Source organism: Vigna unguiculata, chromosome 1 (assembly GCF_037176805.1).
Source record: "Vigna unguiculata cultivar grain cowpea cultivar isolate G323 ecotype 2 chromosome 1, ASM3717680v1, whole genome shotgun sequence".
NCBI classification, from domain to species: domain Eukaryota; kingdom Viridiplantae; phylum Streptophyta; class Magnoliopsida; order Fabales; family Fabaceae; genus Vigna; species Vigna unguiculata.
The window spans coordinates 37,963-182,141 of record NC_140792.1 but is presented as its reverse complement, the minus strand read 5'-3'; the positions used below and the strand labels follow the sequence as shown (position 1 = coordinate 182,141).

Below are 144,179 nucleotides of genomic sequence, written 5' to 3'. Positions count from 1 at the left end.
ATAAACAAGATTTTATAACTAAACGTGAAGTTGAAAATAAATTGAATGGGAGAGAGCTAACTGCCAAAGATTATGCAACAAACAACTAAAACAAATTTTGAAGATTGGACAATTTGTCATCTAGAGTAGAAAATACCTGCTTCAGGAACACTTCTGTTAGCACAGGGTCTCCACTCTCTAAGCTCTCCACTGGTCCAGGCTTTCATCAACTGCATGATTTCCATCTCAGATTCTCAGTCAATTAGTTCCAGTTGCAAAAACAGAACAATAGATTGATCATCAATAACAGCAAAAACAGTACATCAGAGCCCAGTCTCTTTTACAGCAATGGTAAGAATCATGGGAATTAGTTGTTTTCAATTTGAAACGTGGAATGACGTAACAGGACAGTACTGCAGGAAGATGGAAAAGGGGAAAAAAAGATTAAGTACCACATTGCCCGTTCCATTATTAGCATTGGCAGCCTCAGCCTCCATGAAAGGCCATAGTTTTTCAAAGACCTGAGGACTCCTATAAACAGAACCTGGAGGTGCACGCTTGTGTACAAGAACGACACCATTCTTTATACTGACAACATCAAAGCTGAAGGAACCCATATACAACAACATTCCAGAAATGTACAGCAAAGGCGCAAACAGAAGCAAACCCCGCCTTCTGAAAACTGCCGACATAAGAATAAAGATCAACTTCTCTATGGAATTGCTCTCCTTAGACGAATTCCAGCTTCCGTTCTTGCTTCGGCCGTGGCGGAACCGCGGCGACGTCGGCGGCGACCGCGCTGCTCCGCCCAGGCGGCTGTAACCGTGCATTTGGATTTGAGTAATTGAGATCCGTCAAGGAGACCTCAATTTGAGTTTCAAACGGTTGGATTAGAAGGAGACATTGGATGGATTTAGGTGCGAGAGAATGCAGAGAGCGTGCGTGTGGTCGAAAGGGTAGAGGAAAGGAATGGAGAAAATTGGGCCTTTTTTGGTTTCCTTTACGAAAAAAAAAAAAAAGAGGAGAAAATAATATTCCGAGAAAAGGGAAAGGGTGTTGTGTTTGTCGGTGAAGAATGAGCGAGAAAGGAGGTAGCGATGATGATAGTGGTGGGGAAGAAAGAGCCTGGTGTTGTGTTTGAAGGAAGGAAGGGAGCACTAAAGATGATCACGTGCAACGTGCGTGCTTGCGTGTCCATTTTAGAAACACACCGCATCATGCATCATGTAGCACAACAATCACCTTCACTTGCTAACATTTAGTCAAACTCTTTCTCAGTAAAATAAGCAAATTAAAATTGTGATCAACTTTAATTACTTAAATAAGACAATTCAATGCTTCATTGATTAAGACCATTAATAACTTATATAGGCTTAAATAGTTTTTTTGTCCTCGTATTGATTCAATTGGTTTAATATGGTTATTTTATTTCTTTTGGGTTCAATTAAGTTTTTTTATTTTTTAAATGGTTCAATTTAATATTTTTTTGTCATATTGGAGTAAATACCGTTTATATAATACGGAGTTGTCATTGTAGAAGTAAAATATGGTAGAAATGGTTTCATTCTTCCCCTATCTTCTTTGTTCTCTCTTATCTCACACCCAAACACCAAAACCACACTAATCCATTATGAATGAGCACCTCTTCTTCCTCTTCTTACTTTTCTTCTTCTTCTTCCTCTTCTATAGTGAAGTTGTGTTTCCATGGGCGTGATTTGAGTTTAAATGAGTTTAAGAAGGGGGTAATGATAGTGTGGAACAAGAAAGGTAGGGGTAGTTTAATGTGCTTGAATTAAAGAGTTGTTTGTTGCATGTCTTGGGTCTATTTATACCCAGGATTCATGTTGGAAATTGGGTTAGTGAAGTTTTGGTGTTTGGGATTGAGAGAGGAGAGAACATAGAAGAAATGAGATGAATGAAACCATTTCTCCCACGTTTGACTTCCACTCTAATAACTCAGCATTATGTAAACATCATTTACTCCAACATGACGGAAGGGAATAAATTGAATTATTTTAAAAAGTGAAAGGACTTAATTGAATCCAAAAGAAATAAAAGGACCAAATTGAACCAACAGAACATATACGAGGACCAAAAGACTAATTAAGTCCAACTTATAAGAGTTCCTTTATTAAAATTAATGGTTATTTGTTATTTATATATATCTATTGTTGAAACATGCAAAAAAGAATACATTGTTCATAATGTTTTTCTAATGTAAAAGTTAAAGTAGAAGAAGCATCCATCCCCTGTTTCTGTCATATCCTCCCCTTGTCAAAGAACACGTCGCTGAACTAATATCCTTGAGATAATATGGTACAAGAAATTTATTTACTACCCACGAATTAAAATTTGTAGGTAACTTCACACTACTTTAATTTTAACTTTCATATTAGTCTTCTTCACTTTAGTTCAAGGAGTAGACCTCATTAAGTCTACTGTTTCTGCTTAAAAAGAAGGAAAAAGTATAATAATCATCAACATTCATACATATAGAAAATATACAATATTCTAATATTTAACAAACAATCGTATAAAGAAATTATAATAATTAATCATCTTGTTAATAAGTTTCATTATTTTAAAACACATCATCTTTCTAGAAATCACTATTCTAGAGTTTTTTGACTTCTCTCTAGGAGTTCTCATCTTATGTTCATCTGTTTGACGATCAAAGACTGCTAGGGTGATCCTCTTGGTGAGTTGTTCCTTTCTATCCAATCAATTTTCTTCGACCGTATAAGTTAAACTTTTGCTCGCTTTCTTGTGGGTCTTCTTTATTTTGGCTTGCATGTGACCCTTCTTTGGTTGCATGTGAGGTTTTAATCATCAATATGCGTCTTTTTTGGTTAGTGATCATAAGATTGATCCTGATCGTTCTTGTGTTGTTCATAGGTATAGATAAAGCATCTTGTGGAGGTAAAGGTGTTTTGGTGTTCCTTGAGTCTGTTGAGCTGCTTTGTACGGTAAGGGAAGCTAGTATTATTTTTCTTTGTAGTGTTTTTCTAAATTAATGATTGCATGTTGATGAATTTGATCTATGGTGAGTATAGTTATTTTCGCTTGTATGGTTGAAAATATTTGTGTTACCTGTGTGATTCGCTATTTTGCATTCTGCTTGTTGTTGTTGAATCCACAGGTTTTGGAAATATCCACTGGTTATACATGTGGGATTCGTTGTTTTACATTCTGATTGTTGTTGTTAAATCCACAGGTTGTGGAAATATCCACTGGTTACCTATGAAATCCATTGTTTGAATTATGCATCCTAGAGTCAAATCCATAGGTTGTGGGAAAATCCACAGGTTACTTATGGAACCTTCTGTTTGCTTTCTTCATCTTTAATATGAACTCTCATCTTCTCTCTATTATGTGTGACATTTGTGTTTTTCTTTGCGTTTCATGAAAATTATATTAGTTGTTCTTAAACAATGATGTTTCAGAGTGCTTATTTCGTGAAATTATGAAATATGAAATTATGGTTAAGGATGCATATAATTGTGATAGTATATTTTTGTGACACTATGATGATAATGAGTTTGTTGATATATACGATAATATGATGAATGAGCTATGTATGATTGTTTGGTATGAGGAACTTGGTGTGAAATCATGTTTTATGGAGAAGTGATATGTTGTTGTGAGCATGTATGATGATGGTGTTGAAGGAATTTGAAGAAGAAATTCTAAGTGGTGGTATTTTTAGTGTATGTCTTGATATAAGAGATGTCTAGATAAGGAAGGTATTCTAAAGTCTAATAATCGTTCATAATCATATATAGTAGACTGAATTATGGGGTGAGAGTGGTAGGAGATCCTATTATTGGGATGTATTGGGCCTAAGGCATAATAAGATTAACCTTGTGGGTGGTTGGGGTGATAACTCATTGTGTCTAGACTCTACAGAGTTTATAAACTAGCACATGTGCATACTTCCTTTATAATTCTATATCAAGCACATGATGTGGATAATCGATTCTAGTGTCAATTAATTGTATAAATGAAGATATTGATATGACTTATTCTATCATGGTACGTTTCTTGTGTGGGATATATATGTATATATGTATATAAGCATATGATTATGTTTTGATTCTGATGAGTCATTATTTTCCTCCATTCCACTAGCCTTTGTATATCCATTTGATAGTTGTTCAGTGCTTAATTGTTGTTCTTAGTGCATTTTCGTTTGTTGGGCTTTATTGAGCCACTATTCCGAATTTGGGTTAATTTCATAGTATTTGGCCTAATTTTCTTTTTTAATTATTTTTAGGTATTTGGGTGAAGCAATTTTGGAGCTTGGACATTCATCTTAAGGTCAAGAGAGAGCTGTCACGTGATTTCTACATCATTGTCACGTCTGCGCCATGTCAGTCAGCCCGTCCACGTCATTGGGCAAGCATTTTTAGCCCATAGTGGCATTTTTGTAATTCTAAGTAGCAGAATGACATTTTTGTAATTCTGAGTGGCAGAATGACATTTTTGTAATTCTGAGTGGCAGGATAACATTTTTGTAATTCTGAGTGGCAGAATTGAGGTGACCACGTTTTTAGGTCATTTTTCTCATGCAACCACTTCTTCTTTTTCCCTTTGGTAGCCTCCATTTTCATTTTGGGGGTTTCTCCATCTTCGTTTTTGTTTTACATATTGGTGATTGTGCATATTGCGTTTTTCATCTAATTTCAATTCGAATTTCGTTGGTTTGTTTCCTTTCATTTACTCTTTCACTTCGTTCTAATGCATTTTTGTTTCTGTTTGGGATATTTTTCGAATTCTATGGGTAACTAATTTTCGTATGCATTGATTCCTTGCAAAGAATGAAATGAAACCTTGAGATTAATGTTTTGTTCGGTGGATTTTGTTGTTTCTTCGTTGTGGATTTGCGTTTGCATTTTAATTGAAGAACTCAATCTGGTTTTGCTTAATTTTTAGAGTGGAAAACTCGTTTTAGTTGATTTTCATGCTTAATGAACTCTGACAAATTCAGGAACGCTTGCATTGCTTAATTGCATGTTGAATTCGTGGTTAACCTCCACTTAGTTGTTTAACAGCGAGTTTCATGAGGAATAACGAAACCAATTCAGTTTGTAATATGTGATAGGTGAAATTTCATTCGAAGCAAGGAATCACTGCTATTTTCGTGGATGTTTAATCAAAATTGCAATTACGTTTTATTGTTGTGTTGAATTTCTGGAATCTATCAAACCCCCCCTCCCCCCTTTGGTGTTGTGTTTAATTCTGGAAATTAAGTTGTGGACAAAAATATCTGTCGTTGGGAGACGACTTGGTTCAACTTTCACATACTACATTTAATCTATTTTATTTGATCGGGTACGACTTCGATCAGATACACTAGTTTACCATGTTGTGTTCTTTGTGTCTTTTTGTGTTATTTGTCTCTCTTTTTTGTGATGATCACCTATTTGGTGGGAGCATATGAAGTTGTAGGTGTATGGACACCTCTGGTGGGAAAGGAGCCATCGGTTAGAGTAGTAGAAGGTCTCGAGGAGTTTTAGTAAGTGGTTAGTTTTGTATAGGTTTGTTAGTTTAGATTAAGTATATAAATTATATTTTTATAGTCTTATCTTTTATAATACTGTATTAATACATTTTAACACTGGATTATCTGTTTTGAACACTATGATAAAACATCTTATTTTATTAGTTTCAAACTATTGGAATATTACAATATTAATTTATTGGCTTAATTATCATTTTGGTCCCCTAATTTATTGGGTTGGTTCACTTTGGTCCCCTTATTATTTTTAGGTTCAATTTGGTCCTCTAATTCTTTAAAAGGTTCAATTTGGTCCCTGCCGTTAAGTGTAACATCCCTATTTTTAATATACTGTATTATTTATTTTAAATAAAACGCTTAGAAAAATTATATTTTTTTTTACTAATGTTTCGTATTTTATATGATGTAGTTTAAACATTAAAAATATATTTTATCATGATGTAAATTTTACTTATTGAAAATAACAATAAGAATAAAACAAAACAATTATAATATATATATATATATATATATATATATATATATATATATATATATATATTAGGTAAAAATATTTTAATTAAATAGGTGTGTGTAAAAAAAATATATATATGAAGAATTTTCTAAAAGAGATAAAAATAATAATAATAATAATATAGAAAAAAGAAAAGAAAAAAAAAAGAAGAAGAAGAAGAGATAAGAAGAAAAGGTAAGAAGAAAAGATAAGAAGAAAAGAAAAAGAAGAAGAAGAAGATAAGATTATGAGAAAAGATAAGAAGGAAAAGAAAAAAAAAAAAGATAAACATTATCTTTTACATTAATGAAAGTCATGATGACACATGACTTGACTTGCTTATATATATATAGATGAAGGGGAAGTTACAGTGGTGAGAAAGTGAGAAAGAGAGAAAGTGAGAAAGAAAGAAAGAAAGAAAGAAAGAAAGAAGAGAGAGAAAGAAAGAAGAAAGGAGAGAGAGAAAGAGAAAGAGAAATAAGAGAGATAAAGAGAAAACAGGAAAGAAAGTTTAGAGCAAAGATTCGAAAAGATCATAGTCCTCTACAAATATTATTAGTGTGCTCTTCAATCAATAAGGTAAGGGGGAGTGAGGTTAAGCTTTTATATATTAATCTTGATAAGCTCATGGGTTTTATATTAATCTTTTATTTATTTTGACTCATATATTATTCTATTTATTTTCATTTAACTTATTTTCATTTATTATCCTCTTATATTTATTTTATTTCATCTCCAATTATACATTGATCCTGTTTATTTATTTATTTTATTTAATCTCCAAATATGTATTGATCCTGTTTATTTATTTTATTTAATCTTTAATTACGCACTGATCCTATTTATTTATTTATTTTCTTTTATTTATCTCCAGTTACGCACTGGTCCTATTTATTTATTTTATTTTATTTATCTTCAGTTACGCACTGATCCTATTTATTTATTTTATTTTATTTATCTCCAGTTACGCACTGGTCCTATTTATTTATTTTATTTTATCTCCAGTTATGCACTGGTCCCATTTATTTATTTCAATTAATATATCTCCAGTTACGCACTGGTCCCGTTTAATTTATATTTTTGTTATTTTATTTATTTATAATGTTATAATCCTTATCTAATTATTTATTTAAAGTTCTTGCTTTGATTCTTATTTTATCATTATCTTATGATTAAAAAAAATGTGAAGTGAAAGTAAATATTATTTTATTCAGTGAGCTTGAATATAAGAAAATTACATGTACATTTTATTTTATTTTATGTTCTTTGTGTATAGTTTATACAATGACATGAATTGATAGTCATCACATTTAATGACCTTTGAAAATATCCAAGAGTATGTCGGTTAAGTAAGAGTTAAGTCTGGTTTCAATAAGTTGAGATTAAACCAGTGTCAAAGTGTTTGTATTTGGGAAGTCACAGTTTGGTACACTGCGGGATGAAAGGCAGGGACCATGGTGGGGTCTAAGGAAGTTTTACCAAGTAGGTGAATATCTGGATAGTTCAGAATAGCGCCCTGAACTAGGATATTCATAGGCCAAACTTGGGACTATCCAATACCTGCTCGGCATCGCCAAGGTTAGGTAATGAGTATATATCTCTTTTGTGAGCCGATGAATGGCTAATATTCTCGAGAAAGAAATAATTATGATTGTACCAATGTTTTATGAGAAATACTCAACTACCTAATCACTTCCCAAAGTAACTTTTGATGTTCAGATTGGATCATCAAAAGTGAAATATGGATCCATATGTCTGGTAAAACAAGATCAAGTTTGGTGGTTATAGGTCCAAATCTAGGCCCCCGGTGTCTGCATTGTTTGTTGAGTTTATTAAGATTGATATTTAAGGCTTATAAAGACCTCACTCCTTTCATATTTTTCTTTCATATGTACTTGTTGCATGAGCAGAAGAGGAGCCTGCTCAGTGAGAGTTGTTCGGGATATTATTGGCTGATCTTCTGAAGATTGACTCATGGAGAATTTCTATTAATATCTTTAGGAGATGTTAAAAATATAGAAAATCTTCTATTCCGATGTAGGACTCTTAATATTTAACAAATATATATATTTTTGTAATATTTCATGAACAATTACATAGATGCAAACTACATATATGAATATGAAGTTATGTTATTATTAATGTTCTCTCAAGGATAATCTCTAAAAAAAAAAAATTGATTCCATATTTTTTTATCAAATAATAATTATTTAGTATAGTAGTCGGGGCGTCACATTTAGTGGTATCAGAGCAGTTCCTTCTGTCAAGACCTTGGGTATGGTGTCTTCCATGTTTGTAGTCTCTACTAGTAAGTAGAGGTGCAAGTTGTTTGTTCTTACATTTTTCTTGTAAAGGAGAAATGCAAGATAAGTAGACTAATAAAAGTAAGTAATAACAACAATTAATACTTGTAGTAAGGATAAGTTTTAACAATAGTTAAAAAAAAATCTAAAGAAAACTAAGGAAATTGTTCATTCTTTCAGGAAAAGATGGATAACGAACCAAACATTACCAATGAATTGTTGGAAAGAATGACAATTGTCCTGGAAAATATGAGCCAAAAACAAAATGTTGAACCCATGGAAAATCAAGGATTAGAAACTTTTCGCAGGAATAATCCACAAAAATTTAAAGGGGGATTTAATCCTGAAGGTGCTCAATCATGGATAGCAGAAATTGAGAAAATTTTCATCGCAATGACGTGTGCAGATGCAAATAGAGTCACATTTGCTACATTTATGCTCGTTGAAGAAGCTGAAAACTGGTGGAGATTTACAAAACAACAATTGGAGGATGAAGGGAGAGAAATTACTTGGGAAGTCTTTAAACAAAAGTTTCTTGAAAAATATTTTCCAGAGGATCTTAGAAGGAGAAAAGAAGTTGAATTCCTTAATCTTCGTCAAGGAATCATGTCTGTAGGAGAATATGCAGCAAAGTTTGACGAATTGTCCAAATTTTGTCCTTACTTTCATGATAGAGTTGATGAACGTTCTCATTGTTCCAAGTTTGAAAGTGGACTGAGACCTGATATTAAACAAGCAGTTGGTTATTTAGAGATTTCTTCCTTTCCTACTCTTGTAAATCATTGTAGGATTTATGAGGATGATACTAAAGCAAGACAAACTCAGTGGAGACAAGGAGGGCCTTTGAGGCATAAAAGAAATGATTTTAATAATAAGAAACCCTACCAACGTACATCTCATGCTTCTTGGAATTCTTCAGGACAAAAACATTTCTCTCTTGCCAATAATTCAGGTGCAACCCACCCTATCAAATGTTTCCACTGTGGAGGACCTCATCTGTCAAGAAACTGCGCCACAAGGACTATAACTTGCTTCAATTGTGGGAAGTTGGGTCATTATCGTAATGAATGCAAAGAGTTAATTAAGGAGAAAGGAAGTGGAGGAAGCATCAACAGAGGAAAGAATCAACTTGGAAGACCAAAGGCAACTGGGAGAGTCTTCACGATGAATGGTACTGAAGCTGTTCAATCTGAAGATTTAATCCAAGGTAAATGCATCATAAATGGTCACCTCGTTAATGTACTATATGATTCAGGTGCTACTCATTCTTTCATATCACATGAATGTGTCAACCATATAAATTTACATGTCTCTTTATTGCCATATGATTTAACTGTGTCTACTCCTACCAATGTTCCAGTCACCACTTCACTTGCATGCACAAATTGTCATATTTCTATAGGGAATAGAAAATTTTCTGTAAATCTTATATGTCTACCCTTGTCTCATTTGGATATTGTTCTTGGAATGGACTGGTTATCTTCCAACCATGTTCTCCTAAACTGTCACGATAAGACTTTAATTTTTGAATCACACATAGGTGAAGTTTTTGACTCAAAAGAATTAAAAGAGCCACAATGAAATCCCAAAAGGATCTCAAGTATACATGATCTTAACTTCTTTAAAAGTCAAGGAAATTCCAAACATTAATAAGTTTCCTGTTGCTTGTGAGTATCTTGATGTTTTCCCTGAGGATGTCCCTGGGTTACCTCCACAAAGAGAAATAGAATTCACTATAGACTTGGTACCAGGATCAAGACCTGTGTCTATAGCCCCTTATAGGATGTCACCTCTAGAGTTAGCAGAGATGAAAAAACAAATAGAAAAATTGTTGGATAAACAATTCATCAGACCTAATGTTTCTCCCTGGGGTGCACCAGTATTGTTAGTCAAGAAAAAGGATGGAACAATGAGGTTGTGTGTGGATTATCGTCAGCTTAACAAAATCACCATTAAGAACAAATACCCTCTACCAAGGATTGATGATTTGATGGATCAATTGAGAGGAGCTGTGGTATATTCCAAAATTGACTTAAAATCTGGCTATCATCAGATTCGAGTCAAGGCGGAAGATATTCAAAAGATAACATTTAAGACAAGATACGGTCATTATGAGTACTTGGTAATGCCTTTTGGTGTGACCAATGCTCCTGCCATTTTTATGGATTATATGAACCGTATTTTTCATGAATTTTTGGATAAATTTGTGGTTGTTTTCATTGACGACATTTTAATTTATTCCAAAAATCATGAAGAACATGAGAGACATTTGAGGATTGTGTTATAAATTCTAAGAGAAAGACAATTGTATGGAAAATGGTCAAAGTGTGAATTCTGGTTGAGAGAAGTTCAATTTTTGGGTCATGTGATATCACAAAATGGCATTGCAGTTGACCCCTCAAAGGTTCAAGCGGTATTGCTTTAGGAACAACCAAAGAATATCACAGAAATACGTAGTTTCTTAGGATTAGCAGGCTATTATAGAAAATTCATTGAAGGATTTTCTAAATTAGCATTGCCTTTGACTAAGTTAACACGTAAGGGACAACCTTTCGAATGGAATGAAGCATGTGAGTTTAGTTTTCAAGAGTTGAAGAAAAAATTAACATCTGCACCTGTTTTAATCCTTCAATTTTAACACCGTCTCCGTACATGCCACGTGTCATTTTGTGAAATTTTCAATTTTTATTTTATTTATTTATATTTTTTTTAATTTTTTTAATTTTTTTTTAAAAATTAAACTGCCACGTGTCACCTTATGGTTGTGACATGTGTCATCTTATGGTTGTGACACGTGGTACTTTGAGATTTTTTATTTAAAAAATGTACTGCCACGTGGCAGGTCACGATTGTGCCACGTGTCAAGCTAACATTGATTGTTTTCAATTTAGTCCCTCTATTTACAATTTTGATTCAATTTAGTCCCCCAATTTTTTAAGATGATTCAATTTTGTCCTCTTTAATTTGATACCAAATTAGTAATTAAGCTTAATTACAACTTATATATACATATTAAAATAATTTTTATTATATATAGATTAAATTACTCCATCTAACTATTCAAATTATTATTTTTTTACATGTATAGAAACTTTCAAGTGTAAAAAATTACAAGTGAAAAATATAACAAATAAAATAACATGACTATTTAGGGAGTGATTTGATGTATAAATGGTAAAAAATTATTTAAACATGAATGTATAAATTGTAATTAAGCTTAATTATTAATTTGGTCTCAAATTGGAGAGGACAAAATTAAATCATTTTAAAAAATTGGGGGACTAAATTGAATCAAAATTGTAAATAGAGGGACTAAATTGAAAACAACCAATGTTAGTTTGACACGTGGCACAATCGTGACCTGCCACGTGTCACAATCATAAGGTGACACGTGGCAATATAATTTTTTTTAAAAGAAAATTTAAAAAAATTTAAAAAAAAATTAAAAAGAAAAATAAAAAAAAATTGAAAATTTCACAAAATGACACGTGGCATGTACGGAGACGGTGTTAAAGTTGACTTAACGGCAGAGACCAAATTGAACCTTTTAAAGAATTAGAGGACCAAATTGAACCTAAAAATAATAAGGGGACCAAAATGAACCAACCCAACAAATTATGGAACCAAAATGATAATTAAGCCTAATTTATTTAAACATCACATTAAATCAAACACACGATTATTCGTGAAATTAAAGAAGTAATAAATAAATTAGAATGAATGGATAATACAATAATGGAAAATAAAACACTAAAAAATAAACATATCGTTCAAATAAACTACACTCTAATCCTTAGAGCCTTACCATAAACAATTGATTATTTAGATGATAATTAATTTTGTTTGATTTATTCAAGTTTTTTTTAATGTGAATAAGAAAATATAACTATAATCAAATTAAGATAACTTAAAAAGGCTCTCCCTTCCTTTTTTTTTTCCTGCACCCCATAAGTTATAATATCCCCATTTTATACTTTATTAAAAATATTAAAAACCCTAAAATCATAATTTCGCATTCCCTTCTGTCTCTTGCATCGTGAAATGCCATGCAGTCCCTTTGATTTTGTTTTATTTTCTTCTTTTACACCAAGCGGCGCATGATTGAAGGCAAAAATTCTCACTCAAAGTGTGAAGGGAAATGAAAGATTGAAGGAGAAATAAAATTTTGGAGAAGAATAACTATGAAAAAGATGTTTTTGGATTATTTAAAAAAAAATAAACTTTCATATTATGGAATATATTTTCAGATTTGAAAATAAATTTCGAAATATTCATTCAAAAACAAAAGTATTTCTAGATTTGAAATATAAAAAGATATTTTCGAAATAAGTGTTGCGTAAGATATTTACAGATTTAAAAAATGTCATCCAATAAACTTATTCTGAAAATTTGTTTATATTTCAAAATAACTATTTCGAAATATAAAAAAATTCTAAAATAGACATTTTAAAAGACATTTTTCAAATGTGAAAATTTCTTTTGGAACATTCATTTTTAACTTTTTTAAATTTCGGATCATTAAATACCTATGGAAACAGTGATTCCGAAATGTAAGAAAAAACATGTTCCGAAATATGTTTCGAAAGTTTTCTCTTTCTTTTTTAAAGAACCAAAAGACTACTTCCGTTATTCTTCTCCAAATTTCCTTTCACCTGTTGAGATTTCTAATTGATTCTTAATTATAGAGATTGAGTCTTTATTTTTTAGAGATATATTATCTCTGCTACTGCTCTATATATATATATATATATATATATATATATTATGTTTGTAATCTATAACATATGAGAAATAAAAATCATATTTTGCAATATGGTATCAGAGTCCATTTTTTTCATCCACTACATTCTGAATTTAAAAAAAAAACTCGTGCATGGTATTAGAGTCCATTTTTTTCATCCACCACATTCTGAATTTTAAAAAAAACTCGTGCGGCGCGAACCTACAGGATGGCTGACGAATCATCAACACCCAAATCGTTTGGGTCTGCCTCCTGTCATCATTCAATCTAAGAGTGTTTTTAATTCTGGAATCATTCTCAGTGAAACAAATTATGACATATGGTCACAGATAATGGAAATGCATATTGCAGAGAGGGAGAAACTCTCATATATTCGAGGTAAGGAGAAGCAACCTGGAGAAGAAGATCCAAGTTATGAAAAATGGTACGCAGAGAATCAAAAGGTGAAGAGGTGGTTGTTGCTATCCATGAGCCCATAAATTATGAAGCGTTACTTACACTTAGCCACTGCACGTGAAATCTGGAGTGCGTATGATGGAAGTGACGAGTTACAAGTCTTTACTTTAAATCAAAAAGCCTTCACGCCAAACAAAGTGGTAGATCTCTCTTAGAGTATTATGGAGAATTGATAGAAATTTTCCAAGAATTAGATCATCGCGATAAGGTGGTGATGAAAGATCCTGAGGATGTTATAGCTTACAAGAAATCTGTTGGACGACTAAGGGTGCATATTTTTCTTGCTGGATTAGACGGTGAGTTTGAACAAATCCGTGGAGAAATTTTACGCAAAGAACCTGTTCCAGACTTAGATAATTCTTATGCATTGATTCGTCGAGAGGCAATACGTTGGGAAACTTTGAAAGGTGTATCTGAAAGCTTTGACAGTACGACAATGATAGCTCGCAACCGAAACTGGCAAGGTCAAACAAAAGGAAATCATCCTAAAGCCAACTCAAATACATATAAGTCTAAATTTAAATGCACTCACTGTAATCAACAAGGGCACACGAAGAGTCGTTGTTTTAAACTTAATGGATATCCAAAGTGGTGGATCATAGTCGAGATTAACGAAGGAAAAATCCCACGGCAGCAGCTATCGAGGCAAAGATCATAGATGATCCCTCTAAGGAGTCCACTGCACTTATGGCAACTAGAGGTAACGATGGTGAGTTTTCTATACCCATTACTAATAGCACATGGATAAATGATACAGGTGCCACTGATCATATGACTTTTGATTCTAGACAAATATCATTTATGAAAACCTCCTCAAAAGAATTGATTTCCACTGCCAATGGAAACACAACCTCTATTATTGGAAAAGGATCCTTAACTCTTACTAATATTTTGACTTTGGATTCTGTTTTAGTTGTTCCATCTCTAGAATATAACCTTTTGTCTGTTTCTCAAATCACTAAAGCTTTAAATTGTGTTGTTATTTTTTGGCCTAATTTTTGTGTTTTTAAGGACGTTCAGACCAAACAGACGATTGGTTATGGTGTTAAACAAGGGAGATTATATTACTTGGACTTGTCAGAAGATTATGGGAAGTTAAAAGGTGCTTTGACAGTAAAGAGTTCTACCGAGCAAAAAGAGGAAACTGAAATGTGGCTATGGCATCGTCGCTTGGGACATGCTTCATTTAGTTACTTAAAAAAATTATTTCCTTCATTATTTTCAAAGGTTGATGTTTCTATTTTTCATTGTGATGTATGTGAACAAGCAAAAAGTCATCGTGTTCCTTTTTTCACTTAGTTTGAATAAAAGTCTTGTTCCTTTTATGCTTGTACAATCAGATGTTTGGGGTCCTTCTAAGATTTCTACTTTAAAAGGATCACGTTGGTTTGTTACTTTCATACATGATTGCACAACAATGACTTGGTTATGGTTAATGAAGTCTAAAGGAGAAGTGAACTTGATATTTCAAAAGTTTCATAAAATGATTCAAACACAATACAATGCAAAAGTTCAAGTTCTTCGTAGTGACAATGGTGGAGAATACCAAAGTCTAGAATTCAAGAGATACTTGGATGAACATGAGATTATTCATCAAACCACTTGTCGTAATACCCCACAACAAAATGGTGTTTTGCAGAGCGGAAAAATCGACACTTATTGGAGGTAGTACGTTCTTTATTATTAGAGGCTCATATGCCTTTGTCTTATTGGGGAGAGGCTCTTACTGTGGCAACATATGTCATAAATTGGATCCCTTCTAGCTCCAATGATTTTCAAACCCCAATGCAGACTCTCACTAACAAAGTGGTTACACTTGGTAATGCAGATTTGCCTCCTCGTGTTTTTGGTTGTGTAGCGTTCGTTCATATTCAAAAGAACCTAAACAAATTGACACCTAGAGCTTTACGTTGTGTGTTCCTTGGGTATGCTATGCACCAAAAGGGGTACCGATGTTATCATCCTCCAACTAAACGAATGTTTGTAAGCATGGATCTTGTTTTTCATGAGAGAATAATGTATTTTTCTGCACTTCAGGAGGTGAACCATCAAGAACTGCAAATTTTTGGTGGCTATGATTGTCAAGAATATGTATATCTTGAGAAAGGTGAGTCTGTTAAAGATAATACTATTGCAACATTTGATTACAGCAGCAACGATAACGACTCTTCACCGGTTAGTCATCACTTAGAAGTAAATTGCAATAGTGGTATTTCTCATTCTTATGTAGATGACTTGCAATCAAGTTATAATGATGAGATGGAAAATGAAATACCTGAGACTTGACATGTTGAAATGGTTACCAAAGTTGGTACGACGTCCCCTATATCTTTGAATGAGCCCCTTAATGACACACTAAACCAATCATCTGCTGTCATGGATGCTCCTGATCTTGTGCCACCCAAAAAATAACTCCCAGAACGTCACACTAGAGGTATTCCTAGACCCACTTATGAACCTACTCTTTCTAGCAAGGTTAAATATCCCATGAATAATTTTGTTTCCTACCACTGTTTGTCAGAATCAAATAAATCATTTGTAAATCAATTATCTACTGTTGCTATTCCTAACAATGTACAGGAAGCCTTGACTGATCCACGATGGAAGAATGCAATGAATGAGGAAATGAAAGCCTTGCAACAAAAAGAGACATGGAAACTTGTTGACTGCCCATCGGAAAAAAACCAGTTGGATGTCGATGGATCTACACTATAAAGTATAAAGCTGATGGCACAATTGACAAGTTTAAAGCAAGACTAGTGATGAAGGGTTATACTCAGACTTATGGGGTAGACTATACTGAGACATTTGCTCTTGTGGCTAAACTTAACAATGTTCGAGTGTTGTTATCTCTTGTAGTAAACTTAGATTGGCCATTACAACAATTTGATGTAAAGAATGCCTTTCTACATGGAGAATTATCTGAAGAAGTTTATATGGAACTTCCACCAGGTTGTATATTTGATGTGATCCCAATAAGGCTTATAGCATTGGGCCAACGCCTAGGCCCATTCCTTTTTAATTTCTTTTATTTTCTTTTATTTTAATTAAATAAATGTCTCTAATTGGGTTTGTTTGCTAAATACAACCTATTTTCTAAGCTGCCAATTATGGAAGAATTGCCATTGGGCCTGCGACCCAACTCTTCTCTACATCAACCCAATTGGGCCTGAGCCCAACTTTTCAACATGCATCCAATCTCTTCAGCAAATTCCTTCAGATCTTGCAATCTGTTTTACGTGTGCAGCATCACACCAATGCGGACCACGCGTGCAGACCCAATTCTTCAGCTGTGCTTTAATTTGGGCATTATTAGTGGTGCAGGGTGTGCTTTCCGTCCAGCGTGCCAGTTCTCTTTCCCGCATGGGCCGAGACTTGCGACCCAATAGCTTTTGCGTAGGAAGAGGGGTTGATTGCAGTATTTCACACGACCCAACCCTACAACATTTTGTTTCGCGACTACAAGACTCTTCATTCACGCATAAACCAATTTCTGCGCGGCTAGGGTTCAAACCTTTACACAGCCAGCCGTTGGTTCCTTCAGTTTGCGCAGCGTGTGCCACTTTCCTTTGCTAGCTTTCCAAAGCACGCGTCCCACACCTTTGCCCCGAGTCTGTAACGCCGTCAATACCCGAACCTTAGTCTAGGGTTGTCTTTCTTCTTTCTCGTCGTTAGGTTAATGCTAAACGGCATTCTCTGTTTGCTCTTCATGGCTGCCCTTAATCTATAAAAGGAGCAGGCCGTTTGTTTGTAAAAGAAGCTTTGATGAATGATAGTTTTGGTTGAGAGTACTCCCACCATTCGTCTCTGCTCCGATCCTAACCCTAGATTAGGTTTTTACCTCTTAGGGTTTCCGAAACCAGTGAGATTCGAGCCTAAACACTATACACGAACCATTCCGCTGCGTTTCCCTCGCTCTAAGCGAGAATCAATCGGTGGAATGCCGATTGGGAGAGCTTTTCCGGCGAAGACCGCGACGGAGGAGCCTCATCAAGTGGTATTCAGAGCCACTCGGTTCTCGGAGTATCGCAAGATAAGTATTCATACCTTATCTCTGTTATTTCTTCTTCTATGTTTGATTCTCGTCTTGTTCATGTACTGATTGCGTCTTTGATTCATTGTGTGAAATCTGTGCTAAAAGTTTTTTGTGCTGAAATTGATTCAAAATACTTGTTCTGATTGCCTTGGATCAATACTGATTAATGCATTGTCATAAGCTCTCTGATTCTGCCATTCGTTTTATGTCACAATTAGGTTGAATTTCGTTTTTCTTACCTAGCTTTTAGTTTTATACTCTCTGTTTGTGTCTTAGGTTTTGTTAGTTCGTTTTCACATGTTCCTTGATTCCATAGATGTGTGCTTAATTTTTTTCTTCTGTCGATCTGTTGTGCCATCTGTTTTGTCACTGTTGTGTATCACATGCTTAGTTTCCTATGTTTTGTGGAGTTCTTTAATTGCTAATAGATCAATAGCAATTTTCTGCAGTGTATTTTTCACTGTTTCAGTTTTATTCATGCTGCTGATGTCTTCTTGTTGCTTTCTAGTGTTGTTCATGATTTCACTGTTGTTGTTCTTTCCTGTTGAGTTTTTGTTTTTCTGAGTTATCATTGTTTGCTGTATTTGCATTCCTTTTTGATGTCCAATTGCAGCAATGCTTTGCGATCCATTTTGCATATGTTCATGTTCTACACTTTGAGTTGTGCTTGCCAATGATTGTTATGACCGCACTGTACTTCTTCCACTGAATTCCTGAAACATCTGGCTCTGATTCATATTGTTTATGTGGAAGTTCAGTTTGTTTGGGTCAATTCATAGGCTGCATCAGTTGTTTCTATGCTCCACTGTGATTTTTATGTTATATGCAATTGATTCAGTTTGCTAGTCTATGTGCATCTGCTGAGTCTTTGGTAATTGATTGAAATCCATGTTGATTTTCAAGCCAGCCATGTTTTCATTCCGGTATTGGTGTGCAGTCTTGTGATTGAAACAGATTTTGCATAGCAGTTCTATGCTCCATAGTTTAAAGACTGCAGCTGTTTCAGTCCATTGTGTTGTTTTATGTATGGGGAGCATTTTCGTATCTTCATTTGAATGCTTTGGCCACGATCCTGTTATTGTTTTCACTCCAGCTTTTGCCATATCAGTTCCCTTGAAACAATATATTGTGGTGATCTGTTTTGCTTAATCAGTGTTTCTAATCTTTCACCACCTCTACAAGGTTGATTTTCATTGATTACAATAACCTACAATAGATTCAACACTGGCAAATTTTTTTTATGCTTGTCTAAGCTGATTGAGTTGCATATTATTGTAGTGTACTACCTTGGTTATATCCTGTTGTGTAGCAATCAATATTGCACATTCTGTTTGCTACATCATATTTGGCCTTTTGTTGTTGAGTGCAGTAGAGTTTATGGCCTGGCTTTCTTTTCACAGTTTCTGTTTTATCAGATTACTGTCATTCAACTTGTTTCAGTTAGCTATTTCTTTCTGGTCCATTTGACTGCAGCTGCGGTATCTTCAGTGCCTCTGTGTGGCCCTGATTCATTGATTGCATACCCAATTCTAGTGTTGTTGCTTTGATTTGCTGCTAGTTTCTTAGATCACACATGTTCAGCTTTTGAGAATGTCAAATGCCTTAAACTGCTGCAACTTTTGTGATCTGTGTTGATTTAAATATGCTGCATATTGATCCTTATTCTGCACTGTCCGAGAGTTTCTTGTTGTCTAATGTGTTCTTCCAGTGGTATTCTAGCTAGTCTGATTCATTTTTGTGTCCACTCTGCTGCATACTGTTGAGCTATATCCATTGGCTGATTGATTCATTTCTTGTATGTCTGTTTCCATTGTTATTTTTTTAAGTTGAATCAACTTTGCACTCTGGTATATGCATTTGCTCACTGATTTGGCAGTAGCACATTGAAACTGTTGTGAGCTGTTGTTAAGATCTTTGAGAATTGAACGCAAAGAAAGAAAGCGAAAAGATTATAATGAAAAAAAAAACATTTGAAAGAGAATGATTCGGTCTTGCTTGAATTTGAACACATTATTTGATTCAGCAAAATACAAGTTGACTTGACAGTTTCCAAAATGAATACTGCTCTTTTCAATGTCAATTGCACATGCTCTTGATTCAACTTATTTTGAGTCCTTGTTTGTTTTTGCTTTTGGTTTTGTTCATCTTAATCTAGATACATTCCTTAGGTTCTCTTTTGTGTGCCTCCTTTCTTTCATAGCTTGTTTCTTGCTTGTCTTTGTTGGCTTTCCTTTGAGTTTGTCATTATATCCATCACTTGATGTTGTCCTTGTCTCAAATTTGACCTTTTATTGTTTTCTGCTTTTTACTCTCAAAAGTGGTTGACTGCTCATTTGCTATTGGTTCATTTGACTTGAACTCACTGTTTTTGGTAGCCTTGTAGGTGATACCTTTTCTGCAAAGTGCAGCTGTGGTGAGGAAAAACAGTTTGAGTGGCCACCGAGAGGAAAAGGAGTGAGTTGGGACCTTCAAGGAGGAGTACACACACTTGAGGGTGATACATTTTGGAGGCTGGCCGAGAGAGAGACATAGCATAGCTTTCTTTTATTTTGTCTTTTCTATTGTCATGTCACGGTATTTCGTGTAAATTTATTTTTCTTTTCAGATTTCAGTGTTTTTCCTTTCATTTGGCTTAGGTGGGAAAATGCTTTAGAGCAATCCCATCCTTAGCAAGTTTGTAATAGTTTAAGCGTTTAGTGTGAGGTTCAAGGGGTTCCAAAGGCCACTTGAATTTTCACTTAGGATTTTTTCGTCTAGTTTAAGTTTTTCACCTTTATGTTTTCTGTTTTATGTTTTAATGCCCAGGTTTTGTGTGTTTGCAATTTATGTTTCAGGTCACCGTGATATCTAGGTGCCATTTGTTTTACACCTAGTTGACCTTCTTTTGGTCTTTAAGTTTTCACTCTTTTCACACACTTTGTCAATTTGTTTTTCACCTATCTGTTTCATTTGCATTTTTATTGAGAAATTTTGTGAAAGCATTTTAGAGATCTCTGGCTAGGAAATGCTTGGTTCCTAAGCTTGTCCATGTGACTCACCTCCCTTTCCTGGGAGTATGTCTAGAATTCTTTTCCACTGCTTTCTCTTTAGAAATTCATTAAGTTTGTGAAAAATTGTTTTGTTAAAAGTGTTTCAAAATGAGTTTTTCTTTTTCTAACTGTATGCATATAAATAGGCATAATAGTGTGCATTTAGGTAGACATAATAGTCATGAGTTGCATCATTCCATTCATAGTGACATTCCATTCTTTGGGGAAGATATAGGACCAATATCATTTAAAGATTGGATGTGGGATACTGAAAAATTGGTGCAACTTTTGTTTAGTAAATATAGTCATATAGACATTCTTAGGCATGTTACATCTAGATTTGTAGGACGTGCATTAGATTGGTGGCAAGAGAGGCAATATCTAGTGAAAAAGGGGAGAACATCATGTATCAATACATTTTATGAATTAAAAACATGCATGTGGAAACATTTCATACTCCCTTCATTTAGGATCACTAAAGCACAACAAGTTAGGATAGAAGACTTTATTGACATTGGGGATGCATTCATTCACAACATTGATAAGTTTTCTAGACTAGAAAAAGATTTTAAGCATAATTTAGACTTGCTCTTGAGTGAACAAAGAAAGAGAGACAAATACAAGAGAGAGCAAGCTAAACATCAAAAGCTTCGAGAGTTTGAAAAGAAGCGAGAAAAAGAAGAGTTTGATAAGCTTTGTGCTGAAAAAGAATAAGAGGAAAAAGAGATAAATGAGAAGAAAAAAAGAGAGGAAGAAGAAAAGGCTAAAGAGGAGAGTCTAAGAAAAGCAAAAGAAGAGAATGAGAGGAAAGAATTAGAGGAAAGAGAGAAAATGAAACAAGAGAGTAATCTTGAAATACAATCACAAGTGGTAGAGTTAAAGTGCATTTCAAAAGAGCAAAAAGAAGTCTGTGTTAGGGATTTGGTGATCAATTCTTCACTAATTCCTTACATGAAGATCCGTTTTTCAAAGGGAGTTTTTCCACCTTTAAACTCTACTCACTTTTTCATTAAGTCTTTTGTTTTGTTTTCTTCTCAAAATTTTTGTTCTCCATTCCTTATTTCATCCTCCTCAACTTGTTTTGCCAAAACACACTTTGCCATTAAAATTCTTTTCAAAAATCATTTTAGTCAAAGTGTAAAACATTCCTTTTGTGAAGTGGGCATAATACCATCTTTTTCAATCTTCAAAGGCCCATTTTCACAAATTTTCCATCCAATTTTACTGCATGGTCTTTATGATTTTAATTCCATTTTATTTGATGACTATTGCAGATTTATTTTTGATCCTGGTGGTACTATTATTTTGGTTGCTGTGAGCCTTTAATAACTCTCTATATCTGAGGACAGATCCTTTTCAAGGGGGAGGGGATGATGTGATCCCAATAAGGCTTATAGCATTGGGCCAACGCCTAGGCCCATTCCTTTTTAATTTCTTTTATTTTCTTTTATTTTAATTAAATAAATGTCTCTAATTGGGTTTGTTTGCTAAATGCAGCCTATTTTCTAAGCTGCCAATTATGGAAGAATTGTCATTGGGCCTGCGGCCCAACTCTTCTCTACATCAACCCAATTGGGCCTGAGCCCAACTTTTCAACATGCATCCAATCTCTTCAGCAAATTCCTTCAGATCTTGCAATCTGTTTTACGTGTGCAGCATCACACCAATGCGGACCACGCGTGCAGACCCAATTCTTCGGCTGTGCTTTAATTTGGGCATTATTAGTGGTGCAGGGTGTGCTTTCCGTCCAGCGTGCCAGTTCTCTTTCCCGCATGGGCCGAGACTTGCGGCCCAATAGCTTTCGCGTAGGAAGAGGGGTTGATTGCAGCATTTCACACGACCCAACCCTACAACATTTTGTTTCGCGACTACAAGACTCTTCATTCACGCATAAACCAATTTCTGCGCGGCTAGGGTTCAAACCTTTACACAGCCAGCCGTTGGTTCCTTCAGTTTGCGCAGCGTGTGCCACTTTCCTTTGCTAGCTTTCCAAAGCACGCGTCCCACACCTTTGCCCCGAGTCTGTAACACCGTCAATACCCGAACCTTAGTCTAGGGTTGTCTTTCTTCTTTCTCGCCGTTAGGTTAATGCTAAACGGCATTCTCTGTTTGCTCTTCATGGCTGCCCTTAATCTATAAAAGGAGCAGGCCGTTTGTTTGTAAAAGAAGCTTTGATGAATGATAGTTTTGGTTGAGAGTACTCCCACCATTCGTCTCTGCTCCGATCCTAACCCTAGATTAGGTTTTTACCTCTTAGGGTTTCCGAAACCAGTGAGATTCGAGCCTAAACACTATACACGAACCATTCCGCTGCGTTTCCCTCGCTCTAAGCGAGAATCAATCGGTGGAACGCCGATTGGGAGAGCTTTTTCGGTGAAGACCGCGACAAAGGAGCCTCATCAATATTTCCAAAGAAGCATAGTCAAAAGGTGTGCAAATTAAAGAAATCGTTGTATGGGTTGAAGCAATCCCCAAGGGCATGGTTTGGAAGATGTTTAGAGGCAATGATTGCTTTTGGCTATCATCAGAGCAATTCAGATCATACTTTATTTCTAAAGAAACAACACGGTAAGATCACTACTTTTAGCATATATGTAGATGATATGGTGATTACTGGAAATGATCCCGAGGAAAGGAAAGCTCTACAAAACTATTTATCTGGTAAATTTGAAATGAAAGATCTTGGTGCTCTAAAATATTTTCTTGCGATAGAAATTTCCATATCAAAAACAAGATTATTTCTTTCCCAAAGAAAATATATTCTAGATCTTTTACGAGAAACAGGCATGGAAGGATGTCATCCAGCTACAACTCGTCTTGAAGAGGGATTGAAACTGTGTCTTGATTCAAATCAGGTACCAGTTAACAAAGGGAGATATCAGAGGCTTGTAGGGAGATTAATGTACTTGGCTCATACCAGACCAGATCTTACTTATGCATTAAGTGTTGTAAGTCAGTACATGCATAACCCAGGAGAAAAACATATGAATGTTGTCATGCATATCTTAAGGTATTTGAAATCTGCACCTGGAAGGGGTATTCTATTCACTAAACACATTGATTATCAAGGCATAAAAGTATATACAAATGCAGATTGGGCGGGATCCATAGATGATAGAAGGTCTACCTTAGGTTATTTCACATTTGTAGGTGGAAATCTTGTTACTTGGAGGAGTAAAAAGCAAAGTGTAGTTGCCCGCTCAAGTGCAGAAGTTGAATTTAGAGGCATGGCACTTGGTCTATCTGAAGCTTTATGGTTGAAGCTACTGTTGGAAGATTTGGGATATCCGCCTAGGCAACCAATTCAGCTCTATTGTGACAACAAAGCTGCTTGTGATATTGCACATAATCCAGTACAACATGATCGCACAAAGCATATTGAAGTTGACAGGTTTTTCATCAAGGAAAAGCTGGATAAGAAGATTTTTGAGTTGCCTAAAATCAGAACAGAAGATTAATTGGCTGATATTCTCACTAAACTAGTCTTAAAATCGGTGTTTTCTAAGTTCTTAAGTAAGTTGGGCTTAATCGACATATATGCACCAACTTGAGGAGGAGTGTTGAGATTTCTAATTGATTCACTATATTATAAATTACCAAATATAGATTGATTAGCTTCAATATAGGGACTGGCTTAATTATAGAGATTAAGTCTTTATTTTTCAGAGATATATTATCTCTGCTACTACTCTCTCTCTCTCTCTCTCTCTCTATATATATATATATATATATATATATATATATATTATGTTTGTAATTTGTAACATATGAGAAATAAAAACCCTATTTTGCAATATCATCTTCAATCTTTCAACTCCCATGATATGTCGACTAGGGATTTCGCCTTCAATCTAGCTTCGTGAAAAGCATGAAAATGAAATTAAGCAAGAGAAAGGAAGGTGCAAAGGATTTCACTACACAAGGAATGAAAGGGCATGTGAAATTGGGGTTTTAATGTTTTTAATGTTTTTTAATAAAGGGTAAGATGGGAATATTATAACTTATGGGGTGGAGGAAGAAAAAAGGGAGGCGAAGGAAGTAGAAGCCCTTAAAAGAAAGTGTTAAGGCAAATATGCCAAGATTTTTAGGATGAAAGTCTTCACTTCTTCAATCTTATTAATTGACTCCAAGCTTTTAATCATAAGAAATAAAATAGTTTTGGTTTGTCTAGTATAATGTATCTAATGTATAACAAGTATTAAAGATGTCATTCATTCATAATCAAAGAATAAGTCTTTTGATAAAGGTACAAGTCATGGTTAAAATCATCAAAAGAAGATGAGTTCAAGTCAGTTGCATGCTAGAAAGGTTTAGACGAGTCCTTAAGAAATATCAGATAAGTGCTATAAAATATAGACGACTCTATGTAAAGAGAACCACAAAAAGAAGCGCCTGACAACAAACAAAGTCTATGTAAAATATAGATGCCCAATTAAAATGTGAAGCCTTAGACTTGTCCTTGAGATTTCATATCGGATTGTCTGCAAATCAACAAAGAACTATTCCAAATCATTAATCAAAAATCTTGATTTAGTGTTGTCACTAATAGATAGATAAAGAAACCACCTCATTGTATCATAATTTAAAGAATGTCAATAGAAAGTCATGAAACTAAAAAAATAGTAATCCAAGATGACCTAAAGCATGTAATTAACCTAGTTCTTTCTTGCTGTCTATGTAAGAAAACACTTCCATGCAAAAAAGAAAAAGAGGGCTCTGAGACCTAATGAGCAATCTACACATGCATGTAGAAAATTGTCAAAAAGTCCTATAACACTCCCAATCCCATCTCATTTTAAGAAAAAATCCGTTCTCATGCTCTCTTTGCTTCCCAACAAACAACTCTGCTAGGGTTTGGTCCCCTCTTGGTCAAGCTAGCTCTAAGCTCAACTCTAATTCATGTAACTTAACTCTCAGCTCATACTAGTTCCTTTCTAAGTCTCCTTTTCGTATTTCCGCTAGAGGTCCACTGTGGTAACCTCGTTCCTTTTCTGTGTCGTTGTTCCAGTTCATAAATATGCTTCTAGAGCTACTGAGTTTGTTGGCTTAAGGGTCAAAGTCTGATATTAGTCCCTTTCCAGGTAAGGGAAGTTAGGGTTTTGCTAAATCTTCGATTTTTATGCTTGCTTTGATGATATTTCATGATTGTATGGATTGTATGCTGCTATGAGCTTATGAAATGTCTTATTGCGATGTTTGGGTTGTGTTGTTGGATTGTTGCACGAGAGAACAGTGGTGAGCACTGGTTTTCTCGCCCAAGCGAGCATGTCTCGCCTAGGCGAGATTAACAGAGGCTCGCCCAAGCTCTTGTACGCGAGTTGTCGCTCAGGCGACCAACTCTGTTTTGAGCGAGTGGATGTCTCGCTCAGGCGAGGGGAGTCTCGCCTAAGCGAGAATAAGTAGAAGACCACTGTTCCTGTTTGTCGAGCTCTCGCCTAGGTGAAAGGAGCTCCCCTGAGCGAGAGTCCCTCTCGCCTGAGCGAGAGTCCCTCTCGCCTGAGCGAGAGTCCCTCTCGCCTGAGCGAGACCTTTCTGCCTGAGCGAGAAGTTGGGTGAGAATGCGGCTTGCTTTGTTGTTTCTTTGTTCTCAAATGTTGACTATATGTTTGTATTGATCTTGCTTTTAAAATATGAATTGGGTGATTATGTATGAATGAGATAATCTATAGTCTGTGATGAATGAGTTTAACATGATTTGGGCATGTTGCATGTATGGATGGCTTCATGGATTGAGAATGATGAGTTGGTATGGATTTGACATGGAATATGAATGAGGATTGGTTATAAAGGTTGACATGAGATTTATATGCATGATGAGTATTTACTTGGTGGGTGGAATATGATTTCATTTTGGTTAGGGCGTAATTCCATGGGTCTCTAGGTGAGATCTCATGGTGGTGCCTCAGTTTGGTCGAGACGTAATTCCATGACCCCTGTTAGTGGGAGTTCATGGTGGTGTCCCATCTATATAATTTAGTAAGGATTCAAGGTAAGATTGCATCCTGACACTCTATAGAGTTAGTTAGTCTCACATAGAGCGTATTGAGTCTAGTGGTGAGAGTAGCAGGAGGCCTGAAACTCATTAAGGGCTAACCTTGTGTGTGGGGGATGAAACATTGTAACATTTAGCTCGGTGGAGAGCGCTCGGTAGAGCAGGAAGTCCACCACAAGTGCAAGCATCCGCTGAATCTGACTAATTATATGTATTCGGATGAGTCGTGTTTGAGTCTTAGTGTATTGTTTGAAGAGTCATAACATGTAACTGTATGACAAACTATTTTCATTCTTGCTTATCCTTTTGCTTGTTTGGTTGTATGTGTGGTCTTTCTCCTTTTGCGATGATCATCAATTTATTGATGTGAGCAGATGCGAGAGGTACCCGAGGTCAACAGGGAAACGATGATTCCGCTGCTTAGCTCCTTTGGGATGGTCTCCATTTCTCCAAGTTTTATTTAGGGCCATGACCCATGTATTACCTTGTTTTTGAATATTAAGTGTTTATTTTGGTGTGCCTTGGTTTCCCCTGAGTAGTTTTGGGATAATTATGTGGAGTATATCTTCGCTCATCATATTATATTGTATGACGTTTTCATTCAATCGAGTTTAATTATTAAATGAGACCTTACAACTTGAAGCTAAAAAAATTTAAGAGTCCTTGTGTACTTAACAAGAGACACATGTATTCATCGTCAAAATAGTTTTATATAAGCTAAAAGTTACAATAATAAAAATAATAATATTTATACTTAGTGGAACACTTTATCATTGATATTTGTCTAAATTGAGGTAAACTAGTACTAAATTTTGTTATTAATAATCCTTTAAATACACTATATATTACTTTTTGGTTATACCTTTCAAAAGACTCGTGAATGTGTTATAGAACCACCAGATAATGAGAGGTCAATTGTGAACAATTTTCCAGAAAATTGTTTTAATAATTCTATTCAGATCCCCTGATTAGAACTAACAAATTCTTCCAAAAAGATTACACAACTACTCACAAGCCCTACACACATTATAATCTTTACAAAAACCAGATGCTACACAAGAAAAAATAGTGAGTTTGAATGCTCAACCTGGAATTGAGTATTGTAAATGAAGGAATTTGTATCCAGTACTTCACTTCAGTATTATAGAAAAAGCTATTAGCCTAAAGACAACCATATTCTAAAATGCAGACATAAGGACACTTGAGCAAGCATACAACATAAATTATACTTGCAACTTTCAAATATAAATTCTATAGTAATTCTTGCTCAGATCGAATACTATCACAAAATTTAATTGAATCAGAAACCGTCCAAAAAAACCAATTAAGCTCGACTTAACTTATTTGATCCGACCTCCGATCGATTTTTTTAATTCGGGGTTTTCGGGTAGCGGTTGGGTGCAGATTCCATTATCATCCGCGCATATAGGTTGTGGAAATACCAATTCAATGTTTGTTGGAGCTCTTTGTGGTATAGATGAAATTCTGAAGTATATTGTAAAATGCAGCTAACATAATTATTGTAATACTTACATCAAACTATACTAACGAAGTATAATTACAAGAACCCAGCAAGGTACAATTCCTCTTGCAATAACCGAGAGGGAAAGGAGAATAAAGATCTACTTATTTGAAAGGAGGATAAATGGTCCTGATTACACCTTCTTCAGTTGTCTCTAAATCTGAAACCATAATACCTACATGTCTTGCTTTGGTTTCCGGCTCAATTCTGAATAATGCCCACCCATTAGCAGCAAAATCTCCTCCCACAAACTCTCTGAAGAATCTGATAATGCCCCACAAAGCAAACTGGAGCTACAGGCAGCTACATACCAATAGTCTGAATCAATTTCATCTCTCAGCTGATCTAGTTGCCATCCAGCATAACCAACAAAGAATCTGAAGTCCTGGGGCTTGAGAATCCCCTTCTTCACAAGCCCTGCAGCATCATCCAAACTGTTTCGAGATCCAAAACATAGCCCAGGAATTACCTCTTCAAATCCCGGAAGCTTCATCTTCTCATCTGTTTTCAATAAAACCATGCTTGCCTCAAGAGGTCCACCGAAATGCAGAGAACAATCAGAGAAGGTAGTTAATAGATCATGATTTGTAGGTTTCATGTGTTTGATTTTTTTGTGCAGAGGACGGTTAATGATAATTCCAAAAGGCCCTCCTTGATGATGTCTAGTTCCGGATCTGAGAAGAAGAATAACAGTTCTTTCAAAGGTGCGAACACCATCAAGCTTTTCGGTAGCCACAAGTACGCAGCCAGTCTCAGGCACAGGAATAGGATGAGCCCACAGTGTTCCAAGAGGATTGGAATCGGGCAAAGTTCCACTTTGATTATGAGTGTCAGTATCTGATATTTCTTTCTGTTAATGAAGTGAAGAAAACCGATTAACAAAATATAATGTGCAAGTAAGTAAATCACTACATTGCTTACATATGCTAAACCATAAATGATTATGTCCACATCAATAATTAAAAGTATTGCAAGTACCAACAAGTAAAAAAGAATACTAATAAAAGCGTATTAATCAAGCCTATAGGGCTTAAAACCTGGTCACCAATATAAATCATTAGTTGGGTTAACAGAACAGGTGTAGGATAATTGTCTGAATCAACCAAGTGTCCTAGATTGTTGACAAATTCATCAAGAGTAGACAGTTCTGAACGTATTAAACATGCTTCTATGACTGTAACAAAGTACAGGTGTGGCTCTAATTGATGTTTGAAATAACATTTTTTTGAAATGAAGTTGACGATCATCAAAACATAAAAAAAGAATAAGATTGAAGAAATTCATCCCCTCCACTTAAAAATGGCACGCAAGAGCTACATATAGATCCCATTTAGAATGAATGCATCACCAGCTCATCTCTATATAGCTTTGCTCTGAACTCACGCCAATCCAGATTAGCATGATGACATTTCTCAGAGTTGCTATCTGATTTGTTACCATCAGCAGAATTGTTTCCTCTAGTACCATCTCCTTCTGGCATAGACCGTTCATCATTGCCTGTAATGACCAACAAATTCATAATGAACTCCAATAACATCATATCATTATCAAGAGAAAACAATAAAATGAAAAAAAAATAATATGGAAAACAAGGTATTAGGTAGTGTGGTTTTACTATGACGTCAATACTTATTTGAGTGATCAATCCAAATTTCCATCCTTTTCTCTACGATATTTTTTCAACAAGTGGTCTTCAAATTCTACCCAAGAAAAGATAAGGACAGTACAATAGAAGACCAAGTAGTTTTCACCAGACAGAACTGCTTCACGTATGCCATATAAATATCACTCCCATTCATGAAAAATTTGGTAAAAGAAAAATAAATATCAGATCAATTTGATAATAAGAACATTTGTTCTCAACCCTTTCCGAACAAAGAGAAGAGAAAGCATCTTTAGAGGAACAAAAAATATCTCAAGTCTCCAACAAAGATAGCAGCATAAGAATGTAATAAAGATTTTTACACAGTCAACCAATTAGAACTCATCCTTGGATAACTTCCAAAGTAGTTATTAAAAAAGTAAGAAAATCTTACCATACATGATAGTCTATAATTGGATGACAGTGTAAACATCATTGACACAGCCAGAGTATTTAATTAAATCCAAGTACACAAAACTCGAAGATAAGAAACTATCACATTTAGAATTTCATATTGTCCATACTTCAGAAATGTCCCACGAGGTAATAATGAATTCTTTTCTAAAATTACAATTATGTATCAAGTTTGTAAGAAGGCAAAATTTATGCAACACAACTGCAAAACAATTATAAAAGCATGATTATAGCACCCAAGTTGGAAATTTTAAAACTGACATCACAAATTAAACAAAGGGATAACCTATAGTCTTTCCTCATTTTCGTCATTTCTTCATAAAGCTTTCTCTCACACGGAAAGAGGCGAGCTCTAGACTGAACTTGATAAAGAAGCAACAAAATCCTTGATTTTTGGACTGGACCTGTTCTTTCATTTGTTGAATCTTGTTAAATAGAAATCATAGTTTCTTTTATTTGCAAAAGATTGGAAGATATTTAAGAAAAAAAAATTGAAAAATGGAAAAGTGTTAAAATAAATTACTAAATCCTAATGATAAGCTATTTACAGAATTGATTTATGTTCCCCCGAAGGGAAGTAGAATATTGAGCTAGATTCAATGAATTTCCAGGGGAGGGATAGGAAGCAGCACAAACAAAAATCCACAAACAAGTATAAAAATAATAAATAACTGGGAACTTGGGCCACCAAAGGTAAGATAAGCTTCGCAATTGCAGTTAATAAGAGAAGGAGGATTACAATTTCCATGGAATTACTTGGGATTGAGGGACAAAATTAAATCAAGGAACAAAAGGAAGCAAAAATATTTTTTTAGAGTTATTATTGTTTATAAAAGTAAACAAACAATTAACGTATAAGAACACATTAATTTTATAAAATATATAAAATTAAAGAATATTTATCAATAATTAAAAATGAAAAAAAAATTGCCCAAATCTCCTTCCTCTCCAAACCCTAACACCCAAAGATACCCTAAATCAATTGACATGCATGTGATGTTGCTATATGTAATTGTGATCTCAGACGAATAAAACAGCTGAAAGAAATTCCCAAGTCGAAAACAAGCAGTTATTGACTATAAAAAATGTAAATATGAAATTAAAGCAATTCACGGACCAGAAGAGAAAGAGGAGTTGTCATTATTCTTCTTGCCCGTGGCGCTGACAAGAAATGGGCGAAGCCCTCTACGGTACAGCTTTGGCCTCAGAACAGTGATCTCGAACACTCGTCCATCAACAACTCTGAAAGGAACTCCTCTCCTTCCCAAATTGAAGGAAATTGGTCTATGGCAAAACGAATTTGTGTGGAAAAGGTTCTTCGCATGGACAGCGCACAGATCCATTCAGACCTTTGACTACCTTTGTCTGGGGCAAGTGATTTTATCGTTTCTGGGTGGAGAACGTTCGACGACGAACAGGTAAGAAGCAAGAAGATTTTTAATGTAAAAGATAAATAAGGAAGAAAACAAAAAAGAAGAAGATAGCGAGTGGAGAAACAGAGCAGAACAGAGGACGATCACAGAGACGCTGATGAAAGACACTACGATTACGAAAAGGACGCTTTGGAAAGGGAGAGAGTGAGAGAGAATATGCCTATTTTTTTAACCGAACCCCAATGGTGGATACTGAGAAAGTGTACATCACAAGAGTACGTTAGTCGCAACGTTCCATGTGATATAAAATGCGCTGGCTGTCTAACTAACGCCTACTCAGGATAAGATTAATCAATTCTATTATTGTGGTTATTCCAACGTAATTTAATTATTAACTCCAAGATATTTGGCACTAAAATTATTATTAATTAGAAATAATAAAAATATCATAATATAAATTTGAAAAAGTAATTATATGTTTAAAAATATTGATAGAGCAGTATTTTTGATTTGGAAAAGGATAATATAAAGGATAGAAGCAATATGAAATATCTACCCCGGAAACCAAGCATTTATGTACATTCATTCCTCTTGGAGGTTTGAGGTAATTGGTGGAAGGATGTCAACAGTTGTAAGGACAAGCATAGGATCAGTTTGTGTTTGTAGTGGAATAAACATAAACATAGCAAAGCCTCTCAGCCGTCAGTGCCGTTTCTTCCCAACTTCCGTTTCTCCTCTCCTCTGTACGTTATTCGCTCCCTCACACCTTTGTTCTTCTCCCCTTTTTGTTATTAGTTATAGAAAGACTCAGTAATCACATGATTTCTGTTCAAAATACTCAAATTGGTAGAGTTGTATGTGCTGTTGTAACAAAATGATGCTTGGTTGGGTAAGAAAACCATGGGTGTGTCATTTCCACTCCCATTTTAAGGGTGATATGCTGATTGATTTGTACTTAGATGTCTTAAGGAGTTGTTTATTGATGAAAACAGAAACAGTGGCCAAGAGTTTTTCTCAGAAGCCTGGTGTTAGTGCATATAAATGGTCTACCTTTACAGGTGTGACCTTTTGGTTTTAGATGAACCATGTAACTATTTCATATTTTGTTGTTTTAGAATGTCTCGCAGTTGGTACCAAAATTCTCTTAATCTCTTATTCTCTCACTTTCTTGACGTTGTTTTTCATTGTTAAATGACATTGAATATTATAATGTTACTTGGATGCATATTGAGGACGGCACTGCTTTTATTTCCTCTTTCCTCCTCAAAACCACAATGGCTTAATTGATCTTTACACCTGAGAAGGCATGCATACATGGAGTGGGTTGGGTCCAACTTTGGACTCCAAATCCCAGACATAAACTCCTGAATTCCTTCACACAATAGTCTCTTCTCTGGACCATGGAGTATATTTACATTGTTGAATGCGATTCTTCAGCATGTTTTCAGAAAAAGTGCGATTTGAATCTTCCAAGACCTGTTCAAGATGCTGCAGACTCAAAAATATCATGTAGCTTACTGAATGTGCAAGATGGGATAGATGATGAAGCATGTGAGCTAGTGAGTGGAGTAGAGCTTTCAATTGGGGAGGGTGTTGATAATATCCGTGCTTATCTGTTCAAGGCAGTGAAAAATAACAATGGAACCGGCCTATTGCTTCTTTCTGATGTTTTCGGGTCGGAGGATTCTTTCACTAGAGATTTTGCATATCGGGTAGCTTGCAATGGTTACAAGTATGTTCCTCAACACCTACTTATCAACAACGTATTATAAAATTCACTATGTACATTGTATAGTGTCTGTTTTCACTTTATGATTGTAAAAAAATTTCAGCATTCTAGTTCCAGACTTATTTCGTGGAAATCCTTGGACAAAGGAGCAGGCAGATGTGTTTGAAGAGTGGATTGGTAGACAAAACCCAGAGAGGATAGCAGAAGATATTAGCAGATGGACAAAATGGCTGGTTGATGAATTTATGGCTGCAGGGATTTCCAAGAAACTTGGCGTTGTTGGGTTCTGCTTTGGAGGTGGCCAAGTGTTGAAGGTGCTGGCGCAAGACCATGGTTCTTGTTTTGGTGCTGGAATCTCCTTTTACGGTACAAGGATGGATCCCCTTGCTGCTTCTGATATAAAAGCTCCTGTATTATTTATTTTAGGAGATAATGATCCACTTTGCGTGGTAAGTGAAAGCCAGAATATTCAGAAGAAAATTGGAGAGGGCTCCAAAGTAGTGGTGTTCCCAGGTAGAGGTCACGGATTTGCTCACCGGCCTGGATCTCCTGAAGAGGATGTGGATGCTGAACATGCTTATGTGATTATGAGAGACTGGCTATATGATCATTTGGTTGTATAAAATTATATATATATATATATATATTCAACAGTTGCGTCTTAACATGTTAATAGTGACTACCCCCACAACTTTTCTGCCATTAACATTTTGAATACCTTCTCTTCACTCGAGGAATTTTCCATGGCCTATCATTAGAGTTGTCAATTTGATCCAATTCACATGGTTTGGTCCACATGCATCGGGACCAAAAAAGCTCACATAGCCACAAAGTCCAGGGTCATGAATTTTCTTTTTAAACATGAAAAATATATTTTTTAAAATATATTATTAAACATTCACTATAAGTCTGCTTATCTCAACAATCGGTCTTAGCCCACCCATCTCGACAATCGACCTAGGTTGGCCTGTCTAGGCTGTAGGCCCTTGTCGAGCCATCTCGCTCGTTGGCCCGAACCAATCCGTCTCGATCGTCGGTCCATCTCGGACATCGACCCATGCCGACCTAGGCTGGCTCATCTCAGATGTCGGCCCAAGCCAACTCGGGTCGGTTCGTCTCGGCCGACGGTCAAGACTATGGATGTCAAAAAAATTCGTACCTGCGGATATCCGCGGATAAAACCCGCAACAGGTAGGAAATGAATACTAAAAATGGATACTCGCTACCCGTGGGTATGGGTATTTTTGATACTCGCATGTTAACGGGGCGGGTACAGGTATCATAGTATCCGTACCCGTGGATACCCGTACCCGCTGAACTTTAATTCACAAAAATACCCTCATATATATATATATATATATATATATATATATATATATTAGTAAAAAGCATTTTGAGTCTTGTAAAGGTGGTTGAATTCTTACCCCACATTGAATTAGAGTAGATTACTTCTAGATATGTTGAGGCATTGATGTGTCTCCAAGATTGGTTATGGACCAACATGGAAGGTAATGAAATTAACACTATTACTTAGATATTTTAATTAAGTGATTGTTAGAAATTTTTAATGAACTTCTTATGTTTTCAGGCTCTTCTAGATTAAAATTGCACGACATGAAACTTTATACAATGTTGTAAGATGTGGACATTGATAAAGTTAGTAATTTCTTTAATATTTCATTAAAAAATAAATTATAATATAAATTGTTAGTGATTTTTTATTTGTTTGTTTTTCAGGAATCAATCGGAGAAAGTGTTCTTGTTGACCAAGCACTAATTATGGTTAAAAATTTGTTTTTCAAAATATTTTGTAAATACCCGCGGGTACCCGTTGATACCCGCGGATATGAAAAAAATAGGCAGGTAACCGCATAACGGATACTTGACGGATATGGATACGGGTACGAGGCGAATATTTATCAAGTGGATAGGGTACGGGGGAGCTACTACCCGTACCCTACCCGCCCCGTTGACATCCCTAGTCGGGACCGCGTCATCTCGAAATAGGTCTATCATAAATCAAAAACCACCACTTAATGCATAGTTTTAGTCCTTAAATCAGTGCTTTTAGGCCAGTAGAAATAGGCTTTTGGTTTCACAATGATGGCTCACTATACTTCCAAAAGGAATACCCACACATTCACTTCCACCATTGCTTTAATTTGAAATGTGTTTATGGATTCTATAACCAAGCATAAAAGGAAAACCCATGCCCTCTTTATGTTGTGTTTGGACGAGACAATTAAAGAGAGTAATTGGAGAATTTGAAATTCTTTGAAGTAAAATAACTTGTTCGGATGATGAAATTAAAAGGAAATTGAAATTAGAGTTTTTTAAGATATTTCAAATAACTAAAATAGTAAAATTTGAAATTCACTCAAGAATGAAGGAAATTGAAATTTCACAAGTTGTGGAATTCCTCGTTGGTCACATGAAAATGTCCATGGGTCCAATAAATCGACTCATATCGATCTTCAGCTCAGGCGAGTCGTCTCGATATTTAGTTTGAGTCGAGTCGACTCAATTATGAGCTTCGGCGACTTGAATCAACCTTCGACCAAAGCTACTCGTCTCTATCTATCTTTAGGAGTGACTTATCTTGACCTTTTGTTTGACTAACTCAACTTGACTTTCTGTCTGACAGACTTAGCTCGACTTTCTGTTTGACTGACTCAGTTAGACCTTCTGCCTAAGTTGACTCAGCTCGACCCTTTGAATCGGGTCGGCTAGGTTGGACCTTTGTCTTAGGTGACTTGGCTCTACCTTCAATATGGTCCTATTAAACTTAACCTTCGATCTGAGCCTATTAAACTCGACCTTTGGCTAATGCTAAATCGTCTCAAACTTCCACTAGGGTTAACTCGTCTTGACTTAGCTTGACTTTCAGCCAAGGTCGACTTGTATCAACCTTTGGCCCGAGACAATTGGTCTCGACCTTTGGTCAAGCCGACACAGTTCAACCTTTTGCCCGAGTTGGCTTTGACCCTTTAGCTTCAGTAAACTAGTTTGACCTAGACGAACATGGTTGAACCTTCAAGCCCGAGTGACTTGACACAACCTTTGGTCCAAATCTACTGAAGTTTACCTTCAATGTGGACGTACTCGACTCAACCTTCGACCCACACCGACAAGTTTTAAACTTTAACCAAGATGAACTCGTCTCAAACTTCGATCAGGATTGACTTTTCTCGACCTTTGGTTAGGGTTGACTTTTCTTGAGCTTTGGCCAAATAGACTTAGCTCAACTATCTATACCCAGGTTGACTCATATCACCCTTTTGACCCAGGCGACTATGCTCGACCTTTGGGACAAACTAACATGGCTCAACCTTTGGCTTGAGTGACTCGGGTCGACTTTCGGCTTGAGTCCACTCAGCTTGGCCATTGGCACATGTAACATCCCGATCGGATATTACTAATTTTAATTAATTTAAATAATAGAGAAAAATAAAATCGCATTTATTATACTATCTTTCCCAAAACGCGGGAAAAATAAAAACCATACATTAAGCGTCATAATAATAGCCGTAAATTAAACTCCAAGTTTTACATCTCCATAAACTAATTATAAAATTGAGTTACAAAATAGCATAAGTTGTAACCATAAAATCCCCAGGCTGCCCTACTCCGATGCTATATCTCACCAGAACCACCTGCAACATCATCTGCTCTCGTGTAACCAGTTACACGATCATCGTCAAGCACAAGCAAATAGAGTGAGCTACATATATATATATATATATATATATATATATATATATATATATATATATATATATATATATATATATATATATATACAATCACAACTAAAAAGCACAAACACTCATCAGAGAACTCCATCCTCTGATTCCACAAATCATGGCCACCACCATGTTTATCCACATTCTACATCTTTAGATGATACCCTTAATACTTGCCACCACAAGCCACAACTCGTGGTTCCACCATCTACAAGCCACAACTTGTAGGAACACGTGAGGGAATATCATGCTACGAACCACACTTCGTAACGCCAAGTGGAGTTCCCAATACAAACCTAATTTCGTACTCTCAACAGAAGTTTAGCACATCACTGGCCACATCCTATGATTACTCAATCGAGTGGAGACCCTCCATATGAGCCACAAATTGTACACTCACACTGGTAACACTCACTATTCTGAGCCACAACTCAAGGAATGTCCTATGTTCATCCTCTATCCCGAGCCACAACTTAAGGGATGTCATTCTGAGCCACAACTCAAGGAATGTCACGTGTTTACCCTCCATCCCGAGCCAAAACTCAAGGGATGATCCAGCTAAGTTCATCCTTAAGGTATCACCGAAAGCCCTGTAGACCACGCCTATGCACAAGAAGAAACAAACCACTGCCCCTACGTAATCACTTGGTGTTGCCTGAGCGCCGCTAGGCGAAAACCAGTTGCAAACCGCCTAGCGGAAGCATCTTGCTGTCAGGCGTCTCGCACCTAAGAAAACACTACCTCTACAACTATCGCCTGGCGGAACGACCATCGCAAGATGCCACACGTCACAATGGCCCTATGGAATTACAGCTATCGGTTAGCGGTTCAAACACCATCGACAAGCGCTACACTAGTACTAGTTTCAGTCCCTGCAGAAAACTTCAACACCTTGCTCAATCTTTGAGATCTCACCTTACTCTCTAAGTTGAGTAATCCTACCATGCACTATGATCCATACTTTACATCCACAACACATTGCCTAATTAAGGACAATCTGCTTATCTCGTTTCCATTTTTGAAACTATTCTCAAAGTCGAACCTCATCACAAGCTAGACCTAATCTTAGGAACATCCCCAACCACCAATAAAGTATATCTTAAGCATAGTTCCAATTTTACTACTAGAAATACTATGATTACCCTTTCCGGATCAACCTCTCGCAATTCTGCAATCAACTTATGCATCAGGACTTTGTCATAACCTATGGTACACTAATTCCCTCATCACAACTCTCCACATCCCTTTTTCCCTTTAAAATGATAGCTCATTCATAATTCATGTATTTCTCCATCTCACTCAACCTTGGCCCAGTGACCCCATAATCCACTTTCATAAATCACTTGACCCAAAGAGACCCAACTCCCAATAGCACCTCACAGCCATGTAGAGTGATATTCCATCGTGTTGGCACCTGGCGACAAATAACGTGTCGTCAGGCGGTCATGCAATTCTGGGTAATCTTGAATTTCCCTTCACCTACAAGAACCCTATATTCCTTAAACCTCATTTTTCTTGCTTATCTCCAATTTCTCACAGTCAATTACACATCCCATAGCTCACGTAATAAATTTTGTATACCACATGCAACTTCACAACACCATTCATACTGTGATTGTTTCCTACACCCAAAACCCCCAATTATTCAAACCCTATTTTGCATACATATAAATTTCATCCAATAACTTTCAATCACCTCGCAATTCCCCAATTATTTATAATCAACATTCCATTCTCTAGTAATAAACATTTTTCCCCAACCAGAATTAGCCAGAACACCTAAAAATCTCAAGTCGAGCCAATTCCGCTCGCATCACCTAGCAGTTGTTCATCGTCGCAAGACGGTTCATGCTAGAACCCAAAAATTGAGTTGTTCCTGTTGTGTCACCTGGCGGCCATTTCGTGCCGCAAGGCGGTTTCTAGCAAAAGTCCAGAAACTGAGAACAAAACACATGTGTCACTTGACAGCTTTGAAAACTTGCTAAGCGGTTTCTGGAAAATTTCCAGAAACTACAAAATTAAACAAAATGGCAGAATTTAGGCATTCATAAGGACTCTAAAGTTTCTTCTTTATGAACAATGACCTCCTTCTCTCCTCACTGTACTCACATTTAGTAGTCTCAAAAACTCTCTCGAACAAACAACCATACAATTGTCAAGTCAATACACAACCAATCAATCAATTCATGTTTCATGATAATTCCTATACATGTAGGATTATATTATCACTCATCAGGATCCAACATATTATTAAACAATTAACAATTGCAATTGCAATAATACACAAATGGCATACACAAGACTCAAACCCAGTTCCTTTCATAATAACCAAGTACTCTCAACCACTTGAGCTAGTACTATTTCATGTCATAAGCCCTAACATTAAATGCCATAAAAGTTCCATTACCCGCATTTATTAAATAATTATTTATTTAATTATTTAAATTTCTCGAATCTTACATCACACGCCTAATCGACTTGACCTTTGGAATTGGCTTATTCCACTCAACCTTGGGCCTGTGCTGAGTAGTTCTTAACTTCGACTAGGATTGACTCATCTCGACCTTCAGTCTGACCCAACTTGTCTTGAGCTTCGACCAAGACCAACTCGTCTCGACCTTCTATTACAGGATCGACTCATCTCAAACTTCGGCCAGGGTTGACTCGTCTCAAACTTCAACCAAGCCGACTCGACTAGACGTTTAGCCTTAGTTGACTTTGCTCGGCCCGAGACTTGACCTTTAACATGGACCTAATCGGCTTGACCTTCAGTTCATTTCGACTCTTCTCGACCATGGCTTAGTCTTACTCATCTCGATGGTTGACTCGTCTTGATCTTCGACTAAGGCCAACTAATTTATATCTTTGGTTAGGGACGACTCTTTTCTACCTCAACCTTTGGTTAGGGATGACTAGTCTCAACCTTTGGCAAGCCTCGACTCGGCTAGACCTTCCGTCCATGTTTACTCAACTCAACCTTCTATCCTAGTAGACTTGACCCTTCGATCAACCTACGACACTGAAGGTTGAGCCAATTCCGTCTAGGGTAAAGAATTAGCAAAATTGGCCATGGTCCAATAAAGAAGTGTGGTGATGCGGTGGTTTTGTGGAGGGGAAGAAGATGATGGACATGTGACAATGTCCCATTGGTTCAACTGTGTGTTAGGATTATGCCACGTGTTATGATTTGGTTGGACATCTTTGGAAGTAAAGGATAGTGGACATGTGGTGATTAGACTAATTGTGAGAGTGATAATTGCCATATTCAATTTATATTCAATTTACATGTTCCAACGAGGAAGTGTTGAAATGTAATATTATGTTATTATTATTTCTTTTGCATATTAGGGTTAGGGTTTAAGAGAAGTATATTGCCTTTTTCCGTAATCTCTCTCCATATATAGGTCAATCAAACAAAAGCACAACAATGTAGATTGCATGTCTTTTCTCAATCTTATTTATACAATTTATATTACATTAATTATCAAGATATCATGCCCGACCATTATTATACTGATATAATCATCGCCTGAAATGTTCAGTTCAAATTTTCAATCCAATTTGAAAAAAATGGCTGGCAAAATAACCTAGCTGGACCGCATAAAAAATAAAGTAATAGAAAAATAAACCTGAAGAAAACTTCCTTTGCTTTTTCAATTCTTCGCCTCATAAACAGTGCTCAGATTACAGGAGAACAAATGTTTGTAAAAACTAGGGAATAAAATATACGAGATGTTTGTTCATTATGAAACATGGTAGTGCAACATTTGGAGGAGCAATAATGCTATAAGGAACCATCAACGATCACAAGAACATTCTGATTCACCTTCGCGTTGTGGCATCTACTCATAACCCTGCACATTCCGGAAACAAAAACAATAAGTACGTTAATTATGTTCCAATCTAGTTCTTTAAATACATGCGTTGCACTTGCCACCATGAGCAATATTGTCACACTGGCGCCCTGTTAGAACTGAAAAATACACAGTATAATCGAACTAGTGAGAGCATTGTTATTGGATTGAACAGGCAAACATTGCTATTTCAAATAGCCTTCAAACAACAGGAAATAAGATATGTTCTCACAACTATACTGTGGCTCTAGAATCACGATATATTGGACTAAACCAGAAACATAAACACAAACTTATGACTAAGTACAGCTATTAGCACGTCTTTAAAATAAACAGAAAAACTCCACAGTTATAGGCGCTCCGCAACTTAAACAGTCTGGCTGGAGTCTCCGATTACATGTGAGAACACATTGAACTATTTTATCTCATTGATCATAAGTCAACACGAGTATAACCATCAACTTGGCCAAAGATACAACATTAGAGATTAAATTGATCCTATTGTACTTAAAGACATTTTGTACTTAAAGACATTGATGAGTGCAATGAGTGGTTAGTGGGACAAGTGGATGACAATGATAATGAAGCCGGAAGAATGAGTTGGTATTCAATGATGATCCTAGTCTTAATCGGGCAATTGTTTATGAAACTTCAAGTGTTGGTGAGCCAATAATTTATGCAAAGATAAAAGGAATAAAAGAAAGCAACCATCAAGTGGTGGTATTGTTATTGGATCTTCACAGGCTTCCAATAAAGTAGTAGGTGCAACTTTGGCCTCAACACAAAGGAAGGGCAAAGAGATGATTCAAGTTGATGAATTGGGATTTGATAGTTCTAACTTTCGAAAATACTGAAGAATTATTTAACTTTAACCAAGCTTTCTTTGAAGGCAAAGTGGAGGAGGGATATGCCCCATTGGATAAGATTTAAGATAATTATTATGGGATTGAGAAAGAACCAAATGATTAGAAATTTAGGGTATTAATTACATGTTTTGTTCTTATTATAATTCTTGAAACTTGAAATTCTAAAGCTTGTTAGTATCATTAACTCTATGGGTGTCTTTCATTATTTTTTGCATTTCAATTATATTTATGCCTTCTACTTATTATTGTTGAAATGTAATGTCTTTTATTATCATGTATGAGATCCCTTCTTTAGGGTTAGGGTTAGGACTGGGTCTTGACTCTTTGTATTTTGTCTATTATTTTCTTATATAAAGAGTGGTAAAACAGTAACAGTGATAAGTTTTCACTGTTTCATTTCTCTAACACCTCTTCAAGTTGGTATCAAGAGCCAGAACATCTTCTCTGGTTCATCTTCACTGTTTGTCACAGTGGCTATCGTTGTCTACCGTCTTCCGCCACCGTCCGACGTGCCGTCCGCCGTCGTCACCACTGGCGAGTCTACTCCGGCGAAGTCAGGGTTAGGTGCGCCTCGAGGAGCGCAACCCATCCCCGCAAGTCACGTCCCCGGAAACCTCCGCACACGCCGCCACGTGCGCCACTCTCTGGCGACCTTCAAGCGCGTGTTCACCATGCGCGGCCTCCTGGGCTTATTCCTGCTCTTGTTTTTCTGTTTTGGTGGCCATAGCTTGAACCTAGGGTTTCTTCTCAAAGTTAAGTTTTTATTTTAATAGCTTCTACGGGTGGAATGTCTCCCTCTCTATCAACTACTCCTATTATTACCTCTGCAAAACTGAACTGGAAAAATTACTCCTCTTGGTCAGCTTCGGTGGAGTTGTGGTTTCTTGGTCAAGGCTATCATGACCATCTTGAAAAAGAGGTCTCTACTATTTCAGAAGAAGAGAAACCTAAGTGGCAAAAATTGGATTTTCAGTTGTGTGTTGTTTTATGGCAGTCGGTTGAGCAAGGGGTCTTAGACATTTTGAGACCTTACAAGACATGCTTCTCTTTTTGGAAAAGGGCACAAGACATTTTTGCTAACGACATTCAACGCCTCTTTGATGCAACTCAAAGAGTAGCCTCACTCAAACAAATCAATCATGATATGGTTTCTCATATAGGAAAGGCTAGGGTTGCAGTAGAAGAATTGAAGAGCTTTTTTGTGATTGATTCATTAGAAGATATCAACAAAAAACTTGATAAGTTTTACATGGTCTTAATTTTGAGGAGCCTGTACTTGACTTTTGATCATGTACGTGATCAAGTTTTAGCTGGTGATCAAATCCCTTCGATGGACAACTTAGTTACTAGACTTCTTCGTGTACCAACATTGGTCAAAGATGAAAGTTCAACTGATGTTTTTGAAACATCAGCAATGGTAGCACCACGAGGAAGAGGAGGAGGTCGGAGCAACCGTGGAGGACGTGGTGGTCGAAGTGGGCTACCTCAATGCTCATATTGTAATAGAATGGGCCATACCCAAGACAAGTGTTATTCCTTACATGGTTTTCCTGATAAAGCTGCTCATGTGTCCAAGTCTGATCATTCAGAATCTAGAATTTCTGATGAAGAGTACCAAGAATTTTTGAGGTACAAATATGAGAAATCCAACAATCCTGGCCCATCCTCTTCAATGTCAACTGCATGCATCTCTCAATCTGTGAAAGGTCTTAGTCCATAGATTCTTTGTTCAGGTGCCTCAGATCATGTCTCTAGTAACATTTCCTCATTTTCCTCGATTTCCTCTCCCAAAGTTCCTCATTTTATTACTGTTGCAAGTGGATCCAAAGTGGCATCTCAAGGAATTGGCAAAGTTTCTTTATCTCCTTCACTAAATTTAAACTTTGTTTTGTACATTCCTCATTGTCCTTACAGTTTAATCTCCTTGAGTCAATTGACTCGTTCCTTAAATTATTCTATAACCTTTACTACTAATTCCTTTGCTATACAGGACCATGGTACGGGTCATCTGATTGGAGAAGGACATGAGTCACGGGGACTTTATTTCCTAAAACCAAGCTCCTCAATATTTTGTTTTGCAACTTCATCCCCAAAACTTTTGCATGATTGTTTGGGTCACCCAAGTTTGTCCAAGTTGAAGATGATGGTTCCAAGTCTCAAACACATTCAAGCCTTAGATTGTGAATCGTGTCAATTAAAAAAGCATGTTAGATCTTCCTTCCCTAAAAAGTCTGAGACACAATGCAATTTTGTTTTTTCTACCGTTCATTCCGATATTTGGGGATCAAATCGTGTCACTTCTTTTGGTTTTAACTATTTTGTAACGTTCATTGATGAATTCTCTCGATGTACTTGGGTTTCTTTAATGAAAGAAAGATTTGAACTTTTATCCATATTTGTGTCCTTTAATGAAATTAAGAACCAATTTGGGAAGACAATTAAAATTCTCAGAAGTGATAATGCTAAGGAATATTTTTCTACTGCGTTTTCCTCATTTTTATCTTCCCAAGGAATTTTACATCAGTCAACATGTCCTCATACTCCACAACAAAATGGCATAGCCGAAAGAAAGAATAGACACCTTATTGAAACTGCACGCTCTCTAATGTTGAATACTAATGTTCCTGTTCATCATTGGGGAGATGAAGTCCTCACTGCTTGTTTTCTAATCAATAGGATGCCTTCTTCTTCTATTGAAAATAAAGTTCCTCACTTGATAATTTTTCCAAATGATCCTTTGTATCGTGTCTCTCCACGTGTATTTGGATGTACTTGTTTTGTTCATAATGTCTCTCCAGGTCTTGATAAACTTTCTACAAAGGCTATTAAGTGTGTCTTTTTGGGATATTCTCGCCTTCAGAAAGGGTATAAATGTTATTCTCCCTCAACCAAAAGGTATTATATGTTTGCTGATGTTACATTCTTTGAGGACACACCTTTTTTCTTGTCCTCCATGGAGGAGAGTTCATCTGTTCAACATGTCCTTCCTTTACCATCATGTGATCCCTTGGTTATTCCTGAAACTCAACCTCCCACTCAAAATGACAATGACATTGTTCAACCACCTCTTCTCACATATCAGCGTCGCACTCCAATGACTCCTTCCTTTCTTGAAGATCCTTGGGACTCAAATCCTTCTCTACCAGATTCTCGAATCATGGATCCTTCATCCTCTTCGTCTTCTCTTGACTCCGATCATACTTGGCCTATTGCCCTTTGGAAAGGTATTCGCTCTACTCGTAATCCACATCCTATTTATAATTTTTTGAGTTATCATCGTTTATCTCCTCCATATTTCTCTGTTGTTTCCTCCTTGTCTACCATTAAGGTTCCTAAGAATGTTGATGAGGCACTTGGTCCTCCTGGATGGCGACAAGCCATGATTGATGAAATGCAGGCACTTGAACTTAGTGGGACTTGGGAACTTGTCTCTCTTCCTCCTGGTAAGAAGCCTGTGGGCTGTAGATGGGTCTATGCTATTAAGGTTGGTCCTACTGGTGCTGTAGATCGACTCAAAGCTCATCTTGTAGCTAAGGGGTATACTCAGGTTTACGGCCTTGACTATTGTGATACTTCTTCTCCTGTGGCTAAAACCAGTTCTGTTCGTCTTTTCCTTGCTATGGCTGCCATTCGCCAATGGCCTCTGTATCAGTTGGATATTAAAAATGTCTTTCTTCATGGTGATCTGGAAGAGGAGATATACATGGAGCAACCTCCTGGGTTTGTTGCTCAGGAGGAGTTTGGGTTAGTTTGTAAGTTACATCATTCTCTCTATGGCTTGAAGCAATCTCCTCGAGCTTGGTTTGGTAAATTTAGTCATGTTGTGCAGAATTTTGGATTGAAACGTTGTGAAGCGGATCATTCAGTATTTTATGGTCATACTTCTCCTGACAAACGTGTTTATCTTATGGTTTATGTTGATGATATTGTTATCACAAGAAATGATATCACTAGAATTGCTCAATTGAAGAACCATTTGTTTAGCCACTTTCAGACCAAAGATCTGGGTCGTCTTAAATATTTCCTTGGTATTGAAGTGGCGCAATCAAAAGAAGGTGTCATCATTGCACAAAGAAAATATGCTCTTGATATTTTGGAGGAAACAGGCCTGACAAATTGGAAGCCCATTGATAGCCCTATGGACTCAAATCAAAAGTTAACAAGGGATCAAGGTGAACTTTTCTCAGATCTAGAGAGATATAGAAGGTTGGTTGGAAAACTCCTCTACCTTACTATAACAAGACCTGGTCTTTCTTATCCAGTGGGAGTTGTAACTCAATTTATGCAAAATCCCCACATTGATCATTGGAATGCTGTGATTCGCATTCTCAGATGTGTAAAAGGGAATCCAGGACAAGGATTGTTGTATGAGAACAACGGAAGTACTCAAGTTGAAGCGTATTGTGATGCAGATTGGGCTGGTTGTCTAATTGATAGAAGATCTACCACAGGGTATTGTGTATTCCTTGGAGGAAACCTTGTATCTTGGAAAAGTAAGAAACAAAGTGTTGTTGCTCGATCTAGTACAGAGGCGAAATATCGATCTATGGCTCTAGCTACATGTGAACTAGTGTGGATTAAACAACTCCTTCAAGAGTTGAAATTTTGTGAAAATGAGCAGATGAAGTTATATTGTGACAACCAAGCAACCCTTCACATTGCCTCCAATCCGGTGTTTCATGAGAGAACAAAGCATATAGAAATTGATTGTCATTTTGTTAGAGAGAAATTACTATCCAAGGATCTTGTTATTGAGTTTGTCGGCTCTAATGAACGACTTGCAGACATTCTAACTAAATCTTTAAGAAGGCCTAGAATTCAATTTATATGTTCCAAGCTTGGAGCATATGATCTATATGCTCCAGCTTGAGGGGGAGTGTTGAAATGTAATGTCTTTTATTATCATGTATGGGATCCCTTCTTTAGGGTTAGGGTTAGGACTGGGTCTTGACTCTTTGTATTCTGTCTATTATTTTCTTATATAAAGAGTGATAAAATAGTAACAGTGATAAGTTTTCACTATCTCATTTCTCTAAAACCTCTTCAAGTGTTATATATATATATATATATATATATATATATATATATATATATATATATATATATATATATATATATATATATATATTATGACTGCCATAAGCTGTTATGGCATCCGATATATTTTCATGAAGGATCTTTTAGTTACCAATATTTTCCTATTGATAACATTGTGTAATTGGAAAGCCCAATGCCCTATAAACACCAAAATCCCGTACTTCCAACGAGGGAGTGGGCCTAAGGTCCCATACCTTTCTATTGGATTGTAGCATTATGTATACACAAGAAAATAAAAGACAAATCCTACCTGAGCAGCAGTTTCGGAGACCTTAGGTAGGGGTAATTTTGTTGGAGGGCCATCAAATAGACGAGAACATTCTGCATATGCAGATCCAATTCCAACTCCAGCACCAAAAGCAATAGATGCCCATCGAGTTACAGGACTCCCTAGTACAGTAATCAGAAGCAAAGAAATTCAACATTAACAATTTGGGAAAATCTCAACCACAGATTCAACTATTTGAGGAAGTCTCAAACACAAAGATACAAGTCTCAACCATAAAGATATATAATACTTACAAAATGATTGTATTGTATAATAAAAGACATTACAAAAACCCCAAACTAAACCACCAACATAGAAGTAACTTAACCTTCGTTTAATAATGTAAGAAAATAAAATAAAATCAGCAGCTCAAATTGATTATAAATACCAAATTTTCGAAAGATGGGACTACTAATGACAAAACTATTCATGACACTCACCCAACAAATTGGCTTATATGTCATTAATTGTATGCTGAGCCAACAAAGTATAGGTCGTCATTCTTTTTTTCAAACCGACATTGGTCTTCAATACAACCATTACAGGCTCAGAGGCAGTAGATGCAACAGCATGCAAGTTCAATTTAGCAAAACAAATAGTACTTTGATAATTTACGTTCAAAATGCACAAAAAAAAAATAATACTGAGAAAAATATGCATGGGATTGGGGATAGGTAATCGATTTTAACCCAAATCAGCTGAGCAAAGGCATGGTAAAGCACTAAGGTTATCAAATAATATTATCGTCTTGCTAAAATTAAAATAAAAAAAGGAGGCTTAAATATATTTTACATTCTCGGAAATAAGCCAACTTGCTTTTAGCCCCTGCAAAAAATTGGTTTTTGATCCTTGTAATGTTCATCATCCTAACTTGTTGTAGTACTTGGCATTGCAGCAGAGACTAAAAACACAAACCACCAAATTTTGCAGGGACGAAATGGCATGGGAAAGAAAACCACTGTATTTACAGGACTAAGAACAAAAATTGTTATATTTTGCAAGAACATAAAAACAAAATTGTTATATTTGAAAGAACATAAAGCATGTTGCTTCAGCAAGTTCATGACAGAAACCAAAACAAGTGACAACAGACATCACATAGATCAAAAACCAAAATTTTTGAAGCACTTTAAAATCACTGTATTTGCAAGGACCTTGAACATATTTAAGCCAAAAAAATATGATATTTTTGTAGATACTCCATTAATTATGCTAGTTGATTATGTTGGATAGACCAAGTGCACGAAACATTGATGTTGAGTGGCTAGTACCATAATGTTTGCAACTGATCAAGTATCTTTTAATAAAGAAAATATAGGTTTAGGGTCAAGAAAGAAGGAAACAAGAGAATGACATTTACCAGTAATATCAGGGGATATTCATTGGTAGGATATAATGTTTACAATTCCCCAACACAATATGCCTATTTATAGTAATAATTAGATCAAGTATTATAATCACTAGTACAATCTCAGGTCCACTAGGAAAGAGACCAAGTAATCATATAAAGTAAGGAAACATAATAAAGAAATATAAAGAGCCATTTGGTTTGAACAAGCATTTTCTTTTTCAATGTGTTTCCTATTTTCTGAAGTTTCTGTGGGAAATAGGGAAACCAACTTTTTATTGTTTTCTATTTTCATTTTCACCTTTTCCTACACATTAAACATTCTCAAAACCAAACACCCAAAAAATCAGTAAAGAACTCAAAAAATGCTTGCACAATATTCTAGGATAATCTAATGAAAAACTAAATATTTTCTAATACTCTCCTACAAGCGAAGGCCGATAAATAAGTGAAAAACACACAATCCATCTTAACCAAAAGCATTCACCCAAAAAAGAAAATAAACTTCTTCCAACGGCAGCCAGTACAAAGAAGAGAAAGAGAAAAGACAAAAAATCCAATGATCAAGAACAAACGAAAATCCTAGAATGACTCGGGCTTTCAAACTTTCAACATCCTTGACCCCTAATTGTTCAGCTGAAACCATAAGACCTAAGACACTGCTGCTCAGAAGGCCTGTAACACCCTTGGACACTGCTTTCTAGCTGGCTGCAGTACTTCTGGTAGCCAGAAACAATCAGCAGCAGAAGCCTCTAAAATCATCATAACTGTAGAGAATACTGGAAAGTTCTCTGTCCAACCACTAACTGATTTTCACACAAAAAATAGACAAGGCTAAGAACCAGAAAAACACGCTAAACCATCAATCATCTTGCCAGGGGTAATTGCCCTTGGGCATTATCTAGGTGTTTTAAATCTTTACTTTTGTTTTAGGCAAATTCTTGTAAGTTTAGGCGTGGAATCTGAGCATATTTCTGCTTCGTAAAGTTGTTTGTCTCTTAACATCTCTGAAAGTGTTTATCCTCTAAGCATATTTTCATTTTCTAGTAGCTTGTCCCTGAGCACTTGAGTAGAGGGAAATTGAACAAAATAATGTGATAAAACATATCTCGTCTATATTTTGGCACTCAGTGCACTTGTTGTGGAAACATTTCAAAAAAAAATGTAATAGATTTCGGATGATAAATTGATTGCTTAAGAGAATGAAAGTGTTTTAGAAAAAATAATTTTGAACAAAAGAGTCAGAACATAATGTGGCACATATATCAAACTTGTGTGCTGTGAATGAAATCTCGCGAGAAAGCAAACAGACACAAAAAGTTGTGACATCTAGCATTCTTCCCAAGTGGTCTGTAATTAGGGGCTTCTTATTGGGACAACGGGTAGAAGGTTTGAGAGGAATTTGGAGATTAGATTTTGGTGTAGGGTTAATTTAATAGGGAAGATCAAGTATCTAATAAGAGTGATAACAGAATATGATGGCAGATAAATCTGGTGCTTTCATCTCAGAAACGAGAAAAGCACATAGGATTTCCTTCGGATTGAAATCCTAACCCTCAGCATACTCGGAAAATAAATGAATGAAAGAAATATGGTACTGACTGAAAAATAAGAGACCGGCAAATGCACCGGCAGATGAGGAGTAGACGAGGCGACGAACGGTGAGATCAAGGCAGGCGTCCCATTTGGCATCGAGGTCATGCTGCGGGGGAATGATTTGCGTGTCAGCCATTGTAGTTGTAGGGCTAGAACCACCTCTGTTGTTTTCTTTTTCGTTTTTTTATCAAACAACTCGTCTCTGGTACGCTGAAACTTCTTTTTATTCCATTCTTGCTGTTCTTTTATTTGTTCCGAAAACATGTGCCCTTTCGGGTTCGGGTGGGTTGCACTTCTATTATCCTTTAATAGGCAATTACTTTCGGAACCCATGTAATTCCCTCTTATACTCCGCCTTTTTGTTTTGGAAATTAGACCTGCCTACGCGTACGGGTGCTTATATATATTTTTTCGGTTACATTTATTATATTATTAAGGAAAATTAATTTATTATCATCATGTAATTAAAAGTACGTAGTTATATTTACTTATAATAGTAACTAGTGCCATATCCGTGCATGTACGCACGGTGCTATATTTCTTTTTTATTTTGTATTTGTAAAATAAAAATATTATTATATTTGGAGTAAATAATTATTTTATATATGTCATTATATAATATTATTGTATATATGAATAATAATAATAAATATTTAGATATTATTAGAATTGGGATGAATCAATGTTATTTTAACATTTGTGGTTATAATTTTTAATGAAGTACTCTAAAATTTGTTACAAATAATTTTATATATTTTGTTGCTTGGAATAAAAATATATTATATTTTTTAATAAATTATTTTAAAATTGCTTACAAATAATTATAAATATTTTGTTAGATGAAATAATAATGTATTCTGTTTTTTAATTGTTTATCAATAAATGAATTGGTTACAAATAATATTATGGTTTAGGGAGGTCAACGGGGCGGGTAGGGTACGGGTAGTAGTTCCCCCGTACCCTACCCGCTAAATAAATATTCGCCACGTACCCGTACCCATATCCGTCGGGTATCCGTTATGCGGGTACCCGTCTATTTTTTTCATATCCACGGGTATCCACGGGTACCCGCGGGTATTTACAAAAATATTTTAAAAAATAATTATTTAACCATAATTATTGTTTGGATCGACTAGTTCCCTTTCTCCGATTGATTCTTAAAAAACAAACAAATAAAAAATCACTACCAATTTATATTGTAGTTTATTTTTGAATAAAATATTAAAGAAATTACTAACTTAATCAATATCCACCTCTTGCAACATTGTATAAAGTTTCATGTTGTCCAATTTTAATCTAGAAGAGCCTTAAAACATAAGGAGTTCAGTAAAAATTTATAACAATCATTTAATTAAAATATCTAAGTAAAAATGTTAATTTCATTACCTTCCATATTGGTCCATAACCAGTCTTAAAGACACATCAATGCCTCCACAGTATATGAAAGTAATTTACTCATTTGTGGGCTAAGAATCTGACCACCATTATTGAATGAAGACTCATAATGTTTTTACTAATATATATATATATATATATATATATATATATATATACTTTTTCTGAATTAAAGTTTTTACTAATATAATGAAGACTCATAATGTTTTGACTCATTTGTGGGGTAATAATTTTTCTGAATTAAAGTTTAGCGGGTACGGGTATCCACGGGTACGGATACTATGATATCCGTACCCGCCCCGTTAACATGCAGGTATCAAAAATACCCATACCCACGGGTAGCGGGTATCCATTTTTAATATCCATTTTCTATCTGTTGCGGGTTTTATCCGCGGATACCCACGGGTACGGATTTTTTTGACATCCCTATTATGGTTATTATTATTGTAATATTTATGTATTAAAATGTCACATAGTTATTGGTTACTATAATTTTGGAGGGATATATTAATTAAAAGTTTAAATATAAAATTCAGGAATTGTTTTTTTTTTTAATATTTTGAAATACAAAATTACAAACATTGGAAGTAATATATGAAAAATGATGTTTTAAGAGGAAAAATACTCTTTGATGAATTTGTTTGCGTTCAAAGAAAAAGTTTAACCTAGGTGAAAAAATGAAAGACAACTTCATGATTGTATCAAGATAACTGTGCATTAAAATTTTCCAAAATTCTTTAGCGTGTTTTCATACTGGGAAAATAAATTTGTTTGTATATAATATAAAAATGCATTAATATTTTTATAATTATTGTTATATTTAAATAAAAAATATATATTTAAGTGTTATAATTATGTATAATTAGTATCTAAATAAATAATTTGATAATATTTAGATGTAAATTTATTTGCTTTAAATTGTAAAATTGATTAGTGATGTTTAGTTAAACCATATAAAAAGTTGAGGTGGAGTTTACACTTTTCAATATAAAATATAAACATAAGATATTTTAGGAATCCCGAACAAAATAATAATAATATTATTAATAACATTAGTATTAATAATAAAAGTAAGGGTTAAATATGTTTTGGGTCTCTCAAGTTCAAGTGAATTTTGAAATTAGTCCCTCTTCAAAACTTTATACCAATTTAGTCATTCATTTTTAGAAATGTGTGAATTTAGTCATTCTTACCAAAATTTGTTAAGTTTATTTGACATTTTAAACGCATTTTATGATAATATTTGAGTTAACATTGAAGCGAAATTGTGCTAAACGGTGTAAACAATTAAATACTATTATGAAATGTGCTTGAAACGTCAAATAAATTTAACAAAATTTAGTTAAAAATATTAAATTCATGCATTTTTAAAGATGAATGACTAAATTGGTCAAAAGTTTTGAAGAGGGACTAATTCCAAATTCACTGAAACTTGAAGGACAAAAAACATATTTAACCCTAAAAGTATTAATAATACTGAATATTGATTAATACTAATATTAACATTAATACTAATAATAATAATAATAATAATAATAATAATAATAATAATAATAATAGTATGGATCCTGTAAAAAGGAATAATAGTATGAAAATAATTAAATAACTAATCACAAGTATTCTTAGTAATAAATTAATTAAAAATAAATAATATTTATTTCAGAATAGTAATAATAATAATAATAAAATTTTTTAATAATAATGTTAATAATTATACTAATGTAATATAACCTATGATGCATGAATACGATACGTGTATCAGATACATCACGTATTTGATATGTCGATACGTTTATTTTGAAAATAATAAGATATGATACGTGATATATGAATATTGAAAAGTGTATATAATTCTTAAAAACATAATAAATATAAGATTGTTATTATGTTAATCCAAATTAAACCATATGTACTAAAGTCTCAACATAAAAAATATAAATTATTATCATCATAAAAATATCATTACTACAAGAAAACTTTTAAATAATGATCAATTTTAGTAACAAAAAATATGTTAGAGACCAATTTTCTAATTAGAAACCAATTATTTTAGTAGTCAAAACCTCCTTGGTAGCTAATGTTAGTGACCAATTTAGAAATTAATTTATAATAAAAACTATTTTAGTTATCAATTTAGAGACTAATTATAATTTATTGAGCTATTTTAGTTGTCAGTAGTGTTTAGTTTATAAATTGGTACATAAATTGATCACTATAGTGACTAATTATTTTTTGTCACTAAAATTGGTCATTATTCAAAGATTTTTCTGTAGTCTACTATGACTTTGTAAATGACATACTTAATTGATAAGTATTGATAAAATATCTTAAAGTATCATATACGAATACATGTCGAACATGGATACGTGTCAGACACGTATACTTGTCGGACACCTCGAATTGAAGTATCGGTGCATTATACAAGACAACTAATAATAAGTATTGGCTGGTATTGAGACATATGCATATGTACGTTATTATTATTATTATTTAATATTATATTAAGAAAATTAATATAATTATAAATAATATGATATTTTTTTATTAATATATAATCAAAGAATGAATGTTAGTTGTGCACACACATACCTGTATATAACTTGTAATTTAATTATATGTCGTAGCCTATGAAATTATTTTTAAAAATATAATTTATATGATCTATATAATATTTTATGATTAGATTAAATAAATTAAAGCTAACTCCTTTGTACCTAAAGCTTGTGCAAATGATACTAAGAAAATTTCTCTGGTCAATAAAATGTTAGAAAAATTTCTTTGGTCAATTTTTATCCCGTAAAAGAAAAAACTTTTACATCCATATCTATTATTTTTTAGCTATAATTATTACTTAGAACGTCAGGAAAATATGATAATTTTGGAAAAACATGTGACTTTGTCACTTTTCTTAATAAAAAACTGCTATTATGTAATTCAAATACACTTTATTGTGCTATAATTAGACCTTCAATCCAGATTCGTATCTTTCATTATGCATGCTCTATAAAATATTTTTTAAATTAAATAGATCCACACTAAAGTATAATGAAAACAACACTTTAATATTAAACATATTCATAGTAAAGTATAGTGATTTAGGAGAAAAAAACTCCTAGCCAACTTTAGTGCATGCCTTTAAGAATGCACCCACAGTTACATGATCAGGATTGATGGGTCGAATCTATGATGAATTCATGAATGCAATTTATATGCACCGAAACAAAGATGTTGAGAGTGTGTGGGATTTAAGGGAATTTGGCTTGAGTATGTCTCATTTTTGTTTTGTTAAACTTTCTCTGATAAATGAATTGTGTTTTCGATTTTCCAGAAAACACAGCACCAGAAAACACTGACAGATGCCTTAACTTTGAAGATTTTTCATATTTTTTGTACTGGACATATTTGAATGATTCTTTTTGCTACTTTTTCGTCCAGATGTTAAGAAAATTAGGCAAAAATCATAAGGTGATTCAGTACTATGAAGCGTTACAGTTAAATCACACAAGAAAAGTGTGCGTTAAGACACAAGTGAAAACATCAGCAAACTGGCACTGAAAAACGCAGAAAGTTGCCTCTACTTCAAAAATTTGTATAGAATTCAATTCTCAACATAATTGAATGATTCTTGTTGGAGAATTTTCGTCTATGACTTAGCTTTTCGAAGCAACAATCAACTTAAAATTTCGTGCACTGAGTCACTCGTGACACTTCTCAAACAGAAGGTGTGCAGTGGAAAAAAGTTGAAAACAGAAACAAAAGCAGAGTGAAAAGGGAAGATGTTCAATAGACAAATCAATTCGATTTGGAGCTTGATTATGATCTAGAATCAAGCATAGATGAAGATGAACATCTTAGGACACTCTAAGGCACAAACCAATCGGTGAAATGGCATTAAAACAGTAAGGAAAGCTGACTCAAACAACCACACGCATAGCATGAAGCTTCATTGCGTTTTGGAGTGGAGTTTGGCACGGTTTCACTCAAGCAAGTGCAAAAAATGATTGTAAACGGTGGAAAATTGAAGAAACATGTAAAAGAAAGTATGAACAAGACATAGAACACAACTTGAACGGTGGAAATTGAAAAGAGAAAAAAATCACCGAATAAAAATGACAAGAAACACAATGGAAGCAATACAATGGTGCTGAAATGTAAAGGAAAGCTAGTAAATGATGTGAACCATAGCAAGCAAGGAAATCTACAAATAGAGTGTAGAACACTCTTGTAGTCTCATAGTTGCATGGAATCAATGGAGAAACACAATATAATAGACAATAAACGGTAAATGTGAGAGAAAAAAAGAAGAAGAAAAAGATTATGAGAATAAGACGGAAAATGAAGGAAACACAAGACTAGGAAAGAACCTTACCAAACCTTGAGACACCATGGTTTGATGGCTCTTAATACCATTATGGTGGAACTCCAAAGGTGCATGAAGAGCTCCATGGGCAGCGGAAATGGATGAAGGAATGGAGGCAAGTTGGAAGGCACTTGCAAGCAATGGAAGGTGAAAGAGGTGATAGGATTTCCTAATCTATGCTAGCCTAAGGAAGGTGGCTAGAGGTAGAGAGAGGAAATCTCTAGAAAGTGGTGACTCTCAAAGGCAATAGAGGGAGGAGTGCTCTCAACTCAAGTTGCATCTATTGCATAAAATTTCAAGAGTGTCTACAAATGAGTGAAATTTTGGCTTTTATATGAAGCCATTTACACATGAGAAAGGAAAGCCTTTGGATGGAGTGGGCCTTGATCTTGGCCCTTAGATCAAGCTTGGAGAAGGAGGCTTGATCTTGGCCATTGGATGATGCCTTGGAAAAAGAGGAAGCATTCCTAACCCTTGGATGCTTTGGATCCATGAGGTGTAGGAAGAAGTGTTGACTTTCACTTAGTCCACCTTGGCTTTTTTGATAGCTCATAGCCAAATCTCCTATTGGGCTTAGTCAAGCCCAATTTTATCAATTGAACTACTCATTATTTGACTTATTATTCTAGAAAGCAAAGCCTAAACAATGGGCCAATATTATTGCTATTCTATTGCTCTTTGAGAAACCTCTTCAAATCTTCACATCTTCTTTGGCCCATGTGAAGAGTATGAGAAGCCCATGTGGGTTTGGGCCATCTTGAATGAAGCCCAATTGGATCTTTTTTTAGCATGCTCCTTGTTATTGGGCCTTTGATGGGCTTGGGCTTGAAGGTGCATGTGGGTCATGTATTGGGCCTTGAGCATGATTTGGGCCTAGGCGTTGACCCAAGCTATAAGCCTTGTTGGGATCACATCAGGAGGAATGACCCAAGTGTTTGCATATTAGCAAGTCGAAAATCTTTCATATTTTGTTGTGAAGAAAATTATTATAATAAGTTAATCTTGAATAAAGTGTAAGTTATTTTTATTTTTATTTTTCTATGAGTTTAGCGTATTTTGTCATGATTATTTTATTGTTTATTTTTTATTTTAACAAATATTCCATGTGATAATAAATGAAATATAATTTGATAATGATATTTTATTTGAGACTATAATTTTATATAATTTACTATTAAATTTTAATAAAAAATATTGTAGCAAAATTTAAATATTAAATTTAAAATTTATTTACAAATTTATAAATATTAAAATAAAAATTTAAATAGAATCAAATATGTTAAACCTCTAAAAAATAGTATAGGTTTTTAAAACCTCCCTTAAATTACAAAGGTTTAGTGTTAAACCTCTAAAAAATAGGTTTTTAAAATCTTTGCTAAATTACAAAGATTTAGTTTTAAACCTCTAGAAAATAGTCTAGGTTTTTTTCAAACTCCAAGTTCAAACTCCATAAAATGTATACAATTATTACTTATAATATTTTTTGCCAATTTATTTCTATGAAAATATATGTAATGTTCCTTAAAATTTATTTATTAAAAAAATACATGTAGATTATTTTCTTTTAAAAAAAGCCTTCTACAATTAATTCACGTGAATTTTGTTATATAAAATTATCCTAAACTAATTATACTTATTATGATTTATTTTTTAATAATTAAATTAAGTATTGTTATCAAATTAAAGAAAAGGTGTTTTATTTTTATGATAATTTTTATTTTAAAAAATATGAAAGTAATTTTATAATAAATAAAATTAATTTGCAGCAAACTAAAGATCCATTTTTCAAATTAGAAGACATTCTTCGTCTCACATCTGTCAAACCTTGTCCATCTTTTTTCTTCAACTACTTCACACGACCAATGTGACGCCCCGACTACTATACTAAATAAATTATTATTTGATAAAAAGATGTGGAATTAATTTTTTTTCCATAAGATTATCCTTGAGAGAACATAACTTCATATTCATATATATATATTTTACATCTTTATAATTGTTCACGAAATATTACAAAAATATATATTTGTAAAATATTAAGAGTTCTACATTAGAATAGAAGATTATCTATATTTTTAATATCTCCTAAACATATTAATAGAAATTATCCATGAGTCAATCTTCAGAAGATCCACCAATAATACCCCGAACAACTCTCACTGAACAGGTTCCTCTTCTGCTCATGCGACAGGTACATATGAAAGAAAAATATGAAAGGAGTGAGGTCTTTATAAGCCTTAAATATCAATCTTAATAAACTCAACAAATAATGCAGACACCGGGGGCCTAGATTTGGACCTATAACCACCAAACTTGATCTTGTTTTACCAGACATATGGATCCATATTCCACTTCTGATGATCCAATCTGAACATCAAAAGTTGCTTTGGGAAGTGATTAGGTAGTTGAGTATTTCTCATAAAACATTGGTACAATCATAATTATTTCTTTCTCGAGAATATTAGCCATTCATCGGCTCACAAAAGAGATATATACTCACTACCTAACCTTGGCGATGCCGAGCAGGTATCGGATAGTCCCAAGTTTGGCCTATGAATATCCTAGTCCAGTGCGCCATTCTGAACTATCCAGATATTCACCTACTTGGTAAAACTTCCTTAGACCCCACCATGGTCCCTGCCTTTCATCCCGCAGTGTACCAAACTGTGACTTCCCAAATACAAACACTTTGACACTGGTTTAATCTCAACTTATTGAAACCAGACTTAACTCTTACTTAACTGACATACTCTTGGATATTTTCAAAGGTCATTAAATGTGATGACTATCAATTCATGTCATTGTATAAACAATATACTAAGAATATAAAACAACGATAAAATGGATATGCAATTTTCTTCTATCCAAGCTCACTAAATAAAATAATATTTACTTTCACTTCACGTTTATTTTTATTTTTAATTATAAAATAATGATAAAATAAGAATCAAAGCAAGAACTTTAAGTAAATAATTAGATAAGGATTAGAACATTATAATTAAATATAAAAATATAAATTAAACGGGACCAGTGCATAACTTGAGATATATTAATTGAAATAAATAAACAGGACTAGTGCATAACTGGAGATAAAAATAAAATAAATAAATAGGACCAGTGCGTAACTGGAGGTAAATAAAATAAAATAAATAAATAGGACCAGTGCGTAACTGGAGGTAAATAAAATAAAATAAATAAATAGGACCAGTGCGTAACTGGAGGTAAATAAAATAAAATAAATAAATAGGACCAGTGCATTACTAAAGATTAAATAAAATAAATAAATAGGATCAATACATATTTGGAGATTAAATAAAATAAATAAATAAACAGGATTAGTATATAATTGGAGATTAAATAAAATAAATATAAGAGGATAATAAATGAAAATAAGTTAAATGAAAGTAAATAGAATAATATATGAGTCAAAATAAATAAAAGATTAATATAAAACCCATGAGCTTATTAAGATTAATATATAAGAGCTTAACCTCACTCCCCCTTACCTTATTGATTGAAGGGCACAATAATATTTGAAGAGGACTAGGATCTCTTTGAATCTTTGCTCTAAACTTTCTTACCCTATTTTTCTCTTTCCCTCTCTACTTTCTCTTTCTCTTTCTCTTTCTTCTTTCTCTTTCTCTCTCTTCTTTCTCTCTCTCCTTCCTTTCTCTTTCTCTTTTTCTTTCTCCTTCTTTCTCCTTTCTCTTTCACTTTCCCGTAACTTCATTTCATATGTGTATATATATATAAGCCAAGCCACCATGCATGTGCTAAAGTCATCATTAGTGTCATTAATTAAGAGATAATGTTTATCTCTTCTTATCCTTTTTTTTCTTCTTTCTTATCTTTTCTCATGTTCTTCTTATCTTCTTCTTCTTCTTTTTTTTTCTCCTTATCTACTTATCTCTTTTGAAGTTTTTTTTTTAATACACACACCTATTTAATAATATTTTAATTAATATATTTTTACCTAATATATTTTTTTAAATATATATATTTTTTATTAGTTTTGTTTTTTTTTTCTTGTTGTTATTTTCAATAAGTAAAAACATGATAAAATATATTTTTTATTGTTTAAACTACATTATAATAATATATGAAACATTAGTAAAAACATAAGATTTTCTAATTGCTTTATTTAAATAAATAATACAGTTTATTAAAAAAAAGGATGTTACATTTCTCCCCTCCTTTTAGGAATTTCGTCCCCGAAATTCACGTGGTTGCAAAAAGATGGGGATACATCTCTCTCATATTGCTTTCTAATTCCCAAGTTGCATCACTTTCATCTTGTTGACTCCACAATACCTTTACCAAAGGTATGTCCTTTCCTCGAAGTTGTTTAATCCTTCGATCTCCAATCCTTACAAGAAGCACATCATAAGTAAGGTTTTCTCGTATTTGTACTATATCAGGTTCTATCACATGAAAAGGGTCATGAATATATTTACGAAGTTGAGACACATGAAAAACATTATGAAGTTTTGAAAGGTTTGGAGGTAAAGCAATTTGGTATGCGACAGAACCAATTCTTTTAAGGATTTGATAAGGACCTATGAATTTGGGTGTAAGTTTCCTAGATTTGATAGCTCTACCAACCCCAGTTACAGGTGTAACTTTCAAGAAAACATGATCTCCTTCTTCAAACTCAAGGGGTTTCCTTCGTTTATCATAGTAACTTTTCTGCCTATCTTGAGAAGTTTTCATCTTTTCCCTGATCATTTTAATCTTCTCAGTTGCTTGTTGAATTACCTCTGGACCCAAAACTAAGGAATTTCCATTCTCATACCAACACAACGGGGTTCTACACCTTCTCCCATATAGAGCCTCATATGGAGCCATTCCTATGCTTGAGTGGAAACTGTTGTTATAAGTGAACTCTATAAGTGGTAGAAATTTCTCCCAACTTTCAGTTTGTTCTAAAACACAGGCTCTCAACAAGTCCTCTAAAGATTGGATAGTCCTTTCTGATTGTCCATCAGTTTGAGGGTGATAAGCTGAACTAAGCCTAACTTTTGTTCCCAAGGCTTTTTGTAAGCTATCCCAAAATCTAGATGTGAAACGAGGGTCTCTATCAGAAATTATACTAGAAGGTACTCCATGCAGCTTGATAATTTCTTTTATGTACAAATGAGCTAACTTTTCTAAGGAAAATCTAATGTTAATAGGTAAAAAGTGAGCAGATTTTGTTAACCTATCCACAATGACCCAAATTGCATCATGACCTGACACAGTCTTTGGTAAACCTGTCACAAAATCCATGGATATGCTTTCCCATTTCCATTCCAATACATCTAAGGATTGTAGTTCCCCATAAGGCTTTCTATGTTCAACTTTTGTTTTCTGACACACTAGACAACGTGCAACAAACTCTACCACTTCTTTCTTCATCCCAGACCACCAAAACATTTTCTTCAAGTCTTGATACATCTTTGTAGCACCCGGATGAATACTTAAGCTACTCTTATGAGCTTCCTCCATTATCAACTTTCTCAACTCTTCTTTTGCAGGTATGCAAATTCTATCTCTAAACTTGATGATTCCATTTGAATCTTTGTGGAATTCAGATTCCTTTCCTTCAACTTTTGCTATCAATTTTTCTTGCAAAAATTGATCTCTTTCTTGAGCTCTCTTTATTTCTTCTAAGAATTCACTTGATATTTTTAACATTCCTAAGCATATGCTATTGGGTCTAAGTTTTACAGCTAAGTTCAAGTCTCTGAATGATTCTATCAAATCCAATTCCTTCACCATCATCATGGATGCATGTATAGACTTTCGACTCAAAGCATCAACAACAACATTTGCTTTCCCAGGGTGATATTGCAGCTCAAAGTCATAATCCTTAAGGAATTCCATCCATCTACGTTGTCTCATGTTTAGTTCTTTCTGATCAAAAAGGTACTTCAAACTTTTATGGTCACTAAAAACTTCAAACCTTGCTCCATACAAGTAATGTCTCCATGTTTTCAGTGCAAACACCACTGCAGCTAATTCCAAATCATGTGTAGGATAATTAAGCTCATGTTGCTTGAGTTGTCGTGAAGCATAAGCTGCAACTTTTCTTTCTTGCATCAACACACATCCTAATCCTTGTCCACATGCATCACAATATACCTCAAAATTTTTTGTAGGGTCAGGAAGGATTAAAACAGGTGCAGATGTTAATTTTTTCTTCAACTCTTGAAAACTAAACTCACATGCTTCATTCCATTCGAAAGGTTGTCCCTTACGTGTTAACTTAGTCAAAGGCAATGCTAATTTAGAAAATCCTTCAATGAATTTTCTATAGTAGCCTGCTAATCCTAAGAAACTACGTATTTTTGTGATATTCTTTGGTTGTTCCCAAAGCAATACCGCTTGAACCTTTGAGGGGTCAACTGCAATGCCATTTTGTGATATCATGTAAGATCCGGGAAAATTAAATAGTTATTTAATTTATTTTTTAGTTAGGACGGATAATGAGAATATTTAAAGCAATAAATGCGAGGAGCTATGATGTGGAAAAGTACTAGCTCAAGTGGTTGAGAGTACTTTATTGTGTGTGAGGACTTGGGTTCGAGTCCTATGTGTGCCACTTGGATGTTATTTAAATTATGTGTTTTTGTGTGATTATATATTGAACTCGTATGGATCATGTTAAACTCTTAAAATTGTAGGATTTAGCATGAAACATGTGTTGGTTGAGTGGTTTGGCCTTGGTTTGGTATGTGCATGAGTGTGGGTTCAAACCTTGTTGAGAACTAACTTACTTTTCTTTTTGCCAAATTTTCTTGTGCATGAATGTGGAAGGGTTAGAAACCTAGCAGCCAAGAGGGAGGCAACTTAAGGGCTGGAAAACAGAGGGTTAATTAAGCAAACTGGTTAATCTTTGTATCATTTTTAATTAAAAATTCGTATAAACCACTAAATGAGCAATTAAGGGAGAGAGATAGTGGGAGCAAGGGTTAAAAGAGAGGAAATAGCAATTAGGGTTCGTGGTACACATAAGCAGAGCTTTTTCTGAGAATTAGGACTGATAAAGTAAGGTATTGGGGCTGAAAAACGCAAAGGTTGAAGTGGAAAGCAAGGGCTAGGGAGGTTTGGTGAGAGGATAAGCACATCTACTCGAATTTAGCAAGGAATTCAGGTAAGGGGAGTTGCTCTGTGTGTTTTCTTTTAATTATATCAATTACATTGTGCCCCATGATCGAAATTGCATGTAATTTGTCAGTTGCGCACTGTTTTATCGAAGTTTCTGGGTTTTTCCCAGAAACCGCCTGGCGGGTCAATCCCTACCGCCAGGTGGCACATCAGTGATGAGTTTTGTTCTTTTTTTGGTTTGAATCGCCTGGCGGCGATGAATTCCTGCCAGGCGGCGCGACTCTGTTCGCGGTCCTTGTTGATGTTTGTTGCTATTAGTGTAAGTACGTATGTGTTTTCTGTGATTGGTGTGAATGGGCCCTATTGGACATCTTTTTGGATCAAATTGGATTATCAAATTGCGGGATGGTAAGGGTCAAGGGATGATCATGTGTGAAATGATTTAGGGTTGCACAGGAGGGTGAAAATAGGGTCGCTTTTATGAAACAAATTGAGAGTAGAAAGTTAGTATGTAATGCAGGTATGGTTGTCTCATGGTGACTGAAATTGGTCGGGAGGGAAATGGGAAAAACGGACTGAGTACGTGATATGAATGGAGGATTTTGGTGATTCTGCAGAACACTGGTGTACCGCCCGGCGGCGCGCTGCATGCCGCCAGGCGACGATGGGTGCAGGTACGTCTGTTGCGTGCTTAAAAAAAAAGAGAAGAGGGGGGGGGGGAAGTGAGTAGAACTGGGATGAGTCATGTTTTAAACAATTATTGATGAAGTTGTAAGAGATAAATAGCCAGTAGTATAGGATTAAGGAAATGGGATTAAGTGTGAAGGCATGAGCATGATCTGTAAGATTGGAAGGAGTGTAGTGGGAATAGTAAGAATAAGAATTTTAGTGACCAGACTCAGAGTTGAATAAACACACTTGTTGGGGTCGCAACTGGAATAAGAGATAAATGAATCAAGATTTGAGGTAATACCTATGAATTGTGTAGAATGAATTATGAATTAACTGAGCAGGGAGTGTGGTACTGTGATAAATCAATTTGACTAGAGAATGTGGTATGGGAAATATTCTAAGGGATTTCTATCAGGAGACAAGAGAGCTTATATTGTAATGTTGAAAGAGAGTGGTGCATTGTAGGTATGATAGGGAGTTTGGAATGGGAGTTATAGGTACATGTATTTGTTTACATATGATATTTGTAGGCTTGCTTATGTGAGGGTTGAGATTGGGGTTCTTATGCGATCTATGGAAGGGATTTAAAATAGTAAACTGGATTAACTGGAGTGTCATAAACCAGAAAATGTTGTTCTGGTATGGCGCCTGGCGGTCTACTGATAGCCGCCAGGCGATAGCCCTAGCGTGGGAGGGTCTGCACTGAGAGGCGCCTGGCGGCACGGTGTGCTCCGCCAGGCGGTGACGAGAAAACAGTGGGGTCTGGAAGAGCGCTGGCGCCTGGCGGTGGGCAGGTACCGCCAGGCGGTCTGGGCCTGTTTCGCCAGGCGGTGTTGGCTGGTGCGCCAGGCGGCCGTGCACCAGGTCACGAGTTGTGTGTGTTGTTTTAATTGACAATGATGCTTTGCTTGGATCGAGAGATGCTGTGCCATGAGCGGGTAGGTTCATGGATGGTGTAACATGTGATGATATGAGCGGGGAGGTTCATATCAAGTTACTCTCACGTGGGGATACGAGCGGGGAGGTTCGTATGTTCCGTGCTCACGTTGAGAGATGCCACGTGCGGGGAGGTACGGGGGCTGGTGGATCACATGTGTTGGACTACGGGTGGGTAGGTCCGTAGAGCAGGACTACGAGCGGGGAGGTTCGTAGAAGCAGGACCACGAGCGGGCAGGTTCGTGTGAGCATCAGATTCCCGAGTCCAAGGCTAACAAAATGTATGATTTGAAGACTGTTAAGTCTTGGGGTTAGGGTCTTGGCCAAGATTTATAGATAATGATTAAGATGGGTAAATGATCCATCCTGTGATTATATGCTTATTATTTTATTTTCTCAGCTCACCCTTTCTGTTTGTGTGTGGCGATGATCGTGTAATTCGTTACACGGGAGCAGATGTTGATACAGGTGGTGCTGAGGATGCTCAGATGGCGGAGTGAGGGCTAGCATGGTAGTAGTGCTAGGGTTTTACTAAATTGTAATTTATGTTTTAAATGCAAATTTTGGAAACTTGTAATGAATTATGAATTAGTTATGAGTTTTGGCGCGCTAACTTAATGAAATAAAATTCTCCCGCGTTGGGATTTTATCGAGATGATTATTTAATGAAATTATTTATTTTTAAGTAATATTCCCTAGGGATGTTACATATCACATGACCCAAAAATTGAACTTCTCTCAACCAGAATTCACACTTTGACCATTTTCCATACAATTGTCTTTCTCTTAGAATTTGTAACACAATCCTCAAATGTCTCTCATGTTCTTCATGATTTTTGGAATAAATTAAAATGTCGTCAATGAAAACAACCACAAATTTATCCAAAAATTCATGAAAAATATGGTTCATATAATCCATAAAAATGGCAGGAGCATTGGTCACACCAAAAGGCATTACCAAGTACTCATAATGACCGTATCTTGTCCTAAAAGCTATCTTTTGAATATCTTCCGCTTTGACTCGAATCTGATGATAACCAGATTTTAAGTCAATTTTGGAATATACCACAGCACCTCTCAATTGATCCATCAAATCATCAATCCTTGGTAGAGGGTATTTGTTCTTAATGGTGATTTTGTTAAGCTGACGATAATCCACACACAACCTCATAGTGCCATCCTTTTTCTTGACTAACAATACTGGTGCACCCCAGGGAGAAACACTAGGTCTGATGAATTGTTTATCCAACAATTCTTCTATTTGTTTTTTCAACTCTGTTAACTCTAGAGGTGACATCCTATAAGGGGCTATAGACACAGGTCTTGATCCTGGTACCAAGTCTATAGTGAATTCTATTTCTCTTTGTGGAGGTAACCCAGGAACATCCTCAGGGAAAACATCAAGATACTCACAAACAACAGGAAACTTATTAATGTCTGGAATTTCCTTGACTTTTAAAGAAGTTAAGATCATGTATACTTGAGATCCTTTTGGGATTTCATTGTGATTGGTAGTACTCTCTTTTAATTCCTTTGAGTCAAAAACTTCACCTATGTGTGATTCAAAAATTAAAGTCTTATCGTGACAGTTTAGGAGAACATGGTTGGAAGATAACCAGTCCATTCCAAGAACAATATCCAAATGAGACAAGGGTAGACATATAAGATTTACAGAAAATTTTCTATTCCCTATAGAAATATTGCAATTTGTACATGCAAGTGAAGTCGTGACTGGAACATTGGTAGGAGTAGACACAGTTAAATCATATGGTAATAAAGAGACAGGTAACTTTAAATGTTTGACACATTCATGTGATATGAAAGAATGAGTAGCACCTGAATCATATAGTACATTAACGAGGTGACCATTTATGATGCATTTACCTTGGATTAGATCTTCAGATTGAACAGCTTCAGTACCATTCATCGTGAAGACTCTCCCGGTTGTCTTTGGTCTTCCAAGTTGATTATTTCCTCTGTTGCTGCTTCCCCCACTTCCTTGCTCCTTAATTAACTCTTTGCATTCATTACGATAATGACCCAATTTCCCACAATTGAAGCAAGTTACAGTCCTTGTGGCGCAGTTTCTTGACAGATGAGGTCCTCCACAGTGGAAACATTTGATAGGGTGGGTTGCGCCTGAATTATTGGCAGCAGAGGAATGTCTTTGTCCTGAAGAATTCCACGAAGTATGAGATGGACGTTGGTAGGGTTTCTTATTATTAAAATCATTTCTTTTGTGCCTCAAAGGCCCTCCTTGCCTCCATTGAGTTTGTCTTGCCTTAGTATCATCCTAAAAAATCCTACAACGGTTTACAAGAGTGGGAAAGGAAGAAATCTCTAAATAACCAACTGCTTGTTTAATATCAGGTCTCAGTCCACTTTCAAACTTAGAACAACGGGAACGTTCATCAACTCTATCATGAAAGTAAGGACAAAACTTTGACAACTCGTCAAACTTTGCTGCATATTCTCCTACAGACATGATTCCTTGACGAAGATTAAGGAATTCAACTTCTTTCCTCCTCCGAAGATCCTCTGGAAAATATTTTTCTAGAAACTTTTGTTTAAAGACTTCCCAATTAATTTCTCTCCCTTCATCCTCCAATTGTTGTTTTGTAAATCTCCACCAGTTTTCAGCTTCTTCAACGAGCATAAATGTAGCAAATGTGACTCTATTTGCATCTGCACACGTCATTGCGATGAAAATTTTCTCAATTTCTGCTATCCATGATTGAGCACCTTCAGGATTAAATCCCCCTTTAAATTTTTGTGGATTATTCCTGCGAAAGGTTTCTAATCCTTGATTTTCCATGGGTTCAACATTTTGTTTTTGGCTCATATTTTCCAGGACAATTGTCATTCTTTCCAACAACTCATTGGTAATGTTTGGTCCGTTATCCATCTTTTCCTGAAAGAATGAACAATTTCCTTAGTTTTCTTTAGATTTCTTCTTCTACTTTTTTTTTAACTATTGTTAAAACTTATCCTTACTACAAGTATTAATTGTTGTTATTACTTACTTTTATTAATCTACTTATCTTGCCTTTCTCTTTTACAAGAAAAATGTAAGAACAAACAACTTGCACCTCTACTTACTAGTAGAGACTACAAACATGGAAGACACCATACCCAAGGTCTTGACAGAAGGAACTGCTCTGATACCACTAAATGTGACGCCCCGACTACTATACTAAATAAATTATTATTTGATAAAAAGATGTGGAATTAATTTTTTTTTTCCATAAGATTATCCTTGAGAGAACATAACTTCATATTCATATATATATTTTACATCTTTATAATTGTTCACGAAATATTACAAAAATATATATTTGTAAAATATTAAGAGTTCTACATTAGAATAGAAGATTATCCATATTTTTAATATCTCCTAAACATATTAATAGAAATTATCCATGAGTCAATCTTCAGAAGATCCACCAATAATACCCCGAACAACTCTCACTGAACAGGTTCCTTTTCTGCTCATGCGACAGGTACATATGAAAGAAAAATATGAAAGGAGTGAGGTCTTTATAAGCCTTAAATATCAATCTTAATAAACTCAACAAACAATGCAGACACCGGGGGCCTAGATTTGGACCTATAACCACCAAACTTGATCTTGTTTTACCAGACATATGGATCCATATTCCACTTCTGATGATCCAATCTGAACATCAAAAGTTGCTTTGGGAAGTGATTAGGTAGTTGAGTATTTCTCATAAAACATTGGTACAATCATAATTATTTCTTTCTCGAGAATATTAGCCATTCATCGGCTCACAAAAGAGATATATACTCACTACCTAACCTTGGCGATGCCGAGCAGGTATCGGATAGTCCCAAGTTTGGCCTATGAATATCCTAGTCCAGTGCGCCATTCTGAACTATCCAGATATTCACCTACTTGGTAAAACTTCCTTAGACCCCACCATGGTCCCTGCCTTTCATCCCGCAGTGTACCAAACTGTGACTTCCCAAATACAAACACTTTGACACTGGTTTAATCTCAACTTATTGAAACCAGACTTAACTCTTACTTAACTGACATACTCTTGGATATTTTCAAAGGTCATTAAATGTGATGACTATCAATTCATGTCATTGTATAAACAATATACTAAGAATATAAAACAACGATAAAATGGATATGCAATTTTCTTCTATCCAAGCTCACTAAATAAAATAATATTTACTTTCACTTCACGTTTATTTTTATTTTTAATTATAAAATAATGATAAAATAAGAATCAAAGCAAGAACTTTAAGTAAATAATTAGATAAGGATTAGAACATTATAATTAAATATAAAAATATAAATTAAACGGGACCAGTGCATAACTTGAGATATATTAATTGAAATAAATAAACAGGACCAGTGCATAACTGGAGATAAAAATAAAATAAATAAATAGGACCAGTGCGTAACTGGAGGTAAATAAAATAAAATAAATAAATAGGACCAGTGCGTAACTGGAGGTAAATAAAATAAAATAAATAAATAAATAGGACCAGTGCGTAACTGGAGGTAAATAAAATAAAATAAATAAATAGGACCAGTGCGTAACTGGAGGTAAATAAAATAAAATAAATAAATAGGACCAGTGCATTACTAAAGATTAAATAAAATAAATAAATAGGATCAATACATATTTGGAGATTAAATAAAATAAATAAATAAACAGGATTAGTATATAATTGGAGATTAAATAAAATAAATATAAGAGGATAATAAATGAAAATAAGTTAAATGAAAGTAAATAGAATAATATATGAGTCAAAATAAATAAAAGATTAATATAAAACCCATGAGCTTATTAAGATTAATATATAAGAGCTTAACCTCACTCCCCCTTACCTTATTGATTGAAGGGCACAATAATATTTGAAGAGGACTAGGATCTCTTTGAATCTTTGCTCTAAACTTTCTTACCCTATTTTTCTCTTTCCCTCTCTACTTTCTCTTTCTCTTTCTCTTTCTCTTTCTTCTTTCTCTTTCTCTCTCTTCTTTCTCTCTCTCCTTCCTTTCTCTTTCTCTTTTTCTTTCTCCTTCTTTCTCCTTTCTCTTTCACTTTCCCGTAACTTCATTTCATATGTGTATATATATATAAGCCAAGCCACCATGCATGTGCTAAAGTCATCATTAGTGTCATTAATTAAGAGATAATGTTTATCTCTTCTTATCCTTTTTTTTCTTCTTTCTTATCTTTTCTCATGTTCTTCTTATCTTCTTCTTCTTCTTTTTTTTTTCTCCTTATCTACTTATCTCTTTTGAAGTTTTTTTTTTAATACACACACCTATTTAATAATATTTTAATTAATATATTTTTACCTAATATATTTTTTTAAATATATATATTTTTTATTAGTTTTGTTTTTTTTTTCTTGTTGTTATTTTCAATAAGTAAAAACATGATAAAATATATTTTTTATTGTTTAAACTACATTATAATAATATATGAAACATTAGTAAAAACATAAGATTTTCTAATTGCTTTATTTAAATAAATAATACAGTTTATTAAAAAAAAGGATGTTACATTTCTCCCCTCCTTTTAGGAATTTCGTCCCCGAAATTCACGTGGTTGCAAAAAGATGGGGATACATCTCTCTCATATTGCTTTCTAATTCCCAAGTTGCATCACTTTCATCTTGTTGACTCCACAATACCTTTACCAAAGGTATGTCCTTTCCTCGAAGTTGTTTAATCCTTCGATCTCCAATCCTTACAAGAAGCACATCATAAGTAAGGTTTTCTCGTATTTGTACTATATCAGGTTCTATCACATGAAAAGGGTCATGAATATATTTACGAAGTTGAGACACATGAAAAACATTATGAAGTTTTGAAAGGTTTGGAGGTAAAGCAATTTGGTATGCGACAGAACCAATTCTTTTAAGGATTTGATAAGGACCTATGAATTTGGGTGTAAGTTTCCTAGATTTGATAGCTCTACCAACCCCAGTTACAGGTGTAACTTTCAAGAAAACATGATCTCCTTCTTCAAACTCAAGGGGTTTCCTTCGTTTATCATAGTAACTTTTCTGCCTATCTTGAGAAGTTTTCATCTTTTCCCTGATCATTTTAATCTTCTCAGTTGCTTGTTGAATTACCTCTGGACCCAAAACTAAGGAATTTCCATTCTCATACCAACACAACGGGGTTCTACACCTTCTCCCATATAGAGCCTCATATGGAGCCATTCCTATGCTTGAGTGGAAACTGTTGTTATAAGTGAACTCTATAAGTGGTAGAAATTTCTCCCAACTTTCAGTTTGTTCTAAAACACAGGCTCTCAACAAGTCCTCTAAAGATTGGATAGTCCTTTCTGATTGTCCATCAGTTTGAGGGTGATAAGCTGAACTAAGCCTAACTTTTGTTCCCAAGGCTTTTTGTAAGCTATCCCAAAATCTAGATGTGAAACGAGGGTCTCTATCAGAAATTATACTAGAAGGTACTCCATGCAGCTTGATAATTTCTTTTATGTACAAATGAGCTAACTTTTCTAAGGAAAATCTAATGTTAATAGGTAAAAAGTGAGCAGATTTTGTTAACCTATCCACAATGACCCAAATTGCATCATGACCTGACACAGTCTTTGGTAAACCTGTCACAAAATCCATGGATATGCTTTCCCATTTCCATTCCAATACATCTAAGGATTGTAGTTCCCCATAAGGCTTTCTATGTTCAACTTTTGTTTTCTGACACACTAGACAACGTGCAACAAACTCTACCACTTCTTTCTTCATCCCAGACCACCAAAACATTTTCTTCAAGTCTTGATACATCTTTGTAGCACCCGGATGAATACTTAAGCTACTCTTATGAGCTTCCTCCATTATCAACTTTCTCAACTCTTCTTTTGCAGGTATGCAAATTCTATCTCTAAACTTGATGATTCCATTTGAATCTTTGTGGAATTCAGATTCCTTTCCTTCAACTTTTGCTATCAATTTTTCTTGCAAAAATTGATCTCTTTCTTGAGCTCTCTTTATTTCTTCTAAGAATTCACTTGATATTTTTAACATTCCTAAGCATATGCTATTGGGTCTAAGTTTTACAGCTAAGTTCAAGTCTCTGAATGATTCTATCAAATCCAATTCCTTCACCATCATCATGGATGCATGTATAGACTTTCGACTCAAAGCATCAACAACAACATTTGCTTTCCCAGGGTGATATTGCAGCTCAAAGTCATAATCCTTAAGGAATTCCATCCATCTACGTTGTCTCATGTTTAGTTCTTTCTGATCAAAAAGGTACTTCAAACTTTTATGGTCACTAAAAACTTCAAACCTTGCTCCATACAAGTAATGTCTCCATGTTTTCAGTGCAAACACCACTGCAGCTAATTCCAAATCATGTGTAGGATAATTAAGCTCATGTTGCTTGAGTTGTCGTGAAGCATAAGCTGCAACTTTTCTTTCTTGCATCAACACACATCCTAATCCTTGTCCACATGCATCACAATATACCTCAAAATTTTTTGTAGGGTCAGGAAGGATTAAAACAGGTGCAGATGTTAATTTTTTCTTCAACTCTTGAAAACTAAACTCACATGCTTCATTCCATTCGAAAGGTTGTCCCTTACGTGTTAACTTAGTCAAAGGCAATGCTAATTTAGAAAATCCTTCAATGAATTTTCTATAGTAGCCTGCTAATCCTAAGAAACTACGTATTTTTGTGATATTCTTTGGTTGTTCCCAAAGCAATACCGCTTGAACCTTTGAGGGGTCAACTGCAATGCCATTTTGTGATATCATGTAAGATCCGGGAAAATTAAATAGTTATTTAATTTATTTTTTAGTTAGGACGGATAATGAGAATATTTAAAGCAATAAATGCGAGGAGCTATGATGTGGAAAAGTACTAGCTCAAGTGGTTGAGAGTACTTTATTGTGTGTGAGGACTTGGGTTCGAGTCCTATGTGTGCCACTTGGATGTTATTTAAATTATGTGTTTTTGTGTGATTATATATTGAACTCGTATGGATCATGTTAAACTCTTAAAATTGTAGGATTTAGCATGAAACATGTGTTGGTTGAGTGGTTTGGCCTTGGTTTGGTATGTGCATGAGTGTGGGTTCAAACCTTGTTGAGAACTAACTTACTTTTCTTTTTGCCAAATTTTCTTGTGCATGAATGTGGAAGGGTTAGAAACCTAGCAGCCAAGAGGGAGGCAACTTAAGGGCTGGAAAACAGAGGGTTAATTAAGCAAACTGGTTAATCTTTGTATCATTTTTAATTAAAAATTCGTATAAACCACTAAATGAGCAATTAAGGGAGAGAGATAGTGGGAGCAAGGGTTAAAAGAGAGGAAATAGCAATTAGGGTTCGTGGTACACATAAGCAGAGCTTTTTCTGAGAATTAGGACTGATAAAGTAAGGTATTGGGGCTGAAAAACGCAAAGGTTGAAGTGGAAAGCAAGGGCTAGGGAGGTTTGGTGAGAGGATAAGCACATCTACTCGAATTTAGCAAGGAATTCAGGTAAGGGGAGTTGCTCTGTGTGTTTTCTTTTAATTATATCAATTACATTGTGCCCCATGATCGAAATTGCATGTAATTTGTCAGTTGCGCACTGTTTTATCGAAGTTTCTGGGTTTTTCCCAGAAACCGCCTGGCGGGTCAATCCCTACCGCCAGGTGGCACATCAGTGATGAGTTTTGTTCTTTTTTTGGTTTGAATCGCCTGGCGACGATGAATTCCTGCCAGGTGGCGCGACTCTGTTCGCGGTCCTTGTTGATGTTTGTTGCTATTAGTGTAAGTACGTATGTGTTTTCTGTGATTGGTGTGAATGGGCCCTATTGGACATCTTTTTGGATCAAATTGGATTATCAAATTGCGGGATGGTAAGGGTCAAGGGATGATCATGTGTGAAATGATTTAGGGTTGCACAGGAGGGTGAAAATAGGGTCGCTTTTATGAAACAAATTGAGAGTAGAAAGTTAGTATGTAATGCAGGTATGGTTGTCTCATGGTGACTGAAATTGGTCGGGAGGGAAATGGGAAAAACGGACTGAGTACGTGATATGAATGGAGGATTTTGGTGATTCTGCAGAACACTGGTGTACCGCCCGGCGGCGCGCTGCATGCCGCCAGGCGACGATGGGTGCAGGTACGTCTGTTGCGTGCTTAAAAAAAAAGAGAAGAGGGGGGGGGGGAGTGAGTAGAACTGGGATGAGTCATGTTTTAAACAATTATTGATGAAGTTGTAAGAGATAAATAGCCAGTAGTATAGGATTAAGGAAATGGGATTAAGTGTGAAGGCATGAGCATGATCTGTAAGATTGGAAGGAGTGTAGTGGGAATAGTAAGAATAAGAATTTTAGTGACCAGACTCAGAGTTGAATAAACACACTTGTTGGGGTCGCAACTGGAATAAGAGATAAATGAATCAAGATTTGAGGTAATACCTATGAATTGTGTAGAATGAATTATGAATTAACTGAGCAGGGAGTGTGGTACTGTGATAAATCAATTTGACTAGAGAATGTGGTATGGGAAATATTCTAAGGGATTTCTATCAGGAGACAAGAGAGCTTATATTGTAATGTTGAAAGAGAATGGTGCATTGTAGGTATGATAGGGAGTTTGGAATGGGAGTTATAGGTACATGTATTTGTTTACATATGATATTTGTAGGCTTGCTTATGTGAGGGTTGAGATTGGGGTTCTTATGCGATCTATGGAAGGGATTTAAAATAGTAAACTGGATTAACTGGAGTGTCATAAACCAGAAAATGTTGTTCTGGTATGGCGCCTGGCGGTCTACTGATAGCCGCTAGGCGATAGCCCTAGCGTGGGAGGGTCTGCACTGAGAGGCGCCTGGCGGCACGGTGTGCTCCGCCAGGCGGTGACGAGAAAACAGTGGGGTCTGGAAGAGCGCTGGCGCCTGGCGGTGGGCAGGTACCGCCAGGCGGTCTGGGCCTGTTTCGCCAGGCGGTGTTGGCTGGTGCGCCAGGCGGCCGTGCACCAGGTCACGAGTTGTGTGTGTTGTTTTAATTGACAATGATGCTTTGCTTGGATCGAGAGATGCTGTGCCATGAGCGGGTAGGTTCATGGATGGTGTAACATGTGATGATATGAGCGGGGAGGTTCATATCAAGTTACTCTCACGTGGGGATACGAGCGGGGAGGTTCGTATGTTCCGTGCTCACGTTGAGAGATGCCACGTGCGGGGAGGTACGGGGGCTGGTGGATCACATGTGTTGGACTACGGGCGGGTAGGTCCGTAGAGCAGGACTACGAGCGGGGAGGTTCGTAGAAGCAGGACCACGAGCGGGCAGGTTCGTGTGAGCATCAGATTCCCGAGTCCAAGGCTAACAAAATGTATGATTTGAAGACTGTTAAGTCTTGGGGTTAGGGTCTTGGCCAAGATTTATAGATAATGATTAAGATGGGTAAATGATCTATCCTGTGATTATATGCTTATTATTTTATTTTCTCAGCTCACCCTTTCTGTTTGTGTGTGGCGATGATCGTGTAATTCGTTACACGGGAGCAGATGTTGATACAGGTGGTGCTGAGGATGCTCAGATGGCGGAGTGAGGGCTAGCATGGTAGTAGTGCTAGGGTTTTACTAAATTGTAATTTATGTTTTAAATGCAAATTTTGGAAACTTGTAATGAATTATGAATTAGTTATGAGTTTTGGCGCGCTAACTTAATGAAATAAAATTCTCCCGCGTTGGGATTTTATCGAGATGATTATTTAATGAAATTATTTATTTTTAAGTAATATTCCCTAGGGATGTTACATATCACATGACCCAAAAATTGAACTTCTCTCAACCAGAATTCACACTTTGACCATTTTCCATACAATTGTCTTTCTCTTAGAATTTGTAACACAATCCTCAAATGTCTCTCATGTTCTTCATGATTTTTGGAATAAATTAAAATGTCGTCAATGAAAACAACCACAAATTTATCCAAAAATTCATGAAAAATATGGTTCATATAATCCATAAAAATGGCAGGAGCATTGGTCACACCAAAAGGCATTACCAAGTACTCATAATGACCGTATCTTGTCCTAAAAGCTATCTTTTGAATATCTTCCGCTTTGACTCGAATCTGATGATAACCAGATTTTAAGTCAATTTTGGAATATACCACAGCACCTCTCAATTGATCCATCAAATCATCAATCCTTGGTAGAGGGTATTTGTTCTTAATGGTGATTTTGTTAAGCTGACGATAATCCACACACAACCTCATAGTGCCATCCTTTTTCTTGACTAACAATACTGGTGCACCCCAGGGAGAAACACTAGGTCTGATGAATTGTTTATCCAACAATTCTTCTATTTGTTTTTTCAACTCTGTTAACTCTAGAGGTGACATCCTATAAGGGGCTATAGACACAGGTCTTGATCCTGGTACCAAGTCTATAGTGAATTCTATTTCTCTTTGTGGAGGTAACCCAGGAACATCCTCAGGGAAAACATCAAGATACTCACAAACAACAGGAAACTTATTAATGTCTGGAATTTCCTTGACTTTTAAAGAAGTTAAGATCATGTATACTTGAGATCCTTTTGGGATTTCATTGTGATTGGTAGTACTCTCTTTTAATTCCTTTGAGTCAAAAACTTCACCTATGTGTGATTCAAAAATTAAAGTCTTATCGTGACAGTTTAGGAGAACATGGTTGGAAGATAACCAGTCCATTCCAAGAACAATATCCAAATGAGACAAGGGTAGACATATAAGATTTACAGAAAATTTTCTATTCCCTATAGAAATATTGCAATTTGTACATGCAAGTGAAGTCGTGACTGGAACATTGGTAGGAGTAGACACAGTTAAATCATATGGTAATAAAGAGACAGGTAACTTTAAATGTTTGACACATTCATGTGATATGAAAGAATGAGTAGCACCTGAATCATATAGTACATTAACGAGGTGACCATTTATGATGCATTTACCTTGGATTAGATCTTCAGATTGAACAGCTTCAGTACCATTCATCGTGAAGACTCTCCCGGTTGTCTTTGGTCTTCCAAGTTGATTATTTCCTCTGTTGCTGCTTCCCCCACTTCCTTGCTCCTTAATTAACTCTTTGCATTCATTACGATAATGACCCAATTTCCCACAATTGAAGCAAGTTACAGTCCTTGTGGCGCAGTTTCTTGACAGATGAGGTCCTCCACAGTGGAAACATTTGATAGGGTGGGTTGCGCCTGAATTATTGGCAGCAGAGGAATGTCTTTGTCCTGAAGAATTCCACGAAGTATGAGATGGACGTTGGTAGGGTTTCTTATTATTAAAATCATTTCTTTTGTGCCTCAAAGGCCCTCCTTGCCTCCATTGAGTTTGTCTTGCCTTAGTATCATCCTAAAAAATCCTACAACGGTTTACAAGAGTGGGAAAGGAAGAAATCTCTAAATAACCAACTGCTTGTTTAATATCAGGTCTCAGTCCACTTTCAAACTTAGAACAACGGGAACGTTCATCAACTCTATCATGAAAGTAAGGACAAAACTTTGACAACTCGTCAAACTTTGCTGCATATTCTCCTACAGACATGATTCCTTGACGAAGATTAAGGAATTCAACTTCTTTCCTCCTCCGAAGATCCTCTGGAAAATATTTTTCTAGAAACTTTTGTTTAAAGACTTCCCAATTAATTTCTCTCCCTTCATCCTCCAATTGTTGTTTTGTAAATCTCCACCAGTTTTCAGCTTCTTCAACGAGCATAAATGTAGCAAATGTGACTCTATTTGCATCTGCACACGTCATTGCGATGAAAATTTTCTCAATTTCTGCTATCCATGATTGAGCACCTTCAGGATTAAATCCCCCTTTAAATTTTTGTGGATTATTCCTGCGAAAGGTTTCTAATCCTTGATTTTCCATGGGTTCAACATTTTGTTTTTGGCTCATATTTTCCAGGACAATTGTCATTCTTTCCAACAACTCATTGGTAATGTTTGGTCCGTTATCCATCTTTTCCTGAAAGAATGAACAATTTCCTTAGTTTTCTTTAGATTTCTTCTTCTACTTTTTTTTTAACTATTGTTAAAACTTATCCTTACTACAAGTATTAATTGTTGTTATTACTTACTTTTATTAATCTACTTATCTTGCCTTTCTCTTTTACAAGAAAAATGTAAGAACAAACAACTTGCACCTCTACTTACTAGTAGAGACTACAAACATGGAAGACACCATACCCAAGGTCTTGACAGAAGGAACTGCTCTGATACCACTAAATGTGACGCCCCGACTACTATACTAAATAAATTATTATTTGATAAAAAGATGTGGAATTAATTTTTTTTTTCCATAAGATTATCCTTGAGAGAACATAACTTCATATTCATATATATATTTTACATCTTTATAATTGTTCACGAAATATTACAAAAATATATATTTGTAAAATATTAAGAGTTCTACATTAGAATAGAAGATTATCCATATTTTTAATATCTCCTAAACATATTAATAGAAATTATCCATGAGTCAATCTTCAGAAGATCCACCAATAATACCCCGAACAACTCTCACTGAACAGGTTCCTTTTCTGCTCATGCGACAGGTACATATGAAAGAAAAATATGAAAGGAGTGAGGTCTTTATAAGCCTTAAATATCAATCTTAATAAACTCAACAAACAATGCAGACACCGGGGGCCTAGATTTGGACCTATAACCACCAAACTTGATCTTGTTTTACCAGACATATGGATCCATATTCCACTTCTGATGATCCAATCTGAACATCAAAAGTTGCTTTGGGAAGTGATTAGGTAGTTGAGTATTTCTCATAAAACATTGGTACAATCATAATTATTTCTTTCTCGAGAATATTAGCCATTCATCGGCTCACAAAAGAGATATATACTCACTACCTAACCTTGGCGATGCCGAGCAGGTATCGGATAGTCCCAAGTTTGGCCTATGAATATCCTAGTCCAGTGCGCCATTCTGAACTATCCAGATATTCACCTACTTGGTAAAACTTCCTTAGACCCCACCATGGTCCCTGCCTTTCATCCCGCAGTGTACCAAACTGTGACTTCCCAAATACAAACACTTTGACACTGGTTTAATCTCAACTTATTGAAACCAGACTTAACTCTTACTTAACTGACATACTCTTGGATATTTTCAAAGGTCATTAAATGTGATGACTATCAATTCATGTCATTGTATAAACAATATACTAAGAATATAAAACAACGATAAAATGGATATGCAATTTTCTTCTATCCAAGCTCACTAAATAAAATAATATTTACTTTCACTTCACGTTTATTTTTATTTTTAATTATAAAATAATGATAAAATAAGAATCAAAGCAAGAACTTTAAGTAAATAATTAGATAAGGATTAGAACATTATAATTAAATATAAAAATATAAATTAAACGGGACCAGTGCATAACTTGAGATATATTAATTGAAATAAATAAACAGGACCAGTGCATAACTGGAGATAAAAATAAAATAAATAAATAGGACCAGTGCGTAACTGGAGGTAAATAAAATAAAATAAATAAATAGGACCAGTGCGTAACTGGAGGTAAATAAAATAAAATAAATAAATAAATAGGACCAGTGCGTAACTGGAGGTAAATAAAATAAAATAAATAAATAGGACCAGTGCGTAACTGGAGGTAAATAAAATAAAATAAATAAATAGGACCAGTGCATTACTAAAGATTAAATAAAATAAATAAATAGGATCAATACATATTTGGAGATTAAATAAAATAAATAAATAAACAGGATTAGTATATAATTGGAGATTAAATAAAATAAATATAAGAGGATAATAAATGAAAATAAGTTAAATGAAAGTAAATAGAATAATATATGAGTCAAAATAAATAAAAGATTAATATAAAACCCATGAGCTTATTAAGATTAATATATAAGAGCTTAACCTCACTCCCCCTTACCTTATTGATTGAAGGGCACAATAATATTTGAAGAGGACTAGGATCTCTTTGAATCTTTGCTCTAAACTTTCTTACCCTATTTTTCTCTTTCCCTCTCTACTTTCTCTTTCTCTTTCTCTTTCTTCTTTCTCTTTCTCTCTCTTCTTTCTCTCTCTCCTTCCTTTCTCTTTCTCTTTTTCTTTCTCCTTCTTTCTCCTTTCTCTTTCACTTTCCCGTAACTTCATTTCATATGTGTATATATATATAAGCCAAGCCACCATGCATGTGCTAAAGTCATCATTAGTGTCATTAATTAAGAGATAATGTTTATCTCTTCTTATCCTTTTTTTTCTTCTTTCTTATCTTTTCTCATGTTCTTCTTATCTTCTTCTTCTTCTTTTTTTTTTCTCCTTATCTACTTATCTCTTTTGAAGTTTTTTTTTTAATACACACACCTATTTAATAATATTTTAATTAATATATTTTTACCTAATATATTTTTTTAAATATATATATTTTTTATTAGTTTTGTTTTTTTTTTCTTGTTGTTATTTTCAATAAGTAAAAACATGATAAAATATATTTTTTATTGTTTAAACTACATTATAATAATATATGAAACATTAGTAAAAACATAAGATTTTCTAATTGCTTTATTTAAATAAATAATACAGTTTATTAAAAAAAAGGATGTTACATTTCTCCCCTCCTTTTAGGAATTTCGTCCCCGAAATTCACGTGGTTGCAAAAAGATGGGGATACATCTCTCTCATATTGCTTTCTAATTCCCAAGTTGCATCACTTTCATCTTGTTGACTCCACAATACCTTTACCAAAGGTATGTCCTTTCCTCGAAGTTGTTTAATCCTTCGATCTCCAATCCTTACAAGAAGCACATCATAAGTAAGGTTTTCTCGTATTTGTACTATATCAGGTTCTATCACATGAAAAGGGTCATGAATATATTTACGAAGTTGAGACACATGAAAAACATTATGAAGTTTTGAAAGGTTTGGAGGTAAAGCAATTTGGTATGCGACAGAACCAATTCTTTTAAGGATTTGATAAGGACCTATGAATTTGGGTGTAAGTTTCCTAGATTTGATAGCTCTACCAACCCCAGTTACAGGTGTAACTTTCAAGAAAACATGATCTCCTTCTTCAAACTCAAGGGGTTTCCTTCGTTTATCATAGTAACTTTTCTGCCTATCTTGAGAAGTTTTCATCTTTTCCCTGATCATTTTAATCTTCTCAGTTGCTTGTTGAATTACCTCTGGACCCAAAACTAAGGAATTTCCATTCTCATACCAACACAACGGGGTTCTACACCTTCTCCCATATAGAGCCTCATATGGAGCCATTCCTATGCTTGAGTGGAAACTGTTGTTATAAGTGAACTCTATAAGTGGTAGAAATTTCTCCCAACTTTCAGTTTGTTCTAAAACACAGGCTCTCAACAAGTCCTCTAAAGATTGGATAGTCCTTTCTGATTGTCCATCAGTTTGAGGGTGATAAGCTGAACTAAGCCTAACTTTTGTTCCCAAGGCTTTTTGTAAGCTATCCCAAAATCTAGATGTGAAACGAGGGTCTCTATCAGAAATTATACTAGAAGGTACTCCATGCAGCTTGATAATTTCTTTTATGTACAAATGAGCTAACTTTTCTAAGGAAAATCTAATGTTAATAGGTAAAAAGTGAGCAGATTTTGTTAACCTATCCACAATGACCCAAATTGCATCATGACCTGACACAGTCTTTGGTAAACCTGTCACAAAATCCATGGATATGCTTTCCCATTTCCATTCCAATACATCTAAGGATTGTAGTTCCCCATAAGGCTTTCTATGTTCAACTTTTGTTTTCTGACACACTAGACAACGTGCAACAAACTCTACCACTTCTTTCTTCATCCCAGACCACCAAAACATTTTCTTCAAGTCTTGATACATCTTTGTAGCACCCGGATGAATACTTAAGCTACTCTTATGAGCTTCCTCCATTATCAACTTTCTCAACTCTTCTTTTGCAGGTATGCAAATTCTATCTCTAAACTTGATGATTCCATTTGAATCTTTGTGGAATTCAGATTCCTTTCCTTCAACTTTTGCTATCAATTTTTCTTGCAAAAATTGATCTCTTTCTTGAGCTCTCTTTATTTCTTCTAAGAATTCACTTGATATTTTTAACATTCCTAAGCATATGCTATTGGGTCTAAGTTTTACAGCTAAGTTCAAGTCTCTGAATGATTCTATCAAATCCAATTCCTTCACCATCATCATGGATGCATGTATAGACTTTCGACTCAAAGCATCAACAACAACATTTGCTTTCCCAGGGTGATATTGCAGCTCAAAGTCATAATCCTTAAGGAATTCCATCCATCTACGTTGTCTCATGTTTAGTTCTTTCTGATCAAAAAGGTACTTCAAACTTTTATGGTCACTAAAAACTTCAAACCTTGCTCCATACAAGTAATGTCTCCATGTTTTCAGTGCAAACACCACTGCAGCTAATTCCAAATCATGTGTAGGATAATTAAGCTCATGTTGCTTGAGTTGTCGTGAAGCATAAGCTGCAACTTTTCTTTCTTGCATCAACACACATCCTAATCCTTGTCCACATGCATCACAATATACCTCAAAATTTTTTGTAGGGTCAGGAAGGATTAAAACAGGTGCAGATGTTAATTTTTTCTTCAACTCTTGAAAACTAAACTCACATGCTTCATTCCATTCGAAAGGTTGTCCCTTACGTGTTAACTTAGTCAAAGGCAATGCTAATTTAGAAAATCCTTCAATGAATTTTCTATAGTAGCCTGCTAATCCTAAGAAACTACGTATTTTTGTGATATTCTTTGGTTGTTCCCAAAGCAATACCGCTTGAACCTTTGAGGGGTCAACTGCAATGCCATTTTGTGATATCATGTAAGATCCGGGAAAATTAAATAGTTATTTAATTTATTTTTTAGTTAGGACGGATAATGAGAATATTTAAAGCAATAAATGCGAGGAGCTATGATGTGGAAAAGTACTAGCTCAAGTGGTTGAGAGTACTTTATTGTGTGTGAGGACTTGGGTTCGAGTCCTATGTGTGCCACTTGGATGTTATTTAAATTATGTGTTTTTGTGTGATTATATATTGAACTCGTATGGATCATGTTAAACTCTTAAAATTGTAGGATTTAGCATGAAACATGTGTTGGTTGAGTGGTTTGGCCTTGGTTTGGTATGTGCATGAGTGTGGGTTCAAACCTTGTTGAGAACTAACTTACTTTTCTTTTTGCCAAATTTTCTTGTGCATGAATGTGGAAGGGTTAGAAACCTAGCAGCCAAGAGGGAGGCAACTTAAGGGCTGGAAAACAGAGGGTTAATTAAGCAAACTGGTTAATCTTTGTATCATTTTTAATTAAAAATTCGTATAAACCACTAAATGAGCAATTAAGGGAGAGAGATAGTGGGAGCAAGGGTTAAAAGAGAGGAAATAGCAATTAGGGTTCGTGGTACACATAAGCAGAGCTTTTTCTGAGAATTAGGACTGATAAAGTAAGGTATTGGGGCTGAAAAACGCAAAGGTTGAAGTGGAAAGCAAGGGCTAGGGAGGTTTGGTGAGAGGATAAGCACATCTACTCGAATTTAGCAAGGAATTCAGGTAAGGGGAGTTGCTCTGTGTGTTTTCTTTTAATTATATCAATTACATTGTGCCCCATGATCGAAATTGCATGTAATTTGTCAGTTGCGCACTGTTTTATCGAAGTTTCTGGGTTTTTCCCAGAAACCGCCTGGCGGGTCAATCCTTACCGCCAGGTGGCACATCAGTGATGAGTTTTGTTCTTTTTTTGGTTTGAATCGCCTGGCGGCGATGAATTCCTGCCAGGCGGCGCGACTCTGTTCGCGGTCCTTGTTGATGTTTGTTGCTATTAGTGTAAGTACGTATGTGTTTTCTGTGATTGGTGTGAATGGGCCCTATTGGACATCTTTTTGGATCAAATTGGATTATCAAATTGCGGGATGGTAAGGGTCGAGGGATGATCATGTGTGAAATGATTTAGGGTTGCACAGGAGGGTGAAAATAGGGTCGCTTTTATGAAACAAATTGAGAGTAGAAAGTTAGTATGTAATGCAGGTATGGTTGTCTCATGGTGACTGAAATTGGTCGGGAGGGAAATGGGAAAAACGGACTGAGTACGTGATATGAATGGAGGATTTTGGTGATTCTGCAGAACACTGGTGTACCGCCCGGCGGCGCGCTGCATGCCGCCAGGCGACGATGGGTGCAGGTACGTCTGTTGCGTGCTTAAAAAAAAAAGAGAAGAGGGGGGGGAAGTGAGTAGAACTGGGATGAGTCATGTTTTAAACAATTATTGATGAAGTTGTAAGAGATAAATAGCCAGTAGTATAGGATTAAGGAAATGGGATTAAGTGTGAAGGCATGAGCATGATCTGTAAGATTGGAAGGAGTGTAGTGGGAATAGTAAGAATAAGAATTTTAGTGACCAGACTCAGAGTTGAATAAACACACTTGTTGGGGTCGCAACTGGAATAAGAGATAAATGAATCAAGATTTGAGGTAATACCTATGAATTGTGTAGAATGAATTATGAATTAACTGAGCAGGGAGTGTGGTACTGTGATAAATCAATTTGACTAGAGAATGTGGTATGGGAAATATTCTAAGGGATTTCTATCAGGAGACAAGAGAGCTTATATTGTAATGTTGAAAGAGAGTGGTGCATTGTAGGTATGATAGGGAGTTTGGAATGGGAGTTATAGGTACATGTATTTGTTTACATATGATATTTGTAGGCTTGCTTATGTGAGGGTTGAGATTGGGGTTCTTATGCGATCTATGGAAGGGATTTAAAATAGTAAACTGGATTAACTAGAGTGTCATAAACCAGAAAATGTTGTTCTGGTATGGCGCCTGGCGGTCTACTGATAGCCGCCAGGCGATAGCCCTAGCGTGGGAGGGTCTGCACTGAGAGGCGCCTGGCGGCACGGTGTGCTCCGCCAGGCGGTGACGAGAAAACAGTGGGGTCTGGAAGAGCGCTGGCGCCTGGCGGTGGGCAGGTACCGCCAGGCGGTCTGGGCCTGTTTCGCCAGGCGGTGTTGGCTGGTGCGCCAGGCGGCCGTGCACCAGGTCACGAGTTGTGTGTGTTGTTTTAATTGACAATGATGCTTTGCTTGGATCGAGAGATGCTGTGCCATGAGCGGGTAGGTTCATGGATGGTGTAACATGTGATGATATGAGCGGGGAGGTTCATATCAAGTTACTCTCACGTGGGGATACGAGCGGGGAGGTTCGTATGTTCCGTGCTCACGTTGAGAGATGCCACGTGCGGGGAAGGAACGGGGGCTGGTGGATCACATGTGTTGGACTACGGGCGGGTAGGTCCGTAGAGCAGGACTACGAGCGGGGAGGTTCGTAGAAGCAGGACCACGAGCGGGCAGGTTCGTGTGAGCATCAGATTCCCGAGTCCAAGGCTAACAAAATGTATGATTTGAAGACTGTTAAGTCTTGGGGTTAGGGTCTTGGCCAAGATTTATAGATAATGATTAAGATGGGTAAATGATCTATCCTGTGATTATATGCTTATTATTTTATTTTCTCAGCTCACCCTTTCTGTTTGTGTGTGGCGATGATCGTGTAATTCGTTACACGGGAGCAGATGTTGATACAGGTGGTGCTGAGGATGCTCAGATGGCGGAGTGAGGGCTAGCATGGGAGTAGTGCTAGGGTTTTACTAAATTGTAATTTATGTTTTAAATGCAAATTTTGGAAACTTGTAATGAATTATGAATTAGTTATGAGTTTTGGCGCGCTAACTTAATGAAATAAAATTCTCCCGCGTTGGGATTTTATCGAGATGATTATTTAATGAAATTATTTATTTTTAAGTAATATTCCCTAGGGATGTTACATATCACATGACCCAAAAATTGAACTTCTCTCAACCAGAATTCACACTTTGACCATTTTCCATACAATTGTCTTTCTCTTAGAATTTGTAACACAATCCTCAAATATCTCTCATGTTCTTCATGATTTTTGGAATAAATTAAAATGTCGTCAATGAAAACAACCACAAATTTATCCAAAAATTTATGAAAAATATGGTTCATATAATCCATAAAAATGGCAGGAGCATTGGTCACACCAAAAGGCATTACCAAGTACTCATAATGACCGTATCTTGTCCTAAAAGCTGTCTTTTGAATATCTTCCGCTTTGACTCGAATTTGATGATAACCAGATTTTAAGTCAATTTTGGAATATACCACAGCACCTCTCAATTGATCCATCAAATCATCAATCCTTGGTAGAGGGTATTTGTTCTTAATGGTGATTTTGTTAAGCTGACGATAATCCACACACAACCTCATAGTGCCATCCTTTTTCTTGACTAACAATACTGGTGCACCCCAGGGAGAAACACTAGGTCTGATGAATTGTTTATCCAACAATTCTTCTATTTGTTTTTTCAACTCTGTTAACTCTAGAGGTGACATCCTATAAGGGGCTATAGACACAGGTCTTGATCCTGGTACCAAGTCTATAGTGAATTCTATTTCTCTTTGTGGAGGTAACCCAGGAACATCCTCAGGGAAAACATCAAGATACTCACAAACAACAGGAAACTTATTAATGTCTGGAATTTCCTTGACTTTTAAAGAAGTTAAGATCATGTATACTTGAGATCCTTTTGGGATTTCATTGTGATTGGTAGTACTCTCTTTTAATTCCTTTGAGTCAAAAACTTCACCTATGTGTGATTCAAAAATTAAAGTCTTATCGTGACAGTTTAGGAGAACATGGTTGGAAGATAACCAGTCCATTCCAAGAACAATATCCAAATGAGACAAGGGTAGACATATAAGATTTACAGAAAATTTTCTATTCCCTATAGAAATATTGCAATTTGTACATGCAAGTGAAGTCGTGACTGGAACATTGGTAGGAGTAGACACAGTTAAATCATATGGTAATAAAGAGACAGGTAACTTTAAATGTTTGACACATTCATGTGATATGAAAGAATGAGTAGCACCTGAATCATATAGTACATTAACGAGGTGACCATTTATGATGCATTTACCTTGGATTAGATCTTCAGATTGAACAGCTTCAGTACCATTCATCGTGAAGACTCTCCCGGTTGTCTTTGGTCTTCCAAGTTGATTATTTCCTCTGTTGCTGCTTCCCCCACTTCCTTGCTCCTTAATTAACTCTTTGCATTCATTACGATAATGACCCAATTTCCCACAATTGAAGCAAGTTACAGTCCTTGTGGCGCAGTTTCTTGACAGATGAGGTCCTCCACAGTGGAAACATTTGATAGGGTGGGTTGCGCCTGAATTATTGGCAGCAGAGGAATGTCTTTGTCCTGAAGAATTCCACGAAGTATGAGATGGACGTTGGTAGGGTTTCTTATTATTAAAATCATTTCTTTTGTGCCTCAAAGGCCCTCCTTGCCTCCATTGAGTTTGTCTTGCCTTAGTATCATCCTAAAAAATCCTACAACGGTTTACAAGAGTGGGAAAGGAAGAAATCTCTAAATAACCAACTGCTTGTTTAATATCAGGTCTCAGTCCACTTTCAAACTTAGAACAACGGGAACGTTCATCAACTCTATCATGAAAGTAAGGACAAAACTTTGACAACTCGTCAAACTTTGCTGCATATTCTCCTACAGACATGATTCCTTGACGAAGATTAAGGAATTCAACTTCTTTCCTCCTCCGAAGATCCTCTGGAAAATATTTTTCTAGAAACTTTTGTTTAAAGACTTCCCAATTAATTTCTCTCCCTTCATCCTCCAATTGTTGTTTTGTAAATCTCCACCAGTTTTCAGCTTCTTCAACGAGCATAAATGTAGCAAATGTGACTCTATTTGCATCTGCACACGTCATTGCGATGAAAATTTTCTCAATTTCTGCTATCCATGATTGAGCACCTTCAGGATTAAATCCCCCTTTAAATTTTTGTGGATTATTCCTGCGAAAGGTTTCTAATCCTTGATTTTCCATGGGTTCAACATTTTGTTTTTGGCTCATATTTTCCAGGACAATTGTCATTCTTTCCAACAACTCATTGGTAATGTTTGGTCCGTTATCCATCTTTTCCTGAAAGAATGAACAATTTCCTTAGTTTTCTTTAGATTTCTTCTTCTACTTTTTTTTTAACTATTGTTAAAACTTATCCTTACTACAAGTATTAATTGTTGTTATTACTTACTTTTATTAATCTACTTATCTTGCCTTTCTCTTTTACAAGAAAAATGTAAGAACAAACAACTTGCACCTCTACTTACTAGTAGAGACTACAAACATGGAAGACACCATACCCAAGGTCTTGACAGAAGGAACTGCTCTGATACCACTAAATGTGACGCCCCGACTACTATACTAAATAAATTATTATTTGATAAAAAGATGTGGAATTAATTTTTTTTTTCCATAAGATTATCCTTGAGAGAACATAACTTCATATTCATATATATATTTTACATCTTTATAATTGTTCACGAAATATTACAAAAATATATATTTGTAAAATATTAAGAGTTCTACATTAGAATAGAAGATTATCCATATTTTTAATATCTCCTAAACATATTAATAGAAATTATCCATGAGTCAATCTTCAGAAGATCCACCAATAATACCCCGAACAACTCTCACTGAACAGGTTCCTTTTCTGCTCATGCGACAGGTACATATGAAAGAAAAATATGAAAGGAGTGAGGTCTTTATAAGCCTTAAATATCAATCTTAATAAACTCAACAAACAATGCAGACACCGGGGGCCTAGATTTGGACCTATAACCACCAAACTTGATCTTGTTTTACCAGACATATGGATCCATATTCCACTTCTGATGATCCAATCTGAACATCAAAAGTTGCTTTGGGAAGTGATTAGGTAGTTGAGTATTTCTCATAAAACATTGGTACAATCATAATTATTTCTTTCTCGAGAATATTAGCCATTCATCGGCTCACAAAAGAGATATATACTCACTACCTAACCTTGGCGATGCCGAGCAGGTATCGGATAGTCCCAAGTTTGGCCTATGAATATCCTAGTCCAGTGCGCCATTCTGAACTATCCAGATATTCACCTACTTGGTAAAACTTCCTTAGACCCCACCATGGTCCCTGCCTTTCATCCCGCAGTGTACCAAACTGTGACTTCCCAAATACAAACACTTTGACACTGGTTTAATCTCAACTTATTGAAACCAGACTTAACTCTTACTTAACTGACATACTCTTGGATATTTTCAAAGGTCATTAAATGTGATGACTATCAATTCATGTCATTGTATAAACAATATACTAAGAATATAAAACAACGATAAAATGGATATGCAATTTTCTTCTATCCAAGCTCACTAAATAAAATAATATTTACTTTCACTTCACGTTTATTTTTATTTTTAATTATAAAATAATGATAAAATAAGAATCAAAGCAAGAACTTTAAGTAAATAATTAGATAAGGATTAGAACATTATAATTAAATATAAAAATATAAATTAAACGGGACCAGTGCATAACTTGAGATATATTAATTGAAATAAATAAACAGGACCAGTGCATAACTGGAGATAAAAATAAAATAAATAAATAGGACCAGTGCGTAACTGGAGGTAAATAAAATAAAATAAATAAATAGGACCAGTGCGTAACTGGAGGTAAATAAAATAAAATAAATAAATAAATAGGACCAGTGCGTAACTGGAGGTAAATAAAATAAAATAAATAAATAGGACCAGTGCGTAACTGGAGGTAAATAAAATAAAATAAATAAATAGGACCAGTGCATTACTAAAGATTAAATAAAATAAATAAATAGGATCAATACATATTTGGAGATTAAATAAAATAAATAAATAAACAGGATTAGTATATAATTGGAGATTAAATAAAATAAATATAAGAGGATAATAAATGAAAATAAGTTAAATGAAAGTAAATAGAATAATATATGAGTCAAAATAAATAAAAGATTAATATAAAACCCATGAGCTTATTAAGATTAATATATAAGAGCTTAACCTCACTCCCCCTTACCTTATTGATTGAAGGGCACAATAATATTTGAAGAGGACTAGGATCTCTTTGAATCTTTGCTCTAAACTTTCTTACCCTATTTTTCTCTTTCCCTCTCTACTTTCTCTTTCTCTTTCTCTTTCTTCTTTCTCTTTCTCTCTCTTCTTTCTCTCTCTCCTTCCTTTCTCTTTCTCTTTTTCTTTCTCCTTCTTTCTCCTTTCTCTTTCACTTTCCCGTAACTTCATTTCATATGTGTATATATATATAAGCCAAGCCACCATGCATGTGCTAAAGTCATCATTAGTGTCATTAATTAAGAGATAATGTTTATCTCTTCTTATCCTTTTTTTTTCGTCTTTCTTATCTTTTCTCATGTTCTTCTTATCTTCTTCTTCTTCTTTTTTTTTTCTCCTTATCTACTTATCTCTTTTGAAGTTTTTTTTTTTTTAATACACACACCTATTTAATAATATTTTAATTAATATATTTTTACCTAATATATTTTTTTAAATATATATATATTTTTTATTAGTTTTGTTTTTTTTTCTTGTTGTTATTTTCAATAAGTAAAAACATGATAAAATATATTTTTTACTGTTTAAACTACATTATAATAATATATGAAACATTAGTAAAAACATAAGATTTTCTAATTGCTTTATTTAAATAAATAATACAGTTTATTAAAAAAAAAGGATGTTACAACCAAGACACAATACTTTTCGCACTTCCTAACAACAATCTTACGCATTTTGCTTTCTCCTTTGCTCTTGGCAACATCATTTTTTTCGGTCTTTGGCTCATGGCACATAGGTTTGAATTTTGATATCAGTGGTTCACTCTCTTATAGGCACAGTGGTTCACTGTTCTCTCGTCTCCTCTATCAACTTTCGTATTTTTCTCGTGCCACACTATTCTTTTTTTTTAGGGTTTATCATCATCTCATTCAATTAATGCTTCGTTTCCATTTCGTTTTCGTTTTCATTTTCAGGTGTTGGCTCCTCGGATAGGGTACTTACTTCTACTAATCTTGCTTGTAATCCATATTTTGAATTATTTTGAATAGACTTTTGTAAGCCCTTTCACGCGGCATAGGCATTGAGTGGCGGCGTTGAGAACGGCTTGACTGAGAAGCAGGAGAGTGACGACGACAAAGCTGTAGACGGCGGAGGTTATGGCTTGCCCTAGTGCATCTTTAAGTTTATTATTTGATTTCTGTACCACACCTAACCAAACTCAATCAAATAAGCAAACAATACATCAAGGCAGCCAAGCATTCAACCTAGGCCGAGTCAGTCTAACTTATACCGGACCTGGTCAATTTAACCATATAAATGATAACCCTCACGAACATGCCAGAGACAATCCAAGTACACGACCTGGGCCGCCATGGTCTCGAACTTAACTGAACAAGGGCTAAAGTAACAACAAAGTGGCCAACACGGATAGTATGCGGCCAAGGACGACATCTGACAAGCCAAGAAGTAAACGAATCAGACCGCTCTCGAAGACTTAGTAAAATGGAAGCCCCTGCGTTCAATGGGCCTTAAGGGCCTGAGTTAGGGCCCAGGCCCACTCATAGCCCAGGCTAGGGCCCAAGCCAAGGCCCGACCCATTGGATAACCAGACATCATTAATGCTCTATAAATACGCATGGACCCCACAAATTAAAGGTACGCATTCATTAATCACTGATTTGACTTTCTGAGAGCTTTGACTTACTTGAGCTTCGGAGACTCTTCTACAGGTAACCCCTCCTGGGTTCAAGCTGACATGTATCAACCGGGGAGAGACCAACTAAAGAGATAGCGGACTACATGGTAAGGTGACACTTGTGCCTAACTCATCTTATTTGTTCTCTGCAGGAACAATTTCGTTACTTGTGTCTATAATCTAAGTTTTATTTGTTTGGATTTGGATTTGTTGCTCCCCGAGTATACAATGAATTAATTTCAACTTCCTTTCAATTTCTTTGTCGATTTTGCAGAGCTTTTTCGCCTTAATTGTCAATATTTAGTTCACTGCAAAAGTTTTCAGAGGGAGTATTTTAAGAATTCCTGCTTAGTAAGTGAAATTTATTCTCTTAATGTTTTGGAAGCATTTTTAATTTTGAATTGATTTTTGTTTGCTGTTTTGAAGATTTACATAAATATTTTGACCAAATTAATCCTATAATGTTCATTGCAAGTCACTGTTTCTGCTGAATCAAGCATAGATGCTAATGCAGGAAAAATTTCCTTACTTAGAGAAAATGAAACATTGTTGAAAGCAAATAAGAGTCTAAATTAAGAAAAGGAGAACGTGTCGAAGAACAAAGATTTGGCATATGCTCAAGTAGTAATGTTAACTAAGTCCTTGGATGCAATGCAGATGGATCTTAAAGACAAAGAGAACCAGGTGATATTTAAAACAAACTTACTAAGATTACTTCTTCAAAATGCATATGGAAGTGTCTCACTTGGGAAATATCGGAAGGGCAGTAAGTTCATTGTGCTCTTGATTTGGGGAAATCCTTAAACATCATTAATTGGTCTCATATTGCTTACCTTTTTGAATTAGTGAGCCTAAAGAAATGATGTCAAGTTTTGGTCATGACTTAGAACTTGTTCATGTTAAAAAGGGTGAACTTGGAATATTGTTGCTGGTCTCCATTGCCAGTTCTATAGTGACTCTAAAAATTAGGGGTGGGCATGGATTGGATATTTTTTGACCCAAATCCATTTTTTTAGCAAAAGTAGTTTGGATTTTTTTAAAATCCATATCCAAATATTTGGATCAAGATTTAAATCCAATCCAAATATTTGGATCAAGTTTAAAATCCAGAATCCATTTTTAATAAAAGAAATTTAAATTGAATTTCTTAAAACTTGTGTCATTAAGGCCCGAATGACTCGGATGGGATCGACGACCCAAACGGACCCGACGACCCGGACGACCCAGACGGGCCCGACGACCCGAACGACCCAGACGGGCCCGATGACCCGAATGGGCTCGACAACCCGAACGAGCCGGATAACCCGAACAGACCCGAAAACACGAACAGGCTCGACGACGCAAACGGGCCAGACGACCTAAATGGGCCCAACAACCTGGACGGGCCAGACGACGCGGACGGACTGGTCCAAATAGTCGGGCCCAATCGGGTAGTCGGGCACGTTCGAATCGTGGGGCCCGTCTAGGTCGTCAGGTACGTCAAGGTCATCAGGCCCGTTTGAGTTGTCGAGCCCATTCGGGTCGTAGGGCCCGTTCAGGACGTCGAGCCTGTAACATCCCGTTAGGATATTACGGATTTATAATTAAATAAAAGAAATAAATTAAAACAACGCGCATTTAATAATACTTCATTTTCCCAAAACGCGGGAAAATTTAAAAACTTTATTAAACCATCGAATAAAGTCTATGAATACCAAAATCATAATGTTATAAAATTACCCATCAGGGTTTACAACTGTTTTCAAAGACAATAAAGAAAACATAAGCATTTCCCCAAGTCTAACCCCTCTCCGCGGCTAAGCGTCACCTGAGCCACCTGCAGCAACAGAATCTGCTCCCGTGTATCGCGTACACGATCATCGCCACACACACGCAGATAGGGTGAGCTTAACAATTAAATCACATATATAAAGTTACATAGATATAAGCATGTAAACACAAGAGACTATACATAACATAAACATCTCACATTGCCTATTCTTTAATTCCTACCATCTGACCCCCAATCAGATTATTCGTGTTCTACAACGTCTAAGGATTACTTCAAGGTGACTTGCTGCCATACCTATCGGCCACAACCGATAGAGCACGTGCGGGAAAACATGCTACGGATCATACACCGCAACGCCAGGTAGAGTTCCCATATACGAACAAAGTCTGTATCGTCCCAAGACTACCAAACTCGTCAGCCAACAACTAAGGAGGGCAATCTATCTGGACCCATCCGTACTGGCCACAACCAGCACACTCACACCAGCAACACTCGCCAACCCGAGCCACAACTCAAGGGTTCCTCGTGTCCATCCGCCATCCCGAGCCACAACTCAAGAGATGCTATTCCGAGCCACAACTCAAGGAATACCACGTGCTTAACCCCTATCCCGAGCCACAACTCAAGGGATACGTTCCGAGCCACAACTCAAGGAACACCAGCAATCCCACCCTTAAAGCATCACTAGACGCACTGTAGATCACAAGTTCATAATCAAAACTCAAAGCTGCAGTAGTATAAATCGCCTAGCGGAGGACACGTGCCGCTAGGCGCTGCTAGCTCCCAGACCGCCTAGTGGGTGTCGCGTACCGCCAGGAGCACAATGCCATAAAATTCCCCTCGCTGCAGGTACCGCCGGGTGGAACCACTCCTGCCGCCAGGCGCACCAATCCCTGAGACCCCTCTGTGATCTCGCTACCGCCTGGCGGTCCAGATCCTGCCGCCAGGCGCCATGACAGTTCAGCACACACTGGGTTCACTGTTCGAGTTGTAACACAGTTTCTACCACATTTCCATTTGATCAACCCCCAAATTATTACTTAATTGTTTACTACAATGGTAAGGTCAAATCCCCCCTCCCTAGCTTGTTAATAGAACTCTCTCAGTAATGGTATTAACTCTTTCCTTCTTGAGCTATTATTACTCTTAGATTCTTTACCACTAAGTGATTGTCAAACCTCTTCCACTGTTTGAACTCTTATTCATCATGATTAATCAATTGCTAAATCCCCCCTTGTATCCAACTTAACCAGTATGCAGAATCTCTATCACGCCATAGGATAGAAAGACCTCCAATATTTAACATCCCGCCACCTAAGGAATTTCTCACCCTCGTGGTTCATGCACAACTCCCTCGTCAACCACCCCAACCATCACAATTCCCATCTGCTGATTCTAACCCAAAGGAAACAGTACTCATCCCCAACACACAACACTCCAGCCTGCAGCATTTTGTGCCTGCACTGGTGACTGGCGGCCAGACCCCGTGCCGCCAAGCGGTGCTTACCATCTGGGTATTTTCCAGATTTTCCCCGCACTCAAAACCCCACCATTTCTCCATCTTTGTGAATTTCCGCTTCAATGCCATCAAGTTCTCACACATTCACAACTGCCCCATATTTTAATTACATTGATCCCTATTTCTATATCCAATTCCCATTCAATCAGTTCAACGAGCAATCAAGGTTAACACACCTGCAACCTCACCCACTGTTCCATTCATTTACTCCGTTAATTAGATGACCATACCTACTATTGGTTATCAATATCACTCTGTACAATTCACCCCTGAATTATGCCCCGATTAAATTTAGCCCAGAACTCCAGGAACCCCAAAAATAGGTCAAATTACCCCGCGCCGCCTGGCGGTTCAACCAGTCCCGCCAGGCGCTGCATCAGTAAATCCAGAAAATAGCCAAAACGCTTTGCGTCGCCTGGCAGCCGTGAGTGTGCCGCCAGGCGGTTCCTCTTCTAGGAACCTAGAACACATGCAAATGGATGAGTCGCCTGGCGGTAGTTCATCGCCCGCCAGGCGGTTTCTGGAAAATTCCAGAAACGCAAAGTTTTCAAGGATTTAACAGTGCAAATGCAATCAATATATCATATAGATACACATTATTAATCATACGTATAAAATCACGGAGTCCAGCTCCCTTAACCTGGATCCTTTAGCTTAAATTTGAACAATTGAGGAAGCTCTCCCTTGATCACCAATAGCCACCCTTGAATTTCCTCAATTCCGCCTCCAAACTCCCTCACGTGAGACCCATCTCACTCACCTTTGTCTCTGTTTTTCTAGGTCTAAGTTCAGCCTTGCCAAAACCTTGCCTAAACTCTAACTTTTGCCTTTTAAACTAGTACTTTAAGTTACCCAAAGCATTAAAACGAAATTCAGCTTATTAACTTTTAATAACCATTCATCTCTCATCATGAATGGTGAGTGCAGCTCCCTCCTTGGTCGTACTGATTCCAATGGCTTATGTTAACATTTCCAATTCCATCTAAAGTTACCATTAGCAAAATAAAAATAAACATAAGTTCCATTTAGAATTTCCAAGGTTTGAACCCATGACCCCTTTATTACCACTCAAGTGCATAACCAATGCAACCAATCATGTTTCATGCTAACAATCATAATTCAGGCATCATATCATAACAGAACATGTTTTCATAGATTGAAATAATAAAACAATAACGCTAAAGGTAGCATACATAGGACTCGAACCCAAGTCCTCACACACAATCAAAGTACTCTCAACCACTTGAGCTAGTACTTTTCCACGTCATACCAACCATAACTTAATGTCATAATTATTTCCCCTCCCGCATTTATTTATTAATTAATTATTTAATTAATTAAATTCTACGGGTCTTACAGAGCCTGTCTGGGTCGTAGGGCCTGTCTGGGTCGTAAGGCTCGTTCGTGTCATCGTGCCATCCGGGTCGTAAGGCCCGTGTAGGTCGTCAGGCTCGTCCGGGTCGTCAGGACCGTCAGGGTCATCCAAGTTGCCAGGTCCGTCGGGATCGTCGGGCCCATTCGCGTCGTCCGGCCCGTTCGTGTCGTCGTGCCCATTCGGGTCGTAAAGCCTGTGTAGGTCGTCAGACCCGTCCGTGTCGTTGGGCTCGTACGGGTCGTCAGGCCTGTACGGGTCGTCGGACCCATCCAGGTCCCCAGGCCCGTCCAGGTCGTCGGGCTCGTCCCGGTCGTCTGGCCCTGTCCGGGTCATCGGGCCCGTCTGGGTCTTTGGGCCCATCCGGGTCGTTGGGCTCGTCCGGGTCGTCGGGCCTGTCCGGGTCGCCAGGTTGTCCGGCCCATCCAGGTCGTCCGGCCCATCCGGGTGTTCGGGCCCATTCGGGTTGTCATGCCTGTTCGGGTTTTTGGGCCTGCCTGACTCGTTCAGGTCTTTGGGCTGCCTGACCTGTTTTCGTCATTGGTTCTGCCTGGTCCGTTCGGGTTTTTGGGTCCGCGTGACCCTTTCGGGTCTGCCTGACCCGTTCGAGTCTTTGGGCGCGCCTTACCCCGTTCGATTCTTCGAGCTCGCTTGACTCGTTCGGGTCATCGGGCTTGCCTGACCTGTTCGGGTCTTCGGGCCTGCCTGACTCGTTCAGTTCTTCGAGCCCGCTTGACCCATTCAGGTCATCGAGCCCGCTTGGCCCGTTCGAATCTTCGAACCTGCCTAGCCCGTTCGAGTCTTCGGGCTCGTTTGGCCCATTTGGGTCTTCGGGTCCACCTGGCTCATCAGGTCATTGGGCCTGATCGACTCGTTCGGTTTGTCGGGTCCGCCTATCTCGTTCATATCTTTAGGCCCGCACAACCTCTTATGGTTGTCGGGCCTGTCCGATCCGTATAGGTCGTCGAGCAAGGCCCATCCAAGTCTGAATTTAGCATAGTTCATCTCAACCTTTAATCTAACCCAACTAAAAATTTAAATTGAAAATTTGGATTGGATTTGTTGGATTATCCATATTTAAAAATCTTGATTTATAAAATGGATATCCAATCCATAAGATATATAAAATGTAAATTAGATTGGAATCCATATCCATTAAATGGATTTTAAATGTATTAGATTTTTAATAAAATGGATTATAAATGGAGTGGATTGGAGCAAAAGTGGATTGGATCAAGAAAATTAAATTTTTTGCCCACCCCTACTAAAAATTATTAAGAAAAAAAACTCTCCCTCTTTATAAAAAAAAAAAGAAGAGTCAGAATTACTGAATTTTTATCGAAAGACGTCTTTGTCTATGTTATTATGTAATTTATTTATTCTTTTCTTATATATATATATTTGAATTTTAATAGCGATTAGGAACCATTCAGATACTTGTAGGTGGTTTGCCTAAAATTGTTCATTATGTCTTGATCAACCGTAGGGAGGTTTTCTTAAAATGTATCATAAATTTTTATTAACAATATATACCAATTAAACTCTTAATTATATTTCTATGCTAGGGGTTCCTTAGAGTTTTCTTGCCTCGACCATGTTCAATTTTCACACTAATAGTCAATTATATATACAGGGACAAGTATATATTGAATTAAATGAAATGAATCTGAAAGAAAACAAGCAGTTGCACTAAGTTGTGCTTATGGGATTCTTTAATTTCTTTATGCAAAACCAAAACTTGATCATTAACTCATTTCTTTGTTTTTGACCCTAATTAATTCTTGTAAATTTTATCATGAAGGTGGTTAATGCTATGGTATAAAAAGAAGAGGATCATATTCATAAAATTTGAGTGAGGGTGGTAAGAGTGTAGCAGCACATGTTGTTGAAAATTTGGGTGCTGATCCAAATAATATTCGTGCTCAGGTTAGTATTGTACTCTAACTTATTTTTAACTTATTTATATCGGGTATGGAATATGGTTTTATCATAATTTATGTGTAGTCATTATTGTATTCACTGGATGTTACATGTTATCCGCATGGTGGGTATGGAATATGGTTTTATCATAATTTATGTGTAGTCATTATTGTATTCTCACTGGATGTTACAGGTTATCCGCATGGTGGGTGAGGGTGCTGACAGTGTTGGTGCTACTGTTGGCCCTGGAAGTGGTAATAACAATAAGATGCCAACTTTGGAGGAGTATGACACCAATCTGACCAAGCTAGCCGAAGAGGTAATTGCCAATTCCTAGTTTTCTTCATGCTTTCATTCTGTGTTATGGTATGACTTTTTCTTATTTACCTCTCCTTCTCAAAAACCAAAATTATAGGGAAAATTATAGTGATTCATCCTAACACAATTTCTTATTTGTTTAATTTTTATTGGTTTAATTATGCCTTTGGTCCCCATTTTGGAGTCAAAATCTCAAAATGGTACCCATATTTTTAAAAGTCTCAAAATGATCCCTTTTTTTGTTGAAACGTCTCACGTTTATCCTTGCCGTTAAGTCAACGTTGACGACGTTAGAGGGAGTGCCACGTGTCAGTTCCTCGATTTTTAAAATTTTTTTATTAATTTTTTTTTAATTTTTAATTTCTTTTTTGAATTTTTTAGAAAAAATTAAAAAAATTGCCACGTGTCAAGCTGTCATCGTGCCACGTGACAGTGATAGTGACACGTGTCAGTATTACGTCACGTGTCATTTTGTTTGTCTCAATTTGGTCCCTTTATTTTAATTTGTCTCAATTTAGTCCCAATTTTTGTAAAAATTAGCAATTTTGTCCCCCTTCAAATTGAAACAAAATTTAATTTTATATAAATATTATACAAATATTTTTATTAAATTTGATATTTGTATTCAAATTGATATTTTTATTATATATTTTTAACATAGCTAAGTTTAGTTAAAATTATGTTTCACATTCAACTTTACTTAAAATTGTTTTAAAATTTTAAATTTATATGTGTTTTATTGTAACATGAACTAGGTAATTTATGAATTTTTTTCTATTAACAACTTTTAGACCATTTTAAATAAAGTTCAATGTAAAATATTAATTAAATGAACTTAATTTGGTTAAAAATATTTACTTGAAATATCAATTTTGATGGAAATATTTGTGTACATTTATACATAAATTAAATTTGATTTCAATTTGGAGAGGGACAAAATTGCAAATTTTTACAAAAATTGGGACTAAATTGAGACAAATTAAAATAAAGGGACCAAATTGAGACTAAGAAAATGACACGTGGCGTAATATTGACACGTGTCACTGTCACTGCCACGTGGCACGATGACAACTTGACACGTGGTAATTTTTTTAATTTTTTTAAAAAAATTCAAAATAAAAAAAAAATTCAAAAAAAAATTCAAAAAGTCGAGGAACTGACACGTGACACTCCCTCTAACGGTGTCAACGTTGACTTAACGGCAAGAGCAAACGTGAGACGTTTCAACAAAAAAGGAGACCCATTTTGAGACTTTTAAAAATATGGGTACCATTTTGAGATTTTGACTCGAAAATGGGGACCAAAGACATAATTAAACCATAATTAAATTAGAAAAAGTAATAAATTTTATAAGTCTATTTCCTAAAAAAAAGTAACATTCATAATTTTATAATTCCAAATTTTTAAGTACAAGTATGTTGAAAATAGAAATGACTTTGAATTGGATTAAAATAAGAGAAGAAATGTAAAGAATAAAGTTGTTTTTGGATTGACCAGAGGAAAACTTTAATGAGCAACTTGCTTATAAGCCACATGAACTACAAATTATGTGAGAGGGGCTTAAGCGGACCAATAGACTTAAATACTTAGTCCATCCCACACATTTTCTTACGGGTCTGAATGCTAGCTCGTCCCACATTGTCATCTTTATAAATAAACCTAAAATCTAATCATACTTTAAAAAACCAGAAACAATTTTTTCAATCACATTTTCAAACAAAATAAGCTTTTATTTATTCTAAATATTTTTTAATGAGATTAAAGTTAAGAAAATAGATTATCTTAACTTGTTTGTTAACAACTACTAAAATTTTATTATATTTGAATACTTTATGTTAACATATACTTTATTGCTTGAATTTTTAACATTTTTCATAACCTTTATTATAAAACCATCGTTAAATACAATAAACAATATAGGAAATAATTAATAATAATGACTGCACATATGAAAAATAATACATGGACATAATACGAGATATATTGGGATAATATTATTGACATAATATCTTTGGTATTGATTTTACTAATTAGAATTGCAACTTTTCTAACTGATGCCAAGCGAACGATGTTGATCATTATTAATTCTATTGTCATTCTTTCTAAGGATGTACTTATCTCATTGTATGTGAATGACATTTTTATCACAAGTAGTGATAAGGGAGGTATTGTAAAACTAAAACAAAATCCTTTTCAAAATTTTCAGACAAATTATCTTGGACATTGAGGTATTTTCTTATTTCTTGTAACATACTACACATCCAACCTATATGCTATAGTTTGCAGCGAAGTATTATAGTAAAAGAAATAAGAAACTATCCTATATATAATTATGAATGTGGTTAGAAATTTAGAAATACAGAATTAATATTATACAATCGTGAATATCTAATCTATATATATATGTGTTATTAGGAATATCTTTATTTATTCTCATATTATGATTTTATTGTTATAAGATTTCAAATTTCTTCTATTTGATGTATTGATTCATTTTTCTCAATAGAACTTGTAATGTGTAAAACAACCCAATTTCAACTCAACGATTTTCTCTTCTAGAGTTTAAGAATAATGATAAAATAAATCTTAATGAACTTCAACTTTAACTTTAAAGGAAACTCTCAAAAAAGTCAATTGAAAAAATTATGTTGAGCAAATATCATCCCAAAACCTTTCGCAAAACAAACATTCCAACCAAAATCATGTTAACAATATTTTAACTGAGACCTAATTCCGAAGAAGAAACAAATCGAATAAAATAGATATAGATTTGATAAAAGAATAAAAAGTTTCATATTCTTTTTCTTTTAATGATGTTTAAAATTCTCATTTATTTGATCAAAATACTATTATAAATTCTTAATTCAAACTTTGATTGAAATAATATAATAAAAATTTAAAATTCTTTATAAAATAAATTACCCTCCCAACATTTCTCACCTATATGTTGTAGTGAGTGTGTAATGAATGAAAAAAAAAATGGTTATTACAACTCAACTTAATATAGGCTTATAAGTTATAATTCACTTCTACAGCAGCAAAAGTACGATAAGACAGCTCATTAGGTTGCTTTTGTAAAAATTGGTTACACATCTGAAATAAACAAAATACAAGACCAATCTGGAATTCAGATCATTGAATGACCTACTAGGAGTAATTCATGGGGAACATGTTTCCTAGAATAACCAAAAAATAAAATATGGAAAGATAAATATGGGAACAAAAGCAATCACAGTAAATCCCTTCATGTTAGGATCAGAGTATCAAATTATTACGGCCATAAACGAACTTCTATTGGAATCAATTTCATCAATTGCTCAATGTACAGCAGAAATCTAATCTGGACATCCAACTCCTTGTAAAGGAAGGAAGAATAACCGCAACCCAAGCTGTTCTGTTTAAACTGATTATCTTTTTATGGAACGAACCACTTCTGTTGTTTCATTCACATACTTCCTTCAGTGCTCTGAAATAAAACATTTTCAGTGGGTATTGATGCTCCAAATTGCTGAGATTTGTTTCCTTGCAATTTTCTCATTCACTGCTGACTAAAAGCAGCAGAAATACACTGCTTTGATGTTGGGAGTTTTCCTTAATCCTGTAGGGACATTACTGCCACGATTATTTGCAGATGCTCTTCAAGAAATTGAGAATTTCAAGATAAGTCGCAATGAAGTTCTGAATATAAGAACCAAGACTAAGATCCATTGAGTCACCAATATGTCAGAACGTCCCTCTCATTGTTCGTGCTTCGGTTCCTCCAACATAAGCAAAAGTTCGTCCTTGTGTACAATCTTTGCCTTTTTACCCTTCTCCACAACAAAAACTCCCTCTGATACCCTTTCATCTTCGACTTGGAGCATAGGCATTAAGCTTTTGTCTATCGTAGAAGAGTTACATATGTCCACCGAACTGCATTTCTGAAATGTGAAGTTCGGACTCAAGCAGCTTCTGATGAAAGAGTGTGAGGCTTCTGCATTTACATAGTGAGTTGAAAGAATGCATATGGTTTCGTTGTTTGCAGGATCATAACATTGAATCCCAAATTCAGAATGAATCTTTTCTTTAAGGGAAGCCATCTTATGCTTCTCCCCATGCACTAGTATAACATGCTTGGGGGCGAGAAAATTTACAAGATCCATTATCCCTTTAGAATCAGTGTGAGGACTAAAAGCTAATTGATGAACCTGCCAATTTAAGTCGAGTCAAAGTTATACCAGAAACCAAATCAATTGACGCAATTACCTTCAGTGCTGATTTGTACAATACTTGTTTTTGGATATTCAAGCAATTCAAGACTAGAAAGACATTAATTTAAATATAAGCAGTATTATAATGTCGTCTTGGTCTTATTTCTATAGCACACAAGTCTTCAAAACAAAAATCTCAAGATAATTGGAGGAACATCGATAGGTGACAGCGACACACAGATTAGTTAAAATCGGGTTTATACCCAGTGTACCAATATCAACTCAAGAGGACAGAATCTGCTATTATAGAACAAAGAAGTGAAAGAAGAAATATGGTTTCAGTTGTATATTAATATGAAAAAGGCATGACAGAAGCATACTCATCACCTCAAACACCAAGCTCAGGAAAGTAGACTAATGATGTAATACTCTGTGAAAGTTAAGATGTTTATTTTCCTAATTTAAGTTTGCTAATCATGTTATTTTCACCACGGTGCCGATTTATCAACTTGTACATGCAGCTAACTCTGTTCCTACTCATGCCATGTGAAGTTCTATGAACTGACGTTCGTAAAAATAATGAATAGTTAGATATATCTCCCTGTAATTGGGTAGGGGATAATATTTACCTGGCATCGCACATCGATTCTTGTATTAGCGTCCAGATCAACTTTGGCCCGCTTATCTGACATTAATTTATGACCTATCGTTCCAGCCATACAATACCTACAAGAGAACAAAGTAACGGATTAGCAGAATACAACTGGTTTGCGAATATATGAAAATGGAATAGATCAATACATATTTTTCTTGTATACATTCATAGATATTTTTTCTTAAAAAAGAAAAAAGAAACTAAAGAGACAGTAAAACAAATGGCAAAGAAAAGTCTCTCCATGCACAGAATACATGTAGTGACATGGTGTAGATGGCAGAAAGACAGAACCATGAAATAAAAAAAAAAAAAAAAAAAAAAAAACTATACATGACAGAAAACACAGAAATTCATAGTTACTTCTAAAAGAAGTACCAACTTCCACATGTTTAAGACAGATTTTTCGGTTGACATGATTAAAAAGTGAACTTTAAGTCTAACTCAACCTTACAAAATTGACTTGAAATGTGAGGTTTGCACTTACTTATATACTATAAATTGCCTTATCTCTAGTAGTTGTGAGAGTTCCAACGCATTCCCTTACATCGAGACATACATCTCAAATGTGAGACTAGACATTAATGGATGATCCAATAGCAAGTTGAACAATAAACCTAACAAACAACAAATTTTGCTAGGATATACTCTAATTCATGACTCTGATACCATATTAAGAAATGAATTTTAAGTATAATTCAACCTCACAAAACCAGTTTGTAAAGTGAAGTTTGCACCTACTTATATACAATGAATTGACTTTATCTTTAATCAACGTAGGACTTCCAACACAATCCTCTCACACCAAGGCATATGCATGTTGACCATGTGACTATACATTAATGGGTAGTCTGATAGCAACCCGATAAGAGATGGAATAATAGATCTAACAGACAACAAACTTTGCTAGTATAGGCTCTAATTTATAACTCTAATACCATGTTAAAAATTGAACTTTAAGCCTAACTCAACCTTACAAAATTTGATATTTCTCTTGGATTTCTCTTATTCCATTATATAGAAATATTTTCCTAAATCGGTGACAAATATTAGTACCAATTTATCTATTTCCCTTCCCTAATATGACACCTTGTTTCCCCTCAAATTCTCACCAATCTTTACCTTGTGCTTCTTCGCCTTATCCACAACTTTCTGTCACTGTTTTTATTATTTTTCCTTCCTCCTTTCACTTGTTTGATTATTTTACCAAAATCCTTTTTTTGCACAAAATCTGTAGTTTTATTTTCTTTTAATTTTCTTCACTTAAAAACGAGCTTCGGTATAGAAATTGAAATCATATTTTGATTATCAAAAAGGAGTTAGATTCTTTATTTGTCAAGCATGACAACCAAGAGTTAGAATTTTGAATAGCCTCTCCTCTCTCAAATATTAGGGTAGAATTGAATAATTTTATTACTAAGAGTACGTAAAATATATATACATGATTAGAAAACTGATTTTGGAAATATAATAATAACACTTAATGTAATCAAATCCCTATTATTCAGGTGTATAATCAGATCGCTATCATTCAGGGATATTTACATTATAGACTTTATTATAATCTGTTAAATATGAAATAATAAAATATAATTGCTAATAGTCTCTGATACATTAATTTGAGGAGTTCTCCCTAAATTCTGAAACCTCAACCTAGGCTTGCCCCTTCAAGCATTACACTACACATTACGATATATGTTGGTCCATAAGCCATCCAATGATAAATGATCTTATACTTCAAATTTTTTAATTTTTGGGTGAAATGACGGATTTATGCATGGCTGGGCTTAGTTAGTGAGTAAATGGATTTAATTGCAACCTGTAAAATAAATAATATAATGGAAAATCGTGAACGAAATTTTTTTAACTTTTATCTAAAACAATCATGTGAAATCATTCTTATGCTTTTAAAAAACAATCTGACTCGTACACATCCAAAACAATCATTTGCATTTCAATTTCTAAATTTTCTTTCCATCCAAAAATTGTGAAGCAGTCACTTCCTAAATTGACTGCTATCACCAATGTATTTGTATGTACCAGAAGTTTTAGTCAAGCGTGATATTTATCATTAAAGGGCAGTATTAAAATAGCTTCGTGTCCATATGCTTTTCAATGTGACAAGCTAATTTTAGTAAACATTTATCTGCATTTTGCTCATCATGCTATCAAATGGCTAATATAAAGAGAAATAAAGTAAAGAAAAATAAGAAATAGGATTGTACCCCGGCAAAGTGACAAGGTTATTTTCTGACACTGCCCACCGCTTAAAAACTTCAAGTGAAAATCCACCGCTTATCATCCCAGGAGTAGCGAAAAGAACACAAGGACCAGGAGCATTTATCATAGACCTCTCAAACTTTTGAACTGTAACATCCAAACCAGATGAATGAGACGTAGAACTTATCAGATAATACACATAATTTCAACAAAAGCTCTAATCTTAATTTCTTGAGTTTTCACACAAAAGTTTCAATATGGATGCATTCGAATAAGTTTGTTTAAAAGTAAAATTAATATATGTCATATTAGCAAAATTTTATATATTTCCCCACGATACTCCGTTAGGACTTCTACTTTTACTACTCCAGACTTTTACCAACTGACCTTGAAATTTCAATAAAAATTTCATAAGAGATTAAAGATCGCCTAGCATAACAATGACACAATATTCTTCATCTTGCCAATCAAAGTTTGAGGACACACCATAGTTATTTCATATAAAAGAAAATCTGTCAACAAGAATAGAACAATTTCCTTTTGTTTGATTTATTTTTCTTTTCAATAAATTCAAATTTGTCATCACCAGATATGAAAAGAAAATATTTAAAATTTCATATCATCAAAAAGATCTAGCTTTGGTATGTGTTATATAGATGTCAAACCTAAGAATCCGATGGCAGACATTCCTTCTCATAAAACCTGTAAAGCAACTATTCACACTTCTAGTCTTTTAGGGCACCAGTTACAGCTGCCAGTCAACTACCACATGTTAGCCATTTCACTCCTTTTGCCCACTATAATCAAACCCCTTACCATTAAAACAAAATCATCCCCAAGCCATCACGTTTTTGCCATGAGGAAGCTAATGCTTTAAATATCAAATTCGTTAATCCTTTGGCAAACTGTTACAATTACTGAATTTAAAGAAATATAATCTCAGACTTAGGAATGGTCCCAACGTCAAGGCTCTGTATCACAGCATTAAAGATATGTAACAAACATTGAAAAAAGGAACAGTTTACAGAAATGTTAGTGAACATATGAATGCATAACGATGCCAGACAGAATATTTATGATATGACAAAAAAAATATTGAAATTACCATTCTTAAAATCGAAAGCATTATGTTTAGAGTATGTATCTTTAATCTTCTGGCTTGTCCAACTAATAAGCATTTTATAATACGCATTAACTTGGACTGTTAATCCTGGAAACAAAGAAATGGAGTATCAATATGAAGCACAGATCCCAACAACTAATGGAAAAATAGAAACATTGTCCGAAAAATAGACTAGTCAATAAGTTACAGAACTGAGCTGTATTTTATTATCTTAATCTGATTCATTTGAAAAGGACAAGGAAAACTATTCTGCAATAAGCCTACATAGAGTGAACAGTGCAGAACAAGAAGCTTTGGTAAAAGAATAATGCATAATCAGCTCTAAACCATTATGCTTATACAATTAGTTGTTCCCATATTTTTAAATAATGTCTTTTAGATAATGTAAATCTTAAGTTACAATAAGATATTATTAGATGCTGTAGTGATTATTGATATTACATGAGATAGAAGTAAGGAAAATATGCTTAAGAGAGTGATTCATCTCTTTTAGCTCATTCATTCATTTATAGGAGTTCCTTACATAAAAAATACTAAAATCTAATGATCAATCCAACAGATATAGGTCAGATAAGTAATACTATGCATAAGTTAACCTATTATAATAAGTTATCCCATCCAGATAAGTTACACAATTATGAAACTCTCCCTCCAACTAGAGCATATAGAATGTACATACATACCAAACTTGGGAGTATATAAATTGAACTAGAGGAACTATGACTTTGCTTTTTGACAATAAATCAACTAATAGTATTACTCGCAATTTTGTCCATCGCAATAGAACCATACACAAAGAGATAGACTGACACTTAGAGATATATCGACACTTCAGCAACTGTAAGTATTGCTTCCTACATCCCACCAAGACTTCAGCTAACAGATATATTTATAAAGGGACTTCCCACACAACAGTTTCATGATCTTACATACAAGTTGAGAATGATTGATATCCATGTACCAACTTGAGGGAAAGTGTTGAGTTATGAGAAGATATTATTAGAAATGGTAAATATCAATATCAAGATATTGTAGGGATACAAAGAGTTGTTATTTCATTAATGCAATTATCTTTAGGGTGATTAAGTAACCTCTTCTACTCGTTTCAAACTAAGAAATGAGAATCAGAGTTTATGTTTTCTTCCCTTACATCTCTTTAAAGTGTAAATTTACTATTATGTGATAATAACTGCCTTCTTTGAAAATTAAGTGGAAGTCATCATTATAATTACAGAAATTGACCACAATAGCTTTTCAAACATTTGGAAGGGGAAGAATGACAACTTCTCTATATTTGCAATTATGTTTATTATACATTGATAGTTATCATTAAAATGACAATAATATATTTTATAATATCCAAAAAGTAGGGGAAGAATGCTGAATAACATAATAATCCTAAACTAACAAAAGTTTCTTAATCTGTCATAGTCATTCTCTCCCTCTAAGATATTGTGTTGATATTCTAACAATATACACCAATAAAAAATATTTCTCCATTTGCAATTACAAATTCTGGATTTTTATTAAATCAGAATGTAAAAATTTCCTTAAGAAACCATTCAGGGAGATTTCATCCAAGGAATCTCCAACCTTCTCCATGGATCCTCACTAATTCCACTAGGTCTACTGCTAAAGATCCACCGCTGTCATCTCCATTTTCTGATTCATCTGAAACTTCCCCACCCAATGAGGCTCTCATCATCAAACATTTTCCAGAACCTCATTGATTCTTATTTCAGCTTGCTTCCTTCATGCTTGTTTTTTTATAGGATATGATCAAAATATACAAAAACAGAGATCTAGAAATGATATACAAAAATAAGGATACGTAATTTACTACTCCTATAGAAATTTGTGACCACCCTCTCAATCTTTAGTCAGAATCTAAAACTGATGTATATCCTGTCATACTCTTTCATCTGTCCATCATTAACTGACTAACAAATCGAGGAAGTTCACATTCTGTTGGTGTTTTGTACAAGAAGCTCTGAAACCTTTCTACTTTTAGTTTGGTAGTCAAGTTAGCTGAGAGTAGGGAACCCGTGATTAACATGTTTGTAGTGGTGGTTTATCTCTTTTTCTGTAATAAAATAGCTATTTTTTAAATTAAAAACCATACACACAGATAATCCTTTCATGGTTCAATTTTAAAAACTAGATAAGCCTCTACAGAAAAATTTCAACACAGGATTTGAGATAATGTCACAAGACAAAAAAATGCAATAATACATGGCCTTAGTGATTATATCGTTAAAACAAATAAGACTGGCTGTTTTAGTGGGATAACGGGGAGCAACTCTGGTTAGGGTTACTACAACCTCAGTACTGGCCAATTAAGCCCTCATGGAAGATTTCCCAAAACATAAAGTGTGTGCTGTGCAGAAGACAGTTCCTTATTTAATTTATTGAATGTACATAATATGTTTATAAAAGTAATTGTGAAACTTAGGAAATAAGATAAAATCTTGTTTTCTATAAATGGGAAGGGTTACAGTGAAATGATTATGTATAGTTTACATACACAAAAACAATAGATCAAAGAAAGATAATTGACACAAAAGTATACGCTGAAACGAACCCGCTGAGAAATAGATAGGAACCTTCAAATTCATGCGTTCCCAGTAGTCCTCCAACAAAATGCATAGTTCCTAGATATTGTAACAGCTTCGTAAATATAAGACAACCATTACATATATATCATACTTTTGAAAATTGAACTGGTCACTAAAAGACATCAATTTTTGAGTGGCTCATGGTTTATTAATATAACCTTAGTGAAATTGTTCTTTTTTAAGGTCTTTTAAATTATTAATTAAGATATATTTAATTTTCGAAAGATCTCTCAAAAATACAGGCAAAAATAATTGATAGTTTCTTCAAAATATGTTGAACCAAACACATACTTAGAATTTATAAGTGAAATAGTTGCTTGGACTTCATCCATTAGCTATAACAAATAGAAAGATAAATTACAATCTGTGAGATGAATTAATAAGAATACCTGAGCTCTTCCAACAGCAAATGTTGGAATAAGCACCTTGCCTCCACTTGATACACATTTATGAACCTAAATAATTTAATTTGAAAATTAATACCCAACGTCAGAGTAGGTGTGGGTCGAGTTCATTTTGAAAAACAAAAAGCAAAAAATAAAAAGAGAAAATAATGTAACTTGATATCCATCTCTAACACAGCATGCAACTGTCCTGCTTCCTTCCAAATAAACACAACAACCCCTTTTTAAAATTAAAACTAATGCTATTAATACATTTCACATAGACACAATGGTGATAAACTTTATTGCATAAAATATTTTATACTTGTTAGATGATATAATATTGTGTTTAGTAGTTGGGCTCAGCCCATTATGTATTTCTGGGTTTGGTCCATTATCAATATAAATAAACTATCCTTTGTGTAGGGTTTACACAAGGGAGATTAATCCCAAAACCCTATTTCATCTTATTTTACATGGTATCTAGAGCTTAGGTTAGTTTACTACAGTCACTGTCCAGCCGCTCATTGCCGCCATCACCGTCGCTGCCGCCGTCGTCGTCGCCGGAGCTGCAGTTTCGATCGACGACCAGGCGACTCCAACGCCGCAGAGATCGCCGGAGTTCCCACGCGCCTCCACGCACCGCCGCAAGCTCCGGACGCCGCCCCCTCTCCGCCGCGCGTGACGGCGCGTCGCCGGTCGTTTTCTGCACCGATCAACTTCGCCTGAATTGCCTTCTTGAGCTCTTTCTGGATTTGTGGTTGTTGTTTCAATCGGAGCACCTTCAATTTTTAGGGTTTCTCCCTCTATGGCTTCTTCCGCTACCAATTCGGGTGTGTCGTCTTCAAGCACTCCGCTATCTGAACCCTCTGTTATACCAACTACGTCAATGTGCATTTATCCATTGACAAGTTGGATGGCACAAATTACGCGACATGGGCATCCGATATCAAACTTTGGCTCAAGAGTCAAGGATATGAAGATCATCTCACCCAGAGTGTAACTACAGTTGCTGCAGATTAAGTCTACCATTAACTCTTCGCTGAAACAAATGTTTCGTTCATATGAAACATGTTCAGACGTTTGGGCACAGGCCAAGTTGTTATACACCACTGACACTCAGCCCATGGCTGAATATTTGGGCAAAATTCATGCCCTTCTCCATGAGTTTAATGAGTTATTGCCTCCGGCCTCCACTCCAGCTGAAGAACTTGAGCAACGGTCAAAGTTGTTTATGTTGTTGGCATTACATGGTCTTTCTGATGAATATTCCCATGTTTGCGACCAGATTTTGGGGTCTCCTGTTGTGCCCAACTTCACTGCTACTAGTTCTGCCCTTTTACGTGTGCCAAAAAAACAAATCATTGATACATCTACTTGTGCTGATCATTCCTCAGTCTTGGTCTCTCAGCGGGATGATCGCAATCGTTCTCGCAAGCCAGGAAAGGGACGACCCAAGTGTGACCATTGTGGCAAATTAGGCCACAAGATTGACAAATGTTATGCTCTACATGGACGTCCTCCTCGGTCTGCTGTAGTGGTTCACTCTGATCCTCCTCCCCGATCAGCGACTGTGGATCCTGCTTCATCTGATACCGCAGGGCACCCTGCCATTTTCAACGACTTTCTCAAATGGTATGAGGAACGTCAGAGTTCTAGTTTCACTACATCTGGCTCTGTTGCACGCACAGGTACATCATTTGTTGGCCTGACTCACTCTGATTCTCTTGGTCCTTGGGTTCTTGACTCAGGCGCCACAGACCATATTACTGATAACAAATCTTTGTTTTCTTCTTTGTCTTGTCCGGATCATTTACCCTCAGTTACAATGGCTGATGGGTCTAGAGTCTCATCTCATGGTGTTGGTACTGTTAATATTTTTCCATCCATATCCATTGATCATGTTCTTTATGTTCTTGGGTCTCCATTCAATTTATTATCTGTCAGTCGGCTAACTCGTTCTCTTGATTGTATTATTTCCTTTACCAAAGATTCTGTTTGTTTACAGGACCGGAGTTCGAGACACATGATTGGCACCGGATGTGAGTCTAATGGTCTGTATCATCTTCATGCACAATTTGGTCATCCCAGCCTTGCCAAACTGCAACAACTTGTCCCCAACTTGTCCAAGTTATCTAGTTTGTCGTGTGAGTCTTGTCAATTAGGAAAGCATAGTCGTAGTTCGTTTCCTTGTAGTGTCTCACAACGGGCTTTGTCCCCTTTTGCATTAGTTCATTCGGACATTTGGGGACCTAGTCGTGTTAAGTCTACTTTAGGTTTTCAGTATTTTGTTACTTTTATTGATGATTATTCAAGATGTACTTGGTTATATTTAATGAAAAATCATTCTGAGTTGTTCTTTATTTTTCAATCATTCTTTCATGAAATTTAAACACAGTTTGGGGTTTCTATTAGAAATTTACGGAGTGATAATGGTCGTGAATATCTCTCTCAATCCTTCAAACATTTTATGGCTTCTCAGGGCATTCTTCATCAAACATCATGCGCTTATACACCCCAACAAAATGGAGTGGTTGAGCTCAAGAATAGGCACCTTATTGAAACAACTCACACTCTTTTAATTCATGGTGCAGTTCCTTCACAATTTTGGGGTGATGCGGTTCTTACTGCTTGTTATCTTATTAATCACATGCCTTCTTCAGTCTTGCATAACCAAGTTCCTCATTCTATTTTATTTCCTCACGACCCTCTTCACCCTTTACCTCTTAAAGTCTTTGGGTCCACATATTTTGTTCATGATTTTAGTCCTGGCTTGGATAAGTTGTCTCCGAGAGCCCACAAATGTGTCTTTTTAGGATTCCCCCGCTCACAAAAAGGGTATAAGTGTTTCTCTCCTTCCCTCAACCGTCATTTTATCTCCGATGATGTCACCTTTGACGAGTCTTCTTTTTACTTCACACACCCCTCTTCTCGTTGTGAGCCACCATCTACTACTATAGATATCCCTTTCATAGATCCTGAACAGTATAGACGATTAGTTGGAAAGTTGAATTATCTTACTGTTACTCGTCCTGATATTTCCTTTACTGTTAGCGTGGTGAGTCAATTCCTTAATTCCCCATGTGAAGAACATTGGAAGGTAGTCATTCGCATATTAAAGTATATCAAAAACTCTCCTGGAAAAGGTTTACTATATGATTCCAACTCTGATACAAAAGTTGTATGTTATTCAGATGCTGACTGGACAGGATCTCCTTCCGACAAAAGATCTACTTCCGGATATTGTGTCTCAATTGGTGGTAATTTGATCTCTTGGAAGAGCAAGAAACAAAGTGTTGTGGCAAGATCTAATGCAGAAGCGGAATATAGAGCTATGGCTTTAGTCACGTCTGAACTTGTTTGGCTTAAGCAATTGCTTCAAGAATTGCAATTTGGAGATGTCACTCAAATGACACTCATATGTGACAATCAGATTGCTCTTCACATTAGTTCTAATCCTGTCTTGCATGAGAGGACCAAACACATTGAAATTGACTGTCACTTCATTCGAGAAAAAATCCTATCCAGGGACATCAAGACCGAGTTTGTCAACTCAATTGATCAATTAGCAGATATTTTCACTAAGTCTCTTCGAGGACCTAGAATTGATTATCTTTGTAACAAGCTTGGTACATACAATTTGTATGCACCAGCTTGAGGAGGAGTGTTAGATGATATAATATTTTGTTTAGTAGTTGGGCTCAGCCCATTATGTATTTCTGGATTTGGTCCATTATCAATATAAATAAACTATCCTTTGTGTAGGGTTTACACAAGGGAAATTAATCCCAAAACCCTATTTCATCTTATTTTACAATACTTATTAAATATTAGTTTTGGCAAATGCCTATATCTGTAAGAATTGATTATCATTACCATTCATTAGGGATGTAAGCGCGGGGTTAACATTTGAGACCTACCAAAACCAAGCATTATATTGTATCAACATTTAGGGTTTTATCCAAACGGAAAAAATCACTACCACTTGTACAGCCAATATAGATCAACAAGTCCAATCCAATAACATTATAAACATATATTCCTAAAACAGCTGAGTCTTAATATTCTTTCCGATCAAATGCATCTAATAGGAGCATAAATAGCGCTCATTCAAAAGTTTTCTTTTTATCCCTTCAGTCAAAATCTCTGCTAATCAACAAAAATTGGTCCACACCATGAATACAAACCAAGGATTCTTCAAACATACCAAAAGACCCATTTTTAATATAACCTACGGCAGATCAATGTAAATGTAATAGCAAAAATATGACAAGAAAGGACTTGGAAAGTGAGTCAACAATGCATTTTTCTTAAATCAATGTCTGAAAGAAAACAAGACACCATATTATACAAGCAGCATCACATCATAAATTAAGTGCTGCAAACACATACAGCTTTGAGGAATTCTCTCTCTCGGGCATATCTTGAATCACGAATTGTAGTCGCATATGTGGATCTGAAATGATTTTCTTTAAGAATCATCATACAAAAATCTATTCAAGAAAATCCATCTTATAACTTCAAGCAGTAAAACCAATATAGGATTCATGCATTTAAAACCCATTAAACCATTAATCAAAAGGAGGAAAGAAAGCAACGATACCACAGATAAATATACTGTACCTTGGTAACATGACACAATTGTATAATGTTTATGCAAAACTACTATGGACTGTATCAGTCTATCAAATTTTATATCTGAGGTAGGTAGCTAGCCACAAAATCCTTCATCAAAACTACTAAGAAATACCAGAGAATTCAGTTTAATGATCCAAAAATTTCACAACTTTGGTTTACATTTGATATCGGGCAGAAACTCATTCTATTACAATTCTGATGATGCCTCTCAAGCACAGATGAAGAGTTTACTGAATAGAAACAAGACCAATGATGTTTATTACAGTAACTGTTGGAATATCATGCAAGCAATGCAGTAATAGGAATTATAATAGTTAAACGGATTTTAACTCAAAACAGTAACAATGAAAAAATAAGACAAGAAGAATTGATCACATGACCTCTTGGTCACATGGTTTGATACAATTCAAGAACCAACATCTCAAAAGTTTAGGCTATTAGGTACTAGCAAAGGAATAATTCACATTTCTAACAGTAATATCAATATGAGGATGAGTTAGCAATGGTAATGCATACAGATAAGTAGTCCGTGAAAAGTATGTACAAAACTTATAATAATTGTAGAAAATAAAGTAAAAGATAAACAAGAAAAGAACGTTTATCACTGTCACTCACTACATTATTGATAACTTTGTTAGAAGGTTCATTTATACAACCAATGATGTTCTTACTCAGTTATAAGAAGGTCAAGTCGTAATCGATCAATTTGAGCTGCTCCAAGGTGTCTATCTGGTGTCATATTGTAGTCTCCAGTGTAAACCATTTCTGCATCTCCAACTTTTGCATAGAACATAGCAGCTCCAATAACCTTTATAAAACGATGAGCTTAAGTACTAAAACATTGAAGTAAGGCATTGAAGGAAGAAAAATCTACTATAATGATATAGAAAGAGATTGAATCAGGGAAGACTTAAAAGAGGACAGAAGACATTGAAGAAGTGAGAAAACTCTGATTCTATTTCTTAATCCAAACAGTAACTCTACCATCCCAGAAATAATTACAATAATTCATAATAATTCTTCATATCCCTACAATGTTTTTACATTAATTAACAATATCTTCTCATAACTCGACACTCCCCATTAAGCTGATGAATATCAATCATTCCCAACTTGCATGTAGGATCATGAAACCGTTTTGTGAGAAACTTCTTTGTAAACAAATGTGCAAGTTGAAGTCTTGATGGGATCTATGGAGTTATAAGGCCATTATCCAACTTATCTTTCATGAAGTGTTAGTCTATCTCTATATGTTTGCTCCTATCATGTTGGAGACAGAATTGTGAGAAATAGTAATAGCTGATTTATTGCCACAAAAGAGTCATGGGTTCTTCACTTTTTACGTTAACATTGTTCAAAAAAAAAAAAAAAATTCAACCATAACAGTGAAGACATCTAATGCTATACTTTTTTTTCAGAAAACTAAACATGACTTCAAAGATGAAGTCACAAGCCTTACATGTCCTGCATAATAGGCACGTATCTGCAAATCTTCATCTACTTGTACAGTCTGCCTCAAATCAACAGCAATAACTGCACATGGAATCAAATTAAATTACAATTTTAGATACTAATGTCAGAAGCATGGTGATTTTAGATGCAAACCTACTGTGTTCAAAAATCCAAAAACAAATAATAAACTACTGAGAAGTATAGCTGAATCAGCTTTAAAATGCACACAAAAATGTAAATCAATCCACCAAGATTTATCAATTTGAAAGAACAAAACTTAAATGGCACATTTAACATTTATAGCCTAAAAGATGAATCTTTTTCCTTCACCTAAAATCCCTAATACAACAGTTGCACACAATTCAAACTTCAACAAAGTCAAAACTAGAACAGGCGCCAATATTCCTAGTGGCATGTTTAAAGTAATAGTTGTCTAACCAACCTATAGATGGGGTACTTTAAATGAAAAGTGGATCCTATATTACCCTTCTTCATGCACTTAGCAATTTGATCAGATGAAAATAGCTCTTCCTCACCCCGGCGATCAACCATCACTTTGCGATAGTCTTCCAACATCAAAGGAGCCAAAGCTTTTGTAGGGTACTATTTAAAATCAAATAAAACTTCAGTTAAATTTACTAATGTAGAATTATGACTTGGAAGCCAATGCTTATCAACCCATTTAGTGAAATGTTTTTGTATTCAAAATTTCACTGAAATTATAATTTTTTTCCCTAGACTTGCTTTTTGTATTAGGTCCGGCATGAAAAAGTTGTACTTTTTTAGGTCCCTAAATAAATATGTGTGGAAATTGGTCTCCACCGTTTACATAATTTATAAGGTAAGAGTATTTTTCTAATGGGAACCTAAACGAAAAACAATACAACAAATCAAAATGAAGATTTTTTTACATGGAAAGACCAAAACTAAGCTCAATTTTTCACATGGGAATTTAACATAAAACAGCATCAAGGATCAAAATATAACACTCTGCAACTTTGAAAGAAAAAGCAGGCCGATTCTATGATGAGTTTTGAAAAAGGATAAAATTATAGTTCTTTTAAGCAGGGGGCAGGAACAAAAAAGTTAGTGAAGCACGGTATAAGTTTATAATTAAATTAAACCCAAATATTTTAGCACAAATATTCAAATTCTGTTATATTAGAAAATTCCAAAAACTGATGTATATGTTCAGGCAAACATTTCATTAAAAATGTAGCAGTAAAAGGACTCACTGTCATGTAAATTGGTCCATTATACCCGCAAACTTCAGTGAAGTAAGCTAAAGCGCCAACATGATCCAAATGACTGCCCAAATTTTCAAAATGACAAGGCAACGTTAAAATGCTAATAACAACAAGGGTCCGTATACTTGTCTCTATTTTAAATTTTAGTCTCTCTATGAGAAAATTGCAAGTTTTAGCCTTTACATAAATTATTGTAGTGACTAATCATTCTTAGAAAGTTTTGTAGCAATTCTATAAAACAGAATGATGTCATTGATAGGTTCATAGAATAATCACAATAAAAAATAAGAATAAGAATGAAAGAAATAATTTGTATTATAGAAGGTTCTATATATAGACCAAAGTATAACAGATACAAAGAGTCTCTACATACAGAAATAGGATGATAGAAAAACCACCACGACAGGTAAGACAAATGCAAGGGCTATCTAAAAACTTATCAACATGATAGTAGATGGTTTTTTGTGTTGTTTATAAGACAATCATGATTTTAAAATTAAAACAACACACTTCTTTCTCGAATATTGATGTTAATCTTACCTAAGGACTAAAACTTACAATTTTGGTCTCTCTATTGTATTGACATCAGAGGTAGACTACAACTTTCCAGCGTTGTAAAGATGTTACAAAAATTTCTGGTGGCAGTGATAAAACTTACAATTTTGGTCTCTCTTTTGTATTGACATCAGAGGTAGACTACAACTTTCCAGGGTTGTAAAGATGTTACAAAACTTTCTGGTGGCAATGATAAAACTTGCAATTTTCTCATATAGAGACTGAAACTTATAACGACGAAAACTATACAAATCATGTGAATAGTTTAACTTCATAATAATTAAAAACAGGAAAATTGAGAATGGAGTGATACACACAAGTGAGTGATGATGATGCAAGTGATGGCAGAGTTGAAATCTTGATTGGGGTCAACAAGGGTGAAATCAGGGTAACGACGATGGTCCAAGAAGCCCATATGCATTCCACAATCGAACATGATTCGCTTGCCATTGATGGTTACCACCACGCAACTCTTCCCAACTTCTTGACCAGCGCCTGAAAACAAACCATGTAAGGGTAAGATTGATGTGTGTGTTTGCACCACAAGAAGGAGAATAAGAACGAGGGAATACCTAACACTAGCGTTTCAATCGCCATGAATATGTTGCTCTTGAGTCTCAGCTCAAAACAGCAGACCTTGGTTTGCGCCTCACAACGGTGAAATATTGTTGCTATCCAGGAGTGTTGCCTGTGGGTCGGTGGATGATGTTATTTTTAAATTTAAATTTCTAAACAATATAAATAAAGAAATAAATAAATAAAAGAGTATAAAAGAATAATTTAACAAGTTATTTTCAATCCCCCATATTTGTTTTCTTCCTTTGAAAGTGCAATAATAAATTTATGTAAATTTAAAACAAAAAAATAAATAAATAAATCATATCTCTTGTAAATTGATATAGATGAATACTGGTACGAAATTATTTTTATATTATTTTAGAAAGTAAATAAATTATATTAAAAAGACAAGAAAAAAGTCAAAAGAATCTTACCTAAATTAAAAATATAATCAAATATAATATATATACACCTAAATCTTTAATAAAAAAAAAGTTAAATTTGTAGAAGTTTGATTATAGTTTTGAATCTTTAAATCTATCGCCAATGATAAAGATTAACTGAAATTTATTTCTAGTAATCATAACAATATTTCCAACATCAGATTTGATAAAAGCAAAGATGTCATTTCCCGAGAACCATAGTATTCATAGCTTGGACTGCCATATACACACAAACAAGCACTTTAAACTAACTAACTAAACATGTTCAAAAGTTGATAGTTCATTTAGCCTCCAAAAATTTCTTAGCATGCATATGCAACACCATAACAGATTGAATCCAATGCTGCAATGACCGGCATAGATAATTCCATGCTGCATATTAATTTGTGAAAAAAATAAAAGTGAAAAACTTACTAAATACAACAATCCAGTTTGTACAAATCAAGTTTGAACAACAATGAAACTGACCTTGAGAGGAAAGTTGAGTCCAGCTTTGTTCAAGTATGGATCCTTTTCAGCTCTCTCCTGCAAGAATGAGTACATTAATAGTAAAAAAAATAAAGTACAAACCAGTAAACAATATAGAGAACAATAGGATTAATCCAATTGCAGAGATTAAACGTGCTGCAGAACCAAAGGCATCCATTTCAAACCAAGACCAGCTAGCCACTTTAAAGATCTTCACTCTTTTCTTTTCAGAATTTTCATCGAAAATTTAATTTTGGAAGAGTTTTTAATATTTGTTTTAGCTTGCAATTACGAATCACTAAAAAACGTTTACATTCTTTGAGAATCAATATGAATTACCAAAGACTTAACATAGATCACAGCATATACAATCAAAGCTCTGTTTCAGGTTTGAGTGATTTTAGAATCATACTGATGATCAATCACTGAGTAATGTTGGATTCAATCAAAAGTGATCCATCACGTAGGGCGTCATAATTCTGGAAGAAAAAGGAATAAGCTAGATTTATATGGAAGGAAGATATCTTTCTGATAATAGCAAATACTTTAATTCATATAATTAAGAAGTCAATAACGAACTCAGCCTGAAAGCGTAAAGCAGTAGAGGCTTGAATATGGATACCCCTCACGAGAACGCCAAACGTTAAATTTAATTTTTTTACAAAACATTAGCAAGGATAAAATACTTGGGCACTTCATTACAATAGGGTGCAAAAACAGATGAAATTCTTGACGATTTGAAAGTTCTACAGAGAATTTTACCAGCGGAGACAACTGAACGGCCACTATAGCCTGGGTTGGTGGGTCAGCTCACTATAACTTGGCTCGAACCCGCATAGCCCGTGGATTAAGTGAGCCCAACCCATTTTGATCCATAATCGCAAAAAAATTATTTTTGCAACCCGACCCGGCTCGAACCCGTGGTAAGTTGGGTTAGCTTACGGGTCCGAACTCATTTTGACATCTCTACTTTTAGGGAATGAGCTACGTATTGTTCAATCAAGAGAAACATGGAAAAATAACCGAAGACTAGTTTTCTTATTTATTCTTCCAACATCAAAGGAGCAGAAGCTATTGTTGGATACCGTTTAAAATCAAATAAAACTCAAGTTCATTTTCCTGATGTAGAATTATGACTTGGAAGCCAATGCTTATCAACCCTTTTGGTTCACCTTATTTTTGTATTCAAAGTTTCATTGAAATTATAATTTTGCTCCCTAGACTTGCTTTTTGTATTAGGCCCTGCATGAAAAAGTTGTACCTTTTTTGGTCCCTAAATAAATATGTGTATGTGTGTGTGGAAATTGGCATCCACCGTTTCCATAATTTATAAGGTAAGAGTATTTTTCTAATGGGAACCAAATCGAAAAACAATACAACGAATCAAAGTGCATAATTTTTTACATGCAATGACCAAAACTAAGCTCATTTTTTCACATAGGAATTTAAAGATAAACAGCATCAATGATCAAACTATAAGACTTTGCAATTGTCCCCACCGAAATCGCGACGGAATGGTGAACAAGAAAATCTTTAAAAAAAAAAGTATTTTAAGAAGAGTCGCCACCATAGTTTATTAAGGCAAGCTAGGGAAAACCTAAAAAGGATGGTCTACAAAACCAAACTGAGTTCGAAAGTCGGTTACGTGTGTGGAAGATAAAATATTTTTAATTTTTTTTTTATTCCAACGTGTTTGACCTTGCTTCTACATATCCTTGTCTAAAATGAAAAATCAGGGTTATATAGTTCTTTAAAAACATTTAAAACTATTTGAAAAAACTTTAATTTGGTTAATTGTAAAAAAAAAAATTAATACTTTTACTTATCAAGTGACTCTGATACTCAACATGATAAAAACTTAATTATCAAGAGACTTGACATGATAATGAAATATTTTTAAAACTATGTGAAAATGTTAATTATGAAGTAAGTCCGAGTTTTAATATGATAATCAATGATTTAAAAAAATATATGAAAGTTTTAATTATCAAGTAAGTCTGAGACTTAATATGATAATAAAAAAAAATTATTTAAAATTTAAATGAATGAAAATTTAATTATCAAACAAGTCCAAGACTTGACATGATAATTAATAATTTAAAAAATGTGAAAACTTTAATTATCAAGTAAGTCTCATACTTAACATGATAATCAAATTTTTAAATTTTGAATGAAAGAAAGTTTTAATTATCAAGTAAGTCCAAGACTTAACATGATAATTAAATAACTTTCAAAAATTTATAATTTGGTGTACGTATGAAAAGTTGAATGTCAAATAATAAAAGAGGTAATATTACAAACAGTCGCACAAAAATATAAAGTAATCTAAAAAACATAAACCACATATTGGTCAAAGAAAGAAAAAGCACGAACAAGAACTCACCCATAGTGCAATCCATTGCTCCATACAAATATCAAGTATGGTGTGATACAATAAAAATGAGTACTAATTTTAATCACAAAGTCACACGCCCCTGTATCAATTTAGTATAGAATGCCTTGCCATTTTGAGACAAATATTGGAGTAAGCCAAGGTAAGAAAAATGGGATCAGTACTTGACCATATTCAAAATAAAACTCACATATCAAATGTTTATTCCAACACCTACATATATACGTGTACTTTATAGGTTCCCAACATAAACGCTTAGTGCAAATACATTACAAACCATGATGCTGGTATTATATATATATATATATATATATAATCAAATCCAACTAGGATGTTTCAAAGCTCATCTTCAAATAATTATTAAACAGTTCCAAACAAATTAGATAAGACATCAAAGAATTCACTCACACAAAAAGGGTTCAAACTCCAATAAATTCAAAGCCCATATGCTTTAGATTTTCCTTTTCCTGTTTCAGCTTCAATTTTACAATAAAGCATCTTGCCAGCTTTAAACACACCCAACCATGAATTCCAAATCCAGAAATAAACCCATAAAACCCATCATGCAAAATAAGAAAACCAATAACTGTGCAATAGTATATGACAGAACTCCATGGCTATAAACAAAAGTCAAATGAAATATATGTTCCTGAATAATCCAACCAAAAGAGGGCATGGACTAGCTGCTACTTTCTCCATTCCAGTAAAAAAAGTACTAATATTCATAAAGTAAGCCCATGAGTTCAATGCTCCCCACAACAATCAGTCAATGCAAAACAACAACACTCTTACAAGTTTTTTTTTTTTTCTTTTCAAACTCAACACAGCAAAATGAATCCGGAATTCCAACTTCCAATACCAATGAGATTGCATCAATAGCTCAAGCCAAAATCTCATTAAAATAAACCAATTACAATCAGTGAACTCCTACTCAATCACAAACAAATATAGGTCTCGACAGCCCATGACAATATCAATAGATTTACCGAACTAAAAAATTTCAATTCACTCTCAATAGATTTTCCTACACATTAAACATTCTCAAAACCAAACACCCAAAAAATCAGTAAAGAACTCAAAAAATGCTTGCACAATATTCTAGGATAATCTAATGAAAAACTAAATATTTTCTAATACTCTCCTACAAGCGAAGGCCGATAAATAAGTGAAAAACACACAATCCATCTTAACCAAAAGCATTCACCCAAAAAAGAAAATAAACTTCTTCCAACGGCAGCCAGTACAAAGAAGAGAAAGAGAAAAGACAAAAAATCCAATGATCAAGAACAAACGAAAATCCTAGAATGACTCGGGCTTTCAAACTTTCAACATCCTTGACCCCTAATTGTTCAGCTGAAATCATAAGACCTAAGACACTGCTGCTCAGAAGGCCTGTAACACCCTTGGACACTGCTTTCTAGCTGGCTGCAGTACTCCTGGTAGCCAGAAACAATCAGCAGCAGAAGCCTCTAAAATCATCATAACTGTAGAGAATACTGGAAAGTTCTCTGTCCAACCACTAACTGATTTTCACACAAAAAATAGACAAGGCTAAGAACCAGAAAAACACGCTAAACCATCAATCATCTTGCCAGGGGTAATTGCCCTTGGGCATTATCTAGGTGTTTTAAATCTTTACTTTTGTTTTAGGCAAATTCTTGTAAGTTTAGGCGTGGAATCTGAGCATATTTCTGCTTCGTAAAGTTGTTTGTCTCTTAACATCTCTGAAAGTGTTTATCCTCTAAGCATATTTTCATTTTCTAGTAGCTTGTCCCTGAGCACTTGAGTAGAGGGAAATTGAACAAAATAATGTGATAAAACATATCTCGTCTATATTTTGGCACTCAGTGCACTTGTTGTGGAAACATTTCAAAAAAAAATGTAATAGATTTCGGATGATAAATTGATTGCTTAAGAGAATGAAAGTGTTTTAGAAAAAATAATTTTGAACAAAAGAGTCAGAACATAATACATAATGTGGAAATATATCAAACTTGTGTGCTGTGAATGAAATCTCGCGAGAAAGCAAACAGACACAAAAAGTTGTGACATCTAGCATTCTTCCCAAGTGGTCTGTAATTAGGGGCTTCTTATTGGGATAACGGGTAGAAGGTTTGAGAGGAATTTGGAGATTAGATTTTGGTGTAGGGTTAATTTAATAGGGAAGATCAAGTATCTAATAAGAGTGATAACAGAATATGATGGCAGATAAATCTGGTGCTTTCATCTCAGAAACGAGAAAAGCACATAGGATTTCCTTCGGATTGAAATCCTAACCCTCAGCATACTCGGAAAATAAATGAATGAAAGAAATATGGTACTGACTGAAAAATAAGAGACCGGCAAATGCACCGGCAGATGAGGAGTAGACGAGGCGACGAACGGTGAGATCAAGGCAGGCGTCCCATTTGGCATCCATTTGGCATCGAGGTCATGCTGCGGGGGGAATGATTTGCGTGTCAGCCATTGTAGTTGTAGGGCTAGAACCACCTCTGTTGTTTTCTTTTTCGTTGTTTTATCAAACAACTCGTCTCTGGTACGCTGAAACTTCTTTTTATTCCATTCTTGCTGTTCTTTTATTTGTTCCGAAAACATGTGCCCTTTCGGGTTCGGGTGGGTTGCACTTCTATTATCCTTTAATAGGCAATTACTTTCGGAACCCATGTAATTCCCTCTTATACCCCGCCTTTTTATTTTGGAAATTAGACCTGTCTATGCGTACGGGTGCTTATATATATTTTTTCGGTTACATTTATTATATTATTAAGGAAAATTAATTTATTATCATCATGTAATTAAAAGTACATGGTTTTGTTACAATAATTTTATATATTTTGTTGCTTGGAATAAAAATATATTATATTTTTTAATAAATTATTTTAAAATTGCTTACAAATAATTATAAATATTTTGTTAGATGAAATAATAATGTATTCTGTTTTTTAATTGTTTATCAATAAATGAATTGGTTACAAATAATATTATGGTTATTATTATTGTAATATTTATGTATTAAAATGTCACATAGTTATTGGTTACTATAATTTTGGAGGGATATATTAATTAAAAGTTTAAATATAAAATTCAGGAATTGTTTTTTTTTAATATTTTGAAATACAAAATTACAAACATTGGAAGTAATATATGAAAAATGATGTTTTAAGAGGAAAAGTACTCTTTGATGGATTTGTTTGCGTTCAAAGAAAAAGTTTAACCTAGGTGAAAAAATGAAAGACAACTTCGTAATTGTATCAAGATAATTGTGCATTAAAATTTTCCAAAATTCTTTAGCGTGTTTTCATACTGGAAAAATAAATTTGTTTGTATATAATATAAAAATGCATTAATATTTTTATAATTATTGTTATATTTAAATAAAAAATATATATTTAAGTGTTATAATTATGTATAATTAGTATCTAAATAAATAATTTGATAATATTTAGATGTAAATTTATTTGCTTTAAATTGTAAAATTGATTAGTGATGTTTAGTTAAACCATATAAAAAGTTGAGGTGGAGTTTACACTTTTCAATATAAAATATAACCATAAGATATTTTAGGAATCCCGAACAAAATAATAATAATATTATTAATAACATTAGTATTAATAATAAAAGTAAGGGTTAAATATGTTTTGGGTCTCTCAAGTTCAAGTGAATTTTGAAATTAGTTCATCTTCAAAACTTTATACCAATTTAGTCCTTCATTTTTAGAAATGTGTGAATTTAGTCATTCTTACCAAAATTTGTTAAGTTTATTTGACATTTTAAACGCATTTTATGATAATATTTGAGTTAACATTGAAGCGAAATTGTGCTAAACGGTGTAAACAATTAAATACTATCATGAAATGTGCTTGAAACGTCAAATAAATTTAACAAAATTTAGTTAAAAATATTAAATTCACGCATTTTTAAAGATGAATGACTAAATTGGTCAAAAGTTTTGAAGAGGAACTAATTCCAAATTCACTGAAACTTGAAGGACAAAAAACATATTTAACCCTAAAAGTATTAATAATACTGAATATTGATTAATACTAATATTAACATTAATACTAATAATAATAATAATAATAATAATAGTATGGATCCTGTAAAAAAGAATAATAGTATGAAAATAATTAAATAACTAATCACAAGTATTCTTAGTAATAAATTAATTAAAAATAAATAATATTTATTTCAGAATAATAATAATAATAATAATAAAATTTTTTAATAATAATGTTAATAATTATACTAATGTAATATAACCTATGATGCATGAATACGATACGTGTATCAGATACATCACGTATTTGATATGTCGATACGTTTATTTTGAAAATAATAAGATATGATACGTGATATATGAATATTGAAAAGTGTATATAATTCTTAAAAACATAATAAATATAAGATTGTTATTATGTCAATCCAAATTAAACCATATGTACTAAAGTCTCAACATAAAAAATATAAATTATTATCATCATAAAAATATCATTACTACAAGAAAACTTTTAAATAATGATCAATTTTAGTAACAAAAAATATGTTAGAGACCAATTTTCTAATTAGAAACCAATTATTTTAGTAGTCAAAACCTCCTTGGTAGCTAATGTTAGTGACCAATTTAGAAATTAATTTATAATAAAAACTATTTTAGTTATCAATTTAGAGACTAATTATAATTTATTGAGCTATTTTAGTTGTCAGTAGTGTTTAGTTTATAAATTGGTACATAAATTGATCACTACAGTGACTAATTATTTTTTGTCACTAAAATTGGTCATTATTCAAAGATTTTCTTGTAGTCTACTATGACTTTGTAAATGACATACTTAATTGATAAGTATTGATAAAATATCTTAAAGTATCATATACGGATACATGTCGAATATGGATACGTGTCAGACACGTATACTTGTCGGACACCTCGAATTGAAGTATCGGTGCATTATACAAAACAACTAATAATAAGTATTGGCTGGTATTGAGACATATGCATATGTACGTTATTATTATTATTATTTAAAATTATATTAAAAAAATTAATATAATTATAAATAATATGATATTTTTTTATTAATATATAATCAAAGAATGAATGTTAGTTGTGCACACACATACCTGTATATAACTTGTAATTTAATTATATGTCGTAGCCTATGAAATTATTTTTAAAAATATAATTTATATGATCTATATAATATTTTATGATTAGATTAAATAAATTAAAGCTAACTCCTTTGTACCTAAAGCTTGTGCAAATGATACTAAGAAAATTTCTCTGGTCAATAAAATGTTAGAAAAATTTCTTTGGTCAATTTTTATCTCGTAAAAGAAAAAACTTTTACATCCATATCTATTATTTTTTAGCTATAATTATTACTTAGAACGTCAGGAAAATATGATAATTTTGGAAAAACATGTGACTTTGTCACTTTTCTTAATAAAAAACTGCTATTATGTAATTCAAATACACTTTATTGTGCTATAATTAGACCTTCAATCCAGATTCGTATCTTTCATTATGCATGCTCTATAAAATATTTTTTAAATTAAATAGATCCACACTAAAGTATAATGAAAACAACACTTTAATATTAAACATATTCATAGTAAAGTATAGTGATTTAGGAGAAAAAAAACTCCTAGCCAACTTTAGTGCATGCCTTTAAGAATGCACCCACAGTTACATGATCAGGATTGATGGGTCGAATCTATGATGAATTCATGAATGCAATTTATATGCACCGAAACAAAGATGTTGACAGCGTGTGGGATTTAAGGGAATTTGGCTTGAGTATGTCTCATTTTTGTTTTGTTAAACTTTCTCTGATAAATGAATTGTGTTTTGGATTTTCCATAAAACACAGCACCAGAAAACGCTGACAGATGCCTTAACTTTGAAGATTTTTCATATTTTTTGTACTAGACATATTTGAATGATTCTTTTTGCTACTTTTTCGTCCAGATGTTAAGAAAATTAGGCAAAAATCATAAGGTGATTCGGTACTATGAAGCATTACAGTTAAATCACACAAGAAAAGTGTGCGTTAAGACACAAGTGAAAACAGCAGCAAACTGGCACTGAAAAACGCAGAAAGTTGCCTCTACTTCAAAAATTTGTATAGAATTCAATTCTCAACATAATTGAATGATTCTTGTTGGAGAATTTTCGTCTATGACTTAGCTTTTCGAAGCAACAATCAACTTAAAATTTCGTGCACTGAGTCACTCATGACACTTCTCAAACAGAAGGTGTGCAGTGGAAAAAAGTTGAAAACAGAAGCAAAAGCAGAGTGAAGGGGGAAGATGTTCAATAGACAAATCAATTCGATTTGGAGCTTGATTATGATCTAGAATCAAGCATAGATGAAGATGAACATCTTAGGACACTCTAAGGCACAAACCAATCGGTGAAATGGCATTAAAACAGTAAGGAAAGCTGACTCAAACAACCACACGCATAGCATGAAGCTTCATTGCATTTTGGAGTGGAGTTTGGCACGGTTTCACTCAAGCAAGTGCAGAAAATGATTGTAAACGGTGGAAAATTGAAGAAACATGTAAAAGAAAGCATGAACAAGACATAGAACACAACTTGAACGGTGGAAATTGAAAAGAGAAAAAAATCACCGAATAAAAATGACAAGAAACACAATGGAAGCAATACAATGGTGCTGAAATGTAAAGGAAAGCTAGTAAATGATGTGAACCATAGCAAGCAAGGAAATCTACAAATAGAGTGTAGAACACTCTTGTAGTCTCATAGTTGCATGGAATCAATGGAGAAACACAATATAATAGACAATAAACGGTAAATGTGAGAGAAAAAAAGAAGAAGAAGATGATGATGAGAACAAGACGGAAAATGAAGGAAACACAAGACTAGGAAAGAACCTTACCAAACCTTGAGACACCATGGTTTGATGGCTCTTGATACCATTATGGTGGAACTTCAAAGGTGCATGAAAAGCTCCATGGGCAGCGGAAATGGATGAAGGAATGAAGGCAAGTTGGAAGGCACTTGCAAGCAATGGAAGGTGAAAGAGGTGATAGGATTTCCTAATCTATGCTAGCCTAAGGAAGGTGGCTAGAGGTAGAGAGAGGAAATCTCTAGAAAGTGGTAACTCTCAAAGGCAATAGAGGGAGGAGTGCTCTCAACTCAAGTTGCATCTATTGCATAAAATTTCAAGAGTGTCTACAAATGAGTGAAATTTTGGCTTTTATATGAAGCCATTTACACATGAGAAAGGAGAGCCTTTGGATGGAGTGGGCCTTGATCTTGGCCCTTAGATCAAGCTTGGAGAAGGAGGCTTGATCTTGGCCATTGGATGATGCCTTGGAAAAGGAGGAAGCATTCCTAACCCTTGGATGCTTTGGATCCATGAGGTGTAGGAAGAAGTGTTGACTTTCACTTAGTCCACCTTGGCTTTTTTGATAGCTCAGAGCCAAATCTCCTATTGGGCTTAGTCAAGCCCAATTTTATCAATTGAACTACTCATTGTTTGACTTATTATTCTAGAAAGCAAAGCCTAAACAATGGGCCAATATTATTGCTATTCTATTGCTCTTTGAGAAACCTCTTCAAATCTTCACATCTTCTTTGGCCCATGTGAAGAGTATGAGAAGCCCATGTGGGTTTGGGCCATCTTGAATGAAGCCCAATTGGATCTTTTTTAAGCATGCTCCTTATTATTGGGCCTTTGATGGGCTTGGGCTTGAAGGTGCATGTGGGTCATGTATTGGGCCTTGAGCATGATTTGGGCCTAGGCGTTGACCCAAGCTATAAGCCTTGTTGGGATCACATCAGGAGGAATGACCCAAATGTTTGCATATTAGCAAGTCGAAAATCTTTCATATTTTGTTGTGAAGAAAATTATTATAATAAGTTAATCTTGAATAAAGTGTAAGTTTTTTTTTATTTTTATTTTTCTCTATTATGAGTTTAGCGTATTTTGTCATGATTATTTTATTGTTTATTTTTTATTTTAACAAATATTCCATGTGATAATAAATGAAATATAATTTGATAATGATATTTTATTTGAGACTATAATTTTATATAATTTACTATTAAATTTTAATAAAAAATATTGTAGCAAAATTTAAATATTAAATTTAAAATTTATTTACAAATTTATAAATATTAAAATAAAAATTTAAATAGAATCAAATATGTTATTCTAATTTAACTATCAACATATCTATATAACTTTGGCTATCACTACAAAAAAAAATTGCATTTAACGAGGGTTATTTAGTGAAGGTTAATATAACCTTAGCGATGGATTAACTTAACTAAGGTTTTTAAAATTTCCATTAAATTCCAAAGGTTTAGTGTTAAACCTCTATAAAATATCAAAACCTTCGTTAAATTACAAAGGTTTAACTTTAAACCTCTAAAAAATAGTATAGGTTTTTAAAACCTCCCTTAAATTACAAAGGTTTAGTGTTAAACCTCTAAAAAATAGGTTTTTAAAATCTTTGCTAAATTACAAAGATTTAGTTTTAAACCTCTAGAAAATAGTCTAGGTTTTTTTCAAACTCCAAGTTCAAACTCCATAAAATGTATACAATTATTACTTATAATATTTTTTGCCAATTTATTTCTAGGAAAATATATGTAATGTTCCTTAAAATTTGTTTATTAAAAAAATACATGTAGATTATTTTCTTTTAAAAAAAGCCTTCTACAATTAATTCACGTGAATTTTGTTATATAAAATTATCCTAAACTAATTATACTTATTATGATTTATTTTTTAATAATTAAATTAAGTATTGTTATCAAATTAAAGAAAAGGTGTTTTATTTTTATGATAATTTTTATTTTAAAAAATATGAAAGTAATTTTATAATAAATAAAATTAATTTGTAGCAAACTAAAGATCCATTTTTCAAATTAGAAGACATTCTTCGTCTCACATCTGTCAAACCTTGTCCATCTTTTTTCTTCAACTACTTCACACGACCAAGACACAATACTTTTCGCACTTCCTAACAACAATCTTACGCATTTTGCTTTCTCCTTTGCTCTTGGCAACATCATTTTTTTCGGTCTTTGGCTCCTGGCACATAGGTTTGAATTTTGATATCAGTGGTTCACTCTCTTATAGGCACAGTGGTTCACTGTTCTCTCGTCTCCTCTATCAACTTTCGTATTTTTCTCGTGCCACACTATTCTTTTTTTTTTAGGGTTTATCATCATCTCATTCAATTAATGCTTCGTTTCCATTTCGTTTTCGTTTTCATTTTCAGGTGTTGGCTCCTCGGATAGGGTACTTACTTCTACTAATCTTGCTTGTAATCCATATTTTGAATTATTTTGAATAGACTTTTGTAAGCCCTTTCACGCGGCATAGGCATTGAGTGGCGGCGTTGAGAACGGCCTGACTGAGAAGCAGGAGAGTGACGACGACAAAGCTGTAGACGACGGAGGTTATGGCTTGCCCTAGTGCATCTTTAAGTTTATTGTTTGATTTCTGTACCACACCTAACCAAACTCAATCAAATAAGCAAACAATGCATCAAGGCAACCAAGCATTCAACCTAGGCCGAGTCAGTCTAACTTATACCGGACCTGGTCAATTTAACCATATAAATGATAACCCTCACGAACATGCCAGAGACAACCCAAGTACACGACCTGGGCCGCCATGGTCTCGAACTTAACTGAACAAGGGCTAAAGTAACAACAAAGTGGCCAACACGGATAGTACGCGGCCAAGGACGACATCTGACAAGCCAAGAAGTAAACAGATCAAACCGCTATCGAAGACTTAGTAAAATGGAAGCCCCTGCGTTCAATGGGCCTTAAGGGCCTGAGTTAGGGCCCAGGCCCACTCATAGCCCAGGTTAGGGCCCAAGCCAAGGCCCAACCCATTGGATAACCAGACATCATTAATGCTCTATAAATACGCATGGACCCCACAAATTAAAGGTACGCATTCATTAATCACTGATTTGACTTTCTGAGAGCTTTGACTTACTTGAGCTTCGGAGACTCTTCTGCAGGTAACCCCTCCTGGGTTCAAGCTGACATGTATCAACCGGGGAGAGACCAACTAAAGAGATAGCGGACTACATGGTAAGGTGACATTTGTGCCTAACTCATCTTATTTGTTCTCTGCAGGAACAATTTCGTTACTTGTGTCTATAATCTAAGTTTTATTTGTTTGGATTTGGATTTGTTGCTCCCCGAGTATACAATGAATTAATTTCAACTTCCTTTCAATTTCTTTGTCGATTTTGCAGAGCTTTTTTGCCTTAATTGTCAATATTTAGTTCACTGCAAAAGTTTTCAGAGGGAGTATTTTAAGAATTCCTGCTTAGTGAGTGAAATTTATTCTCTTAATGTTTTGGAAGCATTTTTAATTTTGAATTGATTTTTGTTTGTTGTTTTGAAGATTTACATAAATATTTTGACCAAATTAATCCTATAATGTTCATTGCAAGTCACTGTTTCTGCTGAATCAAGCATGGATGCTAATGCAGGAAAAATTTCCTTACTTAGAGAAAATGAAACATTGTTGAAAGCAAATAAGAGTTTAAATTAAGAAAAGGAGAACGTGTCGAAGAACAAAGATTTGGCATATGCTCAAGTAGTAATGTTAACTAAGTCCTTGGATGCAATGCAGATAGATCTTAAAGACAAAGAGAACCAGGTGATATTTAAAACAAACTTACTAAGATTACTTCTTCAAAATGCATATGGAAGTGTCTCACTTGGGAAATATCGGAAGGGCAGTAAGTTCATTGTGCTCTTGATTTGGGGAAATCCTTAAACATCATTAATTGGTTTCATATTGCTTACCTTTTTGAATTAGTGAGCCTAAAGAAATGATGTCAAGTTTTGGTCATGACTTAGAACTTGTTCATGTTAAAAAGGGTGAACTTGGAATATTGTTGCTGGTCTCCATTGCCAGTTCTATAGTGACTCTAAAAATTAGGGGTGGGCATGGATTGGATATTTTTTGACCCAAATCCATTTTTTTAGCAAAAGTAGTTTGGATTTTTTTTAAATCCATATCCAAATATTTGGATCAAGATTTAAATCCAATCCAAATATTTGGATCAAGTTTAAAATCCAGAATCCATTTTTAATAAAAGAAATTTAAATTGAATTTCTTAAAACTTGTGTCATTAAGGCCCGAATGACTCGGATGGGATCGACGACCCAAACGGACCCGACGGCCCGGACGACCCAGACGGGCCCGACGACCCGAACGACCCAGACAGGCCCGATGACCCGAATGAGCTCGACAACCCGAACGAGCCGGATAACCCGAACAGACTCGAAAACACGAACAGGCTCGACGACGCAAACGGGCCAGACGACCTGAATGGGCCCAACAACCTGGACGGGCTAGACGACCCGGACGGACTGGTCCAAATAGTCGGGCCCAATCGGGTAGTCGGGCACGTTCGAATCGTGGGGCCTGTCTAGGTCGTCAGGTACGTCAAGGTCATCAGGCCCGTTTGAGTTGTCGAGCCCATTCGGGTCGTAGGGCCCGTTCAGGACTTTGAGCCTGTAACATCCCGTTAGGATATTACGGATTTATAATTAAATAAAAGAAATAAATTAAAACAACGCGCATTTAATAATACTTCATTTTCCCAAAACGCGGGAAAATTTAAAAACTTTATTAAACCATCGAATAAAGTCTATGAATACCAAAATCATAATGTTATAAAATTACCCATCAGGGTTTACAACTGTTTTCAAAGACAATAAAGAAAACATAAGCATTTCCCCAAGTCTAACCCCTCTCCGCGGCTAAGCGTCACCTGAGCCACCTGCAGCAACAGAATCTGCTCCCGTGTACCGCGTACACGATCATCGCCACACACACGCAGATAGGGTGAGCTTAACAATTAAATCACATATATAAAGTTACATAGATATAAGCATGTAAACACAAGAGACTATACATAACATAAACATCTCACATTGCCCATTCTTTAATTCCTACCATCTGACCCCCAATCAGATTATTCGTGTTCTACAACGTCTATGGATTACTTCAAGGTGACTTGCTGCCATACCTATCAGCCACAACCGATAGAGCACGTGCGGGAAAACATGCTACGGATCATACACCGCAACGCCAGGTAGAGTTCTCATATACGAACAAAGTCTGTATCGTCCCAAGACTACCAAACTCGTCAGCCAACAACTGAGGAGGGCAATCTATCTGGACCCATCCGTACTGGCCACAACCAGCACACTCACACCGGCAACACTCGCCAACCCGAGCCACAACTCAAGGGTTCCTCGTGTCCATCCGCCATCCCGAGCCACAACTCAAGAGATGCTATTCCGAGCCATAACTCAAGGAATACCACGTGCTTAACCCCTATCCCGAGCCACAACTCAAGGGATACGTTCCGAGCCACAACTCAAGGAACACCAGCAATCCCACCCTTAAAGCATCACTAGACGCACTGTAGATCACAAGTTCATAATCAAAACTCAAAGCTGCAGTAGTATAAATCGCCTGGCGGGGGACACGTGCCGCCAGGCGCTGCCAGCTCCCAGACCGCCTGGTGGGTGTCGCGTACCGCTAGGAGCACAACGCCATAAAATTCCCCTCGCTGCAGGTACCGCCGGGTGGAACCACTCCTGTCGCCAGGCGCACCAATCCCTGAGACCCCTCTGTGATCTCGCTACCGCCTGGCGGTCCAGATCCTGCCGCCAGGCGCCATGACAGTTCAGCACACACTGGGTTCACTGTTCGAGTTGTAACACAGTTTCTACCACATTTCCATTTGATCAACCCCCAAATTATTACTTAATTGTTTACTACAATGGTAAGGTCAAATCCCCCCTCCCTAGCTTGTTAATAGAACTCTCTCAGTAATGGTATTAACTCTTTCCTTCTTGACCTATTATTACTCTTAGATTCTTTACCACTAAGTGATTGTCAAACCTCCTCCACTGTTTGAACTCTTATTCATCATGATTAATCAATTGCTAAATCCCCCCTTGTATCCAACTTAACCAGTATGCAGAATCTCTATCACGCCATAGGATAGAAAGACCTCCAATATTTAACATCCCGCCACCTAAGGAATTTCTCACCCTCGTGGTTCATGCACAACTCCCTCGTCAACCACCCCAACCATCACAATTCCCATCTGCTGATTCTAACCCAAAGGAAACAGTACTCATCCCCAACACACAACACTCCAGCCTGCAACATTTTATGCCTGCACTGGTGCCTGGCGGCCAGACCCCGTGCCGCCAAGCGGTGCTTACCATCTGGGTATTTTCCAGATTTTCCCCGCACTCAAAACCCCACCATTTCTCCATCTTTGTGAATTTCCGCTTCAATGCGATCAAGTTCTCACACAATCACAACTGCCCCATATTTTAATTACATTGATCCCTATTTCTATATCCAATTCCCATTCAATCAGTTCAACGAGCAATCAAGGTTAACACACCTGCAACCTTAAGCTTACACCCACTGTTCCATTCATTTACTCCGTTAATCAGATGACCATACCTACTATTGGTTATCAATATCACTCTGTACAATTCACCCCTGAATTATGCCCCGATTAAATTTAGCCCAGAACTCCAGGAACCCCAAAAATAAGTCAAATTACCCCGCGCCGCCTGGCGGTTCAACCAGTCCCGCCAGGCGCTGCATCAGTAAATCCAGAAAATAGCCAAAACGCTTTGCGTCGCCTGGCGGCCGTGAGTGTGCCGCCAGGCGGTTCCTCTTCTAGGAACCTAGAACACATGCAAATGGATGAGTCGCCTGGCGGTAGTTCATCGCCCGCCAGGCGGTTTCTGGAAAATTCCAGAAACGCAACGTTTTCAAGGATTTAACAGTGCAAATGCAATCAATATATCATATAGATACACAATATTAATCATACGTATAAAATCACGGAGTCCAGCTCCTCTAACCTGGATCCTTTAGCTTAAATTTGAACAATTGAGGAAGCTCTCCCTTGATCACCAATAGCCACCCTTGAATTTCCTCAATTCCGCCTCCAAACTCCCTCACGTCAGACCCCTCTCACTCACCTTTGTCTCTGTTTTTCTAGGTCTAAGTTCAGCCTTGCCAAAACCTTGCCTAAACTCTAACTTTTGCCTTTTAAACTAGTAGTTTAAGTTACCCAAAGCATTAAAACGAAATTCAGCTTATTAACTTTTAATAACCATTCATCTCTCATCATGAATGGTGAGTGCAGCTCCCTCCTTGGCCGTACTGATTCCAATGGTTTATGTTAACATTTCCAATTCCATCTAAAGTTACCATTAGCAAAATAAAAATAAACATAAGTTCCATTTAGAATTTCCAAGGTTTGAACCCATGACCCCTTTATTACCACTCAAGTGCGTAACCAATGCAACCAATCATGTTTCATGCTAACAATCATAATTCAGGCATCATATCATAACAGAACATGTTTTCATAGATTGAAATAATAAAACAATAACGCTAAAGGTAGCATACATAGGACTCGAACCCAAGTCCTCACACACAATCAAAGTATTCTCAACCACTTGAGCTAGTACTTTTCCACGTTATACTAACCATAACTTAATGTCATAATTATTTCCCCTCCCGCATTTATTTATTAATTAATTATTTAATTAATTAAATTCTACGGGTCTTACAGAGCCTGTCTGGCTCGTAGGGCTCGTTCGTGTCATCGTGCCATCCGGGTTGTAAGGCCGTGTAGGTCGTCAGGCTCGTCCGGGTCGCCAGGACCGTCAGGGTCATCCAAGTTGCCAGGTCCGTCGGGCCCATTCGGGTCGTCCGGCCCGTTCGTGTCGTCGTGCCCATTCGGGTCGTAAAGCCTGTGTAAGTCGTCAGACCCGTCCGTGTCGTCGGGCTCGTACGGGTCGTCGGGCTTGTACGGGTCGTCGGACCCATCCAGGTCACCAGGCCCGTCCAGGTCGTCGGGCTCGTCCGGGTCGTCTGGCCCTGTCCGGGTCATCGGGCCCGTCTGGGTCGTTGGGCCCATCCGGGTCGTTGGGCTCGTCCGGGTCGTCAGGCCTGTCCGGGTCGCCAGGTTGTCCGGCCCATCCAGGTCGTCCGGCCCATCCGGGTGTTCGGGCCCGTTCGGGTTGTCATGCCTGTTCGGGTTTTTGGGCCTGCCTGACTCGTTCGGGTCTTTGGGCTGCCTGACCTGTTTTTGTCATTGGTTCTGCCTGGTCTGTTCGGGTTTTCGGGTCCACGTGACCCTTTCGGGTCTGCCTGACCCGTTCGAGTCTTTGGGCCCGCCTTACCCCGTTCGATTCTTCGAGCTCGCTTGACTCGTTTGGGTCATCGGGCTTGCCTAACCTGTTCGGGTCTTCGGGCCTGCCTGACTCGTTCAGTTCTTCGAGCCCGCTTGACCCATTCAGGTCATCGAGCCCGCTTGGCCCGTTCGAATCTTCGAACCTGCCTAGCCCGTTCGGGTCTTCGGGCTCGTTTGACCCGTTTGGGTCTTCGGGCCCACCTGGCTCATCAGGTCATTGGGCCTGATCGACTCGTTCGGTTTGTCGGGTCCGCCTATCTCGTTCATATCTTTAGGCCCGCCCAACCTCTTATGGTTGTCGGGCCTGTCCGATCCGTATAGGTCGTCGAGCAAGGCCCATCCAAGTCTGAATTTAGCATAGTTCATCTCAACCTTTAATCTAACCCAACTAAAAATTTAAATTGAAAATTTGGATTGGATTTGTTGGATTATCCATATTTAAAAATCTTGATTTATAAAATGGATATCCAATCCATAAGATATATAAAATGTAAATTAGATTGGAATCCATATCCATTAAATGGATTTTAAATGTATTAGATTTTTAATAAAATGGATTATAAATGGAGTGGATTGGAGCAAAAGTGGATTGGATCAAGAAAATTAAATTTTTTGCCCACCCCTACTAAAAATTATTAAGAAAAAAAACTCTCCCTCTTTATAAAAAAAAAAAGAAGAGTCAGAATTACTGAATTTTTATCGAAAGACGTCTTTGTCTATGTTATTATGTAATTTATTTATTCTTTTCTTATATATATATATTTGAATTTTAATAGCGATTAGGAACCATTCAGATACTTGTAGGTGGTTTGCCTAAAATTGTTCATTATGTCTTGATCAACCGTAGGGAGGTTTTCTTAAAATGTATCATAAATTTTTATTAACAATATATACCAATTAAACTCTTAATTATATTTCTATGCTAGGGGTTCCTTAGAGTTTTCTTGCCTCGACCATGTTCAATTTTCACACTAATAGTCAATTATATATACAGGGACAAGTATATATTGAATTAAATGAAATGAATCTGAAAGAAAACAAGCAATTGCACTAAGTTGTGCTTATGGGATTCTTTAATTTCTTTATGCAAAACCAAAACTTGATCATTAACTCATTTCTTTGTTTTTGACCCTAATTAATTCTTGTAAATTTTATCATGAAGGTGGTTAATGCTATGGTATAAAAAGAAGAGGATCATATTCATAAAATTTGAGTGAGGGTGGTAAGAGTGTAGCAGCACATGTTGTTGAAAATTTGGGTGCTGATCCAAATAATATTCGTGCTCAGGTTAGTATTGTACTCTAACTTATTTTTAACTTATTTATATCGGGTATGGAATATGGTTTTATCATAATTTATGTGTAGTCATTATTGTATTCACTGGATGTTACATGTTATCCGCATGGTGGGTATGGAATATGGTTTTATCATAATTTATGTGTAGTCATTATTGTATTCTCACTGGATGTTACAGGTTATCCGCATGGTGGGTGAGGGTGCTGACAGTGTTGGTGCTACTGTTGGCCCTGGAAGTGGTAATAACAATAAGATGCCAACTTTGGAGGAGTATGACACCAATCTGACCAAGCTAGCCGAAGAGGTAATTGCCAATTCCTAGTTTTCTTCATGCTTTCATTCTGTGTTATGGTATGACTTTTTCTTATTTACCTCTCCTTCTCAAAAACCAAAATTATAGGGAAAATTATAGTGATTCATCCTAACACAATTTCTTATTTCTTTAATTTTTATTGGTTTAATTATGCCTTTGGTCCTCATTTTGGAGTCAAAATCTCAAAATGGTACCCATATTTTTAAAAGTCTCAAAATGATCCCCTTTTTTGTTGAAACGTCTCACGTTTATCCTTGCCGTTAAGTCAACGTTGATGACGTTAGAGGGAGTGCCACGTGTCAGTTCCTCGATTTTTAAAATTTTTTTATTAATTTTTTTTAATTTTTAATTTCTTTTTTGAATTTTTTAGAAAAAATTAAAAAAATTGCCACGTGTCAAGCTGTCATCGTGCCACGTGACAGTGATAGTGACACGTGTCAGTATTACGTCACGTGTCATTTTGTTTGTCTCAATTTGGTCCCTTTATTTTAATTTGTCTCAATTTAGTCCCAATTTTTGTAAAAAATAGCAATTTTGTCCCCCTTCAAATTGAAACAAAATTTAATTTTATATAAATATTATACAAATATTTTTATTAAATTTGATATTTGTATTCAAATTGATATTTTTATTATATATTTTTAACATAGCTAAGTTTAGTTAAAATTATGTTTCACATTCAACTTTACTTAAAATTGTTTTAAAATTTTAAATTTATATGTGTTTTATTGTAACATGAACTAGGTAATTTATGAATTTTTTTCTATTAACAACTTTTAGACCATTTTAAATAAAGTTCAATGTAAAATATTAATTAAATGAACTTAATTTGGTTAAAAATATTTACTTGAAATATCAATTTTGATGGAAATATTTGTGTACATTTATACATAAATTAAATTTGATTTCAATTTGGAGAGGGACAAAATTGCAAATTTTTACAAAAATTGGGACTAAATTGAGACAAATTAAAATAAAGGGACCAAATTGAGACTAAGAAAATGACACGTGGCGTAATATTGACACGTGTCACTGTCACTGCCACGTGGCACGATGACAACTTGACACGTGGTAATTTTTTTAATTTTTTTAAAAAAATTCAAAATAAAAAAAAAATTCAAAAAAAAATTCAAAAAGTCGAGGAACTGACACGTGACACTCCCTCTAACGGTGTCAACGTTGACTTAACGGCAAGAGCAAACGTGAGACGTTTCAACAAAAAAGGAGACCCATTTTGAGACTTTTAAAAATATGGGTACCATTTTGAGATTTTGACTCGAAAATGGGGACCAAAGACATAATTAAACCATAATTAAATTAGAAAAAGTAATAAATTTTATAAGTCTATTTCCTAAAAAAAAGTAACATTCATAATTTTATAATTCCAAATTTTTAAGTACAAGTATGTTGAAAATAGAAATGACTTTGAATTGGATTAAAATAAGAGAAGAAATGTAAAGAATAAAGTTGTTTTTGGATTGACCAGAGGAAAACTTTAATGAGCAACTTGCTTATAAGCCACATGAACTACAAATTATGTGAGAGGGGCTTAAGCGGACCAATAGACTTAAATACTTAGTCCATCCCACACATTTTCTTACGGGTCTGAATGCTAGCTCGTCCCACATTGTCATCTTTATAAATAAACCTAAAATCTAATCATACTTTAAAAAACCAGAAACAATTTTTTCAATCACATTTTCAAACAAAATAAGCTTTTATTTATTCTAAATATTTTTTAATGAGATTAAAGTTAAGAAAATAGATTATCTTAACTTGTTTGTTAACAACTACTAAAATTTTATTATATTTGAATACTTTATGTTAACATATACTTTATTGCTTGAATTTTTAACATTTTTCATAACCTTTATTATAAAACCATCGTTAAATACAATAAACAATATAGGAAATAATTAATAATAATGACTGCACATATGAAAAATAATACATGGACATAATACGAGATATATTGGGATAATATTATTGACATAATATCTTTGGTATTGATTTTACTAATTAGAATTGCAACTTTTCTAACTGATGCCAAGCGAACGATGTTGATCATTATTAATTCTATTGTCATTCTTTCTAAGGATGTACTTATCTCATTGTATGTGAATGACATTTTTATCACAAGTAGTGATAAGGGAGGTATTGTAAAACTAAAACAAAATCCTTTTCAAAATTTCCAGACAAATTATCTTGGACATTGAGGTATTTTCTTATTTCTTGTAACATACTACACATCCAACCTATATGCTATAGTTTGCAGCGAAGTATTATAGTAAAAGAAATAAGAAACTATCCTATATATAATTATGAATGTGGTTAGAAATTTAGAAATACAGAATTAATATTATACAATCGTGAATATCTAATCTATATATATATGTGTTATTAGGAATATCTTTATTTATTCTCATATTATGATTTTATTGTTATAAGATTTCAAATTTCTTCTATTTGATGTATTGATTCATTTTTCTCAATACAACTTGTAATGTGTAAAACAACCCAATTTCAACTCAACGATTTTCTCTTCTAGAGTTTAAGAATAATGATAAAATAAATCTTAATGAACTTCAACTTTAACTTTAAAGGAAACTCTCAAAAAAGTCAATTGAAAAAATTATGTTGAGCAAATATCATCCCAAAACCTTTCGCAAAACAAACATTCCAACCAAAATCATGTTAACAATATTTTAACTGAGACCTAATTCCGAAGAAGAAACAAATCGAATAAAATAGATATAGATTTGATAAAAGAATAAAAAGTTTCATATTCTTTTTCTTTTAATGATGTTTAAAATTCTCATTTATTTGATCAAAATACTATTATAAATTCTTAATTCAAACTTTGATTGAAATAATATAATAAAAATTTAAAATTCTTTATAAAATAAATTACCCTCCCAACATTTCTCACCTATATGTTGTAGTGAGTGTGTAATGAATGAAAAAAAAAATGGTTATTACAACTCAACTTAATATAGGCTTATAAGTTATAATTCACTTCTACAGCAGCAAAAGTACGATAAGACAGCTCATTAGGTTGCTTTTGTAAAAATTGGTTACACATCTGAAATAAACAAAATACAAGACCAATCTGGAATTCAGATCATTGAATGACCTACTAGGAGTAATTCATGGGGAACATGTTTCCTAGAATAACCAAAAAATAAAATATGGAAAGATAAATATGGGAACAAAAGCAATCACAGTAAATCCCTTCATGTTAGGATCAGAGTATCAAATTATTACGGCCATAAACGAACTTCTATTGGAATCAATTTCATCAATTGCTCAATGTACAGCAGAAATCTAATCTGGACATCCAACTCCTTGTAAAGGAAGGAAGAATAACCGCAACCCAAGCTGTTCTGTTTAAACTGATTATCTTTTTATGGAACGAACCACTTCTGTTGTTTCATTCACATACTTCCTTCAGTGCTCTGAAATAAAACATTTTCAGTGGGTATTGATGCTCCAAATTGCTGAGATTTGTTTCCTTGCAATTTTCTCATTCACTGCTGACTAAAAGCAGCAGAAATACACTGCTTTGATGTTGGGAGTTTTCCTTAATCCTGTAGGGACATTACTGCCACGATTATTTGCAGATGCTCTTCAAGAAATTGAGAATTTCAAGATAAGTCGCAATGAAGTTCTGAATATAAGAACCAAGACTAAGATCCATTGAGTCACCAATATGTCAGAACGTCCCTCTCATTGTTCGTGCTTCGGTTACTCCAACATAAGCAAAAGTTCGTCCTTGTGTACAATCTTTGCCTTTTTACCCTTCTCCACAACAAAAACTCCCTCTGATACCCTTTCATCTTCGACTTGGAGCATAGGCATTAAGCTTTTGTCTATCGTAGAAGAGTTACATATGTCCACCGAACTGCATTTCTGAAATGTGAAGTTCGGACTCAAGCAGCTTCTGATGAAAGAGTGTGAGGCTTCTGCATTTACATAGTGAGTTGAAAGAATGCATATGGTTTCGTTGTTTGCAGGATCATAACATTGAATCCCAAATTCAGAATGAATCTTTTCTTTAAGGGAAGCCATCTTATGCTTCTCCCCATGCACTAGTATAACATGCTTGGGGGCGAGAAAATTTACAAGATCCATTATCCCTTTAGAATCAGTGTGAGGACTAAAAGCTAATTGATGAACCTGCCAATTTAAGTCGAGTCAAAGTTATACCAGAAACCAAATCAATTGACGCAATTACCTTCAGTGCTGATTTGTACAATACTTGTTTTTGGATATTCAAGCAATTCAAGACTAGAAAGACATTAATTTAAATATAAGCAGTATTATAATGTCGTCTTGGTCTTATTTCTATAGCACACAAGTCTTCAAAACAAAAATCTCAAGATAATTGGAGGAACATCGATAGGTGACAGCGACACACAGATTAGTTAAAATCGGGTTTATACCCAGTGTACCAATATCAACTCAAGAGGACAGAATCTGCTATTATAGAACAAAGAAGTGAAAGAAGAAATATGGTTTCAGTTGTATATTAATATGAAAAAGGCATGACAGAAGCATACTCATCACCTCAAACACCAAGCTCAGGAAAGTAGACTAATGATGTAATACTCTGTGAAAGTTAAGATGTTTATTTTCCTAATTTAAGTTTGCTAATCATGTTATTTTCACCACGGTGCCGATTTATCAACTTGTACATGCAGCTAACTCTGTTCCTACTCATGCCATGTGAAGTTCTATGAACTGACGTTCGTAAAAATAATGAATAGTTAGATATATCTCCCTGTAATTGGGTAGGGGATAATATTTACCTGGCATCGCACATCGATTCTTGTATTAGCGTCCAGATCAACTTTGGCCCGCTTATCTGACATTAATTTATGACCTATCGTTCCAGCCATACAATACCTACAAGAGAACAAAGTAACGGATTAGCAGAATACAACTGGTTTGCGAATATATGAAAATGGAATAGATCAATACATATTTTTCTTGTATACATTCATAGATATTTTTTCTTAAAAAAGAAAAAAGAAACTAAAGAGACAGTAAAACAAATGGCAAAGAAAAGTCTCTCCATGCACAGAATACATGTAGTGACATGGTGTAGATGGCAGAAAGACAGAACCATGAAATAAAAAAAAAAAAAAAAAAAAAAAAACTATACATGACAGAAAACACAGAAATTCATAGTTACTTCTAAAAGAAGTACCAACTTCCACATGTTTAAGACAGATTTTTCGGTTGACATGATTAAAAAGTGAACTTTAAGTCTAACTCAACCTTACAAAATTGACTTGAAATGTGAGGTTTGCACTTACTTATATACTATAAATTGCCTTATCTCTAGTAGTTGTGAGAGTTCCAACGCATTCCCTTACATCGAGACATACATCTCAAATGTGAGACTAGACATTAATGGATGATCCAATAGCAAGTTGAACAATAAACCTAACAAACAACAAATTTTGCTAGGATATACTCTAATTCATGACTCTGATACCATATTAAGAAATGAATTTTAAGTATAATTCAACCTCACAAAACCAGTTTGTAAAGTGAAGTTTGCACCTACTTATATACAATGAATTGACTTTATCTTTAATCAACGTAGGACTTCCAACACAATCCTCTCACACCAAGGCATATGCATGTTGACCATGTGACTATACATTAATGGGTAGTCTGATAGCAACCCGATAAGAGATGGAATAATAGATCTAACAGACAACAAACTTTGCTAGTATAGGCTCTAATTTATAACTCTAATACCATGTTAAAAATTGAACTTTAAGCCTAACTCAACCTTACAAAATTTGATATTTCTCTTGGATTTCTCTTATTCCATTATATAGAAATATTTTCCTAAATCGGTGACAAATATTAGTACCAATTTATCTATTTCCCTTCCCTAATATGACACCTTGTTTCCCCTCAAATTCTCACCAATCTTTACCTTGTGCTTCTTCGCCTTATCCACAACTTTCTGTCACTGTTTTTATTATTTTTCCTTCCTCCTTTCACTTGTTTGATTATTTTACCAAAATCCTTTTTTTGCACAAAATCTGTAGTTTTATTTTCTTTTAATTTTCTTCACTTAAAAACGAGCTTCGGTATAGAAATTGAAATCATATTTTGATTATCAAAAAGGAGTTAGATTCTTTATTTGTCAAGCATGACAACCAAGAGTTAGAATTTTGAATAGCCTCTCCTCTCTCAAATATTAGGGTAGAATTGAATAATTTTATTACTAAGAGTACGTAAAATATATATACATGATTAGAAAACTGATTTTGGAAATATAATAATAACACTTAATGTAATCAAATCCCTATTATTCAGGTGTATAATCAGATCGCTATCAT

General features: G+C 35.1%; 8 protein-coding genes, 2 long non-coding RNA genes and 5 pseudogenes across 16 annotated transcripts in view; 4 read left to right on the top strand and 11 right to left on the bottom strand.

Moving 5' to 3' along the window:
* LOC114191509 (O-fucosyltransferase family protein) overlaps positions 1-1,115 on the bottom strand; it is a 16,247-nt gene extending 15,132 nt beyond the window's left edge. The window contains exons 1-2 of one of the 2 annotated variants that reach the window (XM_085670403.1): positions 432-1,115; positions 137-209 (exon numbers count right to left, since the gene is read on the bottom strand). In XM_085670403.1, the coding sequence (XP_085526529.1) occupies positions 137-209; positions 432-809 (451 nt within the window). In that variant the 5' untranslated portion in view covers positions 810-1,115. The remainder of the gene's footprint in view (positions 1-136; positions 210-431) is intronic. The other variant, XM_085670378.1, reaches the window with a different exon arrangement.
* A 14,070-nt stretch (positions 1,116-15,185) lies between these two features.
* Positions 15,186-16,205, top strand: LOC146888559 (uncharacterized; annotated as a pseudogene).
* Positions 16,206-28,021: 11,816 nt separating this feature from the next.
* Positions 28,022-31,774, bottom strand: LOC114185176 (electron transporter, putative (DUF179)). Its single transcript, XM_028072747.2, has 3 exons — positions 31,243-31,774; positions 29,418-29,566; positions 28,022-28,919 (listed from the first exon to the last, which is right to left on the bottom strand). The coding sequence occupies exons 1-3, from the start codon at positions 31,466-31,468 to the stop codon at positions 28,245-28,247; spliced, it is 1,050 nt and encodes a 349-aa protein (XP_027928548.2). The 5' UTR covers positions 31,469-31,774; the 3' UTR covers positions 28,022-28,244.
* Positions 31,775-32,005: 231 nt separating this feature from the next.
* On the top strand, positions 32,006-33,892 carry LOC114174903 (alpha/beta-Hydrolases superfamily protein). Its single transcript, XM_028059640.2, has 3 exons — positions 32,006-32,241; positions 32,936-33,230; positions 33,331-33,892. The coding sequence occupies exons 1-3, from the start codon at positions 32,073-32,075 to the stop codon at positions 33,848-33,850; spliced, it is 984 nt and encodes a 327-aa protein (XP_027915441.2). The 5' UTR covers positions 32,006-32,072; the 3' UTR covers positions 33,851-33,892.
* A 6,702-nt stretch (positions 33,893-40,594) lies between these two features.
* Positions 40,595-50,289, bottom strand: LOC114187231 (MICOS complex subunit MIC10-like). Its single transcript, XM_028075424.1, has 3 exons — positions 50,006-50,289; positions 47,038-47,177; positions 40,595-40,824 (listed from the first exon to the last, which is right to left on the bottom strand). Exons 1-3 carry the CDS (start codon positions 50,133-50,135, stop codon positions 40,813-40,815), a joined length of 282 nt encoding a protein of 93 aa, XP_027931225.1. The 5' UTR covers positions 50,136-50,289; the 3' UTR covers positions 40,595-40,812.
* Positions 50,290-59,588: 9,299 nt separating this feature from the next.
* Positions 59,589-60,792, bottom strand: LOC114181237 (uncharacterized; annotated as a pseudogene).
* Positions 60,793-60,946: 154 nt separating this feature from the next.
* On the bottom strand, positions 60,947-67,353 carry LOC146888558 (uncharacterized). Its single transcript, XM_085675323.1, has 4 exons — positions 66,798-67,353; positions 65,598-66,620; positions 61,461-62,137; positions 60,947-61,003 (listed from the first exon to the last, which is right to left on the bottom strand). Exons 1-4 carry the CDS (start codon positions 67,351-67,353, stop codon positions 60,947-60,949), a joined length of 2,313 nt encoding a protein of 770 aa, XP_085531449.1.
* Positions 67,354-69,646: 2,293 nt separating this feature from the next.
* On the bottom strand, positions 69,647-70,851 carry LOC146888557 (uncharacterized; annotated as a pseudogene).
* On the bottom strand, positions 70,763-77,411 carry LOC146888556 (uncharacterized). Its single transcript, XM_085675315.1, has 5 exons — positions 76,856-77,411; positions 75,656-76,678; positions 71,471-72,196; positions 71,042-71,404; positions 70,763-70,866 (listed from the first exon to the last, which is right to left on the bottom strand). The coding sequence occupies exons 1-5, from the start codon at positions 77,409-77,411 to the stop codon at positions 70,763-70,765; spliced, it is 2,772 nt and encodes a 923-aa protein (XP_085531441.1).
* A 2,344-nt stretch (positions 77,412-79,755) lies between these two features.
* Positions 79,756-80,903, bottom strand: LOC146888555 (uncharacterized; annotated as a pseudogene).
* Positions 80,815-87,494, bottom strand: LOC146888554 (uncharacterized; annotated as a pseudogene).
* A 2,701-nt stretch (positions 87,495-90,195) lies between these two features.
* On the top strand, positions 90,196-90,605 carry LOC146888553 (uncharacterized). Its single transcript, XR_014995741.1, has 3 exons — positions 90,196-90,293; positions 90,393-90,412; positions 90,497-90,605. It is a non-coding gene; the product is annotated as an uncharacterized LOC146888553 (long non-coding RNA).
* A 10,453-nt stretch (positions 90,606-101,058) lies between these two features.
* Positions 101,059-123,472, bottom strand: LOC146888552 (cleavage and polyadenylation specificity factor subunit 3-II-like). Of its 6 annotated transcripts, none has more exons than XM_085670088.1 (15): positions 123,276-123,472; positions 118,559-118,615; positions 117,662-117,777; positions 117,407-117,584; positions 116,523-116,595; positions 115,773-115,890; positions 115,295-115,368; positions 114,507-114,643; positions 113,590-113,653; positions 109,204-109,269; positions 108,781-108,850; positions 106,182-106,286; positions 105,082-105,223; positions 102,834-102,930; positions 101,059-102,201 (listed from the first exon to the last, which is right to left on the bottom strand). In XM_085670088.1, the coding sequence occupies exons 3-15, from the start codon at positions 117,684-117,686 to the stop codon at positions 101,752-101,754; spliced, it is 1,599 nt and encodes a 532-aa protein (XP_085526214.1). In that variant the 5' UTR covers positions 117,687-117,777; positions 118,559-118,615; positions 123,276-123,472; the 3' UTR covers positions 101,059-101,751. The 6 variants fall into 6 exon arrangements, with proteins under 6 accessions (XP_085526214.1, XP_085526235.1, XP_085526272.1 ...); XM_085670109.1 differs by lacking the exon at positions 123,276-123,472 and adding an exon at positions 118,971-118,988; XM_085670146.1 differs by lacking the exons at positions 115,773-115,890; positions 116,523-116,595 and having other exon boundaries at positions 123,276-123,466.
* A 6,464-nt stretch (positions 123,473-129,936) lies between these two features.
* On the top strand, positions 129,937-130,429 carry LOC146888551 (uncharacterized). Its single transcript, XR_014993815.1, has 3 exons — positions 129,937-130,105; positions 130,206-130,225; positions 130,310-130,429. It is a non-coding gene; the product is annotated as an uncharacterized LOC146888551 (long non-coding RNA).
* A 10,421-nt stretch (positions 130,430-140,850) lies between these two features.
* Positions 140,851-144,179, bottom strand: part of LOC114171208 (cleavage and polyadenylation specificity factor subunit 3-II-like) — a 17,943-nt gene continuing 14,614 nt past the window's right edge. The window contains exons 12-13 of the mRNA XM_085670069.1: positions 142,626-142,722; positions 140,851-141,993 (exon numbers count right to left, since the gene is read on the bottom strand). Coding sequence (XP_085526195.1) covers positions 141,562-141,993; positions 142,626-142,722 — 529 coding nt within the window. The 3' untranslated portion in view covers positions 140,851-141,561. The remainder of the gene's footprint in view (positions 141,994-142,625; positions 142,723-144,179) is intronic.

Coding starts and splice junctions, on each gene's coding strand:
- LOC146888552 (XM_085670088.1), bottom strand. CDS start 117,686: ATGGCGATTGAAACGCTAGTGTTAG. Junction 109,270..113,589: donor AGAGAGAATTCCTCAAAGCT/GTATGTGTTTGC, acceptor TAAATTATTTAG/GTTCATAAATGTGTATCAAG. Junction 102,202..102,833: donor GAATCGATGTGCGATGCCAG/GTAAATATTATC, acceptor TTAAATTGGCAG/GTTCATCAATTAGCTTTTAG.
- LOC114187231 (XM_028075424.1), bottom strand. CDS start 50,135: ATGGCTGACACGCAAATCATTCCCCCGCAGCATGACCTCGATGCCAAA. Junction 47,178..50,005: donor TGCCGGTCTCTTATTTTTCA/GTCAGTACCATA, acceptor TTACTGTACTAG/GGAGTCCTGTAACTCGATGG.
- LOC146888556 (XM_085675315.1), bottom strand. CDS start 77,411: ATGGATAACGGACCAAACATTACCAATGAGTTGTTGGAAAGAATGACA. Junction 76,679..76,855: donor TGATATTAAACAAGCAGTTG/GTTATTTAGAGA, acceptor GGAATTCTTCAG/GACAAAGACATTCCTCTGCT. Junction 71,405..71,470: donor AGGAATGTTAAAAATATCAA/GTGAATTCTTAG, acceptor AAAAATTGATAG/CAAAAGTTGAAGGAAAGGAA.
- LOC114185176 (XM_028072747.2), bottom strand. CDS start 31,468: ATGGATCTGTGCGCTGTCCATGCGAAGAACCTTTTCCACACAAATTCG. Junction 29,567..31,242: donor CAACTCCTCTTTCTCTTCTG/GTCCGTGAATTG, acceptor TGGTCATTACAG/GCAATGATGAACGGTCTATG. Junction 28,920..29,417: donor AGCTATATAGAGATGAGCTG/GTGATGCATTCA, acceptor CTTCATTAACAG/AAAGAAATATCAGATACTGA.
- LOC146888558 (XM_085675323.1), bottom strand. CDS start 67,353: ATGGATAACGGACCAAACATTACCAATGAGTTGTTGGAAAGAATGACA. Junction 66,621..66,797: donor TGATATTAAACAAGCAGTTG/GTTATTTAGAGA, acceptor GGAATTCTTCAG/GACAAAGACATTCCTCTGCT. Junction 61,004..61,460: donor TCAGAGACTTGAACTTAGCT/GTAAAACTTAGA, acceptor ATTTTGTGACAG/GTTTACCAAAGACTGTGTCA.
- LOC114174903 (XM_028059640.2), top strand. CDS start 32,073: ATGTACATTCATTCCTCTTGGAGGTTTGAGGTAATTGGTGGAAGGATG. Junction 32,242..32,935: donor TTCCGTTTCTCCTCTCCTCT/GTACGTTATTCG, acceptor GCGATTCTTCAG/CATGTTTTCAGAAAAAGTGC. Junction 33,231..33,330: donor GTAGCTTGCAATGGTTACAA/GTATGTTCCTCA, acceptor AAAAAATTTCAG/CATTCTAGTTCCAGACTTAT.